Raw genomic sequence first — 144,179 nt, 5'->3', positions numbered from 1 at the left:
TGGTTTTTATGAGAAGCTAGAAGGTAACATTAAAAATTTAAGAGCATGAAACAAAGAAATTAAAAAACGTTTTATGATTCATTTAGGAACTATTATAAAAATTAATAATTTATATTTCTAAGGAAATTATTTTTTAATATGCACTAAGTGCGTCCATCTATATTTAATACGAAAACATCGCATAATATTTTTGTTGCCGGTTCACATTATCATTAATTTTTGAATACAACTTTGTTTCTTTGATGATGGTCATCACATTCATAATTTGACGAAAATAGCTTGAAGCATGATTTTATTCACAGCTCATAAAATTAGAAAGTTTAATTTATTGTGTCTTTAAGTCTGATAACTTTAAATGCTTACCATTTTACTGTAATATTTTGCCAATATATACGGTTTTTGTGCATTTTGAATTTTAAAATTTATTAAAACGAGAGTTGTAGTATAGATTTTTAGCCTTTTTAAATTAGAGCAATTCATTTAACTAAGTAATTGTTTTAATAAGCGATATATGTATGTATTTATGGTAGTTGATAAACAGCATTAAGTTCTACAATTACTATCTAACGGTTGATTATAGTTACAATTAGCATTTAGTGGTAAGCAATATTAAATATCTGCTTGAATTACTACGAGTATTGACTAGAAATCAGTAGAACCTATTGCTTACACAAAGAAATCTGACTAGGACCTATTGTTTACAAAATGAAATGTCAAATCTGTTTTACTTGTTTTCTTGAGTGTTTGCAATTACTTTTTATTCACTAATTTTTCACTTATTTCTGTGAATAATAATTGCTTAAAATCCGTTTGATTACAAATTGCAAATTTCATCAAAAAAGCTAAACAAATAAAATTTAATTCACTTATCATCATCAACAACGTTATTATATCATTGCGACTCCATTATTATATTAGAATCAACATTAACGAAATATTTATAAGAATTGATGGTTACTTATGTGTTTTATGGGCGGTCTATTTTGATCTTAGCAATAATAATAAAAAAAATCAAAACAATAATGAAAACTGTAAAAAAGAAAATTGACCCGAGTTTGTTCTACTCTTTCCTATCCTTTGTATAAGTGCTTTTTAAATTCCAAAGCAGTGAAAAAGGAAATTCTATATAAAATGAAAATTTCAAGTTTATTTTAAAATAATTTTTCCCTATATTCCAAAAATTTTGAAAATTTTTTTGTATCTGTAACCGCATTGAAAAGTATGTATATGTTTTTCTGTAATGCGGAGTAAAATTGTATTTAAGTATAAATGAAGGTCGTCGATCCACCCACGAGTATGTGTGAGTAACAATAAAGGGATGAAATGCAGTGCTGTAGAACGTTATTGGTAGCGTAACGAAATATAAAAATTTTTTTATACAACTGCAGAACAGATGGATAACGTGAGTACATAACGAAAGGAACGAGTCAAGACAGAATCTGAAGGAACAACCTTCCACTTTGTTACAAATGATTTCTTGCATTACATAATGAAAAATTTAACCACAATATTCATGTCTTCAACCACCACTGGAATGAATTCGGATTACAAAAGAGGGAAAAATTGAAAATTACATTTTGAAAATTCAAGTGATGATATTTTTGGGAAAAATCATAAAGCGATGCTTTAGAACCACCCAAAAAAAAGAAAACCTTGAAAAAACGTGCGTTTTTAGCATGGGGAATTTTAATATGAACAGATTTTACTGATTTTATTATTATAGAATATTCCCTTTAGAATTGTTCACTTTATTGCTATTTATTAAAGGATAATGAATACAATAACTCTAAGCACTTAAGAAATATAAAGAGGAAAAACAAAAATGAGAAATTCCATTCAAAATAATTTTACATTTTAAAGATTTTTATTTTTATGGTCGGCTATCAAATGTGGTGATTCGTTTTCTTTAAATACTCGACTTTTAAATTTTAATTTAATGAAAATTAAATTGAAATTTTTATGGTAAAACACTTTTACCCTCATATTTTCACAAAATTTTCATTAAAATAAAATCAAATCAACTTTCTTTATTTCTAGAAGGAGAAATTCGATTTTGGTAATGGGAGGCTGACTACTAGTATAGAAAATTATGTTAAAATTAATTTTATTTTGTAATCTAAAAAATTTAACAAATTTTGTTTGTGGCGTTAATGAAATTTGAATAAGTGTTGAGCTATTATCCAATATTATTCAAAACCTAAACTAAAACTTAAAAAAATTCTAATTTTTCACGACTTTAGTAGTTTTTTCAGTGAACTACACTACTATAACTAAGGCTATTTCTAAGACTAGGTGGGTGTATTTATTGGACATTGCCTCTCGAGGCCTACGATCTCTGCCCGGAAGAAGACGAAACGGTGGAGCACTTACTGTGTGAATGCCTAAGACTAACTAGCCTAAGACTCACATGTTTTGGCTGTAAGACTACAATTTGTCAGCGACCTCGATGTAATGCGAATGTTGATGGGAATAGGAATCACAAAAGATCCTACGGGTCGACGTGAGAAGAGCATAAGAGTCTCGCACCCCTACGCGAAAAAAGCGACCTGGTCGCACAATCTTGTTGTTTGCAGTGTTACATTTTCTTATAAAAGGATCATGGAATATTAAAATGCTAAGATTTCCCTACAGTTATGTTTCTTTAATTAATTACTTACAAATAAACGTTGAAATTAAAATTCGTTTAATGAAAAGTTAAAATATTTATTTACGTTTTCGTATGTAACGGTTAATTTTCATAGCATAAATCGTACGTTTACACAAAACAATAAAATATCAATTGGAAGAAAATTATTACTGTTATTGGTATGTACGTTTACCAAGCTCAATAAATATTATCATAAAGTAAAGATAAAAATGTTGAACTTATTGTTAATTACAAATAACGAATTTTACAAATTCTGTCTCTAATTTAGGTTTAGAATATCGAATTCACGAAGCATGTAGATCCAAATTTAGTTTCGGATACAATACATCAAATTTAAGTTGGCGCAGGCACGGAATAGAACTTGATTTGAGTTTTTTTCGTTGAAAAACTATTTTATTTAATTTTATTCAATTATTGAATCAATACTTTTCTGTTATCCTTCTCACAAAACTCCGTTTCTCATTTCCTTGAGTGTGAACAAAGAATCATTTAAACAAAAATATTTTTCTCATTCGGGAAAATTAATAGAAAACACAATTCTTAAGCAGAATAGTTGCTCGTTTTTTTCAAATTACAAAGCGCTTTAGTACCAAACCCGGACAGAATTTATTGTTTAGTATTTTAATTTTCAATTGAAAATGAATGAGTAAAATAAAAATATATGCACTTTTCAAACTATTAACGAGAAAAAAAAATAACAAAATGGAAAATGTAAATTTATTTGCAAAATATTGTAAAATACAACTTTGAAGATTTCTTTTGATCGGAACACAAAGACTGTAAGCATAACATATATCATTTGGAACTCTTAGAAGAAGAAAATTTATTAACTGTCTTTAATAAATTGTGTCGTCTTTAGTCGTCTTGGTTTGTTCTTATCTTGTGTTTTTATGTAGTGTTTTTCCAGTTGTAATATATTTTCAGACTGCAATAATCGAAAATTTACACAGGGGCGGTACATGCAGTTTAGAAGCCAAGCCTTCTCATCGGATGAACAAAAATCAAAATTTGTAGGTTGTAATTGTTTTTCTATCGAAAATATTTTTATAAATAAATGCATTATAATTTCAGCAGCAGTCTCCTAAAATCATCATACATATTCTGTGATTCTACGAGACTTGTCGATTTTACGCAAAGAAGTTGAATAAACCAAAAATCTGTTGTACAAGAAATTTCTTGTACAAGTATTGGTCAATTTAAAAATTGAAGCAAATCTAAATTTGAATAGAAACTTTCAAAGATTCCATTTCAAATTTATGGAGAAAATCTAGATCCCTTTGAAAAGAAACCCTTACTATACGCCATATATTGCGCGCGTGGTTCAGCCATAAAAAGGGTAGCGGAGACAGGAGATAATGGTTATGTCGAACAGCCGAACTGCAATCGGAGCGCTGAACTTGTTTTTGGCATTCTCCGCAGCAGTATGGGACTGTCTTGAGAAACTACATGAATTGGGTAGGCGCAACCGGGTCATTTTGTGCTGAGTGCCAGATCATGTGGGCGTGGAATGAAATAAGGCAGCTAATGAGCTGGCGAGGAGGAGGACAAATACATCTCTTCTTGGGCCGGAGCCCTTCTGCAGAATCGGACCACATACAATTCGTTGGGAATTAAGAAAGGAATCAGAGAGGAGGTGGTCAGAGAGGTGCGAATTCTCACCGTGGTCTTGTCGGGTTACTGCAGACTTAGGAGACACCTCAGTCGCCTGGGACTGAAAAATGGGGACACTTGCAGATTCTATGGGGAGTATGGGGAGAAGTCAGTGAGGAGAACTGGGGGAGAGCGATGCTCTCTCTCATAGGATAAGGGGCAAGTTCATCAGGAGGGTGAGACTTAGGCGTGTGTTGTAGAGGATGCAGTTCACTGAGGGGGCGCACAATAGACCCTTATACGTAGTCGGGGTGCACTGTTGCCTCCGCTGTACAAATCTACAATCTATTCAATCAATACGCCATAAATTTGTATTTGTGCAATGATGAAAAATTGATAGATAATTTTTTAAGAATCCAACCCTGCCTTTGGTGCTAGTAAATGAAGTAAATTTGTTTCAACTAAGTAAAATTATTTTTTATTACCATCTGATAGGCATCTATACAGTTTTTTTTGTTTGGTTATGAATGCATTAATTTGCAAGATAATTCAATCGACTTCAAATCGTAGTTGGAAGTGCAATCAACCTGAGAGTTATTTTCTATTATTTAATATTAATTTAGGTATTCATTTTAAAAGATGGTCAAGCACTAAGTCAAACTGCTAAAACTGCTAGAATAATTATGATAAAATGAAATATGTAAACCAGTGTATGGATTTTCTCGAACAATAGTGGGACTGCGTATGGCAAACTAACAATCAAACTGCATTATGGCAATTTTCTGGTATTTGGAAAATTTTAGTAGTTTGTCAGTACATTTCTTCGTTTAAGGGTTTGCTAATTTTATATAGCATCTCCTCTGTGAGAGAAAGTATAGACAGCTCCGAATGCGCACCAATATTACAGCACTTCTGCGTAAAGCAACTTAGACACTCAACTATATTATAAATTGACTGTTCTAATTAGCCGTTATCTTTAACTAAATATTCTTATATAGTTTTTCTCTTATGCGGTAAATACCTTCAGACATTTACGTCCGAAATTTTAGTAGCTTCTTGAAACTGACAAGGTTTATTTCACTAGAATACACCAAAAACCACCTCATCTCGAGCTAGCGCTCCCTAAAATTATAGATTTAGTGATTGCGGTGGTTTGGATCGCACGTTTTTTCTTCATTTGCTAATGGTTTTTACGTTTATCGAATTTTTCAGACGCTGCCGCGTTGAAAAGAAATCCTCAATTTGTTGTAAGGGACAAACAAAATGTAAAATTCAAAACCATTTCTTTTTGTTTACATATAAGAACAAACCGAGTTTTTACGTTGAATTTATACATTTTAAAAAAATAATTTCAAGATACAAATTATAATTATATATGATTGAATTTTACAGAAGTTGTGTGTGAACTCTTGTAAATTCTTTTTCGAATACGAGTATACGTAAATGAAAAACAATGTGGAGAAATGTCCAGTGTATAAAAGTAAAATGGTAAACCTATAATTAAGAATCAATACAAATTAAAAGACATAAATCCTTTGGATTTTATTTATTTTTTTGAATTTATCTGTACAACGAGATCGCCATATTTCAGAGGATATTCAGAATTGCGTTTCCACATACTTTAAATGGAAACTTGTATTAATGAATTTGTAATATTTTATGGTTTTTATATTCTTGTTTTTCTAAACATTTGAAATGTTTGAATAGTGATTTATAAGAAAAAAAATATGGCGTCGAAATTTAATGTTTACTAGTATAGTGAATAGTTTTAATATAATTTGAATTTGTTTTTATCAAAAAGTTAGCAATGTTAATAATTTATTAGATTCTTCATGAAATGTAGGTTACATTTAATGGCATAAGTGGACTACATCTTATATTAATACAGAAAATATCTAAAAGCTCTTTTAATAATTGAAAAAATAATCTAGTTGCTTCTTAGTTTTATAAAGTCTTCAAAATAATCAAAAATTTTGAAGTTTGAATTTCAAATATTAATAAGTAGTTTAATTAATATTAAACAAGTTAGTCCATCTCTAGTTTTTATAATTAAAAGTGTCAAGGTTTCAGTGCAATTTCTTGATGTTCGTGAAACTTGAATGAAACAAGAGTTTTGAGTGTGAAATTTAAGTGTTTTTTTTTTATAAGAAACGTGGGAATAGCACATTTCCTAATGATTTCTGCGAATTGTGCATAACTTACGGATTAAAACAAAATTTAGAGTAAGTATTATTTATGCTATGTATTAGTCAATTTTAAGCTTATACTTTAAGGAAATTTCCAAATTTTAAATTTTAACCTCTAAGTACCGCGCAATTAGCTGCAATTATTAATTGAATTCCAATTTGGGTTTTTATGGTTCATAAAATTAAGAAAAGTACTTCAATTAGAATGAAACCATGTTTAATTTTTGGAATGTAGTCAAAACCTTAGATAAAGATGAAAAATGAAAGCTCTGCGTTGACAAAAACAAAATTAATATTCGTTTGGTTCGTTGTCTCTTCTTTGTTTTCCAATCTTTAAAAATATTTTAAAAAGGACGTGTATTACGAGAAATAAGTCTGCAATTTTCCATTTATTTTTTTTTATTAAAAGCAAAAATTTTGGATTTTTCCTTTTTTTCTCATTTTATAATTTTGCAATTTTGGCATAAAAGTAAGTCTCCCGTTTCTGCTACTTTGAATTTAAAATAATAATGAAAACTTTTACATTTTCCAAAAGTAATCAGATTCTTTCCATTACTTTTTTTTATGTTTACAATTTTTATAAGAATTTGAAAAAAAAAATAAGGATTCTAGCACAAAAAAACTTGAAATTTTAGAAAATATTTTCGAATATCACGTTTCTTCTTTTGTAGGTAATTTTCTATTTAATAAAAAAAAAAACAGTTTAGAAACCAAAATCCAATTGAATTTGCAGAAAAGGATTTTTGAATCAATTGTATTTTGAATAAGGAAGAAGGGAAGAAAGTTGAATTCCAAATTTTGTACTTAAAATAAACATTTGGTTTGAATTTTTTTAAGGGTGGTTTTAAAAAAATGTTTTTTTTTGTATGTCGTTTTGCCTGTTATCCTTTAATGTTTTTTTCTTTCTTTCAATGCTATTTCACATGATGAATTTATGAGGGAGTTTTGAGGAAAAAGTTGAGGCAAAAGCAAGAGGAACAGCAACGGCAATGATAATGATAAAAGTGATTGTTGTAATGATTGTGATGAGGATTACAATTTTTTTAGTTTCATTTTTTTACCGAAGGAGGCAAGGATTCTAGAGGTTGCTTTGAGGAGAATTAGCAGTGAAAAATTGAAAAATATACTGGAAAAGCTTGCATGTAGCTTGAATGTTTCATAGAAAAGGATAAAGAACTTTTAACTAATTTTGTTATTTATTTTTCGCTTTTGTTGTTTTTTTTGTGTAATGTTGTACTCGTGTTTAGTTTTTTTTTTGTTCTTTTTTCACATTTAAAATCTCGAGTGGTACCCACTTCAAAAGAAGTGATTTATGACTTGAGACACGCCTATTTGCCTATAGCAAAAAAAAAAAAAACAGAAAATTAACCATCGAAATTCATTTTGTTATTTATTTTTTTTTTTAATTTGCTTTTATTTTTGGTTCCTTTTAAAATTTTGGTAATGAAAAAATACACATATAGAAATATGACAATAGCAGCAAGGACTAAAAGGAGAATAATAATAAGGATAAAATAAAATTTTCGACGAAAAAACGCGATGTATTTGAGAGGGGTTTTCTTGTTTTCCTTTTTTTTTGGAGGTTTTTAGTTTGGTTATGTTGTGTTAGAATTTGGAAAACTTGAATTTTTACAATTTACTTTATTTTGAAAATAATGTCGTCAATTATTGGAAATTGGAAAATAAATTCATTTTCCTTTTTTACTTGTTTTAAATTTAAATCGAGTGGTAAGGCGACAATAAGTTTTAAAATTTAAAAGAAATCGAAATATTTAGCAAAAGTTAAAAATCAATAGAAGTTTTCAATTGGGAAATTCAAATAAGAAAATGCAAAAATGAAATTTAAAATTTTATAAATTGAAGTTACTTAAAGGCTCCGAAAAATTTTGATGTCAGCACTTTTGGACTCTGAACAGTTCTTCCAATGAATCATTACTGTGAAGTTCCAGGGCTGAAGAGTACTCTGAAAAAAGCATAAAAAATGTAATTGAACAGAGTCGCGACTATAAGGAAAAAATCTTAAAAGCGATATATGGAAATTTTTCGCAAACGTCTCCGGAATCTGAGAACGGTTTTAGAAATGTTAGCTTACAGACTTACAGGATTTTTTTGCTTAAAATGATTAATAGTAAATTATATAAAAAAAAATTGTCTTTTTCAATTCAACGTTATTTGGTTCCCGTTCAGGATTCCACAACTTTTCAAAACTGGTAACCTCTGCCCAAAAAAGGATGTTTATTCGACAGTTTCCCGGTTGTCTTTTGTAATTTTGTAATTCAATTAAGTTTATATTCAGTTTACTACCACAAGATCTAACAAATTAAGCGCCTATACATTTTATGTAATTATAAGTTAATTTTTTTGAATTTATCAGTTTTACCCTCCAATTTTTGCGTGAAATCAATTTCAATCAACATTAACCGTTCTATAAAACATCTAGTCCCATATTTTGTTTATTTACTTTTAAAATTATTTTCATTAATATTTAATTTTTAGATTTTTCTCTTTAATAAATTTTGCCCCATAAATATTAAAAATAAGAATTTTTAAAATATGCTTAAATCATTCAAATCCTACATATTGAATCCATTCAAAATATTTTTGATTCCAATAAAAATATACACAGTTGTATAATTTATTTTTATATTGACCACATGTCCTTTCTTAATATGATTAGCGTATAGCTGCGATTCCTTATACAGAATATATAGAACCAAAAGTCATTAATTCAGTCATTTGATTCCATTTGGAATGAATTACAAGCAAAATTAACATAACCTAACTTTATAAAACAAGAACTTTTTAAAAACGCTCAGTTTTATAGAAATAGAAAAATTTCATTTTCATAACCATAACAAAAAGTAGGTGGAACAGATCATTTTTATGAATTCATATGAGACACGAGAATAAACTCTAGAGAATTTTTTGGTGTTAGTTTAAACTAAATAATAAAAAAACACAAATATTTTAGGTTATAAATTCTTTAAGGAAGACGACCTATGTATGGATGAGAACAGTGTAATCCTGTGCAGGATCGTTTTAATATATGAGAAAAACAAAACAAAAAAAAAAATAATTTCTCTTTCGACATGGCCTGACGAAAATACACAAATCATTGCCATATGGCGGTGGTTGATTTCTATATCGGTTGGTTACTTTTTATTTAATTTTTAAATAGGTGTACAAGGGATAAGAAATGCATTTATGTAAAAATAACATCTCATTTCTTCTATTCTTGGTTCCAACCGGCTTAAACCTTAAATTATAAAATCATTCAAGCCATGTTCTTGTTAAATAAATAAAACAAGAAAAGAAAAATAAATAAATATTAAGAAGATTTTTACATGACTTTCACTGACCATTCTACATTCACTTAGAATTGTGATAAATTTTTACTATTTACACAAATAAAATAAAGAAAATGATATATGAAAGGATTTTAAAGGATATGTGAACTTTAATTTGAATTTATGCTATGTAGACAATTTGACATATGTAAAATAAAATCTTAATTTATACGATCTGGTTTTTTTACGGTTTGTTTGAAATTTTCTTGGAAAATTGAAACCAAAATATAAGACCAAAAAAAAATTACATTAAAATTCATAAATCACACGGTAATGGCGGTCAAAAATGGTGGACAAGGATGTATTTTGGGTTTAGTTTCATATTTTTTTATTATACGTAATTTATGTAATAGCGTGTATAGAAAATTAATTATGCCACATGTAAAAGTGAAGATTAATTACATATAAGATTAGTTGAATTTTGAATTAATGGAATAAAATTTTGAATTTGAATTTTTAAAAATGAGGCCTTCTTAATATTCTGCAAATAAGAAAAGCTTAAACTTCTTTAAAACTCCCCAATTTTATGTATGTTAAAATTTTTTATATTCTATATGTAAGAAGAGAAGAATTGAGATAAAGCGTATAACAACTCAATGTCGCACATTTTTTTATCATTATATTGAACTATTGTGTTCGAATTTTAAGTTATTTTTTGTACATACATGACACATTAATATAATTAAACTCATTATTCCCAATTAATTTGTAATCAACAAGACTCATTACACTTATTGTAACAATTTATTTATACATTAACTTTTTATTATTTACTTGTCATTATCGGTTCTAATATGTGTTCAAAAAAAAAAAAATGGAAAAAGAACAATAAAATAAACACAAAATAAAAAGGACTTGTCAACTTTAACAAATTGGACTTGGCACCCATTTATACAGTGTAAAAAAAAAATATAATAAAAAGCTAAAATCGATAAGAAAATTAAAAACGTCCAACTCTAATTTACTTAGATTAAAATTTGCCCCCTTATATTTGAATAAGGAACATACAATTTTTGTAACTTCTTAATGTTTCCATTTAATTTAAATGAAATTTTCTTTTTGTATATATTATTTTCCTAGTAATTTTAAATGTCCTGCAATGTTCAATCAGAATATTTATACCACACCTTGTTAATCGGGAAATAATGATTGTCGAATATTAAGTACATATACGGTTATTATTATTATTAAAATATAATAGAAGAAATAAACAAGAAATAAAAAAAAATAAATAATTCGAAAATAATGACAATCATTAACATTAAAAATTCCTTAGAATTCCTAAATTCTTTATTCTTATACTCGTACGCGTTATTGTAAATATAAAATGTACATAAAACCTACTTCAATGTACAAGAAAGGTTAATTCGACAAAAAATTTTTGAAAAAAAGTGCTTATTAGTTTCACTTTAGCTTATTAGTCCGTCCGTCCGTCCGTCTGTCCGTGTGTCTGTTTACAAAACTTCTACACCCTTGAAGATAGAAAGCTGAAATTTTATACGTACATAGATCTTTACTAGAAACTTATTTTCGTAGAACAAAATTTTTACGTATCTCCCCCCCTCTAGAAGTTATACCCAACCAAAACACTAAAAATGGCCTTTTTTAACTATTTGTTGCAATGAAACCATAAGCATTTTTGAAATTTTGCAAACGCAGGAAGGTAGCAATTTGCTTAATCTAGCATGGTATACTATAATTAAACTTTAGAAAAACAAAATGGCCGTTCAAATTTACCGTTATCTAAAGTCGTTTTTCCCAAATTTTTTATGTCGGTTTTCTTCTAGACCCCTGGCTGTAGAAGCTTGAAATTTTAGAGGCTTTTAGACATTAACAAATAGTTCATTTTGTTAGAAGAAATTTTTTTTCCATCTCTACCCCCTCTCAAGTTATCGGCCCTTGAAATTTGTAAAATTTGAATTTTTGACACCCTATATTTCCGAGACCGCAAGTTTTTTCGAATTTCTATAAACGCAAAAAGTTAACGGTAAATTCCATAACATTAAAAAATATAATTATTTTTCTTAACTCAGACAATTAAACCTTAAATTCGAGCATTATGTTAACCCCTCTTTATATAAATTTTTGTTTTATTTCAAAGATTGCATAAATCGTTCATCCTAAATATATGCAATCCTAGAAATAGTTTTGTATATGAATGAAAATAATTTTAATAGTGTGATAGCTATACATAGACTGTATTTAAAAGCAGCATTTTCACTTGTTTAAGGGAAAAGTGCTACAATACCAACCATTGGTTTGACCCAACTTTATTTGTTATGGAATGAGCTACTGTTATCATGCTATGGAAATTTTGCCATACATGTTTCTACTATATGTTGAGCTTCATTTTGTTGTGCAGTTATTTAAAAATCTTATGTCAAAACTTATGGCAAATAAGTAGAGAGTAGTTGGATGTAACCATAAATGAAAATATCATCAATTAAACGTCAGCAAGAAATGCGATATTGCATTTATGTGAATAGTGAATAGTGCTGAAATTTAACAAAAATTAAAAGCTACAGTTGTGAAGCATATTATTAATATAAAACAAAATATTCGGGTATCATTCACTGTGCCACAAGGAAATAAATTCTATAACCTATCTTTCATTTATCAACAGTCATATCTGTCAAATTCACCTATATATAACTAAACAATATGAATACAGTAATATTACTCGATAGTATTTATTCTGTACAATATTTGGAATAAATCTTTAATAATTTTATGGAATAACCTCTCAAACGTACGAGAGGTTTTCCATTCGCGTTTTAATCGAATTTATTATTCATAACAGGCAATAAATATTTATAACAATGAATACAATGGCAATTTCCTAGACAAAAGACTAGATATAAAACCGAAACAGGAATTGAAGTTTATTTGTCACAATGACCACATAACGATTTATTTACGTGTTAACTATATACGGATAGTTAATACCCTCGAATTTTTTTTATTATCATTTTTTTTAATGTTATTGTCTGTACAAAAGAGCAATTTTTTCCCCATATTTGGTTTTCAATTATGATTTTTTTTTTATTTTCCTCTAACAAGTATTTTGATGTCCTTGTTTTGTATTTTGACACTATTGTTATATAATCGATTAATGTTGGAATGGGGAAATTTTTCATATTAGTTGGGAAATTTACAATTGAATAAATAACATTGAAATGTCAAAAGTGACACTCATAAAGTTTTGGTTTATAACTTATTTTAAGTGTATATGGAAATTATCAATCGGACATAATATCCAATTAATTGGACCAAGACTTATAGAATTTAAAATTTAAAATCCAACACATTTTTACCAATGAATTTCTTATCTCAATGATAAATGGGTAATCTGTTCAAACACACGTAATTTAAAAATTCCACCAAAGAATACAAGAAATTATAATTTTCAAATTTTCAAAGTGTAATTATTATTCATTTGCAAAATTACTGCAATCCTTGCATCAAATTAAAATTAAAATAGTCACATAGTATAAGTTTTCTCACTTTTTGTTATTTAAAGTACCATCTAAAATTTTTAATTAAACTCAACTATAGCTATAACTTATAATTTTTTATTAAATATTATTGCATTGTGAACTTTGCAAGTTACCAATTGTTTACAGTATATGAATGAGTGTATAACAGTTTTGTGTTTTCACTGTTGCTCTGATTTATATTTTCGTTCAACTGATTTGCTTTAATTTTTTAATATTTACTTTTGATAATTCATGTGATTCCTAAGCTAAATATTTTTCCCGGTTATTTTCCTACCATTATGAAAATTAAAAAATTATTATAATTTTCATTTCTTTCACTTCAATTTACTCTTGTGAGGAAATAAAAGTGTTGACAAGTTATTTTGCTAGTAACATATGTGATACAATTTAAGAATAAGAAGACGTAAGAATTCGAGAAAGGTTTTATAAAGAAAATTATCTAAAGATCAAATTATCTAACTACTCTATAACTCGAAATGTGATTGCATAATATTTCCAACTGCATCGGCCCATATAAAGAAGAACACAGAGTTCCATCTATTCTCAATTACTCAGAAGTTTAAATGTGAGGGGGGGGGGGGGGGGGGGTTCCACAAAACCATGTTTTGTGGAAGCAATCACCTGAACTTACCTTTCTACATATTGTTGTATAATTTGAAGTAATTCTGTTCTACACACAATTATTCAATTGCTAAATTTGCTCCACACGTATTATACGCAAACTGTTGCGATTCTTACGATTACTTTTTTTTCGTGTACAGCTATCCAACTCTTGTTTTCTGTGAATATTTTTTTATATCGTCGAAGAGATACAAATCTTAGTTTTACTAAAACTTAACCACCATATAACAACTTGTATCATGTCAACTGTTGTTGAGCCAAAAGTACCTACATTATTTATATTCTAGTCTATAATGCAAGAAACTAACTATATAACTTTATTTCTTATTCATGCCATCTCATCATAGCTATATTTGAAACGAGATATCGCGACATGAGTTTCATTGAAAAATTAAAAATTGAATTCAGGAATATGAAAAACATTGAAAAAAGAAAAATTGCACAAAAAATAAATAAAAAAAAAATAAAAGCGAACTCGTTGCATTAATATTCAGCATGCGATTTGTTGCACCAACCCATATATTTTCAATTTGTCAGGGCTTTTTGTAACAAAATGGAGGTCTCTTTCACTTTGGGGCATTGCCTAGAATTTTCTTTTCCTTTTTGATATTCTGTTCTTTTAGAATTATTTTTTAATATTTTGTTGTCGGATGTTATAATTGTTGTTGGTTAATAATAGTTTCATTTTTGTGTTTTGTGTGCTTTACATTGTCCATATAGTGGCGGCGAATTTCAGAATCTTATGTATGTGAAATATAAAGAAAACCATAAAAACTAACTTTAATTTTATTCTGTCGCTTAAACATTGGTATCTAATGTAAAAACATGACGTAAAGTTTTTTTAACTGTGTGACGAAGTTCACTTTTCGTTCTGATGAACCAGACAAAAATTAACTATAAATATAATTTATTACACTAATAAGAAAATTGAAATTGGATAAAATTTATTGATTCTTATTTAGTCAACTCAGCGATCGAAATAGATGTAGTAATGGACGATACTTAAAAAAATTCTTTCTCAACAGCAGCCAAAAAATATTTAATGGAACAAGTGAGTCAAAAATATTCAACTTTAGGAGATATAGTTTTTAAGCATACTGTGAGCTAATTTAGCTGTTAAGATTACCTTAAGTATTCCAATATAATTTCTGTTCTTGGATATGACTGCTTTTAAAGGGTTCTGGTAATAACTTGACTAATTCTCTTTTATTTGCCGATATCTTTTTCGTTTTTTCTACAATTAGATTCTTTACCTTAGCGCTTTTGCTAATATGACAGCTCCTTTACATGTCCAGATACCTTCATACTTCATTAGTTGAGTCATCAGTAATATATATATAATACTTATGTAATTCCGTAAATCATTCGGGAAGAAATTTTATTAAAGAACGAAGTCCTGGTGGTTTGTCAGATATACTCTTGCTTTTCCGTACCAGAAATAACCACTATTATAATTAGATTTGACATACCTTGTCTTTTTACGCATGTATTTTCGAAATCATCCCCAATAAAACATGCAAAAAAAACCCTATGTATTTTCGAAGTATTTTGGTTTTGACACGATTAATTTTTTTTCTGAACATTGCCAAAAATGCGTCAAATATCTTATATAGTTTATTAAATTGTATCCTATGATGTATTGAGAACGTCCGATTAACCACTCCGATTTTGATAAAATGTTTAATCAAAATATTTTCGTTTCTTTTTGTTTTTTCTGTAATATGAAAGATAAAAATTATTCATAAAATATTCAGGAAACATAGCGTACATAAAGCTTTTAGATTTAGTGGGTATAACATTGTTTAAGAATTGAGGCAACTTCAAAGAAAGCCGGCACAACAAAGCAATAACTTGTGTTGTTGTTTTTTTCTGTTTTTTTGCACACATAGTAAACATCTACACGAGTAAGTACAATTGTTGTTTGGTCCGCAAAAAAAATATATTTTTAATTTTGATCGAATATTTTTTTTTTAATGTTGTTTTCATTTTTTTTCCAAGCGTATATGGTTTGGTGTTATCTTGGAAAAAAAATCTTGAATAAAATAATTTTTTTGATTATTTTTGAATTAGTTTTAGAAAATAAAAATGAAATTGCAAATTGGTGTTCGTGTCGAATATTAAAGTAACATTTTTATGGTGCGATATTTGTTTTTTAAGAAAATGTGAATCAGCTTTGAAATTGGAAAGGTTTACGAATACAATTACATGCTTTAAATGCGAAAAAAATTAAATGTGGTACAGTTATATGTTTGGATTTTAGACTTTAATGTTTTTTAAGTTTGTAATTTAAATAGTGCTATTTTATAAAAGAAAAAGTGAGAAAATTCGCGTACGTATAAGAGTATGCACACTTAAGATTTCCATTGTACCAGTGCAAGACGACACATACAATTACGCAGACTCTTACGAATAGACAATATTTTCGTACAGAGCTAATGCTCGCAGCTCTCAAGAATCTGTGATTGCGAATAATTTTCCAATTCTAGAAAACTATTAACCACTGTGCAGTACAAAATATGTATGTCTCACATCCATTTCCTGGAAAATAAAATTATCATAACTTATAGGGAAATCAATTAAAAATTTTGAATTTTAATTTATTATTTTATGCCACAAACGAGCCACAAAATCGTACAAGATTGAGGTAATTATAATAATTTTTATTATTATTAAAATATAAAAGTTTCAAGTAAACATTTTATTACAATCTTTCTATATTCTATAACATCAATTTAACACATCATAAACGATTATAAACTAAATTTGCATGTATAACTCATATATCATGTCAAATGACTTTCTTTTAATATGATTAATGTATAGAAGGAAGATGAGTTTAACCCTTTTTGGCATAATATACATAGATAAGTTCAAACGAATAAATAGCCTTAGACATTAAGATTCAAGAATTATAACGTAAATTGAATGAAGATTGAATTTAAATTAAGATTGAATTCTTTGAAATGCTAATAATAGGAAGATTTTAAAGTTCTTTCTACTACTTTACGATATAAAGCTTTAAATTAAGGATTTTTCCTTAGTTTAAATTTCTATCGCTATTAAACAAGATGATATTACCGGGCTCATTTTTCGGTATTTATGATCGGCATAGAAAATAGTCATGAATAATAAAATTCTGCGACACTACTTGACTATTTGTTTCCGCACCGCCCGTAGCTAGCGAAACCATTGATTTATGCTACCAAGCAAAATTTTAAACTTAAGAGGTCTAGAATCGTTAATCGTTGTTGAATTACATTACTCATAAGGCATAATGTATTGGCAATCTTAGATTCTACCTCTTGTAAATGCCCTCATATTGTAAAGAGGGAACGCGGTTCTTATCAGACTTTTTATATATAACTTCGTTTATTCCTATTGTTTGTCTCTTCACGGTTTTATATCATAGGCGATTGTTACGAATTAGAGCCCATTCTGAATGGAAAACGTGATATTTATTCCAGCTGAAATACAAAATTATCTAGTTTAATAATCAATTATATGCCTAAGTTCATATTTTTTAAATATTTGTTCACTAAAATAAATTTTCATAGCTGCAGCAATGATTAAGAAGAAAACGAAAATTGAATAATTTTTTTTCTTTTCAGTACAGAAGATAAAATGAGTCAATCTATCATAATTTTTTAAGAAATATATAAAAATAAAATATGAAAATCGACACAATTTCATATGCCATAAAGTTCAAGGGAATACACAAACGTACATATGTATATAGATTCAGTAGAATCTTCATTCTTTTTATTGGTATAGTGGAATCTGAGGAAATATATTGCACATATTCTTACATAATAATTCTCATATGATATGATCTAGCAAATAATCTACTTTTGGTTGATTCTTAAGATGTTCGTTCTTGCTGATGAGTAGAACCTGCAAGATATTTAATATAAACTGTGTGTAAGCATGTGATATATAAAAAATAATAATTTTAAAAGAGTTTTCATAAGTCATTAATGTTGACGGAAATCCATTAAAAATATTTTGACATGACCTGTAACACCTTTTTTTTTTAGTTTTTTTCTAAGTTTACGATTTTCTATATTGCTAGAATATTATTTTAAATGTGCACATAGAATAATGACTTATCGCATATATCAAGTACAAGGATTGTCATTAACCACTAATGTTACCACACACGTTAAATTTCTTTAATGATTTCAATGTGACATAATGATGAAGATTGAATGTTAGACATGAGAGATGGGGTGCACAACAATAATAATGAGTAAAATAGCAATTCTTGTTGTTTCTTTCAATTATATTTTAAGGATTTTTATGACTTTTCATTTGTAAATACTTGGTCTTGGAAATTTAATGCAAAGTATACTTATGTATTTATAGTATATTAAGGGCGCGTTAAATCAAAAATTGATTCTAAAAGAGATGTCCTTAACGCCTGTGCTGTTGTAATTCATTTTTGTTTACAAATCTCATATACGCACTATTTTCGGGATATTATGTCAAAGCTTGATTCGGAACGTCGGTTGTTCACTATCTCCACGACAAGGTTTGTTCATTTTATATCAATTCCTTTCGATTCTCCACCATTATTAGGAATCTCCATTATGAAATTACCATTAGATTTTGAGTCCCGAATTTTGAATGCTACCTGAAGAATTGTCACAACTCAAAACATTTTCAAAGTATTGCTCGGGAATACTGGCAATCGTACGAATTGATATGTCTAAATATTTCAAAAATTCTCGCGGTAAATTCACAATCTTGGCTTATGAATATGTAAATATAACTATCAAAATTGTGTTAACAAAGTTTTCTCGCAGTTAAAAGTGTTATGTATGGTTAATAATTCCTCTAATCGCCGTCAACAGATTTGATTTTATGAAATTATCATAAGAACGTAAAGCGGCCTCATAAACAACTAACACAACATCTTTCTGCTTCACAATATTTGTGTATAATATTCCAAATTTCTGGTTCTTACCGTTGCCAACGAAAACACATTGTATGACATAAAAATCTTATCTTCTAATAAAGCTTGTGGTCTGATATATTTGGAATTAAAAATTTATTTACACAAAAACAATCACGTTCTAAAACAAATTATAGTTTTTTCTTTCAAATACTGGGGATTTACAATAATGTTTTTCGCATAGTTTGAACCAACAATCGATTAACATTATCTACTGTGTGCTAATTTCACCTATTCACCTAAGCTATTCTTGATGTTTTATTGTATTGTAAGATTTGGAAAATTTACAATAATTTCCAGTAGAGTTTCCAATTCCCCATGCGACTTTATATAGACATAATAAAATAAAATAAATAAAACAAGAAATAAAGCAGATAAAATTTCATTTTGTTTCAATATTAATCCACCTGCCCAACGGGTAATTATAGAATATGCCTGTATTTATATTTTAAATAGTTGAACTTCAAATAATTGGATAATTGGATTGAAAATATTTTACTATGCAATCAAATAGTTCAGTAGTTCAATCATTCAATTTCGGTTCTATAATTGATTTGTGTCGATATAGAAATAAAATACATTAATACATGCACAAGCACACGCCTCTGTTCTTCTGGATAGTGTTACATACAGACAAGTATGTATATTTATTTTTTATTCTTATATGTACTTGTATTATGTGCTTTACATTTATAGAAATTAAAAAGGAATTATATAAAACCAATATAATATTGATAGGCCTACAAATAAATTGGATATAGAATGAAAATTGGATTTAATTGTCCGGAAATATAAATGATGACCAAAGAGTATTTTTCTATGCATGAATTGCAATTATTGGTTTTGTTGAATATAAATATATGTATATATATATGTGTGTTATAATATGTGGAATGTTATATGCATTTATTCGAAATAATTAATAAGGAAATGTAATTAAAATGAAAATTTGATTAATCTTAATTAAACAGCACATATAGTTGATTATTTTAGTAATTTTTTAATTAAATTTAAATTTTAGCATAATATTCTTAAATGGTTTTTCAAGATGAAAGTTCTGATATGCACAACACAAAATCAATCTACATTAAATGTATATTTGTTAATTGATGAATGATATTTGCACACACTAGCCTCAACCACAATTTCCCGAAAAAATTCCTTTTGCAGTTCCTTGTAATTTATCACATCAAATTATGTTCATTGATTTCTTCACAAATTTTATTAATTGCTTTTGATTTTAAAATAAAAAATTCAGTAGGCCTTTGTTCGTTTTAAAAACTTCCATGTTCTTTAGAATGCTGCCTTTATTTTACAAAATGATGTCTCTAATGTTCCATATGAATTCAATAACCTTGGATAAAAGTCTATTTGTAAATTGTACTACTTAAAGCTAATATAAAAACGCATACTACCAAATTCATTATCAATGCAAGAATATAGCCTGAAGCTCGAATTAAATTTGTTATTTAAAATTAAAGAATGTCCACAATTTTTCTCTCTTTCTTCACTGTCCTTCCAATCATACATTAGTTTGCGTCCTGCAGCTAAACTATAAAATTATGATTCATCGGAATTTTGATAAAAAGTCCAGATACATCAAAAGATTAAAAATTATGTATTCATACAAACATAAATAAATTTTTTTTTAAATGAAAGGATGACGCGTTTCTATGGCGATTTGTTGTGTGTGGTTACGATAAAGGTTAACGCATGTTAAGTATTGATTTTGCTTCTTTTCCTGGTTAGTAATTCGAAAATATCGACATGTTTTCTGAAGTTATTTTTTTTCGGCTTTTTATTATTGAACCTTCAGGCAAATCAAACATCAAATTTACTTGATCAAAACGAATAGACACGATTCAGTTCGATATTTCAAATTGATTACGATTTTTTATTTATTTTTATTTAGAAAATGCAAAGTATTGCAAAGCATTTAACTCAATTCAAAGCCGGAAATCAATAAATTACGTCGCTTTTAATTTATTATAGCTCTATTTAGTTGATGTTAAAATAGAGCATAAAATGCTCTTTACTCATTAGATTGAATACTCTCTGAGTATTTGTACTCAGAGCTTGGTAAAAATAAGCTGCTTGATGCTTAATGGTTAATGAATGTTTATCTTGGGCAAAATGAAGACTTGACTTTGTCAAGGTGAGGTTGCTGTATGAGTACTAAGCGATGGCTTGCAAAATTTTGAAAGTCGATTTTGTGATATCTTTTGATAAGTAGCGATATTGCAAGTTTTCAGTGGTTTAAGGTGTGTCAGTATACCCGTTTGATTTAACATTAGAATCACAGAAAATTCAAAAGGTGGACATAATAGGAGCCAGTATGTGTTTGGTTCAACATTTAAAAACAAATTGGTTACCAAATATTCAAAAGCGTGTTTCTCAGAAGAACAACTGCACAACATGATATTCTTTGATTGATATGTTAATTATAATCAATACGGCTGCGTTGATAATAGTAATTACAATAATTATTAATAATAATCAATCAGAAAGGAGATCGTTTGTTATCACTATGCTTGCGCATACTATATATAAAATATTTATTGATCGGGATAAAACCTGTGATTTTAAATGTTAAAAATGTTTGTTGATTGATGAATCCTTTATGGAATTGATGAATAAATTGTACATTTTAGTTAAAAATGGTTTGATATATCAGAGAAACTTCTCACACCTCTCTGTATAATGGTGTAATCGATATTTCAAGTTATGTGTCAGCAAGTCGTCGGCATTATTACCGAAACCGAAACGTTTTTCTTACATGCTTGCCATTTTATATAAATTGTGAAAACTTTTGGTGTTTTTTCTTCTGAATCTTTTATTATTTAGTATGAGTTAAAATACAAAGTTTTAAAATTATTATAATTAATTTATTAAAATGTCAATTTAACTTGATAATAACTGTAATTATTGATTTTTTGTGTTTTTAATTTCTCTTTTGATCCTGCATATTGTTTAAAATGTTGGAAGAAATATTTTGCTTAATTTTTTTTTGTTGTGGCTGTAGTTGAGGCGGAAATTTAAATGAATGATGTGTGTGTTGACTTTGTGATGTGTGATGATCTTGTTTGTTTTTTTTTTTTGTTTTTTGAATAAAATAAGTTAAAAAAATTGTTAAACTGTAATAAAACAGTTAATATTTAATATTTAAAAGTGAGCTTTTGACTTATGTTATTATTATTATTGTTGTTGTTATTGTGGCAAATATTACAGCTCATGGCTATTTGGTAGTAGTACATTTTTCATTGGATAATAATTAATATTATGTAATGAAAAACCAGCAAAAAATATAACAAAAAAAACATAATAATTCATTCTTAAGGTTGACTGACTACTGACTGCATGTTAATTACCCTATTCTGATGGTTATTAAAAATTTTGATGTAAAAAACTTTTAATAATTTTCAATATTTACCAATTCGTGTGTATTTGGAATATGGTGTAGGTACTTGATTAAATATTTACACAATTTTGTTAAGGTAATCAATTCATAAATTAAGTTATTAAACATGTCGTTTTTCAGTATCTTTACATATTTATCTTTCAGTTGAATAATTAAATTGATTTTAATTAAAAAATGATGGTTAATACAATGTAAATACATATAAATGTGTGTTGGTTATATTTAGTATGTACCCGATTGGTAAATTGGAAAATCTTCAATAATATTGTTGCTACTTAATCATTAACTTTTGATTGTGGATGTAGTTGGTAATTAACACTTCCAACAAAGCCTATACAGTGAAAGCGTAAATCTTGACAATATAATAATAAAAATTAGAAATTTAAGAATTTAACTCAAGAATTTGCAATTCGACACTTACGGTAAAATTGTCCGATTCTTCAAGCTATTCTAAGTTCTTTTCCTGGTCACAAAAAAAATTTTGCTGGAATAATTTTCAAACAATTTTTAAAATTTTAAGCATTTCCCGGTACTTAGTTATTAAAATATGATTGAATAGGATTCAAAAATCAAATTGCTTTTGATCTCGTTATATGTTATCCCATAGTGATGCAACTGCAAAAAAAAAATAAGACATTAATTTTTTTTATTCTAAATTTCTTATATAATCAAAAATTTTAACACATTGGTTAAATTCTTTACTACATTTGGAAATTGTCTGAATTAATAATTTTTTGATTTTGGAAAAAAAAAAGTGAATAAGACCAGCACTATAAAAGAGCGCTTTGCACCTCCTCTACCAAAAGGTTTAGTAATGATATGAGTTTTTTGTTTTCTTTTAACCAGACAAAAGTTAAAAATTTAATTATAGGGTTTAAGGACTAACGAAAAATCCCTGTGTCAGGTACAATCATCTTCTATATTTCTTATGAGCAAGTTACCAGTCTGCATTTTTATGTGTACACGTAAAATGCATTCGTTTGTAAGCAGTATAAAATAATTGTAGCAGACACAAAATGAAAATCAAAAGGATATTTTTTTGTTTCCAATCTCTCTGTCAGAAAAAAGAATTTATTGTGTTTTTTTTTTGTTTTAATAAAAAAATTTGTTTTATTAAATTTTTTTCTTTCAATTTTTTATTTCAATTTTGAAAATTTCAAAATATTGGTTTTCCTGCCAACTAAAAGGACTAAAATTTAAGCTAAGGAAAGTATTGCTTGCATTTCATACCTTTTTATGGTTGCGTAAATATCGTGTATTTAGGAAGCGAACTTTGTGATTTTAATGCTAAAATTTCTTCAGCATAATTTTCATAATTTGGAATATTTCTATTTGAATTTATTAAGCAGTTTATTTGGCTCAGAATATTCAGCTTGAAAATTTGTCATACTTTTTTTAGATGCTTTCCAAGTTGCTTAAACATTGCTCATATTGAAGAAGAAAATTGAGATCTAAGAGCTCAAGACGTATGTTTTTCTTACTATAGTTACACATAGATAAGAGAAATTGCAAGCGATTGAGATTTTTTTCACTAATTAAAGTGGCTAACTTCCCCACACCAAGGAATTTCTCTAATAGAACTTATTTAGGTTTAGCTGCATAATATGGTATTCAAGTTTTTCGTCTTTTGCTTTAATTTCACATGAATGTTACCTATTATGATTGGTTACTGATTTCATCATATCATAAAAGACTAATTTCGCGTTGTGACGTAAAATTCTGTTTTAGAATAAACGAACGTTTGTTTTACAAAACTTAGTCATAGTCTGAAAAGTAACAAAATTAATTGGGTACCATTTATATGATAAGGTCATTGCAAATCGCTCCTTTCCACCATATGTATAAAAATATGAGCAAGGAATAATAAGAGTCCGAGAAGTGTGGGACTAACAAGCAAAAATAAAACTACAACTGCAATGTTCTTTTAAATTTATTTATGGAAAGATTGTTAAAAAATTATTTTAAGGAAAAAAAAATAATTGTGCAAAAAAAAATTATTTTCCAGGTCTATATTTTTTTTAGTGTTCCAACTAAAAAGCACACTAAAGAAAAGTGTTAATAAATTAAAAAACTAAAATTTTCATAAATTTTTAATTTTCGGTGAATTTTTTAATTTTTTTTTATTTTAATTCCTAAGAAAAATATTGAGAAATTCCTTTTTTATGTGAAATGAAAAATGCTGTAGGGCTCGCACGTAATAACAAGTGGAAACAAATGAATTTTATTTTTACAATTTGACAAGAAGGGTTTGTCGTGTTTAAAAATTTTTGAATTTCATAAATTTTAAGAATTTTTCCAAAGTTTTTTTTAAATCAATATTAAAATTTTGAGAGGATAATGTTGAGTGTCAGTTGCATAATATATATTTGAACATGAGCTGGAGTTAATGTGAATGAAAAAATTTTAAAGAGAATCGTTCCAATTTTAGACTTTAAGTACGTTTTTATTAAAAGCTTATCTATTACATAAGCACAATCAAATGCAAAATTTTTTAAATTTAATATAGATATGCGTAGGTATGATTACTGTTAGGTGAATATCTCGCTTTATCATAAGAAAAAAGGCATCATAATCGATTTCACAAGAAAGAACTTGAACTTTCTTGGTAACTATTATGATTTAAAGTAAGAATATTAAATGAATATTCTGTTGTTGACAACAGGTATGCAAATATTAGATCGAATGCCTAAAATGTTGCTATTAAGAACCAACATTATCTAAACATGGCCTACTGTGTATAAAATTATTTAAATTTCTTAAAAATAAATATAAAGGAAGCCGATCCATTGCCACAACATAATTACACTTAATTTATATTATTTTATAATTCATTACCTTTAAATTTCAAAATATTTAATTTAGAAAACTTGAAAAGTTTTTTCCTCTTCAGAAGAACGAAACCATATGTGATTATCACATAAAAAGTTTTAAAAGCAAAAGTTTTCTATTTTCTCTTCGAAAAAGAAAAAATTTTTTTTCAAACTTTTTTCATTTAGGCTCATTTTTTGAAAAAACTTTTTCAAAACATGCACACAAACTTCCACAATAATAAAAAGTCAATAAACATGTGTAATTTTCCCAATATAAGTGTATGTTTACATATGTTTGAAGATCAAAATTTTAACACCCTGCGTTTAAACTTAGGATCCAAAATAAAAGAAAAACTTTTTGTATACGAAACCAAACCTTTTGTGAAAGGTAAAAAGTAAACTATTGTAAATTTTTTTTTAATTTTATAATGAAAAGGTAAAAGTTTTTTAGGGAAAGTTGAAGTTTGTATGGGAATTTTTTTAAATTTTAATAATGAAAATGTAACTTTGACATTTTTGAAGGAAATTTAGAATTTAAAAAGATTTTACTACATAAATTTTAAGCGTTCCGTCTGTACATTATTTAAAATATGGGCTAAATTGTACGGCATTATACAACTGAAATAGAATGAAAAATTATTAGCTGGAAATTCTAACTGATATGTGCGATATCTTGTGAGGTTTTTGCAGAAAAAACTTTTCTATGACATTCTTCAAAAAATCTAGTTAATTCATTTCTTAATTCTTTAGCCCTTTACGTGCACTTATATTGTTTTAAAGGCGGCAGATAGTTCCAATGATTTATTTTACATGAAGAAACCTATCATTTTTTTGTTGGAGAAATATACACGAGAGACTTCGGACTTTTGAAATTTTTGTTTTCAATTTTGGTATTTAAGTTTTAAAAATGTAAGTTTTCAGAACAAAATTTCTGTTCTTTTGAACGAAAACGAAATTTAATGTTATTAAAGTCGTTTATTTATAAAACAGCATTGTTCCTATGTGTGGCCTAGATTTCTTTTTTGAATAAGTTGCTTACAAACAAAACTTTCGAGAAAGATCTGTGCTATTCTCTTCTTTTTTGTTAAAAAATTTGCCCTCATCTTCCAATTTCTATTTTTGTTTTTCTTTTAAATTAATAAAACATTAAATCCAACTTTCCAAAAAGTCTTTTCCATATTAAAATTAAACTTATTTCAGTTTCTTACCGTCAATTATTCCTAAAATTATTTTTCTTTCCTCAACTTTGTTTTTCTTATTTTTAATTGCCAGGACTATTAAAATGAATATAATTAACTATTCAGATCTCCACCTTCTTCAGTCGCGCACTCCCTCATCCATTCTCTCTCTCCCTCTTCCTCCCTCTTACTCTCTTTGATTTGCGATTCAGATTAACATAATAAAACAGTGTGTGAGAATTTTTAGGGTTATCAACAAAAACTCGGCCACAAAAAAAAAATTAAAAATATTCTATGAAGGTGGTTGGAAAGGACTATTAAAATAAAAAGTCATATCCTGGATAGTGGAAATAATGAAAAATGTGAAAAGAAAAATTAAAAAAAATTAAAATCATTAGGCTGTCATCAAAAGCATATTTTCACTTTTTTTTTTTTTCAAAAAGAAAATATAGGGGGAAATACGAAAATGCTTGTTAACTAACTTTCCATTTTAAATAAACTTGGGGGGTTTCTTAACCTCCTCTATTTATACAAGAGTAGAACATTAAGGACATTTTGTAAATAATAAAAAAAAAGTTATTTTGAAAAATTAAAGAGAATTTTTCCTTTTTCCTTTTTGTTTTATTGTTGTTTCTTCTGTTAAAATCCCTTTAACTAATAAATAGTCTACAATTAAAATTAAATTACAATTGTGCACATAAGGAAAGTTCAGAATAGTATGGAAATTGCAATAATCACAAAAGAATAAAGCGAGAAAGCAAAATAATAGTTACGAAAACAGCGAAAAATATTCGTCGTAAAAGACCGCCACATACTTGAATTTATTGTTGATATAATTATAAAATTGAATTGTTGTTGTTATTGTTGGTATCAATAAGTGTGTTCTACAATTTTTACAAGATAATAACTTTAAATTACTTTAGAACTGCAGCACGATTTCAGTTTTTCAAAGTACAGTAAAAATAATTTGAAATGAATTCAAAAATTGGAATTACGTCTTATGGGTAATTCCCATAACATAAAAATTATAGACGCTTCATAAGCAAGAAATGAGTTTAAAACTTAATCATGAGGAAAATGTTGGTATTTAAGCCTCAATATCGAAATGAAATTATCCCAGTGCTACAGACACAACTTAACAATACATTTAAGTTATAGATTAAGTTTTAAATACTAAGCTTGCAGTCTATTTGATTGATTATAGCTTCTGACATATCAATCCAACAAACGAAGTTTGTGCAGAGGCGATTTTGTGTTGTAAAAGTTATTTAGACTGTAAATTTGAAATCGCAACACAAACTATAATTTTTAAAAAACCGCATAAAACGGAAATACCTAAAGTTATAATGTCTTCTACCTGACAAGGTTCATTGATCAATATAAAGAGTTTTAACGTCCAGGTATAAGCACTTTAATATTCAGTCACAACAAACTTTATTATCCAATTGTTTCATCCAGGCACAACATGCACTAAGGATTTCATTTTTTTTCATTTCCTATAGTTTTCGTATTTCATATATTTTTTTGATATTTTGTTATTGGAAACAAAGTTATTGTACTCCAGAGTGGTAGTATGCATAAGTCATTACACTTAAGTGTAATTAAATCAACCGTTTTGTTTTCCTGACGCTTAAATTATCATTATTTATTTAGAAAATGTATGTGAATGCATGCCAATATTGTAGTTTGTAAGTATTTAAATACGTGTGTGTAGTTGTGTGATATGCAGAAATTATAATCCCCTCTTTGAAAAGTTTTTAAAATGGATTAGTTCAAAGTACTTTAAAGTGGTTTTTCATTGGAGGGTTGAAATAATTTTAAAATATAATTTTAGTTTATGCACTTAATATCTTTGTTTTGCTCCTATAATCAAAAAAAAATCTGCGAGCAAAATATTGGAATAAGTTTGCTTTACATTGAACTATGTTTCGCAGTCGAATAGGTTTCAGTCTAGCAGTTCTTGAATTCCTGTTTTAAGAAAATTATAATCGAATTAACGGGAAAGGATGGAATTGTGATTCAAAATAATTTTTCTTTTAAACTGATAATGATTTTCAACCTCTAATGGCAGACATTCACAGTCCACAGAAGGGGACGGGACGAGCGAAAGGGATCAAATATTAAAAATTCCTGTATAAATAAAACTACATATGTGAATAAATTATAGACAATTGAAATAATATTTAAAAATTTCATTTAAATTAAAAAACCTTTATTGTTAAAAAGAAATTAATTATTAATAAAATTTACAGAAAAAAAAATAAAATTTGAAATTCAATTAGAAGTCGATGTTACGCTTTGCATTCATCTGACCTTTGAGGCCAAACAAAAAAACTCGCATTTAAAAGAAAAACAAAAAAATTTTAGGTAAGAGAAACACTTCACAGGTGGGATCGTTTGAGGTTATGTTGTTCTTTTCAAATAATTAATAAAAAAAAAATCGACAAACAAAAAAAAATCAATTTAAAAATTTTTAAAAGTTAAACAATTGAAGAAAAACTTTCTCTAATCATCTTGTATTGTTTGGCCCATAATAACAACGTTCAATTCGACAAAAGGATATAAAAAAATTTGTTTTCTTCTTTGTACGATGTAAAGTGATTCAATACCTTTCTTTATTTGACACCTATGACACACATCTTACGTATTTTGATTGAAAAATTCAGTTTAAATTTAACAAAGAAAAGAAAGTACTAAGTATACTAATTTCAAATAAAAGGGATGGCAGGAAAAATGTTGCTAAGTTAGTGTTTAATGTCTGTTTGGCAATAATTATTACTTTTTGTTACTTTTAGACATTTTTCCTAATTTGCCCCCAATTTATCTGATGTAAATATAATAAATGCGATTAAAGCTTATATAACACTCGACAAGGTTGGTTTCTACTGTTGTCAATCATTTATCACAAAAATTCATAAAGAACTTATTCCGAGAAACAAAAGGTGTGTCGTCAATACTCAATCTTGCAAATCTTTTAAGAAAAAGCTAAAGGACAGTTGTGGTAAAAAACTGTTTGTTTTATTTTCAGCCATTTAGAAGCAGAAACGGGAACGTTTTAATATCCAAGATCTTTGTTCTTTTATTTGACTTTAGTTGCAATGCCTTATTGTAAAAATTATTACAAATTTTTTTTTAGTTTTTGAATTGTTAACGAGGACTTTCAACAGACACAATGTGTATGACTACTAATCAAATACTACTCATCAGCTTGTAATTAACACAAATCGAATACTACCAATCACTCTGCTTATAGATTCACCAGAAACCTTACAACTGATTTAACATTAAGTTAAAATTATATGAAATAATTATTCGGATATCCAAATTTTAATAAAATTTTCATTTACATTACAGACAATTAATTGTGCGATTTTAAAATTTCTTTAAAAAATTTTCTCTCATGCGATATTTTTATGAGCTTTACAACAAACGACGACGATAGAATAAATCTCGTATTTAATGCATGTAATTCTCATAATTTAAATCTTTTTAAATGTTTTTATACCTCGTATACTTGTTGTTTATAATTTCTGCTTATTTTTTCTTTTTTTTACATTTTTTTTTGTTAAGTCATCTCCAGTGTCAACATCAATTAATCATAACTCATCAACATGTACATTCATATCAATGTGTACATAGCACATATAATATTTTTAACACTTATATAAATTACATTTAAGAACCGATGATGAAAATGATACCCAGAAATTATTTATATAAAATTTAAATACCCAGATTGAAGATGATTCGAATATTATGTCAAATGACAGGAAAACATGCTGGGCACACTTCACTTATATTATCAACAATTCTAAAAATTCTCTGTGGTTGATTTAATTTTAAATTTTTTCTTTGTGTCTTTCTTTTTATTTAAATTTTCCTTTAGTTTTGTTTTTCATATTTATTAATTTTAATTTAGAAGAGGAGAGAAACATCATTATAATTTCATGCTAATATTCACACCCTCTTTAGGGAAAAATTTTAATAAAAAAATCATTTATTTTTGTTTTTTTTTATGAAAATTTCGAGAAAAAAATAATGTCATTTTGTTGTTGACTGGTGGTTGATCTTTTAAGATTTTTAACGTCATGAAGTGAAAAAGTGTTGATTTATTTAGAAAAAATTGGAGAAAATCATTGATTTTTGGCATATACAATTGGATTTAGACTTTTAGAGAGAACGAAAAAGGTTAGAATTTAAAAATTTTTTTTTCAATGGTTGATAATTTTTCCGAAATATAATTCTTTTTTTTTTTGGTATGAAAAGAAAACTTCCTTTTATTCGGAATAAAATACTTTTTTTATTTTTTGCTAATATATTTCGTGCGCTACATACGCACTTTATCAAGGCTGATTTTCTTCTAATTAAGACAACAAAGAATAAAAATTGAAATCTAATAAAATTAGGAATATTATATCTGACTTAATATAATCTACCTGACTAAATCTAGAATTTGATTATTTTTTTGTTATTATTTACAAACTAAGTTTATACCTGCTTTAAACCTTAAAACTGGTCAAATAATTAATTTAAAGAGCCAAGTAGCCGCGTTACCTTCGTCCGTGTTCAGTAGGCAGTCCTTGTTTGATTTGTATATCTGCATGCTTTCATGAACTTCTCTCCTGTGTTTTCCTTTTACATCTTTTAATACCTTTATGTTATCTTCCGTGATTGTGTGATCCGTTTCATAAATGTGTTTTGCAACCATAGAATCGAAAATCCGGTTAAATCCTACTCTCCTTCCTCCTCAGATTTTCTTTTCACCAGTATGTCCAAAAAAGGTAACACTCCATTTTCCTCAATTTCGAATGTAAATTCGATGTTTCTATGTAATTTGTTGATGCATCTGTTTATATTCTCCAGTTCTTCCTTGTCCACTATCGCGAAGACGTTATCAACATACCGCATCCATACTCTAGGCATCAGAGAATCCTTCTCCATTCTTTTTTCCAATTTGGACATAAATAATTCTGCGATAAATGGTGAAAGTGGATTGCCCATCGATACTCCTGATCTGTACATCTCCTTTCTGAATTCGAAGTAATTCTCCTCCATGCAAAGTCTTGCTAATTTGTGGTATTCTTTTACTTTGTTGTTCCAATTTTCTGTTTCTCCTGCTTGTGTTGATAACCATACTTTCAAATATTCAAGAGCTTCGTTAACTGGAACACTGGGAAAGAGCGCTTTGACATCGAACGATACCATTAATTCATCAGGACCAATCTTTAAGCCTTTCATTTTTTCTATTAATTCCTCTCTATTCTTAATAGAACAGGAACGGATATCCATTTCCCCAAATCTTTTCACGAGCCACTTCGCAATTTTGTATGTTGGGGCGCCGTTAGCGGAAATGATCTCCCTGAACTGCTCACCTTCCTTGTGAATTTTTGGTAGACACACCAGTTTCTTTAGAATTTAACTTTATATAACTTATTCAGAAAGCAGTACGGGTATTTTAAAAATATTGAACCGGTGTTATGTGAAAACAGAATAACGATTTAATAGTATAGAAAACTAGTATAACGATTTAATTTTATAGAAAAATTCTTATTATAAAAAAAATTATTTCTCTTAAATTAAAACGTGAAAATGTCATAGCATACAAGTTGATATGGCATTTTAAATGCTAAAATGTCAAAAATGACAAATTCAAAATTTTATATTATTATTGTTTTTTTGGAAATGATTTCAACAGCAATTTTAAATATTCAAGAATCCCTTATACTTAAATATGACGGATAACATTTTAATAAGGCTCTTTTACAGTAAGTCACTTTCAATTAGTAGCAGCATCTATTTATTTATTTATTAAAATTTCAGTGTTGAAATTTTGTTGTTTTAAAACAATTTTCGTCTTTTTAGTGTCCTAATACTTAATCTTGTGGTAAGATTACTAAATATAGACCAAAATAGCTTAGAAATCAAATATCATTGCAATAAAAAATTCATTATTTAAACTAAGTTATAATCAAATTTTATTTTAATTTTTAAATTCTGAGAAATTGGACATTTAAAGTGTAATTAATTTCATTTGTTTAACATGAAAAGTAAAATATTAGAGATAATTAAAGAAAGCATTTTAATTATACCCCCTTTACTATTTTCTTTTTTTTGTGTTTTAAATTTTGGAAAACGCTTTAATTATCTTCATACACACTTTCCAAAATAATTGAAAATATTTTTTTTCCACTTTTAATCAAAACATCAAAGAACCTGTCATTATCAAGTATATATGTATACCTATGTATAATTTTTTTTCAATAATAAATAGGTTACTGTAATATTTTGGGAAATGTACTCACTTGAGAGTAAAATTATGATGAGATGAGCATATTGTATGCGGCACTCAGTTTATAATGTTTTGAATGAAAATTCCAAGCACAATTTGAGTAAACTGAAAGGAAGCCCCCTGCAAAATATTTTGCGAAATAATTATACCTATTAAAAAGTAATGAGACAAATTTTAATATGATGTTTGCGTGACTTAATTGACAAACATCCGCCTGAAATTCGAGAGGTTATTGCTTCAGGTCTATTTTGTAGAATATTTATCTTTGTCCTTACTCCCTTCCAGCTCCCATTAGACTAATTCATTGTTTTGTTTGAATACTATATTCTTTATTTATTTCAGGGAAATTAAAGTTATTTGTTGTATTTTATCGCAAAAGCATGCGTTACTTCCATGACTGCACCCAAAAACTCTTTAATATTTTCTTTATTAAAGTGTTTCCTTAATTTTATACACTAACAATCACCATAAGTCTATAAGTATTTTTTTTCGAATCTTTTATCTATTAATAAAAAAAATTAATTTGAGGGTTTCATAATACATTTTAATTCAATTTAATTACACCAAATTAAATTTCTCCCAAAAAAGAAAAAAAGTATGTAGGCATAAGTAAAAGCCCTTTTAAGTAGATGTATAGAAGAAAAAGAATTAATAAACCACAAATTACTTTTAACATAAAAGTAAACGCACACACATACACTCAAATGAAATTATTAAATTTTAATTTTCAATTGAATTTTAGAAAAATTTGTTATCCCAATAATTAAATTAATTAATCTATTGTATACTGTAGATATTTTTCAAGTCGATGTAAATGAGGTTCGCCATATTTTATACTTTACTTTACATACTTAAAAATAATGCCGCAGTTATTTGGTATCATAAAAGAGAATTTTTTATTAAAAAAGTGGGATCATTTTCATACAGTCAAGAAACTGGTTCATATTTTCTTGTGTTTTTGGTATGAAATCCAAAAAAAAAAATTACCCTTTCCGCTTGAACCTTTTTGCCTATATTTAAATTGTTAAATAGGTTTTTGTATCAATTAAATTTATTCACTATTCTAAAATAACTGCCATATGACTAAAATTGAAAAAAAAAATGAAAAATTTCAGCTCTACATTCACTCTATATAGTCATTTATCAATTAATAACAACTGCTATTGCTCATAAATTTTTTCATAAATGCATACGCAACGTATATAAAACCACACATATTAGTGTAAGTATATAAGACTTAACCGCATTATATATGTACCTTGAATACGAATATTTATAAGTGTATCTATGTGTATGATATACAAAACCATTTTCATAATCGAACTCTTCCTCCCCCAGTTACTCGTCATATCATCACTTAAAATTGAATAGAATAGATTTATCAAAATTTTTTTTTTATATTTTTCAATAATTTAATTCGAAATCGTTACGAGCTATACTAGACCAGAGACATACAGTTAATTGTATGTACCTAATAACTAACTCTATATATATACAAATAATGTATGTATGTACATTATAACTACAAATGGTTGAAAACCAGTAACCCTTTTTATTTTATATTTAATTCTTATATTTTAAAATAATCTTCGGCCGGCATATAAAGGTAAAAAAATAGAATAGAAGAGACAATAGATTTTTTTTCTATTTTTTATATTTTTATTATTTTAATGCTACTGCCTTTCTTCAGTGCCTTCTACGACATACAACATTACAGACATAATATAAAGCACATTAAAATATAGTTACTTGTTATAGTTGCAAATACCTACAAACTTACGTCTATGTATTTTATTGTTAATATAATGCGGTGCCATTTAACTATTGATTATCGTGACTATACAAAGGCTCTTGTATAAAATCGAACGAAATAAAAAAACTCAAATAACACGAACAAAAAAAAAAGTTAGTTACTTAAAGATGATGAAAATGTAGATAGGTGAAAATCGATCTAAAGGATATGATTGCAAAAAAATTTTTCTATAAACACATATATATGTAGGTATGGTGTACAGGTATGCTTGATTTAATAGGTTCCCATTAAGGATATTTTATACCTTAAAATTCTACTTTAATAAAATTAAATTCACTATAATAAAAACAAGCAAGTGATAGAATCTTTAAAAATTAAATCAAAATTTTTTTTCAGAAAACCCTACCGGTATAAACTTTAAACAGTATTTAAATTTTAAAGTTTGTTGATAAATGTAGAGGAGCAGGGAGAAAATTGACTTTTACAAGAAGAGAGGTGCAGAGAGAAAATTTACTGTCAATGAAAGAGCAAAATATAGAGAGCAGAAAACAAGCATGAAAGTTATGAATGAAAGCAAAGTTCGTGGCTCGTTCAATATGGTTAGAATATTTTTATCGTGCACACTTCTTATATAGACAACAATAAGGATTTTAAATTTTAAATAATTATTTTTAAAACTTTATATTGAAATTTTAGTCCTTTTATTAAATTACAATTTAAATCATTATCCGTACCAGTTGTTTAAGGTATTTAAAAACACTTATATTTACTTATATATATAATTATGTTGTATATACTTTGAGTCTAAGCATGAAGTTGCATTTAAGGATTGCAAAATTATTTTGTTCCCATTTTCGTGCAAAATTTTTAACTTAAATGCGAAAATAGAAAATAAAAATCGGAAAATAGGTAATTGTTATTCTATATAATAGGTATATATGTTTTTATTTTATTGATATTGTTATCTATATGTGTATACCTATGTGTAATGCTCGGAGTTATATACACAACGTATTTGAACGTATTCTACACATAAAATATTTAGCAGCTGCGCCTTTGCGGTTTTTAATAGTTAAAAAAAGAAAATGGAATAATGAAAGAAAGTACGAGCCTACAAATTTAAAATTACAATGATAGTGCACAATTCATATTGCACCTCCCATTACTTTATGTAATTTAATACGACTTATAGTAGTTTTGGAGAAGTTATAACGAAAAGCATTTTCCTTCAAAATGCTTGTCTCCCAAGTTATTAATTCAAGAAGAAAAATTTCATTGTCAACTGCATAACAAATTTCTAAAAGATCGAAGTGGATTTCTATTGATTTGGGGCATATCCTATAAGATTTCAGTTCAATGTTAGACTTGCACTATAATAGCAGACAAAATGTTATGATGTATTTTGAGTATTTTGTTTGCTAATTCTTACTGAGTTTGGGATTGGTGTTGCTTTACGTCTTTTGTTATTTGTTCAATTTATTTTTTTGATCTTTTAGAAATTCTAGCCAAGTATAAACACCTAACTGGTGAACTCCACGAATAAAGGTCGAGAAATGCAGCTAGCTGTGGGCTTAATTGTTAATGTTAAGGAAAAGTATTAGATATTTGGGCTCGTATACAAAATGAATGCAAAATTAGTGTTTTGATTTAAGTATCTATTAAAGATAAGCAATAAAATCACAATAAAATTGAATTCCTTTTTTTATTATTTCTTATTTTTATCTGCATAATATAAGCCCTTGTTTTTTATACATAAATAGAAAAAAGTATATCTATTATTTTTTCTAAACTCTTTACTTTTATATTATATTTACATTTAGATAACCTAATCGACTTAAAGGTTTTAAACTTACTCTTATACTGGCTTTAGCTAAACTCAACCGAACTTGAAGTGTTTTCTGTTTTTGCATATCTTCATGGCTGATTTTTTTACTATTTCTTCCGTTGTTAATTATTTTAATAAAATTGAATTAAGTATATTTTATTCTTGGTTTATATTATTTCAAAATAATATATTTGGTGTAATAGAAATGCAACATACTTGGAATTTTGCATACTTTTTGGGGAGATTGAAAATGTTTTGATTTATTCTAAGTTGATCACATATTTCCGATCCATAACTTAATCAACCGTACAATTAAAGTAACTCATAAAATACCCAAATTTCAGTGATTTCGCCACAGATATGTACGTTGGGATTTTAAATAAAATAAGTGATCTTAAATTAATTTCTTTGAGTACAAATTATTTAGATTACACATTGTTAGCCATAGTTTACCTTATATGATTAGTAATTTAATGCACCGGTGTTGTAATTAATTTAATCAATGCATTCCATTCGTAAGTGTGTCAATTTACAAAAATATTAATATTGTGAATAATGCAATAATTTCCAATTTTCTGTTTTCATTTAAAACTTCGCATTTAATTTTTATTAAAGTGTCTTGCAACAAAACGTATAATTTTAGGCGCCTATAGTTTTAATTTTCAATCGAAATGCTGAAGACATTATTTAATTCATAAAATTACATAAGAAATGATTTTTTTTTATTTTTCAAATTATATTGAAAATTAAATTATTGTAGATGAAAATTTGCAGAATGGCTCAATATATCATTTGAAATTTACTTGCCTATGCAAACTTTTCATTATACTTCTTGGTAAATTATCCCATAAATTGATAATATTAAAAATTGAACGATTAGTGCAAAATTGAAATAGCAAAAATTATGGGTATGCACAATTTTTCCTAACTATTAAAATAAATCATATAATTTTGTAATTTAATTTTGTAATTGAAACCAGATTTCACCATGTTAAAAGTGATGCTTCTATAATTTTTGACTTGCATATTATAGTGTTTCTCATTCAAAGGAACCATAATTTACGTCCTCGATATAAGTATTGCCGGCGGTAATTCACTATTGACCATAATCCAATAAATGGAAATAAATTATTCATATGCATATAAATTTCATAAACCAGTAGATTAATATTTTTAATTTAAGAGAATTTTAAAGGAAATCCAGATTGTTCAAGAAAATTCGACGCTTCAATGCCTTGAAAACAAAAATATCCTAATTTAATTTAGAAATATTCAAATAAATTTGTTAATTCCGTGTAATTTAATTAGAATTTTAAATCCAATTTTCGAAAAATTTAATTTGTTTGATTTTTATATAGTCACTTTGTTCACATTCAATCAGCACGTTATCGCAGTCTAATAAAAATTATGCATAAATGGTTACAAAATTTACTAAGACTTATACTGTGAATATTTTTTAATTAATTTATTTAAATTTGCAATCTTAATCAATATTCAATGAATTTATGTACGTCCATAATGACAGCCTGCATAAGGTGTTGAGTGTTTAAGCCCATATAATAGCCCATATAATTCAATATAAAGCAGATTAATCTAAAATTATTTTTTGCACCTATATGGCCTCATTAATATTTTATAGATTATAATTTAAATATATGAATATTGATTTTTATCGCAACTTAATTGAAAATAAATATGCGAAAACATTTAAGACCATAAACTAAAGGTAAGGTTTCATTAATAATACAAAATAAAAAATAGAATACAAAATACTTCTGTCGGTTTGTACCGAAATTGTCCTAAAAATTCGTTGAAATATGAAACTTATTTCTATGATCAACTAAAATTTATTCACAGGTCTATATTAAAAAATTTACTGAACATCAACTTAATCAGCTTAAGTCGTCTCGCTTAAACATAAATATAGTAATAAACATGAATATAGATTCAGATTTCAAATCGAGGAAAAGTACTTTACTCTAGATCTAGAACGTCTAAGTTGTATATTACATTTTATTGCAAATAATTTTAAATTTTAAAATATTTGGTGAAAAAAACTCTTAATTGATTTTAGAAATGGTGCAAAAAATTCTAAACTGTTATATGTATAATAACAATAATTGGTTTATGTAAAAACGCTAATATTATGTCTTATAACCGGTTAATAAAATCCAAGAGTAATAAATTCGAAACTATTATTGATAATGGCAATTGAATGTGTGAATATGTGTGAATATGCAAAATAGGACAGTGTGAGAACAAATTATAGGGGGTTGGGAAATGATTTATAATTAATCATATTTTTATATTTGAATGTGAAATTTATTAGTTTTTTAAAACATACATATACATATGTGACCATATTAATTTTATTTATGTAAGTATGTGTATATGTTTACACAAGATAATATTACAAATGCTTATTATTAGCATTATGCTGTTCTACCTTATTTGCATTCAATGGTTTTAAATTCAAAAAATAGGGTCCGAAACACTAATATTTAGCTTGCCATTAAAAATTGTTCACATTGCATCTAATTTATATCCCATTTAAAGATAGAAAAAATTTTTAATAACTCCGGAGTATTTATTAATTGGGCTGTTCTTTTGTTCTATGTAAAACCTAACCTATAAATTTAAATAAATATTAAAGATTTGATTTTTATTCTCCATATTAGAACATAAAGACCTTTACTGGAATAAAACTGTGATAGACTATTTCTGGAACAAATTACTTTGCAGTTTTAGTAAAATATAAAAATAATTGAATTTCATATGAGTTGTGAGAGATTGTGGAATTTGAAAAATTTCTTCCAACCAGTTCATATCCTTGTTTTAAAATTTTAAAATTCATAATTACATAATAATTATTATGTCTACGAGAGAACGCATATTGCTCGCATGTTAAGACTATCCATACAGTGTAATGTTACTTGTATATTATATATTCATTATAAAATTCAAAAACTATACAGTTAATAATTTTAATATTAGATATTATAAGAAAGTATAGAAAACTCTAAAAAAAACTGTATAATGCAAAGCCAAAAGCCAAAAGTAAAAATAAAAAGAAACAAGATCAAATAATTAACATACTCCATTTTCCTTTCTTGTTGGAAACAATTAATTACAAATTGTTATTTTGACCAAAAACATTAATGCTAAGTGTGTCTCCTTCAAAACTTTAAACATAGAAAGTAAAACCAAAACAAAAAATATTTAACGACGATAATTCTGTACAGAAAAAAAAAATCGTATAGATACAAAAATAAAATTTACAACTCTATGAGTCTATGAATCACAATATTTCTTTAACATTCTACTAAATAATTCCTTTTTAAGATGAGAAGTATTAAGAAGTTTTGAAGAATTGTCGAGATTTTTGTACCAAGAAATTCCCATATGCATAGGCGTTGCCTTTTCATAGTATACTGTATTTTTACTGTAATCTCTATTTCTCGTATTTATCGTATGTATTTCATTTTTTCGAACTAATCTAGTTATAGAGTGAATTTGAGATTTACTTAACTCATGTATTATTTTAATTTTTATTAAATCTCTTATGAAAAGTATATCATTTAAGCGATGTATTAACACTGAACTTTCACGCCAATTATAATTAAAAAGATTTTTGATGATTTTTGAGAGATTTTTCATTAGTTAACGTACCCCACGATTTTATTCCATAACTAATATGACTATTGAACATAGAATAATATACCGCTTTCTTTATTTTATTTGGAATTAGTGTCGATATTCTTTTAAATACCCCAGCTACACCAGAAAGTTTTTTGCTTAATTTGGTTATATGAACTTTCCATTTCAGTTGACTGTCAATCCATAATCCTAGGTATTTGTACTCTAATACTTTTTCAAGATTTTTATTGTTTTGATGTTCAAACATACATTCAAATCAGTCTGTATTGTTCCAATAACCATAAACTTAGTTTTTTTTTTTAATATTAATAATTAGTCAGTGCTTTATTATCCAGGCAAGAATTTTATTTATCTCCGAGATCATTTAGCATTCTAGTTGACGAATATAACATCCATGAAAATTCGTTTTCTCTCCCAATTCAATTAAAAATAAGATCTGCAATCTCAAAAGTTTTAATTCATCTGATGTGTAAATTATTACTTGCTAACATATTAATTCCTCACTATGTAATATAATTTCATTTTTTAAATATTAACAAATTTTAGAAATATCAGAAAACCACATTGCAAAGTATGTGTGGACCTATTTATTCACCAAATTCCGGATTTTTCAAATTATCCTACATCATAATTTTGTACATCATATATTCATACAATTAATAGCCTGAAAATTAGATTTATTCCACAATTTTATTAATTTAAAATATACTTACTGACATACCTACCTACATACGTAGATTTAATTTATATACCACTATACATAAAGATAAAAGTATAATAAATAACAGAAATCGACTTTCAAATAACCTAAAAACCTGCATTAAAATTGTAAAATATCCTATAATTACCTATCTTGTATATATACAGTATAATAATAAAAAAAAAGAAAAAATCTGTTTAAATTTACGCAGTGTAAAGTAAAACGAACTATGAGTATTTCGAAAAGGAAAATCAGAAACTAAAATCAATTTTATTGATTAAAATTTTATAAACACAATCCGTGTTATGTACTTAATACCATAATATTATGTAATATTACTATTTATGTAAATGATAGAACATAGCCCGAACTACTACACTTGTATACTATATATTCATTTACATTGTTATACACACAATTGGTAAAATAATTGTAACAATTCGTATTCATTGAATTTCAATTAATTCAAATTGTTATCTATATTAAAAAAAAACCTGATCTAAATAACGTATACGTAAACGTATTCCTGTATATACCCTCTCTGAATGATAATGGAAGTAAATTTTAAACAGATAAACATAAGTGACAAATACAAAAGTATATTATAAGTATAATTATTCAAAATGGAAGAATTTAACCTTTTAATTCAGAAGTAAAATAAAAATGAAAATTACAATAATATATCATAAAAAATCGCCGCATATTATTCATTACCCTTAAAGGATTTAAAAAATTAAGGTGAAATAAACTCCTTTTCCTCTATTTTAGTTAATAATTTCATGCCAACTCATAGAAATTTTCTAAATATAGAAGAACAATAATAAGGTGGGCACTAGATATTTATATAAGGAAGAGCTCGTGGATTTTCTATAAGGATAGATAACTCTTATTATTAAATACGATATCCATGTTAAATTAATATATAAATTATGTAAAAACTGTAATTTTTAACTACCTATATGTATACTTAAAGAGAATTATATTTCAAACTTTATAATTTTATGGTATACTCTTTAAATGTACAGTAAGGGAAGGATTTTTTTAATTTTGTTATCCTTTTCAAAGTATAAAGCCATGCATAAAATCAAATTATTAAAAACTATCATTTTGTAAATATGTTAATATATTATATTTCATGCACACACACACACCCAGTTTGCACATATGTACATAATATGTACGTAAACGTGTGCACTTTCTTATATATAAGGTGGGAATAATGACAACCTGACTATCTCCCTACCAATCTATTGTATTTGACATTATTATACTCTAATATATATTTAGCATATTAAAGCCCGGTAAAAGTTAACAAAAACAGTTAGGAAAAATAAATGATATAGAAAATTCCGTCATATTAAAAAATAATAGTTAAAATACAGTTATCTCTTTCTTTCAAATTGTTCAATGGAATTTTCTTTAACTCATTTTTTGTTTTTAATTTTACCCCTCTTTTATTTTTTGATATTTTCGCGGTTACCACCTACTTTCTTTATTATGTTTTTATTTTCTTATTATTTCATATATATTATTTTATATACAAGTGTATATGTATAACAGTTTGTAAAGCAAGTGTATTAAAAAGTGCGTTGGCTTCGCTGTATAGATTTTGAATGTATATACAAACAATGTTAATTCAAGAAAAACTAAATAAATTTAGAGTGGGTTAAAAATAATGAAGGTGTTAAATTGTTAAATCGAAAATTTTCACTATTATTAAAATTTTTAATAACAATCAATTAATTAGAAATTTATTCGAATTTGCAATTGACATATTTCTTATAGCGGAAAAATTCTTTGCATTAGAATTGCTTTGCCTTTGGTTTTAAATGCAAGCAGCATTACTGCGATTCGGATGCTAGATCTAAAAAAAATAACTGACAATACCCTTTAAATAATAATGAATAGAGCTTTTCTTTTAGTAAACAACGACTTAATTTCAATTCAATTTTAAACCTATGTACATATGCGAAGCTTACATAAGCGTATCATTTTTATTCAAGATTTCATCAGGAAATTTGTAGATCACATGTACATATGGAGGTGATCTATAGACATATGAATATTCAATTCAAATTCGGAGTTATTCATTGAGATTCGGAGTTCAAATGTTAATTGCTTACCGTTACATAATTTGTTTTCTAAAAATTCAATTTATTTTATCAAATCGATTCTGTTCAATCAAACTATTTGAAATCTTCTGAAACATTGTTTAATTGAACAAGATGGTTTGTCAAAATTCAACAAAAAAAAAAACACATTCCCTCTCTAATTTTGATATTTTAATTAACTTAATCAAAAACGACGTGGCAACGTACAATGTACACTACGTAAGAAATGCAAAAATGTTGCAAATAATACGCATGCGCCTTCAAAAGAAATTTTAAAACTAAAAATGCAAGAAAAAATTGTTATCTTCTATCTCACTTACACACTCAAAAAGATTTACCGTTTATTTATACCATTTTTATTTACTCTTTTTTATTTTGTTTTGTTATTTGTTTGGATACAAATGTTGCTCATCAAATTAAAAGTCGCTTAGAAAAACACAAACACTATGAAATTGAATTGCTAAGTCGCATGACCGGTTTCGTATCAACTTTTTTTTTATTTTCATTGAATTTATCCTGCTTAGCGTGAGTGTGTTGTCGCAAATTTAAATTTAACAAAAAAATATATAATTTTATTCATATATCTTACAATAATAAAAAATATCATGCTATTACTGTATATAAAAGCAAAACAGCAGGAGACATTATTGTAATTCACCAACACAAGCTTATCTTAAGAAAAACTAAAATGAAGCGCAAAATCGTGTAGGTTTTATAAAGTAAGAAGTATTGAAATCGCTTATATCGCGCCAATCCATACAAAATATTCGAACACTATCGCACAAATATCTTTCCACACTATCATAAAATGTCATACTATCGTAATTGTATTTTATAGTAACTACTACCATTTTAAAAACAACATTTTATTGAGAAAGTGTATGTGAAAATTGTAGATGGATTTGTAAAACACCAACACTTTTCAAGTGAAACATACTTGCTTTTGTTGTTTTACGGAGTAGATTATAAATTTACTAACAACTGATTGGTTATCTTCAGAAATCATAATCAAAAAAATAGGCGGTTCCCGTAAAAGATGAACTAGAAACAAAAAACGAGATTAGAAAGAAGGAGTTTTTATTTAATTCTTATTGAAATAGTTTTAGCTATAGTGGAAACACACTTAAGCAATAGCACATTTTTAATACATTTCCATCTATGGCATTTTATCAAAATAAGAAGTATATGTCGCATTATGCTGTATCATGCTATAGAAAATCTCCATGCTCATTTTTCAAATTTTCTCATTTTTAAATAAGTTTTTGTTACTGTTTTCAATACTAAATTTTAACGCAAAGAGAAAAGCTTTCTTATTCGAATAAAAACTATGCGAAATATTTTGATTTTAATTTTGGTCTTTCATTCAAGTTGTAAAATGAAAAGATCAAAAATAAAATTAATTTTGTAAATTTTGAAAATTTTGCGATCTCCGTTACTTAAATGAACCTTTTTTTTTTAGGTCCCCTACATTACTCTGGATTTCTCTTAGTTCTTCGTTCAGAAGTTTTTATAGTAAATGCTGCTTGTATTTCTTGTCGCATAAACTGGCGTACATATGTATGTATGAATAGTTTTTGTTTTTTATAAATAAGTACATAAAATATGTGCTTTCACACACAATGATACATTCACATATGAATGTACATACACACGTAATAAGCAAATAGGGTAATAAATATAAATGCGTTCTCGTTATTGACATGAGCGCCACTACATGGTTATATTTTGTATTATGATTGTGCAAAACAAGTCAAATTAATATTCTTTTTACAACATTTTTTTTGGTTTTGCTGTTTTTTCTTTTTTAACATTCGCTCCTCTTTTCATTTTTTCTTTATATTTTCGTTTTCCTTATTATTGTCGTTGTCGCTGAACAACCGAAATGAATATAAAAAATTTTTAAATATATGAAAAATAATACATGCTCTCTGTTGTTATATGTATAAATTGGGCGAGGGGCGATTCACTGAAAAAGAAAAAAATTAAATGAACAAAAAAAAAATATAAAAGTTTGTAGAATAAAAGAAAATGAAAAAAAAGCAATTCATGAAAATAATGAAAGAGGAGAAGAAAAACAAGTAATAAAAAAATTTTTATTTTTATAACAGAAAAACTCGCTTTTAATACAAAAGTTTTCTTCGTAACTTTAGTTAGTTATCTTGACGTTACGAAAACGGTTTAATCTTTTGCGATTGTGCGATTTTTTTCTGTTTTCTCTTTGAAATATAAAATATAAAGTGAATGTATGTATAATTGTATATGCACATATATATATATATAATTTGATTATTTATTTTTGTGTATTTAGAAAATAAAATAAGAATGAAACAATAAAAAACCAAACAACAAAATAATACGAAAATACTACAGAGGTATACAAGAAAAAAAAACAAAAAAACAAGAAAAGCAAGCAAGCGAACTTTATATTTCTGTCAAAAAAAGACGACGACGACGACGTCGTTTTCATTGTTGCGCTTCTCTAATCTTATTATTGTTGTTTTGTTTCATTATTTTTGATTTCTTATTTGGTTTTTGACTATGTTAAATTTCATATTTTTGTTTTGTATTTCAATTCACATATTTATTATCTTTTTTTAATGAAAGAAAAAAGTTCTGGTGTTCTCACAGCAGGATAACAATATTCAAAATATATAAGTGTATTTTGTACATAAAAACAATACAAATTCAAAAATTTGTTTTTTGTTTTTTTTTGTATTTTTAAATTAAATGAAAACTTTTGTGAAACAAAAAGAAAAAGAAAAAAGAAAAACAATATTTTAACAAAAAAGAAGGAGAAAAATTTTGACTTTTTTTTATGAATTTGACATTTGAAAAAAATCTTTGTTGCCGCCGACATTTATTTTTCTGCGCGAAATATTTGTAATGGTTTTTATCCGATTATTTTTATATAAAATTATAAAATATATAAATAAATTGTGTGTGTACAAGTGTAAAATATAAATTAAAAAAAAATGGCAAATATTATTTATAAAAACTTACAAAATTTTTGAAATATTTGTGTAGTGTAATAATAACAGAGATTTAAAAAAAATTAAGGAAAAAGGTGGATAAAAGTTGAAACTTATAATAACTAAATTTTTTTTTGACATTTATGTAGATTAAAATTCAAAATATTAAAAAAATTATTTTGGAAAATTTCAAATAAAATAAAAATTGTTATTAATGAAAATATGTAATTATTTTTTAATAAAGTGTAAGTGGGCAATTTGAGAATATTTCAGAAATAAATGCAAAACCTAACCTAAAACATATTAAATTAGAAATATTTAATTGAAAAATCAGAAGATTAGTTAAATTTCTAGTTGAGAAATGAAAATTTTGTGTGGAAAAGTTTAAATAACTTGACAGAGTGATTTTGATCAAATATTCTAATTCGAATTTGACATAATTTCGGATCAAATACTCGAAAATTCCACAAGAATTCAATATAAATTGGAAACTTATACTAGAAGAAACAAGAAGTTTTAATTTAAATTTAAAATTCTCAAGTTTTTTTGTCTTAAATTTTAATAAATAATAATTTGTTTTTGGAATATTTTGGAATTAGAGCAAAATAAAACAAGGTAAACAAAATTTTTCAAATTAAAATGATTGCATTTGTTTTGTTTAGCAAAATGTTAAATTGTATTTATTATAGAAACAAAAAGTTAGTCAAAATATTGATGGCCTTACAGAAAAACCTTAGGTGATTATTCAATTGGACGTTAAAAACTAGTATTTTAAATTTTAAGCAAGGTCCACTTAAGCCAAATTAACTACATATAAGTAGTTGCTTAAAAAAGTAAAATTATTGCAAACATATGGTTTTTTTTAAATTCATAGTTAACCAATTCAAACATTTTTATGTTGTTCAAAAATTGATTTAAATCTCAACACAATATGATTCAGTACGATCTGGTGCTTTGTGATTTGTAGATCGAAGAAAGTCTATTTAGAATTAATTGATGAAACCTCGAACTGTTTCATTCATAATTAAAAATTACGAACATTTGCTAAAATCCGGCATGTCAATTTTTGTCTAATTTTAGGTAATAGCTGGTGGAAATTAATTACTATCACATCTTTATTTATTTTCAAAATTGTCCTAAACCCAGCTCGAACAACAATACTATAAATGTGCCTCAGACTTTTTCCCAAAATTTTTAAATAATTATAATGAAGAAAGAAGTTTTATAGTCTCCAGATTTTCAGGAACTGTCAACGATAATTTCACATTATTTCATTTTAAATATTCATAGACTTTGATTTGTTGAAGACCTGTTCATTAACTTTTGTTAATGTAATTGAGAACTTAATTAGAGATTTTCTTCCACTAGAATGCATCATTTTTTCATCTAATATATCTTAAAATCACTCATTTAAATAATTTGATTGAAAACAAAAGAAGCTAGAAAAAAGGTGCCGCTCTACATATATATGTATATATATATATATATATATATAAGTGCATATAAATATAAATTAAATACAAATATCACGTGCTATAACACGTGCCTGCTTTGGCTGAACGTTCTCACAAAACCCAATTATTCCCGCTGTGAGGCTCAAATAAATGTAGACAAATTCATGAAATTGATATAGCAAAGTAAAATCAGTGAAAGAAAATCGTACCTATGTGCACAAGAATAATTCTTTCAAATTATACTTAACTATATTTTTATTACAATGATGATAACGGTTGGATACCAAAAAAATTATATTAACAACAGTAACCAATTGAAATATTTTTTTTTTGTATAAATATTTTTATTCTCGCGGCTCAGGGTGATGATTTATTTTGTTGCTCATTTTTTGAATGAATCATAATAAAAAAAAAAGAGCATCAAGCAAGTCAAAAATTTAGAAAGAGAAAACCAACAAGCAATATTATTACAAAATTAGATTGATTTGTTTGAATTTCTGAATAACAGAAAATATTTATATATAGAGTTGGCTCCTTACAGAATACATTCAAGCAATCGAGAAAAATTAACTGCAGGAATTCAGCTATAGTGGCCTAAATATTAAAAATACAAGTTCACAAAATACCGACGCAAAATTTGTGTTCAAAAAATATAAAATTTACCATAAATCACCTGACAGTCGCGAATTATTTGATAATGAAAGCATAATTCTACTTCATAGCAACTATACAAACTACACATAAAAAATTAATTAGTAAATTGAACAATTCGAATAAATTGATCACTCCAAACAAGGACTTTCAGTGTAACAAATAACAAATAAAAATTCAAATCAATCATATAAAAAATCTGCACTTATCCAAAAAAAAATAAAGTCAAAGTTCTTACATTGTTGCTATTTTGTGAAAAGATGAATTCGATATAAGGGTAAATAAAAACAAAACTTGAGAGAAAAAAAAAATTTTTATCAAAATTTCATTTAATCGTGCTGTTAATTTGACAGATTAGTAAAAAAATATGATTAAAATGCAAAGTATCCCTAATTTTTTGGATAGAAAACGAATTTGAACGTTCTTTTGTTGAAAATTTTTCTATTTGATCTTTTATATTACGTGTGTATAGTTTTTATTATTATAATTTGTAAATAAAACACGTTAAGCAAAAATAATTCCTAATCCCTAATTTGACATTTTCGGTATATTCTTTTTATTACTTCATTGCATTGTTTTCGAATAAATAATTTTCATTGTTCAATTTACTTGCATGTAAAGAATCGTTAAAAAATATCATTTCAAAAAAGTAATAACACAATATTTCGAATCTTTTGCTCACTTCTTTACTCTTCTCTTTCGATTTTGATGAGTTGTCGGCAAAAATCAAAATTTTTGACACTTGAAAAAAAAATGACTCATAATAATTTGATAAAATTACCGTTGTCAATCAAAAGCTAAACGGTAAAAAAAATAAACAACAATAAGTCTAAATTTAAACAATAAAAAACAAAAAATACAATAGAAGAAAACGAAACAAAACGATTGATCGAATCCGTAAGTGTTTTCAAAAATGTTTTAATGAGAAGATGAATTAGAAGAAAAAATGAAATGAGAAAAAAAAAAATTCTTTTGACGTTTCATCTCTCATATCATAATTTGATTTTTTTGAACCGTTGTTCCTTTTCGGGTTGAAAATGCCAATATAATTTTTTATTATTCGTCTTAAATTATTAAGAATAGGGTTTCTTAGCTCAAAGTTTCGGTGTTAACTTTTAAAATTTTCTTATAACATTCAGATTATTGTCGAGTCCAATAATAATTGTGACGTATATGGAATTGCCATCTATATAAGTTTTCGAATAGAAGACATTTTCAATCTATAGTAAAATTTAGAATTAAAAAATTTGTATTAGAAAACTTCGAATTATACAGAACTGCGCTTCATTTGTTCAGAGTCTATAACAAGCATTTCTTTTCGCAGTGTTGAAAACTAATTTTTTGTATGTTTTTTTCTTAAATTACTTTTTCATTGAAAACGTCCCACTTCCACTTATTTCTCTTTTTTTTTGTTCTTCATAATCTCTCAAACCATTCTCGACGTGAAGTTAAGTAGGAATGCATTTCAAATTTCAGAAAAAGCAATGATATTTATTCCTTAAATACAACTTTGCATAAAAGAGTTTGAATTACTTACCAATATTCAAATTTTTCTTAAATTATAAATTTTCTTATGAAGTCTAAGTAAAGATGTTCTCCCCCGTCTCTAAAAATACTTGTTTTCATTACATAAAGAAGAAGAAAAGGCAAGTGAATGATTTTTTTTTCTAACAACTTTTGTAAATGCACAGCGGTTAAGGCAAATCGGATTATCTATTTGTTTCCGTAAACTTTAAAATACAATACAACATTTTGTTAACAAAAGATAGTCATTTTTTTTTGTTACTGCAACATTTTGCTTAACTTGCTTTAATCTACATTATCTAGGTATCAAAAATTTATACAACAAAATTTTATCAGTTTACATGTGTGTAGCTAAATGCATAATCTATATATTTGTATTTTAACTTGTGTGACAAGAATGAAGAAAACCAAAGATAGTTTGTAAAAGATTTGTTGAAAAGTTACATAATCTTCTTATAATTTGATTACAAATCGTAATATACAATATTTTTTTGATTAATAACCAATTAATTAAAAATTTTACATAAATTAGTCAAATTGAAAAAAAAAATTTTTTTAAAACAACAATTAAATTGTTAATTTGAGAAAAAGAAAATGACTGAAATCATAAAGTGTTTTATAAAACTAAAAGTGTTTCAAAAAGATTTTAATAACAAAAATATTTAATAAAATACTAAAAAGAAAATAGAAAAAATAGTAACAGGATCATAGCAAAATTGTGTGTTTAAAAATTCATTAGTTAAAAATTTTCTTTAAATTTAATTGAAAGTATACAATATTTTTTGTTTTTGGGAACATTAGAAACATCTGCATTGGAAAAACTACATAAAAATATTAAGAATACCAAATATTAATAAAAAAATATATTAAAACATAAAAATGTTGACAGATATGACCCCGACGGCTGGTCAACTTTATGGATCACAAATACCTACAATGGGCATGAATATTACAAACATTGCATCACATATACAAAAACCACAAGTTAATCCGGTAAGTAACAAACTGTAAATTTTATAAATTTTTTAATTTTTAATATGCTTACTTCTAAAAATGCTTAATTATTCAGTAAAAAGCTGAAAATTTTTGTTTTTTTATTAAACAATTAGTATATTTTAAAAAATAAGTGTCACTTATAGCATGATTAGAAGTTGATGTCTATATTGTTGAAACAGAAAACTTAATTTTAATAAATATATCGTAATCGAACTTGATACATATTATATGGAACTATTGTGGACTTGGAAATATATTTACGAAAAGAAAATCCTATCAAAATCTCACAGCTCTATGATGTCTCCCTTACATGTTTTTCTTAAATTTTTCAAAAAATTCATTACTTTAGTTTTACCTAACCTTTTTTCATTTAAACTTAAAACCACAAGTTCGGATCGAAAACATTAGTGAAAAAGGCATTAAATATATATATTTAAAGTTTCATCTTGCAAAAGTATTATTTTAAATAAAATTTAAAAATTTCGGAAACACTCCGAATTTCGGAGTGCTATAAAATAAAATTTTATAATAAGAGTTTTACTATAAACCCGTTTTGGAAATAGTATAGTTCAAAATTTTCTGCTTTCTCAGAATTCAAAGTTTTACCGAAAATGATTTGTGGAAGAATAAGAAGAAGCATTTTCAGTCTTTAAAGAAATTCACTTTCATATTTCATAATTCACTTCATAATTTTCAATACATACGTAATATACATTTTTACATGAAGTATGAAACCTCACACGTTTAACAATTATTGTATTCAACCAAAGAAAAATTAGAAAGTAGAAGAATCTATTCGGAGCAAAAAAAAAAATCAAAAAGTATAGTTACGCCTATTTCAGATTTTTAAAACTAATCTCATACTACTAAAGTAATGAAAACAAAATTTTATGACTTGAAAACTTTCATTTTTATCCCCGAAACTGGACTATTTAGAACCCTAAATGTATATGTACACTGGGGCATGTTTATTTTAAATGGAAAAATGTTATAAAAGTTTATATGGCTTTTTTTATTACACACATACTCACAATTAAAGTACACACAATTCTAATGTTGAAATAAAACGAAAGTATCCACAAAATCAATACCAAATGGTCAAGTGAAAATATTCAACAGAAATTTAATGTTTATTTTATGAGGAGAAGATCATAAGAATAAAAATAGAAACAGACTAAGTGTGTGTCCTTTTTGCAAATCTCTACATATTTACTACACCATTATTATGAAATCTTCAGTTACATATTCATTGCCATAAAAATCTCAGCAATTTTTCCTAACACTAAAATCCAACTTTTATGATTTTCAATATTGTGTTGTGTATGTATGTGTTAAATTAGAGTAAGACGCACGAAATTTCAAAAAAATCGGATTACAAATGTAGATACTCAAATTATTTGCCCTTCCAAATTATTTTTGTTTTTTTTTTAAGAATATTCTTTTAATAAATTATTTTTTGTAAGTTTTGATTAGTTCCAGTTCCAGTTTTAGAAAAAAAATAAAGGCGATTCACGTTCCAGAATGGCCAGTATTTCAATAATAAAAACCAAAAAAAGAGTAAAAATAAAATAAACGTATACTTAGTTTTGTTACTATAAAGGACATTTCTTCAAGGATATTTTAGTAAAATGTTTATTTAGGGTTCTAAACGGATTCTTCCTAAATTCTTAATGCATTCTTGTGCTTGATTTTTCGATGGTTTTTTTTTTTTTCTTGTATTTCGAATTGAAGCGGTCAATCAGAACATTAAAATTTTTCTGGTAATGTATGAAATTTCGATCTATAAATATACAACAATTTGATCTCATGTAACAAATATACATACATACGCTTTGAACTATACATACTTACATAAATACAATATTAAGTACTCATCATTTGTAATCCTATTGTTAAATTGTAATTTTATTTTCGATTGAGTAGAAAATGCTTGCACTTAAAAGTATTTTTCTAACTAATAGTGAATGAGTGAGTCCTTGAAATTTTATACAATTGCATGTATTTATACATACATATGTACTTAAATAAATTTTTATATGTATTTCGGTCCACATATTAAAGAAGTCCTTTAGTATGTATACAATTATACCATGACGACTTTTTGTCCGGATATCCGATTACATTTTGATATTAAAGTACCAAATGGAATTCTGGACATAACATATACGTATATCAGTATATGTATATATAGAATATAATATTACTTACATAAATACAATGTAGTCATCAATTGAAAAGAGGAATACCAAGTGTATAAGAGAACTTTTCATATTCTTTTCGCAGATAAAATTTTATTGATTTGACTTTTTGACCCCTCATAATATAGTTAAAAGGATTTTTGCTACATTATAGTTAAAAAGTGAAATTTTTTTCAAAATATATTTAAAGTGTTAAGGGTACAGAACAAGCTAGTGGATCTGTTATAAATGTATTTTGAGGTTATTGAAATATTGTAAAGATTATCTTATACTTAATACTGGTTCTGTTTATTTTCATATATAGTAGTGCTATTGATCCTGATTTTCAATGTTAATTCAAAAGAATTGATTTTACTTTTATTTTTGGGGTGCTGGAAGTGTATAATATTTTTACTCATCCTATGAATTGTTATTCATAGAAATGTTTTCGAAAAAATGTTGTTTTTTTTTATTTTTATTGGACCATTTATTGGTATTACACCACTGGGCATCGTATTTATAGGCTTTGAAAATTAAATAATATTAAGGATATTTTTACTTTTTATAATTTGCACGCATATAAAATTTAGTTCCTTACTTTAACAAACTATATACCATTAGAACTAAGTGTATGAAGGAATAATAATAAAACGATAATAAATTCAAGTAGTTTTGTATGTATTTGATATTTTCTTAACTTGTTATGCCCTCTATAACTAGTATAGTATGTACATATAAATAGTAAATTAAGTTTTATGTCGTCACGGTTAATTTTCGTGTATTTTGAGTGTATATTGTAAATTTATTTCCAGAATTGTTGCCGTTACTAAACACATATGAACTCAAAATTTAAGTACACTACTGAAATCTGGCTATAATAGATATAATATCAAATTTTTTGTTACATTAAACATTCTCAGCGATAACAGTATTACATGCGGCTTTGGTAATAAGAGCTAATTTCAAAGAGGTTTTGCAAAATAATAATATGTTTTATTAAATATATTATTACACAGTTATGAATTGATTATCTTCACTTATGAATCTAATATTTAGGAAATTTAATAATCTTTTATAGAGTTATAAATTGATCTTGTGTAAAGGAATACAAAATGTTCTTAGATTGCTTCAGTTTCATCTGTTTTGCATTATTTATATACTTAAATTGATATTGTATTGTGAATAATAAAAAAAATTTTTAATTTTCGACCAAAAATTTTTGTTGATATTTTTAATTTAATAATTTGATTTGCTTAAGACCTACTCTCTAACTGACTTTGAATTCAGCCAGGCTGTATAGTTTTACTGTAAAATGTAAAGTTATCCAGCTTCGTCCTGCGTACGAGGACTCCCGAATTTCTCAAGAGCATGTGTTAATGCGAACAATTTTGCACTCTGAATGGCGAATTTAATGTGTGGTGACTATCCTGAATGGTGAATTCTCTGAATAGTGAATATCTTGCACGGTTTGAATAAAAATCATATACCCAACTTTATATAAGCATATGAAACAATTTGGAATTATTTTGAGGAGAAATTTTGAACATTTAAATTGTAATTGTACCAGTGTATCGTGTACGTTGAAAAAAACGGTATAATTATAATCAGAACTTTACCTTCACGACAAAAACTACACACCTTATTAAAAACAAAACATATTAGTTCCAATTGTCATTAGTCCAAAGATCGTTGATAACAATTAAAAAGACAATTTTAATATCATTATTACTTAACCTTCAACAAGAGGACTAATAATTATTTTCGCATTAAAAGCCGTGATAGTTTACACAAAACTGATATACAACCGTTAATTTATAGATAAGAAATAGTTAAAATTTATACTTATATAAAAATATCATCACCTTGTTAAAATGCTATTTAAAAAATTTTAGTAATTACCAATGATTTTCCCCCCACCTTATTCTAGCCATTTACATATTATGTAAAAAATAAAAAATATACAAAAACCGCATTTAAACTCTTATCACATCGTTATCAGTTCTTTATAGTTACGCGATATATATGTTTCATTATACAATTGAAAGTTTTATTAGACTTTTATCCTTAATAGGATATAGAATTGCCAAGGAAAATTTTTATTTTTGCGTTAGAATCCTTAAAATAATAATTACGATAACATGAGTTTCGTCTCTTAGTATAAAATCGCTAAAAATTTTGAATGCTTGATGTTTTAAAAAACTATTTTAATACAAAAGAGGCACATAAGGTACTTTTATACTCGAATTTATGGCTATGTAAGCATTCTTTATCATTATCATCTTCATTATTACTGTCATCATCACTTATACAATATTTTTGTTATAATCAACGAAACTTTTTTTGTAATGTATAGATTATTTCAAATTCATTATTATTCTCACTATCATCATCATAATCATCATCACAATAATCATTACCATTATCATCATTATTACTAACATTATCATTAACATCAAGCCTAAAGGAAACATAATTTCTCATATCAAATTGTGTCATCAAATTACTTAGTACATAAAAATTGTTCATCATTTTATTCTCAATCCCAATCCCAAAAAAAAAAAAACATAAAGGACAAACAAAAAAAAAATCCAAAAAAATACAAGGAATAAAAATTGAAAAGTGTGTTTGTGCCCTGTAATTACATGACTAGAGTTAATTCATTAAACAAATTATTCTATCAAATGGTTGAATGTCTGAATGAATGGACGGATTCTTAAATTTAATGTATATGAAAAGTATAAAATTGCGGTATTTGTATATATGGTAGCAGTCGCCTTTCCTTTTATTTTGGAAAAAAAATATTCAATTATGCTATGCATACAAATTTACAAATGTACAATTAGACATTGAATAATATCAAAATCCTATATGTGTAACCAAGTAACAGAAATTATTTAATTTCATTGCCCTTAGTAATACCACCGCCCTTCTGCCCTGCCATTTGTTTCAAATTTTTTGAATATGACCTGCTTGTACAGTCTAGGATATTTGAACTTTTATTATGTATTTAAATAACATTATTGTAGTAATTTTTTACAATGAATCTCCAAAAAAAAACATATGGACGAGTTGGAAAATTCAATGTTTATTTCAAAAAATTTTAGGTTAAGTTTTTAGGTTAATTGGATGTTTCATATTTTAGGACTTATTGGATTCTCTGTTTTATTTAATGTTATTTTTATCTCTTATGTGCTATAAATGCAACTTAGTTTTGTCATAATTTTTAAAATATTCAATAAATGCGAAAGTTAGGAGTATTAAAGAGCTTTCATAGAACGTCCCACAAGAAAGCGAGAAATTGTTGATTCGACCATAGCTTTTTTAAGTTTTCTGCCATTAGTCTTTTTATGTTCTATAAGCCATCGAAATTCTTTAGACCCCTACTAAGTATATGCTTATTTTACACAATGTTTAACATGACCTCTATTGATAAAACCTGACACATTGATTGATAACATAAACAACTCTACAAAAATTATGTAAATTGAGGAATAAGTTTTTTTATACTTTTATAGTAAAAAATTTAAACTAATATTACAAAGAAAATTCTTATCAGACAATCACTAAAAATGATACTTGCACAATAATTTAATCACTCGACATTCGTGTTAAAACTATTGCAACAATGAATGGAATGCCACATAAGCATTTGTAAATTTAACTACAATTACTAATTTTAATTAGTAGCAATTACTAATTTATTTTTCCATATTGTCTTTAAAATGCATTTACAAAAAAAAATTGAACAAACGCAGTATTGCATTTATTTTTTAAGTACTTGAAGAATGAAATAGAAAGTGTAGAGAAGAAGATTATCGTAACAAATTTAGTAGTGTTTTAATTATTGTCGCGGGTTAATATTTACACACGTACGTATTATAAAAAGATTCAAGCTTTTAGTTAAAGATATTTCACTTTATTATTAAAATTGCATACATTTTATTCCAGACCAAAATTTTTACTTAAACATGATTTCATATTATAAATTTTAATTCAGTGTGGTTACGGTACGGTTAATTATAGAAATAACTCTTTTATAATTTAATATGAACTGAAGTAATCGCAATTATTTCTCATTTAATTGGAAATTATTTTAAATATGTCGAAAGAATAAATTCAGTTTCACTTAGTTAGAATAGAAAATTATACTGCCTTAAACGCTATTAATTCACAGATTGAATAAATTGGGTTAACAATGTACTAGATTCCAAGAAAAATATCTATTTTGCCTTCCTAGTGAATATCACGTTATCCTCTCGAAAATTTCGAACATCTTATAAAGGTCTAACTAACATCGACTAACTGCTCCAAGCTCCTTTATTGAAGAGCCATAGTTGCCAAGAGACTTCGTTTTAATCGATCAATGTTTGATATTTTCCATGAAGTTAATCGAAATTACCTTCTTTTGGCTAAAAAGCTAGTACGAGCCGGTATGTGCTTTACCGTTAAGAGATTCATAACTGGTTTAACTTGATTTTTTCATCCCTATTATTTTTCCATCGTTTTATGAAAAACGTTTCTATTCATAACCTCTGAAAAACTCCTTGACGGCTTACCGAAATTTAGAATAGTCCCCTCATTGATTTAAAGTGCGTACACATAATAGTACACAGCAAATATATTTTGTGTTTCGGTGGCAACACTGTATGAATAAATTATTATCTTTAAATTTATTATTTATCTGTAAAAATTATTAATATTTTAGAATTTATCATAGTTAAATAAAAATTTTAAAATTTTAAAATCTTTAATTTAATTTCGGAACTTGTGATCGTATCTATTTTGACAAAGTTCTTTTATGTACTTCACCTTTTATTTATAATTTTTAATTTACGATTTCAAAAGAGAACTCGCGTCAAAACAAACCCCTTTAGAAGAAAATTTAAATTAATTACGTGCATTTCTTTCATATTCATTATTTTTAATTGGATGCTGATAAATTTTTAAAATTCTGAGTCTGTCATCAAATTATTCATTCATATATAAATTTAAAATCAGCTTATACATATATAAAAATATCGCATATGTCGTGTATACGCAATATGTGTGTGTTTGCATGTAATAAATAAAAATAAAATTATTGTAAAACAAGAGTTTTAATTTTTCCTGTCAGGAAGTAATACTTAATAAGAAACATTCCATCATATTATTATCATCATCATAATCATCTTCGGTCAGGTTTGAGATAATCATGATCATCTCAAATATACACTAAAAAAAGATAACAACATGCGGTTTCCCTCTAATTCTTCCACTTCCAATATGCGTAAGTTGAAAAAAGGATGACTTAAGAGTATGTATGTTTTATGAACCGTTTTAATGTGCTCTTGCTGTGTATACTTTATTATATACGCAACATTCTTTTAAATTAACAACAATTTATCTTATATAAAATTTTATTAAAAAGTTCAATTTCGTTTTTGTAATCATTATTTTTGGATAAATAAGAGTTTTAGTGCCATTAAAGTTCTCGCTCTTCTTAAATACTCATTTATAAGTTTCTTGTTATGTGTAAAAATTACTTATGTCCCATTGATATGATGAAAGATTCATACAGCTAGGGAAATAGAAACAATCAAATGTGTTGATATTTTCTGTGGTTACTAAATTATTTTCTGACGAATCTCAATTGATGAATAGGATTTTTTGTGGTTCTTTTTTCATATGAAACATCAATGTAGGAATATTTTTTGAATGGATCCGCTTCATATATGTAATTGAATGATACTATATATGCTGTCGCTGTGCGTAAAGCAATAATAATTGTAATGATGACAATTGAATTTTGAAATTTCTACCGAAGGAAAAGCCTTGTGTCTATAAAGAAAATGTTCAGTTAAAAGCGCGCGTACTATTTATGGCATTACATTACAAATCTAAAATTACTTTGAGTTGCTATAGATTAATTTTGGAATGAGCGTTCTTTAATTTTCATATGAGCGTATATTTTTCTTTTAATTTAATTGAATTAAAGAATGTATGTTGTAAATATAATTTATTTTTTAATCTGGAATTTAAAACTTTTTAGGAATTTCAATTGAACAAATTTTTCTAGCTTTAAATTGTACATTTTTAATCAAAAATGGGCGGTTTAATTTCAGCGCGTTTTTATGTTTTCTTGTTGTTGTTTTTTTGTGTTGCGTTCGCGTTCTTCTCATGAATGGAATTTTAAATGTTGTTTGCCTATAAAATATAAAAGCAATGTGCATAAATAGATATTGTGTTTCAACAAATTTTAGTCCATTGAAAATTTTCAAAATATTAAAAGAGTTGAAGAATTTATTCTTGGTTCTTTTTAATTTTGTTTTTTGTTTTATTGGAGAAATTTTCTACGCAACGCAAGTCTTCTTTTTATATTTTGCTTATTTTTTATTTTAGTAGTACAGATAAAGAAATTTTCTTATTCTTTGAATTAAAGTGCGTAGTTCATTGATGGGCGTCAACTATTTAAATGTCATTTTTGATGTGAAAAATTGCTAGAAATGAAAAAAAAAGAAATGAAATAAAACAAAAAAAAAATATAAGAATTTTTACAGTATTTCCTTCTTTCTCTTTCCTATATACAAAAACATTTAAAAGTTAAGGTGAATTTCGAAAAAAAAAACAAAAAAAAATACAAGGGAGATGAATTGAGGAGGCAATGAACTCATTTTGAAGATTTATTTTTCAATGTAGAATTTATTATTTGTTTAGCTGTCAAATTTAAAAAAAAAATAAATATAGAAAAAATCATAAAAAAACAAATTGGAAAATAATGAATGACATTTGATTATGACCTAAATTTTTAATGGAATAAAAAATTATTATAAGAGAAAAGTAAAATTTTTCTTAGACATAAATGGCAAGTAAAAATATTATTAAGGAACTTAAGTAAGTCATTGTGTGTTTTTTGCTATAAAAATTATACAAATAACAAATAACCTAAATATTTTTCAAAATAATAGAAAATTAAAATGAAATTAACATAAACAATTGGAATTTGGAAATTTGAATCGGAATGAATGTGGCAGGGATATCAAATGAATATTACTGGTTGTCCATAAATTAATGTCAGATGTCAAATTTTTCGCCAAAATAAATGTTAATAGGCAACCAATCCAAGTTACTAGCCAAAATATTCGAAAGTTTGGAGTCCATTGACAAATGCTCTTGCTTAAAGAGTCCGGTATGAATAGCTCATAAAAATAATGAGCCTTATCCTGATTGCCGCGTCACTTATGTGACATTTGTCGCTATCGCTGTCACATCAAAATTTATCAAGTGAAATTGACAAATTTAAAATAATTGTAACGAGTTAGATTTGAATTTAAAAAACTCATTTTCAGTGCATATTTATACGAGTACATTTAAGTAAAAATTTTCTTCATTATTTTGGTTTACGAATTCAACAGAAATTAAGAATCAAAAGATTCAGCATTAAGAAGAGCTCTTCTGTCAACTGGTTTCATTTGGCTTCAAATTCGCAATAACTTATGCAGCTATTTTCTTCGAACTTTAAACCTTTTGCTATGATATGTTCTGTGGCATAAAATTTCTCTTTTGGTGAAATGTCCTTGTTATCATTTTTATGCTAAAAATTTAATTATATATACATTTATTCAAATATTATGTTAGAAAATTCATGAATTTTTTTTTAAACTTACATTTTTTTAAACATACATACATCATCTAGCTTGTCACTTGCTAAATATATTTTAACAAAAAACGTCGCTTCACTACGCCGTATATGTCATATAAGAACAACAACTGAAATAGGCTGAAACATTTATTTCTCAATATTCTCCTGCAATATTAGCTTGAAATGAAATTTTATGTGAGAGAATTATTGGTTTTTAATTCCTATTTATAAAATGGCTTATTTAAATTATTTTGTTTCACAATAGCCTTTTAATCCTGCTTAAATATTAATTCTCCAAATCTATTCTTGAATTATTATTTAATGTCGAAAAATTTTGTGTGTTTTTTAACCCAATTTCCAAAATGGAAACTTGCTTTATTGCCATTTTTAACTACACAATCATTTATATAAAATTAGTTACGATCCGAATTTCAGTAGACCGTGATAGACGATGAAATAGTCAAGGAAAAGAAGAACTTGAAACTGAAATTGAATATTTTTTTGTCTTCTTCTTTTACAAATAAAAATTTCCGCTAAAATCGTCTATAGTATAAAAATAAGAAAAATACTATACAAGAGGGCAAAAAATTGAAATCATTGAACGATAGCGAATCGTTGAGCGCAAGACAAATCAATTATCGAATCTAATGCAAATAACTTTTTGTGAAATATGAAGTGTTTAGGAAGCAATCGTTATACCAAATTAGCTTTATTTGCTATATAAGATCTGGTTTCCATTATCCGGAATTCCAGAAAAACTAATTTGCCATAATAATATGTACGAAGGGGTCCTTTATTCTTTTTTTCCCAATTTATGTACGCTCTTTTAAAATTTTATTGTATTGTGGTGATGTTTTTTTTATTTTGTTTCGGATTCTATTATTGTTTTACAATATAAAATATATAAGAACAATATCCACATATTCGTTGTATGTTGTGTGTGTGTGTGCAGTGGCTCTTCATTAATCATATAGTTTTTATTAGTAAAACTTTTCGGAAGAAGCATAACAAAATTTCAATTTCTGTTTGTGATATTTTTTAAACCTCTTTTTTTTTAAATATTGTGTATGTTTTTATAACACTTAGTGTTTTGTACACACAAACATAATAGTGATTTTGTATTAATTGTCCTTAAAATGTCTTTTGTTATTAAAAAGGTTTATATATAGGAACAAGAAAACAGAGAACATTTAAATTTTTAAAAGTGATTTTTTTGTATAATAAAACTATATAAAAGCATTAAAGCTGAAAATATTTTATTATAATGGTTGACTGGCTCAAAATTTTTCGCTTAATTAAAATTTTCTTTTTCCGAGGGTAGGGTAGAATTGATTGCATTTTCAAAGGTGTTATTTTATTATATGTGTCAGTAAGAGGAAATTATAAATTTTAATGACAATTAGTAATTGGTTCTTGTGAGAAGTCTGATGAGAACTCTAATGATACTCGTAAAGATTTGATTTATAAATGCGTGCAGTACAGATGTCGATCTAGTACAGTGCCGTGCCCAAATTTGAGTCTTGAGTTTTATTTGATTATTTTGCGAACCAGTTCACAAATTTTCGAAATATTTTAAATTTTAAACAATTTTTTATTATTATGAAAGTAAAAACTTAATTAAAATGATTTTGCTGTGATATTTTTTCAATAATTTGCATACCTAATTGCATAAATTTATGTAAAGTTAGGCGCGATCTCTATTTTTTTTATTTAGTTTAAGTATAAATTGATATTTTTTCTTAATTTACTTTTAAAATATAGAAAATATTTCATTTGATTATTATTTATTACCAAAAATGACAAATTAATTTTCAATGTTGTAAATCATCTCGCTAATAAATAATTTCGACATTTTTTTTTGAAAATATGAGAAATTGAATGAAATACTTTGAGTACAAAAGATTCAACATAAATTTAATTTAAGCACTGGAACGAATATGTCAGATAATTTGAATGATCAAGTCGAAATGAAAAATTACAAAAAATTAAAAAGTAATTTTTTTAATTTAAATTTATTAATTTCGTATAATTTATACGAAAATTATTTTGTGCAATTGATTTTTTTCTTTTTAGAAATGCCATTTATTATAAAAATATGAAACAAGAGGAATGTTTTGTGATTTTAAAATTGCATTTGTTTTCGAAAATATGTGTGTAAATATTTTATTTATATGACAGCATTAATTAACTTATATTCCTATTGTGAATTATATTTCACAACATTATACGTTTTTCCTATTGTACTCTCTCATTCTCTCGAAATAAAAGCAGTTATAGAACTTTTACTAAGTAATTTAATACTTGACAATTATTGCGTTTGAGTACGTCAAACTTGCTCTTTTACTTATACTAACATGTTTCAAAATAGTGCGACAAGAATAATATTATTAATAGATTATTACTAGACATTAATAATTCTTATGACATTATATTTTAGGAATAACATGATTTTTTTGTTTTAATTTTGGGACCATCAGATTTCCTCATTCAGTAAGCCAAAACAGATTATAAAATTTTACAGATGTTTTCATTCAAATGAAAAGATGGTAACGCTCTAATGCTTTTCGAGTTTTTGTCATCACTTTTATGCACGTATGTATGTATGTTTAAAAATTAATTTTAATTTTGCAGAAAGATTCACACATTTATCAGTCAGTCGTTTTATTAAAAAAATTTGTTAGTAAAATACAAAATGACATAATAAAATGGTAACGAGTGATGATTATTCAAAAATGTAATGAAAATGTAAATTTCCATAGCCAAATATATGTGTATGTAAGTATGTATGTACGTTTATAAATTGTTATCAGCAGTTTGCTTGCTATATGCAATGTTGTGCACTAATGAAGACCTAAGTGTAAATTTTATTTTAATGTTCTCTTTAAAAAAGGATTTATGAAAACAAAAAGGGAATGAAATGCTGGGGAAATAACTAAAATACGGGAAAAATTTGTTGAGTTGGGAAGAAGAAGAAGAAGAGGAGGCGGATGGTGTCATGATTATAAAATTTTGTTGCGCTAAATTTTTCGTTTTGGTTAAGTTAATTTGTTAAGAAGACATCAGCAGCTAATTAGAATTTTAGGGGTTTTGTGTGTATGGTGTATGATTATTTTCCGGTACATAATGTGTTCAAAAGGATTTTACGAATTCTTTATATTCAAAAATATATGAAATTATTTTTTTGCTGTTAATACTTTTGGTGTTAAAAGAGTTTTTATGCAAATTTATTGCAAAACGACATGCTCGAATAAAATTGAATATTTCGTTTTATTATTTTGCTCCTATTTCAGTTGAGAGTTTTATTTCTGCTTTATTTTTGGGTCTATTAAAGTAAAATTTGAAAAAAGTGGTATAATAATTACAAAGTTGAATGATTTTTTTTTATTAGAAATATGAGTACTTTTTTTTATAATTGTTTCTGTGTTTGTTACAAGCTTATAAGAAAGATGAATCTGTATACTTATGATTATACCACCAAATAATGAACTAGCAATTTTTTGAACAATTTTCGAGGGTTTGCCGTCAGTGTTGTGATCATAAAAATCCTAAAACAGATTGTTGCGTGTATTTAGTACTTGCACCTTATGGTTACTAAGTATTAGCAACTGTTTCAATTAAATTAACTGGTTTTATTATAAGTAACTGAACAATCCCGCCTTTTTCATTTTATTTCAAATTCATAATCCCTGAAAACATCGGCTAGAGATGAGATTACAAGTTAAAATAATATCAATTCATTAAATTTTGCGTTTTAAAGCGTTACATTTTAAGTTTTCACAGAAAACTTAATTTAAATCCGACAACGTTTTTGCAAATTTAATTGCTTAAAAAATAAATTGATTAAAAGATAAATTCAATGTTTAAATAAATTGTATTTAAAATTTATTGAAATTGAATAAATGACTGACCAATAATTTGTAAAAAATCGTAATTCAATACGCTTCAATCCAGAATGAGAAAAAAACATTTAACTTTGGTAATCTCAATATAAAGCGTTTTGCAATTTATTCATTCGTCTCCTTTGCAAATTAAAATTGAAATTTTAAAAATAAAACAAAAACTAAAAGGAAACTAAAATTTTTCGTTTTTAATTCAAAAGTGTTCGTTCAGTTTAGTTAATTTGCATATTAAAATTTATAGCTATGGAACATCCTTCTAGTGGCTACTGGTATTTCCCTGATTACTTTATGAATCCCAATTTTTTTTTTCATTTTTTTTAAGTGTATAGTGTATGTAATGTTGTCCTTCTGCTAAATTGTCGGCTGATTTCATAAAGTCTAAAAATATAAAAGAAAACAAATTAAATGAAATTTTTTTTTAAATTGTAAATTTTTAATTTCTACATTTTAGATTTTTGCTTCTCTCTTTTTAAATATTTCATGACTCTTATTGATAAATATGCGATTTCGAATCAACATAAGCACTAAAATGTGTAATGGTCTTTATAACGAAATAAGAATAACAGGGCCATAAAATTTTAAATTTTACCTTGGATTTTCGATTGAAATTATTGAAAATTTAGGAATATACTAATCTTAAGGCTACAATTAATAATTTTAAACATATTAATGGAGGTACATAAAGGACTACATATTCTCAAGTAGTTCATCATTTTTAATATTAAATTCAAAATTTTAATACTATTTTAAAAGAATTACTAACAAACAGCTTCAGCATAATGGTTGCCTTGTAACTGATAATAGCTTACTTTTAAAAGTCATTAAAATCCGTTTGAAGTCGGTTCCAGAATTTTGCTTTTTTAGTTTGATGGTTTCGAGCCAAATTTTCGGGATCCTCATGTGAGATATTGTCGTCCCGATCCCGGATATTGTGATTATTCGCCAACAGATATTTTCCCCGAAGGTTATTATGGTGTCAAATATTTGTTTCAATAAGCTTTATTTCTTGATATTTTTGGACTATCCGATGTTTTTCATTATGCTAGCTGGCAATGAACGATTTTACATTACGTTACATTAAATTTTTCGAATGTACCGTTCTCAAGGAAACCTTTTCGGAATGGTTCATATAGCATTTCACAAAACGCTTTTAATATTTTAAGCGTTTTAGAACGCTTGTGTCTTTAGACAATTGTGTTGCTTAGAATACATAATGGTTACTTATGTGAACCCACCAATGCTTATACTATTCAAGTCAACTCAATTTCATAAATAACTCTCTGGTCCTTGATATTTTATAATATGAAAAACCCTCTGATCCTTGTTCATTATACAAGACATGATTCATGCTATTTTAAAGGTATCTTTTAAGGCAAATAAATGAAATTGAAAAAAGATAAAAAACTTCATATATTAATAATAAATTTTCAAAAAGATGACTTTCTTTAAGGAAATAAGCAAAAAAATAAAAAGAAGCGCAAACAGCAACAAAATGGAAAATAGTACTCTCCTTACTGCTCACTTCTTTTCAATTTATGGCTTCTCTCATTCATTAAACTTACTTACTCACTTTTTCTTGTGTTTGTCCATAATATTGCGATGCTTGGAAATAAAAACATTTCCTCTTGATTTGCATAACCAATTATAATCATTGAAATGAAGAAGCCGTCTAAGGTGTCCGCTAATATTGTAAAACAAAAAGAAATTTTATTTATTTTTTATTTATATGAAATTTTTATGCTTTCTGTTTTCTTCGCTTATGTCGAGTAGAAGAGAAGGCTCTCTTTGTTAAACTTTTTTCTTGTATTGTGTTTGTGCAAAGTTGTTTATAGTTATTGCCTTTTTTTACTTTGTCCCCGTTCAGTTGTACACGTCATATAAGGTAATACAGGTTATACAAATAAATTGCCCTGAAGCAACGCAATGAATGATTTAATATTAAAATTTTCATGAAAAATAATTTTTTTATATTTTCTTTTAATTTCGATGAGATTCCATTCAGTTTCATATTTTTATATCTCAAATACGTATTCAAATTATGTATATACATACATTAATACATTCGCACGCAACTCTTATGTATAGTAATTATTTAGTTATGAAAATTAAAAGATTTAGTTTTAGAGTCACTTTGGTGATGAAATTAGACTTACCACTTTGTATAATGTAAATATAAAAATACATTAAACATATAGGTATATGCTTGTAAAGATCTCGGGTCTCTGTATTAAATTGAAATAAAGTAGAAATATTTTTTAAAATAAAAAATTAAAATCGCGATTTTGACAGTCTGAGTCAGGTATATGAACAGTAGTTTAAAAGAAACCACGGTAGTTCTACGCTCTTTTGTTATTAATTGTGGGAAATTAAAATTTCCTTTTGTATCGGTTGTCGTTTTCTATGTGGCGGTTTTTTAGATTTAAATATAATCGCGATTCCCTTGTTGATATAAGAAATAAGTTGATGGAAATTAATTTACCTATATTAAATTTAAATTGAAGCAACATTTGAAAGACAACAATCTTAAATTAAAAGATTTGTTTGTATTTGTGTGTATATGTATGTAAATCTGCTTATAGAAAGTTTTAATACTTCTTCAAACTCAATTCAAAAGAATATATGGATGTAAAATAAGCGATTGTTATTAAATAAAAAATTTATATTAATACCTAGGGATTAATTTGAAAGTGGGAAACTAGGGCAAAATTTTGTATTATTTTTACTTTTAATTTTCTGGACATTTTCTGATTACTCCAAATTCGAAATAGTTTTGTCTAAAAATAAAGTTGGGTCAAACCAATGGTTTGTATTGTAGCACTTTTCCCTTCAACAAGTGAAAATTCTGCTTTTAAATACAGTCTATATATACCTATCACACTATTAAAATTATTTTTATTCATATACAAAACTATTTTTAGGATTGCATATATTTAGGATGATGCATACATGAAGTCTTTGAAATAAAGAAAAAATTAATATAAAGAGGGGTTAACATAATGCTCGATTTTAAGGGTTAATTGTGTGAGTTAAGTAAAATAATTATATTTTTTAATGTCATGGAATTTACCGCTAGCTTTTTGTGTTTATAGAAATTCGAAAACCTTTGCGGTTTCGGAAATATAAGGCGCCAAAAATTCAAATTTTTCAAATTTCAAGAGGTGATAACTTGAGAGGGGGTGAAGATGGAAAAAAATTTTCTTCTAACGAAATGAACTATTTGTTAATGTCTATAAGCCTCTAAAATTTCAAGCTTCTACAGGCTGGAGTCTAGAAGAAAAACGAAATCAAAAATTTAGAAAAAGACTTTAGATAACGGTAAATTTGAACGGCCATTTTGTTTTTCTAAAGTTTAACTATAGTATACCGCGCTAGGAGAAACAAACCGCTGCCTTTATGCGTTTGGAAAATTTCAAAAACGCTTATGGTTTCATTGCAAAATAAAGTTAAAAAAGGCCATTTTTAGGGTTTTGTTTGGGTATAACTTCTAGAGGGGAGGAGATAGGTAAAAATTTTGTTCTACGGAAATAAGTTTCTAGTAAAGATCTATGTACATACAAAATTTCAGCTTTCTAACTGTAAAACTGTTGTGAAATTGTGGAATAACTGTTTATCCGTGAGAAATATGATTTATGAAAAAAAATATTTTTTGAGGGAATTCCCTTCAGAGAAGGGAATTTGAAGAATAAAGTGGAAATGAAGTAGTATTCCAAAATAAAAACAAAAGGAAGAAGATGAATAGTAAGCAGTCATTCATTGCCGTTCATAGCAATTCATTGAGATTTTCTAAAACCCTAATGCATTTTTTAAATGACGTGTTTAGTAGCAAGCGAATAGTGGCTATTAATGAAATAATTAATTTGACAGAAGCTACGTGTTAGATTTGACGTAGATTGTGCAATTTGGTTGTCATGGGCATTGCCTACTAATAAATATTTAAAATCTTTCTTGCGGAATTTTTGTATTCCTTTTAAACCATAATAATTTCTTTTGATTGTTAGCCGAATTTTTTTTACTATTTCACTAATAGTATCATCTATATCAAAAGTAAATAATTTAATAGTTCTTTTACACAGTAACGTAAAAGTAGAGTTCTCTCGTGTGAGTCAACAAAAAATTTCTTTTGTTATAAAATTTTTTAAATACTTTAACCAATGTCATGCAAATACCACTTTACACCATTAGTCAATCGTATTTCATCTTTTATTTTTAATCTTCAACTTTTTATTATAGGTATATCTGCCAATTCAGTACGTGCTTATTTGAAAGCAATGTGACAAAATCAACACAAAGTTATAAAAACAAATTCTATTTTAGAATATTCAAAAATAAATTAAATATTTTATAAATTAATAATATGAAAAGTTTTCCTGTTTTCAACTTTCACCTTGCACAAACTTACAGTAGAAAATTTCAGCTATCACGGAAACATAGCCTAAATGTTAAGAGACCTTTTAGAATTTAGTCAAAAAAATGTATGCTAACGCCAACAAAACACAAATTATCACCTATGTAAAATTAATTGAAAATGATATCAAAATTTAAATAAGGAAAAGAAACAAAAAATAAAAAAACACTATTAAGTATTGGCATTAAATCAAAAATCGCAATAATTTTCTCACATAAAATTTAAATAAATTTAATAGCCAACCAACCAACTAATATCTAACGAAGTGACACTTATGTAATTGCCAGCTCTATTGTAAAAGAATTGAGAAAAAAAGCACAAAGCTATAGGTAGACTGTTACTCGCATAAATCATTAAACGTAAACTTCGTTCTTCTATTATCATAAAAACAAAACTCAAAATAACAAAAAAAGAGAAGAAAATTTAAAAATTAAAATTCCAATTATAAAACAAGAAAAAGAATTGAAAACATTAAGGGTTCTGATGCAGTAGTAAGCATCGCATAAAACCAAATTCTCTTGTAGTCTTGTTTTTGTATGGAATAGATTCAAGCATCGCAAATTTTATGTCACTTTCATAATGTCTTTGACAAAAAGCAATTTGCAACATCGAATACAAGACAGTAGCGAAGAGAGGAGGGAACCATAATGTGATAAAATTTCCACATCCGCTAGCTTCAACTGCTTTCTATGTCCCATTCAAATTTAAGCTAGCACAATTTTGAATAAATAATAATGGAACTAATAATAAACATATTAAAAAACTTAATCAACAGAACGTTTGTTTTAGAACAATTATTATTTAAATTCTTGTTAAATATCAATAAGCCCTTACTGCTACAGGTAATTAATTGTTTATAGTTTATAGAATCGAATTACCTAGCACAAATTATCCTGTCAAACTAATACAAATCAAAATCGTACTATACTCAAACAAGTTAGATAATTACATTTTAATGAAGTACGTCTTAGATAATGCAAATTTGTGTAGTATTATTGCAGAGACTAATTTTAATAATTGACCAATAAAATGTGAAATTGAATTCCTATGAATTACTCGCCTTATTATTAATAAATTTTGTAGATAGCCTGATTCTCGTTTGTTATTATAAATTCTTTCGAGGTTCTAAAATGTTACTCTGCACGGCAGGTTTTTTAAACGATAAACATCTCGCCAATAAAGTTCAATTATTCAAATTTGGTTAGAAGTTCACAAAATATTCTAAGATTTTTTCTGAGTTCTCGGCGGTGGCACCTTATTATCAAAGTTAAAACTTTATTCACTTCACTGTTTCACTTTTCAGAGTTAAACACTATCTCACTTTTTAGAAAATAGGAAAAAATAAAAAAAAATGTATAGTTATAGAAAAATAAATCCCTTCAAGAACATTTTTTTCTTTTCTGTTTTTTTTGTCTAATTTATAAGCAATAAATTAGTAATGGACACCATCAAAAATTACATTAATATTTGGTTAATTCACATGTAGCCAAAGTCTGGTTAAATTTCCATTTTCATATTAGCCAGTCTGTCATAGTACGCTTGAGCAACTTTAATTTAATAATGTTTGAAAGTATGTATGTATGTGTTTAAAATAATTTTAATGAAATATTCATAATAAATTTTTATAAGAGATTTTTAAAATTAATAACCTCCGCTTACTTTATTATAAAAAAAAAAAACAAGAATTCTAGACAACCTGAATTTGAAAATTTTTATTAAATTTCTATAGACAAAATCAAAATAATTTTTTTAATGCGTAAAAATTCATAAAGTTTATACTGTATAGACTGTGTTATGTTGAACACTATCCGAAAAACCATGGAACCGAAACTGATTGCTATGATAAATTACAAATTCTAACAAAAAAAATTAAATCATTAATTGTGAATCCCAAAATTATTTAAAAAAAAAAATATTTTGAATATTAAATATGAGAGCGAATCAAATTTAGAAAATCTCAGTTTCCATTGCTTACATTTACTTAAACAAATTTTAATTTACGTTTAATTTATGAATTTATAAAAAGTTGCCATAATTATTTTTTTATTTGGAGAGTCCAAATAAAAAAAAATATGTATTACGAAACGTTGTCCAACAATTAAAAATAATTTTGTTTTCAATAAAATAGTAGAAAAAATCAACCTGATTATATTATATACCTGGCTTTAACTGTTCGTGGGAACCGCCTTTGACATTTTTTTTGATTTTCATACCTGCTCATAAAACTAAACTCATTCATAAATATTTTTTTCATTTTTTTATGTTTATTTTAAAATATATCTGATTTTTAATTCACCGCATATACCAATAAAATCCCGGCTTTATAAAATTACAAACGTAGATTTTAACCTAAATTAAAAATTATGAATGAAAATGACATCAAACGCATTAATTACATACATATGCACATATAATGCTATTAAATACAATATAAGGGGATGAATTTGCTATTTATTCACAATACCAGCCATTTGATCATCTATACGTTATTATCAAAAATTTACTATTTTGTCTAACATTTTTTAAATGATATACAACATACACGTTACGATTTCATTTTTAAAAGTCAAAAACAGTTCCGATCATGAACTTAATATTGAGGCAGGACTAAAATGATGTGAATAAAATGTTATATACCATTTATACTCACAAGAAAGTTTGTGTTTTTGTATATGTTTTAGAATTGTAATAAAATACTAAAATAGCAATATCGATTTATAAATTAATTTTAAACAGCAGGAGATTTTTCTAATTTTATTTTTGTATACCCTTTAAGATTTGAAAAATTTTCGATTGCGATATTTTGAATTTAAATTGTGGTTTCTACAACTTTTAAAGTTGGTTACAAACGAATTTTGGATTTGGTATGATTATTCCATTTATAATATAGATATTTTGCATAATTTTTAAAGAATGCAGCTTTGAATGGACTTGGGTTTAGTAGCGTAATGTTAAAATATTTATTGACTTTATGAACACAAGAGCTGGAAGTGAATAATTGTAACATTAATTTAAAAATTAATTAATAAAAGCTACAACATCCCGAATCCTTTGCATCACTACCTGATGTAGTCTACATTAATTGAAAATTGCTTCATGTCATGTGATGCCTCATTTTTCAAACTGATAATGTTTTAAATGACACTTTTCATTGTTGACATTTATTTACCTCTTACCATAAGCAACTTATTTATATTAAATTATTTTTTTTTCATATCCTCAAGTTGAATTGAACAACCTTCCTGAACTACGAGTATGGCCATTTTTTATGTATAGTTAAATTTTGTTTCCCATTAAGAAAAATACACTATACAAATGAAAGTATTGTTTGTACGAATAGATGGCGCTACTTTAGTTTTTTGTTAACATTATTACTGGACATTGTGATTTTGTCAGATCTTTTTCAATTGATTTTTACTTCCTTAAAACCAGAAAAATGAAAAGCAACTAAATAAACATGAAACCTACATTTATGTGATTCAAAATCAAAAAAAAATAATATTTTAAATATATTTACCTGTCTGTATTAATGAAGGTATATAGAATGGTAGGGAGCAAAGCAACCAAATTGAAAAAAAAATAGCAGAAAAAATTAAGAACCAATGATCATCATAACTTCAATGAGCATGGAGCGGCTTTTAAAGATATGCGGCAAAAGATAAATTAAAGGCGATGACTTTCAAAAATACGAGGTAAAAAAATTAAAATTAAAAAAATGTAAAAGCGAGAACAAAACCAAAACTGAAAAAAAAAATAATTTCCTTAATGAATTTTTAAAATCGATTTTATTAAAAATATAGAAATAGTTTCTATCCCAACGTACCAATATCGTATAAAAAAATGATTACAATATTATTAATCGTAATAAAAATAATTCCAACAACTAGGACAACAATGTATGAGAACTAAATATAAAAAAAATGTCTGAGACGAAGAAAATATTCTTTAGTGTCTGTCAATTCTTATTGATAAAAAAGTAATTACGCGATTTAAGAGAAAAAAACCAACATAATAGATGTAAGTTGAAATTTTAATTGAACTTTGGTTGATTTCAAGGTGACTATATTAGGTTTTAAGGTTCTAATTGTTTAGATTCGTAAAGCCCATTATCACATTTACAGTACATTAATTAGGTACTCAATATTCTTCTTCTTTCACTCTACAGCTCTTGGAAAGCTTTGACCTTCTTTACTATTTGCCTCCATATTTTTCGATCTTTACTCTCTGTTTTCTAGTTTCTGACTTGAAGTGCAATGGTGTCGCTTTTGACGTTGTCTTCCCATCTTGTTCTCGGCTTTCCTCTGTTACGATTACATGTAGGTCTGCTTTGTTAAATTCTATATATTTTCATTCATTCGCGCAACATGTCCTACCCACCTTAATCTTTGCAATTTACTAAAACGTATTATAACTTTATTTTTAATAAGATTATTAATTTCATTATTATTTCTACGTCTATATTCTCCGTTTTCTAATCTTATTGCACCAAATATTTTTCTCAGTATTTTGCGTTCGAACATTCTTAGATGGTTTTCTTCCGCTGCATTCAATGTCCGTATTTCGAATCAATATGTTCCAATAGGACGAATATGAGTTTTACATATTTGTACCTTAATGTTTCTTTTTAAAAGATTTAATTTTATAAGTTTTCTGTTCTCAAAAAAACAGCTGCTACTTGCTTTAATTCGGTCTTGTAAAGATGTTTTTATACTATATTATCTTTTGATAAATATACACCGAGATATTAAAAGCTTTCTACTCCTTGAAGAAAATAGTCCTGTAGTTGTATATTTTTAAAAATTTAGTTTTATTTTCGTTAATCTTAAGACCTACTTTTTTCACTTCCATGACTAACATTCAAAAGGCTTCTTTCATATCACAAAATCTTCTCCCAACTATTGCAATGTCATCTGCATATGCAGTCATTTGATACGCCCTTAAAAAAATGTCGCGGCTTTTATCTAGCTTTTCAATTGCAGACTGAAGTACCATATTAAATACTAGCGCTGATAGCGTATCACCTTGTCTTACTCCGCTTGTTGTATTGGCTTGTTATATTATATTGTTGTATAATATTATATTATTAATATTCTAAAAAAAAAACATTAAAGAAATTTCTTGACAGGTTCCACCCTAATTAGCAGCATCATACCGTTGTGTTTTCTCCTTAATCTCCTTAAATTGAATTGCAGTTGCATTTTTAAAAAGGCTTCCTCATCACATGGGATTACTAATTTGTGTATATTCTTGGCAGTCTGTTCAAAAATGTTTTCTAATTCAAATAATGTCTATTTCCTAACTTAGGCCTCTGTTATATTTCGTTTTAAAGTGTAGTCTTCTGCGATATTTATGGTACATAGCCATTAAATCGACTATGTACGAAATATTTCCAGGAAATTAATCCTTTCTTCTTCTATCAAGGCACATTCAATGTGTTGCAATATAGAAATATCAATTGACAACAGTTAATCAGCGATAAATAATGAAGAGTGCATCTCCACATTAAGCTTATTATTAAGTTTTTGTTAATTAATGTTGTTAGGCAATTTTCATTAAATTTGAATAATTGGTATTATTAGGAGACTAAAATGTTTAATGTTTCATTAAAGATCACTTCGATCATTGCATTTTAACTGCGAATGGCGCAGTTTTCTTTCTTTCTTTTTATTTTTTACTTCGCATCAAGTTAAAAAAAAGAAGTTTTTTGAAAATTCTTGTAATTTCAAAGGCATCATCAAATATCAAATAAATCCATAATCTATAAAATAAAAGAAAATTTTCAGATTCATTATGCAAGCAAGTTGATTGATTCCTTTTTAAAATTCAGATCACGGTCATCTGTTTATGTAATTTTAATATTAAAAAAAAATTCCAAGAAATTGCAAAACGTTTAAGTAATTTTCCAAAGGGAATATTGGAAAATTTTAAAAACGACTTTTTTGGTGCATAAGGGGAGGAAGATGATGACATCAAGATGACGAGATTTATTGAAATGATTTCTGTTGTTACCGAAACTTGTCTGAAAAAACTTTGATTATTTTCTTAACGCATATAGTCAAACACCAACACTTACCTTTCTATATGGTAACATGCAAGTATCATATAAGAAACATTTCCTGCATTTACTTTAGAACAAGAAATGTAAGAGTGTTAGTGTGTTTTATTAATCATTGATTCGCCATCATTCGCATTCCTTCTAAAAGTTTAAAATTATATTTTATTACTTTCTAATTAAAAGTTTTGTAATTTTACCAGGTCTATGAATTAGTACATTAAATTTTGTTGATAAAATACAAAAGGGCTAAATTTTATTAAGAGAACTTCTTTAAGAATCTGACTTCACCTGGTTATATGTCTGGTTCCCTTTAAACTAATTTTTAAAACTCACTCTTTGTTTGCTTTTTTCTTTCTTCTCTTTATTAAAATATTTTGCAAGATCTTTAAAATCGTTTTCAAGTTCAAAAATCTTAAAAGTTAAATTGTAAGACTGAACCAGATGATTGATGAACTGATTCTGTGATGTTTGCCGTGATATTAAAGACAAAAGGAAACACATATGGGGTCAAATATAAAATAGAAATGATAATGATAGCTCTGATAAAGCGATTTTGAAGATTATTGGTAAAACTTTATTACTATAGTACACTCTTACCTCAATTCTTTTTGTTATCTTTGTACAGCTACATATATGTGAGCAGGTATTTGTGCATGTATTTAAATACGTTTGCTGCACATCATTATGTTTATTTAGATATTTACCGTGTTTTAACTTTAATGTATAGAGCTCTTTTGAGTGTCGGAAATTGCTTTTTATAAGCAATTATTTTTGATTATTATTTTTTAACAAAAATATTTTAAATTATCAATGGTGTGATGTAAAAAAGGTTAAAATATGTGAGCACAGCATATTTCAATAATTCTTTCATAATCGAAATTTAGACATTTATTTATTGACAGTGTCTACGAAATTAATTTATTTCATTTGTAAAATTTGGTTGTCATTGTAAAATTTTCCTGTGCTTTTCAAAACTTAATAAAAAAGAAGTATTGAACCAAAGGATCTTCAAATTTTACTCAGTAGAAAGTCATATTTAGACTTCACATTTACTCAAGCTTTTCGTTCACTTGAATAAATGAGAATTATTGATTGTGACTGGGTCTTCGATTCTTACTTCTTTTTTTTTGGAAATTTTTAACTCGACTATAGCTACAACTCCGATTTTGACTTAGCCGAAGTTTTCTGCGACTTTGGCAATTAAAATACTTGAAAATTTAACTTTGACTCTTTAATTCTTAATTTAAATCACACATGGGGCTCTTGAACAAATCTAATAGAATTGTTAAACAAAATCCCCGGAACTAAATTTTCGACTAAAATTTTGATTTTGATTCCAGCAATTTGTATTGACATTTTTATATTCTAAAATTTTTCTAATACTGGATATTATTTCCCATAAAATTATAACGACTTTTAAATTAACCACACAATTTACTCTTGTAAACTGCATTGTATTCCTCTGGCTCTCTAAACAAGCAACATTTAAAATCAACAAAAACATAACTCCCCACTTCAAATTGCCATAAAACAGTACCTACAAATTTATCATTTATAGTAAACTGTCTTTCTTATCCTCTTATGGAAAACAATGCAAAATCTATTTTCTTTTCATTTAAATCTTCTTAAAAATACAAAATAATTTGAAATTCAATTGAAATTTATGCTCACTTAATAAGTTCAAGAGCTGTCGACAAAAATAGCATAACAACACATTTTTTATTTCATTCTAGCACAAACACACACTAAAATTTATGTATTCAATTACGATTAGTGTAATCCTTAAACTAAATAAACATGTTTTTAATGGTAAATTATAAATTTTGGGAAAGCGCCTATTCTTAGGCTTGTATGACAACTATTGAGAATACAAACATTATATTGTTGCAATATCATTTTGTTCAGGAATAATGAGATTTTTGTGCTTATAAAAACTACATAACAATACTTTTGAACCAATAGCATCATTTCTAATGAAAATCTTTAAATAAATAAAAAAAACTGGGTTTGAATATTAAGGATATGAAATACAAAAGATTATTGGTATAATTTTGAAGAATTACAAACCTGGTGTACAAAAAAAGTATCTCTATTTATATCATTTACTCTATTTACATAGAGTAAATGATATCTAACAATGATACATATACATTAGAGTATTTGCGTACCCCAAAAAAAAGTTACACTTGCATACAAATCCTAAACTTACTTATCAGTAATGAAGATTCATGTCTCTAATGACACTACCTTACAAAGAGAGTAATGTGGCAGCTGGTATTCTGCACTAGTACATTCAGCGCTTTTTTAAACTCAATCTAAACAATGCGGATTGAAATATATTTTCTCACATGTACAGCTCGCATAATGTACGAATTTATTCCGAAAACAGAAAATATTAACATTTAAATTGATGAATATATCAAATAACCGACAACAAAATCTACATTGGCACCTACACGTTCGTTTGCAAGGGTACAAAGTTAAACTTCGCCATAGAGTGTAGATAATGAAAGTAACTACAGAGATTGCAATAGAAAACCTGATAACAATGTTATTCATTCAAATATCCAGGTATGTATGTGTAAGCATAATGTAGCTAAGTATATATTCATCACAATATGATTCAAAAAGTAGCTGTAAATTAACATAAAAATAGATTTTCTATGTAGCACGTTTTATATCGTGCCAGCCGCAATCCGTCAAGGTAGACATAACTAGATTTATTATAGTAAAACGATTACCTTGCACATGTCTACATACCAGAGTGTGTATAATTTTATTTTGATATGTACATACATATGTACATAAGTTGTAGAATGAAGTTTTATTATTATGTTAGCCATGTGCATATTATAATTAGACCTTTGAAATAAGTTTTATTATTTATTGAAATTTTTTTATTTTCTAAATTAATTCTTTAAAATTTAATTTTTTGTTGAATATTTTCTCAGATTTTATTTATTTATTTTTAATTATGATATTTAAGAAATTAACATTCATTACGTTAATTGTGAATAGTTGAAAGTATATACCGTTTATTTAAGTTCAGCACAGGTAAACAACCATAATTATACGATAAATAACACTCGTATTATTCAATACCTGAAACAGTTATTAATTTAACAGTTACATATTTCGGACGTCCAGAGGAAGGAATCTTAATTATAAAATTTATTTTTTATTATAAAATAATAAAATTTCATTATAGTAAATAGCGCTTTTCATAAGAATTCCCTAAATTTTCACAAGACATTAAAAATATACTTTGAAAACTAAAGCTTACCCTTAGAACTTCAGCTATTAATTAAAATAATCACGTGGTATTTATAATAATGATCATTTGCCTTATAATTTCTTAATATCTTTGCTTAAATTGTTCATTCCATAATGTTATACAAGTATGCTTATACTGTGTAATGTACATTTGAGAAAAGTGCAACTTCGTGGAGCTATTTTCCGGTTCCCTATAAGTTAAAGGCCATCACCGTTCTTGTGAATGATGTATAAATATCTATTGATTTGCAGATTCATTCTGCAAAGTTTGCTGATGTCTCGTCAACACTCTTAAGAACTTACTCAATTGAAAATGATCCAAAAAGACAGGCATAACACTCTCAACTTATTCCGCTCATTGTTCTATTTTTCTTGTAGTGATTTTGATCGAAGTCGTTACTTGATCTTTGGGAGGTCTGAAAATTTTTACCAACACTTAAAATAAATATAAATTTAAGTTTATAACATTTAAAATTTTTATGTAATTTTAAGTTTCCCCTAACTTCCAGAAATTCTCAGTGCCAAACAACCAGATTAAAATAATTAATGAAATTTTTAAGCATGATTTTAACTTTATTTAAATGTTTTCACTGCTGCAAAAGCTGTGTTTGTAATATTTTCAAATTAGAGATCTATAGACCCACATAGACCAATCATGTGAATAATTTTCAACAGTTACGTATAGGTAAGTGTATATGGCCGATATTTTCCAATTAATTGAATCAACCTTATTTAATTATGTGTAATGTAAAACAAGCAGTTATTTTTTTCATTAAACTTTTATATAGCATTAATTCTTGTTTTTAACCAATTTCAAATTAAATTATAATAATTAATACATGTAATAAAATATTTATTATATGCACATATATAAATGTATGTATGTATGTATGTTATGTCATGATTAATTGGTTGAATTAATGGAGTTATTAAAATACGCAGCTTAATAACAAAAACGTTGACATGTTACACTTATATGCGTAAAATGTGTTAAATGGTTGAGGGTTGGACAAAAAGTAATAAAAAATATTTTATTAAAATTTAATTAACACTGAGCTGCGGGTTTGACAAGTCAATATGAAAGTGATTTTTTTCCACGTCATTGGAAGTTAAAAAAATTCTTCTGTCTTGTTTATGTTTTGTATACTGAGTGAATACTGGACTTAATTTGATAAAAATTTTTTTAACAAATTATTGACCATCTTTTAATCCGGCAAAAAAAGAAACCGTACTAGCTCCTTTAAACTTTCAACCTTAGTGGAAAATAATGTGAAATCTGATTTATTCAGCGAGTTGGCGTTGCATTGTCATTTCCCCTACGTTTAACACAATTTGTTTCAATATCTTGTGTTGTATCAGTAAGACTTGTGTTGTGATATCTATGATTTGTTTCTCAGTAAAACTTTTCCATTACGTTTCAATAACAAAACCAACAAGAAAATATAAAATATTTTATTACCGAAATAAAACCGATTAAATCAGCATTGCAATCATATTATAGTATTCTAATTAATTTTATAAGTATATAGGGCAATTATTATAATTAAAACTTGTAAATTGTATATAGTAATCGAGATTTTCTCATACCTTCAATTAAATCCTTGACGACGACTCCAAATTAATATTCTCCTTAAATCTATATACATAGTACTCGTATATACTTGTGTAATAAAATTATGGCGGCACTACAAACCTTGTTTTCGTATTGTTGTTTGCCAACTTAATGTAGACAGTCGCAAAGTTTTATTCTTGTATTTTAAAATTTACTTGCTTTTAATAGAGATGAAAAAATTTTATTTTTTAATTTTTTTTTAAATTTTATTGCACTTCTAATAAACAAAAAGTTAAATGTTTACAATGCGGCGAATTCAATATATTTTTATGCATTCCCCCTTATTTATTTTATTTTTCAAGAACTTCATAAACACGTAATATTTATACGGTTTTATAATTTTATTACACTATTACAAAATAAATTTTTTTGTTTTAACTTGGCAACATTGTATTATACCAATAAGTTGTAGCTAAGTGCATATCATTCACAATAAAACAGAAGAATTTGTAAATTAGTTGAATAGTTTCGTATCATATACAAAATGTCAAATTATTAAGTGCAATGCAAGGCATGGTGTTGTAAAACGTTTTCCTTTTGTTAATTTGCTAATCAAAGTTCGGTTGTTTTATTGAAAGTGCACATATTATGGTTATAAAAACAACGATGATAAAAAAAAACAGAATAAAATTTCGAATTCAAAATAAGCGAAAAGTTTATATGCAATTTCGGAATTTGCTAATTAATTTTTATGTAAAGATTTTTATGTGTAAATAAGCGCATACATTGTGATTTCTATGCCATTTAACATGATCACTGGCGTTTATATTAAAATTTTTCACTTTTATTTATTTATAATCAAGATGGTAAATTGAAAAGTACACAAAATCACGCACAAGAATCTGCCTGTTTCTTATAATATTTTAATTTTCGCAGACTTATTCTCCGAGAGTAGTCTAAAATTGTAAGACTAGCTTTGTATAGTGGAGAAAGGTAAGAAGAAACGAGTAACAAATTCATTATTAAGATCTTAGAAAAATCAACATAGATACGTGGTTACACACACAAACCATTATTGTAATAGTAATGATTATTTTATCTCTTTTATCATAATCATTATTATTAAGATTAGAAACAATATTGCAGTTCTATTGCTTGTAAACAAATGTTGTTGAAAATTTTTATTAACTTATTGTAGTGTATGTGCATTCAATTACATACAAGTGTACGTATTTCAATATAAGCATCATATAGCCACAAAAAAGTTGAAGTTTAAAAAAAATAAAACCCTCGGGATACTTCAAGTATTTCAAACTGAAGTGCAATGAAAATTTACAATGCGGTGTAATTGGATTTTCTATTTTCATAAACAATAACAAACCTTTTTTTGAGGAATATTTACGTAATCGAAAATTGATAATTTCTTTAAAATAAACTACAAGAGAAAAATTTTACATTTACCTACACCTCGGTAGTTTCTAATCCTCCCACCTTACTTGAATTTTTCTTTGATATTGTTGTAACAATGTTTTGTAACAGTTTTCTTTATTTGATTCCTTTCAAAGAAAAGTCGGTTTTACTCTTATTTCAAACTGGAAATTTTAAAATAAAATTTGAAGTACTATAGTATTTAAGTAATAAATCTGTTACACCTAAGTAGAGAGTATTGATTGCCGATGAATCTCTTAGCTGTCCAGTATTGTCCATTAGCATATGAAATGTTTGTGTTTCTTTAAAATGCAACTTTCTTCTTAATATCATTCGTCTACTATAAGTTCTCCACCACTGTTTTATACACATTTTTTATATGCGAACATGTTGACCATTACTTATTATTATATTTTTTTGTCCCCTTTCTAGAGTTGTTCAATATTTTGCAAGCAATTTTTATGCCATGATAGCTTTTAAAAGTGAAAATAAAATGTTAAAAGGAAACCACGAACAAGACTGAAGTTTGCGATATACATAGTAGGAACATATTGATGGATGGATTTTCAAGCCAGTAGTACATGTATATTGTAACAATCTTGAATGCGATATGACGATTGTTGATGAACTTTTAAGAATTATTTTTTAAAAAACCAGTTTTTTGAGTTCATGTGTTGAAAATCAATAAGAAAAAATAAATAGCTGTGCAATAAATAACTAAAAAGACTTTTGAAAACTAAAGTTAATAAAAAATTTTTTTATTGTTGCATGATTGATGCGCTTGTGTTGTAAGTTAAAAGCCGGTCACTGCTATTTGTGTTCCTTTATATAATTTTTGTGAATGTGTTAGAAAAATAAAATATTTTGCATTATTGCAGGTTAATGAATTGCTGGATGATTTAAACTTGAATATCTGCAATTTTTCCAATAATGAATTTTGTAAGGTATTAAAAGTGAAAAACAAAAATAAAAGGTTTGTCTAGTTTATTGAATTCATTTCTTTCTCCAATTTTTACAATTAGTTATGCAAGTGCATATACATTTCCACAAAATTGAATTTCTAAAAAAAGAAAAATAATATTTTGACTCCTGGCAACATTATGTCTGATTTTTTACTGTTACAGATTGTGATGTATATAAACAGTTTGAAGGAAGGTATGCTAAGACATGGCATATTATATATAGTTTTTATTTTCATGGCTGCAGGCCCGTTTTAAAAAAAAATCGAGTCAAGTGAATACTTTCATCAATTTTCGTGTTTATCAAATTCAATTCCTTAACAGAATAACTGCCTAATGCATATTATTCAAAAAAAGACTTGTCCTATAGGTATGTAAACCTACCTATAAGGAGAATTTTAATTTTTCTGATTTTGTAGTATTTGTTGCAATATTTCAAATATCTGCAAAATATCAGTAAAATGTTCTGGGACATCATAAATTTTATAGAGTGTGAGCATATCATTTTATTACACTGAGAAAAATTTTTTCTTGAACTGATTCCATTTGAACAATTTTACTTTTACAGTTTATTGATTAAATTTGTTTTGCTGTTGTTTTAAGAACTTAATAAGATTTTTATTTTAAAAGTCCATTTGCACTTAGCACCTTACTGAGCTTAATCATTTCAAAATATTTTTTAAATCTAACAGTTACTCAAATTTTAAGATGCATAAAGATATGTTTTTAAACATGCAAGTATATACGTACACTTACATATCTACATACCGAACATTAATGAAAATTAATTAAAATTTTTGCGAGTAATTTTAATAAAAAATAAAATATAAAATATTTTTTTTATAATACTTTTGTTAATCAAAATTCAATATTCCAATATAATTTACCGTTACTTAACACAGCAGAATTTGTTGAGACTGTGCGAATAACAGTAAAGTGTTGAATGTAATGTCATCAAGGTATTTTGTAAGTATAAAATCCAAAAATGGTTTCCTTTCTGAAATAACTGCTTTTAAATAATGACATTGACAGATGGAATTAGTATGATTTTGTGAAATTATAAAGTTTACAGCATTTTTAAATCAAAACCAAAATAACTGTATGAATTCTGTCGCAACAGTAAAATTATTTGACACAAAATTTTGTTAGCAATTCTAAACATTCAATCCTATAGCATTTTTTTAACACATTTTGCAAAATCTGTAATGTTTTCTTGTTTTTCTATAAATTAATTGTTAAAATTAAATGAGAAAATGTAATAATAAGAAGGGAATAAAAACCGTGTGCAAATAAATGAAAATTCATAAACATTGTGCCGCACTGTATGAATGCGCAATTAATTTGTTTAATCGAAAATTAATTCAGACCTTGAGGTTAAAAATAAAGCTAAAGACCGCACAAAACATGTGTCCAAGTGCGATTTTGTATCGTTTATCGCTAAACAAAATTTTATTTCTCTATTTTTTTTCCCTATTCCACTTTTGGTTTTCTTATAATTTTATTAACAAAATAAGCGGATCAATATTCAATAATGAAAATAAAAAATAAAAAGTTTATCTTAGAAAAAAAATGCTTAAATGAATTTTAAAAAAATTAATTTAAAGAAGTTGATTGAAAAGAGATAGCATATAGTTTATAATGTGCATGTTAAAGATAATTTTTGTTATTTTAATAAAAATGTTTTTAAGTACATAAACGATTTTGTTTCAATGGAAATTTTATGGTACCCCCAGGCTAGACATCTATGTAATGAGAAATTTTGATTTCATATAAGACATTAATATAAATTTATCAGATGAAGCGTGTGTGTATATGTTTAGTTAAACATATGAAGTTTTGAACACATTAAGAATAAAATGCGAGAGTATGTTTGTCATTGAGGGTTAATTTTTTTTTTAAATTCATAAGTTTCTGAGAAGCTTTTTATTGATTTCTGTGACAAGATTTTTAATAATTTCATAAATTATTCAAATTAAGATTTTTATATTAAATTAAATATTATTACCGTATTTAAATTATTTAGCAATATTTTTAAATTACATTGTAATTTAATTACTTTTATTTTCATAGTGGGTCGTGCGTGCTTATTAAAATTGTATTCCTGTTGCAAGAAAAATTGTAATACTCAGTTAAGAAAAAATTACCTAGAAAATAAAAGGCAACTAATTTTCTTCTCAGAGATTTTCGAAAAGCTACAATATCAGTTTCATTTAATCCGTTGGTTTACAAAATTTCTATTTTGAGATTTTTGAAGCAAATAAAACTTGATGAAAGATTTATTCCTTTAAAATAAAATTTTTGCATTTACCTCCGATTTTTCAAATTCTAATTTTACAAAGTGAAGTGAAAACGTCATACCTTCATTAAACTCCGCAAATCTTGTTCAATTTACTGATTTTACTTTTAATATTTACCTCTGATAAAGTTCAATTCGACTCGGTTCTTAAATAAAATTGTAAACTATATTTGAATAAATCCACCACTTTCTGTATGTCCGTAATATATGCAATAGTATACTCACACATTACGCATTGATATATCAGCAACTATGAATTGATGAAATTTATGTATAATTGAATTTAAAAAACCGTATATCAAACTCAACAATCTATCAATTTTTTCTAAATAAATTCAGTTAGCGAGCGCACAGTAGTCATGCAAAATATTTAAACTTTTTTTTAATAATAAGAATACAAAGTAATAATTTTAATTAATAATAGTAACTTACAATGACTGGTAACACCCATTTATAACACAATCACTCTATAATTTCCTAATATCGCCCTTATATTTTTGTGTATGTAAATGTGAAAATTTTAAAATTCATCAATATTTTTTGTTTAAAAAAAAAATAAAATTCTGTAAGTACTAAAAATAATAATTAAAACTTTTTTTTTATCTAAATACGAGAAATCTAACCCCTTCTATGAAAGGTGAAAGAAAAATTTTAATTACACACCTTCATAGTGGTATTATTTTAAATTTTTTGTGCGCTTTTTTATTTTTATATATTATTTGTTTTATATATGCAATGTTAGCTGTAACCGTGTGTTAACAGACAAGAAGGCGGTTTTCTGCTCTATTTTTTTCACTTTTTTGCTAATATTTTATTATAAAAGGTTTTAATTAACTATTAGTTTTTCATTCAAAAAATGCTCAACTAAACAAATATCTAATAAATAATAAAACCATATGCATACACGTGTGTGTGTTTGTGTAACTTGTGTATACTACAGATGATTGTGTATGAATTCTAACACCTCCAAGTATATATAATATTTTAATTTAGAATTCAAACATGTTCTCTTTATTATTTATTTTGTTATACTTTGAAATAAAATAATAAATTTAGAAAAATGTGAAAAAATTCAAATAATTCTTTGAAAAATACAAGCAAACAAATACGCTGTATACGTGTGTGGGCTTTTGTAATTCTATAAAATGTTCTGGATTTTGTTTTTGTATTAAAAACTCCGATAACATTGTAATTAAAATTATTAATTTAATTTTTCTATCTAATTTTTTTTACAGTTTAATTAAATATTGAAATTTATTAGTTCAAGTTCATTGTAATTCTAACTTTTATAATACTGCAATTACTTTATATTGTGATGGTGTCAGACCTTTTAAATTAGAATTTTATATTATGAACAATTTAAATGTTTTTTTTATAAAAACAACAAAATACGACACATACTAGACAAAATTCTATGTATTTGAGCTGTATTGAGCCTTTCTGGGGAAATAATTTATATGCACCTTATAACTACTGTCCGCAAATAATTTAATCAATTGCACTGCTATTTGATCGTCAATATAATTGAAATTTTATTGTCAAATTCCATTGATTTGAGCAGTAAACTTTAATTGCCGAATAAATGAAATTCTATGATTATATAGGTTTTAATTGACGAATCGAAAATAAGAGAATTCCGGAATATCGAATATTAGATTTCAAATTTTTTTTTGTAAAATTGGAGCCATTGCCGGGTAGAAACGCTCAAATATTGTTTGATCGAATAATAATTCGTTTTCTTTAGTTCTAATTAATTTTGATATAGCACTATAAATTATGTTCTTATATGCATTTTCACCTCAAAATATAAACCTCATAAAAGTGTGAGTTATATAAATTTAATTTTAATTTGGCAGCTGTTATTTGCCAATAACGATACTATGTAATTAATATCTTCATGTTAATTTAATTATCAGCTATAAACATATATATAAGATTTAACGATTATTCTATTTTTAATTTTATGTAATCACTAATTTTATTAATATAACACAGTTTTTCATTTTTTTTTAATAATTAATAATTACCATCATTATAATCATATGGTTATTATAATAATAAGATTAAAATAATAATGGGTATAATTTTGAATATAATAGATGCAACAAATTATAATTTTAGAATTTTCATACCCCTATAGAATTCATATGTATGTGTATGTAAATATAATGTATAAAAAATATAAGTTCCTCTATTAATTGTGTACGTAATAATTTCGCTTGTAGTTTGGATATTTTAGAAATTTTTTTCGCTAACGAATCTCGAATACAATTCATAGGAAAAAAATTATTAAATTGGCAAAAATTTAAATAAAATGATGAAAAATTCATTAAAATCTAATTTTTTTTTACAAAATTAATTGAAATAGAATTAACACTTACATATTTTTTTATTATAAATTAATGATACAGTATTATTTTGCATAATTATAGGCTCTATTGTGGTTTTTGTTATAATATATAAAAATATTCAATTTAATTGATTATTAGAAAAATTTGTATATTTTTTTTTATCATTATTATGACAAACAATAATAATGATTATTAATTAAAATTATTTTTTTATAATGATTTATTTTTTTATTGCAGGTAAGTTTATCACGTTTTAATAATAATTCTACATATAATGGCGGCTCGATAGCAAATAGGTAAAGTACATATGTACCTACACATATGATTTTATTTATTTGTAAAATTTTTATCAATTTTTTTTTTCAAATTCATCACGATAAATTTTATTGTAATAATTAATTAGGAAAAAAATTTAATTGCAATTTAAATACACGTTATAAATTATTTTGTCACCTGATGATATGAGCACAAATTAATTGAAAATTTATTTGATTTGATTAATTATAGAAATTATTATAAATTGGATTCGTAGTCAAATCTAATTATCAAAATTTTGAGTATTTCCAATGGTCCCTAATGAAAATGACTGTATACAAATGGACGATGATTGAAATGTTGCTTAAAATTATGTTGCATTGTCTAAAGTGTTACGTAAATAAATTTCATTATATTTGAATACACAGAACGTGTAATATATAAAAACAAGCATATTTATGAAATAAAAATGTTTATAGCTTTCATTATTTGAAAATCAATGTTTAATCACATTCTAGCTTCTTTCTAAAGTTGTGCACAATATTTGACACTAAAATTACAAGTTTTGTACTTGCATGAAGAGTTTGATTATTGTTCTTACTGCACAGCTGTTCAAATCGAACGTTTTCTGACTGTAGTTGCGTACTGTTAATTGTTAATTCATAATAAAATTGTCGCCTTAAGGTCTATTTGAATTGTATAATTGCGAAAAGACATAAAAATGTTTGAATTCTATGTAAAACAGAATGATATACGCCCCCATTAGTTCTTAAAATAAAATGAAAAAGAAAATCTTGAGAGTTTTAAATATAAAATATTATTTTATTTTGAAATAAAACCAAAAACAAAATATTTATACATTGTAGTACTTGTTCAAATTCATGCGCATGACAATGAAAGGTTTACATTACAACTTTTGGATTTTCTTTTCAAATATTCTTTCAAATCATCTCTTTATTAAATTTTTTGCTTCTTGTCCTTTGGTCATTGTAATCAGTTCAATATTCTTTTTATTCTTTTTTTTATTTAAAGGCATTTTCATGTGAAATTACGTTTAATCGCACTCATTAGTAACAATAGAATACAAAAGATTACAAATAAAATACAAAAGGATACAATGAAAAATAGTCAAGAGGTGTGCGCCTACTTCTTAACGAAAAGAAGATCAAAAATCTATACAAATATTTTAAAAATCATCAACTTTTTTTTGATTCATTCATGGAATTTTCTAAAAATTCCTAACTCATTCATCCGATTAAAAATTCTCCTTTATTTCCAAAATTCTTGAAGAGTAAAAGAGAAGGAGTAAAAGATAAAAGAAAGTTGTGATTATGACGGAGCGCAAATGACAGAAAAACAAAAATTTTATATTGAAAAATCATGCAAAATACCTTTAATTTCAGCATTGTGCTAATGACATTTTTGCTGCTACTTTAAAAGATTATCTATACGATTAAATGTTACAAAGTAGAAATTTTATTACACAGAAACTATAATTTAAGGAGAAAATGAAAGAATATTATAAGTTTAAAGAACATCTTTAAAGATTTGGATTTTCAAGAATTGTACGCATCTTTTATTATTACAAATTCAAGATGAATAATAGAATCAAAGACACAATAGAATAGATTCTAAGATTAAAATCAAAACAATACAATGACAATGTACAATTAGCCTGGTTTTAAAAATTTACATCTTTTGTTTTTTGGGAATTATATGTAATACAATAAAAATATATGCTTAGCAATCACAACACCACAATTTTACATATTCCTCAATTTTTGGAAACTTTGTTATACCCTGGTAATATTTGAAGTTTAGAGTATTTACACATTGTCATGGATTTTATTTGATTTGATTAGTGTTTAATAGAAAGTTGAATTTATTTAATCTAAAAAGGGAACGGAAATAAACTTTTTGTTTAAAATGCCAGAATGTTGAACACATCTCCTTCTAATTCAATTCTTGCATGCGTCTGCATCACAGGTATAAGAACCTGTCCAATTGCGCCAATGAAGGTTATTTTGGAATCAACCTCTTTACTTCTAAATATCGAGATAGAAACGAACGTCGCATAGATATTACAATGGCGGTCGCCATAGAGAAAATGAAATGGCGAGGCGACGGACCAACACGCCTTTCTTTGCCCCGAAGCACTTCTGCGGAATCGGATAACATAATCTTCGTTGGGAACTAAGAAAGTAATCATGAAAGAGGCGGCCGGAACGCTGAGGAAGTCTTTCGGGGCTGCGGCAGACCAAAGAATTTCTGGGAGATTATGACCAGAAGCAATTTAGGATTTTTAGGAGATTGTGATGAGAAGGGGTTTCGGGCAGGCTTAGAGTTACCTCAGTGGGCTGGACCTGAAAAGTGGAGACATTTGCAAATTCTGTAGGGAGGATGGTAGACCATAGTACATCCTCTGGGGGTGTCTAATGCTCTCCCTCCTCGAAAAAAGGAAATACTGGATGGCTTTACTTTTATGGCGGCGGAGTTGCGGTTTTTCTAGCCTCAAAAAGTGCCCGAGCTCCACAACATGTGTTGTGGTTCATACCCCGCACTCAGAAGGGAAGTGTGAATGGCACAATATATGCACAGTTACCCCAGTTGTACAAACTTTTCTAATTCAATAGTTTAAACAACAGTTTTTCTCCAGTGACGTTGTTATATACCCTTCTAAGTCAAAATGTTATACAAGGCGTGAATAACTCTACTTATTACGTAAACTTTAAGACATTAGTTGTTAGAATCGAAAAATTGTTAAAATAATAATTACCTTCAACTTTATTTCAAATACAGAAGTTAAGTTTTCATCAGTATTGCTATAGACGCTGTACACGTACATATCACTTAACACTACTGCAAAAAATTATTCAAACAAAATTTCTAATGTCATTCTTACAATGAGACGTCAATTTCAATTTCCGATTTTATGTACTCATTTGCTTAAATTGTTTTTTGGATTAACTAAACTTCTTACTTGTTTTCTTTCCTTTTCTTCCTCTTTTTTATATTAACATGTGGCTCATCTTCTTTGTTCAATAATTTTCAAAAGTGAAATCTTGATAAGGTAAAAAGAAGTACTGTTTTAAAAATAGAAAGAAAAAAATGGTTAGAGTAGCGTTACAATTGAAGTAATTCAGTTCTACTGATTAAGATAAAAAAGGCAAAAAAATTTACAAAATTCTTTGGTTGCGTAATTGAGTGACAAAATATAAAAATGATATTTTTCCGAAACAAATTTTTACCACAATTTCTTGAAGACTGAAGATGATTTACTGATAAAATAACAAGAAATTTAATTTAAAAGTAATTTGTTCATAAAAAAAAATAGATCGTAACCAAATGATTGTGATAATTTTAAAAAACAAAATTAAGTAACAGTTGGTTAGATGAATAAAAAAAATAAGTAAAACGTGAACTTGTTAAAGAAAAATGCTTCCAGTAGATACAAATATTGTTGGCCAATTCATTTGGATGCACTGAACTTGAGGACTACTAAACGTCATTCCTCAAATACACCTAGAAAGCACATCTCAACACCTTTGCTATTTGTGCTATGAAACAGGTATAAAAAATGTTAAGAATTCAGAATTTACATAGCGATAGATGGTGACACCAGTGTAAAAGATCGAAAATATTCTTATTCAACAACTTTTTATTAAATTCATGATTTCTATTACTGACATAACTACATTGCTGAAAACCGGATATAACATTAATGCTTGCTAGCAAGCAGAAATACGTGTTCAAATAGCTTCAGAATAACAGACAATTAAAAATTACTATTAAATTTATGATTTTACAAAACAGATTTAGATTAAAATAAATTTGTTATTAATCATTTTAATATTAAATTATGATGCAGTGATTGAGCAACGATCAATTCCATTTTACAGTGTATATCAAGGCGAGGCAAGAATTTGTGTTTGTTGTTAAAGCTGAATTTGATTTCAAGTTTCTTAACAACTTCAACATTCTTCAATTTTCAAATTGAGGTTTCAAAATTTACTTGTTTTTGCTTTATTGTAAATTAACTTCACATATATCAAAAAAACAAAAATTGGTCTAAACTTTAAAACATGTATGTATAACTGGCATGCTCAAGGGTAGAAAACTTGAGGCGATAATTATTACTGACTCCTTGATGGTCCTTCCCCACTTTTGTGGCTTCTGGTTATGGACCAGCTACTTCTGATATTGGAGCGATCAGGATTCGAATGCATTAGCTATGCTGACGAGCTGGCCGTGATGGTCCGGGGTAAGTTAGCTCTGGCTGTGGTCGAGAACTGGTGTTAAAACGTGGATTTAAATGTGAATCCGCAAAAAGTAGAGTGTGTACTTTTCAGCAACAGGAGGGGCGTGATCTTCTACGCACCGAAATTTGGCGGCGTTGCTGTCCTGATGACTAGACTCCTGTTGGGAGTGATGTTGGACAGGCATCTAACGTGGAACTCGCACGTCAAAGTACATGGAAACCAGGGCTATTAAGGCTTTCTTTACCTGCAACTATTTATTCGGAAGAACCTGGGGCCTGAGTCGCCAACTGGTGTTTTACACGACTGTGGTACGACCAATGGTAATGTATGCCCAAATTGTACTTGACAAGATACAAAAGTTGGCTTGTCTGGGCGCCACTGATGCCCTAACGACCTCGCCAACGGCAGCACTTGAAAGGATGTTGGGACTTGTACCCTTGCATGAAGCAAAAAGTACTTTTTAACTAGAAAACGAAATTTTTTGAGTTGCCACAACTTTTTGGTTTTCCACAGTTTTGTACATAGGTCGGAATGTTCGATTAAATTCTTTGTTCTTTAATACTAAAAGAAAACACTAACTAAAAAGTTGATCGTGTCATAATTATTAAGAGGACATTAGAAAAATAAGGTGTGGAACGTTTTATTAGTAATTATTCTAGTAAAAACAACAAAAAGAAAAACAAAAAAAGTTTCAATAACTTGTAAAACTTTTCAAAGAATCTTAAACTCAAAAACAAAAGCAAAGAAGCATTAAAAAAGTGAAAAAACAAAATTCGAAACTTCCTTAGGGGCATGGAAATTCTTTAAATCGGTATCGGAACAATAAATCACTTGAAAAACTTTTATAAAAATTAAATTTTTTTTTGTTTTTTAAATGAAAAATTTCATATTTTTCAACATTTTGTTTTTAAATCTTTATTACCTTTTAAATGCAAAATTATTCTCACATTTCAAGCAAAACAGATAGCAATATTTTAGTCACGACATTTTTCGTTAAAATGTGCAGCCGCGCACTACGACCACTGTATTGCTTACCTCTGTTTTGCAGTTTTTCCGTATTTTTTACAAGTTTATCTTCAATTATTATCATCTTTTTTTTTTAGTATTTGAAAAACTTGAAAAAATAATATTTTTCAATGTAATTTCTTGGAAAATCGAAAAAATGTAAAATAAAATTAATAACTTTTAAGTTTCTATTGATATTTTCAAGTCATATCGATTGTAACTTGAATTATTTGCATGCGAAAGTTTTGTGTGCCTAATGACAGAATGATTATTTTTCTGTTTTTTTTTTTTTTTTGTGCGACTTTGTCCTTTTTATCCGACTTAGTAACTTCTGAAGGGGTTCCGGGCATGTTTATGGAATATTGATCAGAAAACCACAAGGGTCTTTAGACAAAAGAATATTCTGGAAAAATTCGTGTAAAAGTTGATGGATACACAATAATAAATTTTATAAAAGAAATAGACGGGCGGCGTTCAAAGCGCTGGAGATCTCTTTTGCTTCGACAGACCAGGAAGCTTCCAGGAGACTACGATAAGGAGCGCAATAAGAAGATAGGGTGGGACAAGAACTTGGTGAAAATTCTTATCGGCAGAGTTGCGGTCTGCCGAACCTTCAGGTTACCCGAAATCATCAGGAAGGTGAATCTCTAAGGGGTTCGTTAGGAGAGTGTTTCACGCATTTATACAACACGTCACAAAAAATCCTTTGTTATTAATAGATATTGATGTACAAATCTGCAAAAAATACCACGAAAAAATTTTTATTGCTTCAATACTCTGTTGTTCTATTGGTATATAGATTAAGTTTATATAATAATCGGCAAAATCTATTTTTCATTGTCCTGACCTCAATTTCTGTTTCTAAATGTCTGGAGGACCGATCAATTCGTCACATATCAAACATATTAAATGAAAAATGTTTTTTCAAGTGATCTCAATCAAATTACTGAAACAGAAGGGAACATATCTACAGTTTACTAGAAATTTTGCTGAAAATAGTTTTGCTTTTTTTGGTAATTTTGAAAGGAAAACTGCATCCCTGTTGAAATTTCAATATGTAAAATTTGGTGCAAAAACAATACCTTCCTTATTCGATTGAATATCATTAGTAAGAGCAATTGCAAGTGAAAAGCGTTATGCAAATTAGAATCAATAAGCCTTCAAAATGTACAACACACTTACACACAAATATTTTTTTAAAAGTTTTTCTAATTTTAAATTTTTGTTTATAACCTTTTCCAAAGCAAAAATCGAAATGATGGAAAACTTTAACTGTTAACTAGACTTTTCCATTACAACAAGATTAATTTTTTGTGTTGATTTCTTTAGGCAAATGATGCTGATGATGGTAATGATGATGATCATGATGTTGATAATGATATAAAGAAAATTATTGAAATATAGAAATATTGAAAATGGTTTTTTAGTTAACCAAAATGTAGAAAAACTCCTTAGGGGGACAGCATGCTGTGCTGCACTGTTGTACTATAAATTTCCTTTAAAATTTTCAGTAGTGATAACAATTCAATTTAAATGGTGTAGATTGTTAAATAATCTTAATGTTTATGATGTTTTTTATTTTCATTTTATGCTACAAGTGTATGAACGTATAAAGTAATAAGTCACGATATCTTAACAAGGTTTGTGATATCTTTAAGGAATTTTCATTACAGTGTTAAAACTTCAGAAAAAATAAAAATTTTTTTTTGTAATTCAATAGATGATGGAGAGAATAAAGTGTATGAAGAATATGTGTATTCACAGTTTAGGTGACGGAGTTGATAATTTTATTAAAATAGTAAAAATTAATTTGAAATTAGAAAAAGTATTAAATATTTAAGTTTTATTTGAATTGGAATACAAGATTTATTGCAATAATTTCTGCAACCCTTCCTAAAAATCGAAAATGATATTTAAAAATCGGAATTTCGATAACTTGAGCTTAAGACTCTGATAGCAGTTAATCAATTCATTATTTGTTTCTCATTATTTGTTTGCTGTGTTTTTATTCTGTCTTTGCCTTCACTCTTGCTAAAATTTACGTGTCTTCCACATCATACATAGAACATTGCAATGTTCGCTAATTTTAACAATTTTTTAATATTTAATTAATTGTTAAGTCTCCTAATTACTTTTTTCTAATATCTTTAAACCAATATTTTTCTGATCTGATCTTAATTTATTATACATATTTTATGATTTTTGACAACTAAAATAATTAATTTGAATAAAACACACCCTATATACCATCCCCCTTTTCTTTAATTTCGTTTGACAATTTTGAAAAATGTTTTTTAATTCTCACGCACCTGCAAATATTTTTTTTTTGCTTTCCCACATTTTCATTTCATTTTATGTAGGTGTTAAATAACTGTTAAGTTTTTTTGTAATGCAAAATCTTTTAATTACAATAAAAAAAAAGTTATAGTTCAAAATTTTTAACCTCATTTTTATATAAGAAGGATTTTTTTTCCGTTCTTTCCATTCCGAAAAGGTAAAAATAAATTTTGAACAATGGTGAAAAATTTCAATATAGACTAAATTAGGCATAAATTTTCGTTTAAAGTGTTGACGTTTTTTGTATTTTGGAGTTTGATTTTAAGAGTAACTCAAAGTTATAAGTACTAAATATAACATTGATTTGAAACGTAATATCCCGCTCTCTAAATGTTACACTTTTTTTGTGAAATGTCACATTTCGTCAAAATGTCATATTTTCGTTGAAAGGAGTACACCCCAAAATATATAATAAAATACATTTTTCTCTATGCGCTTAAAAGCAGTAAAACACAAGAGAAAGCAGTAGATTTTACTATTAAATGAAATTCAATTATTGTAACACTTTATTTACTTTGCCGGCTAAAATGTGTTGTATACTTTTACAGGTGCGATGTAAAATTGATACAAATTAAAAATATACATACATACATCAATTATTACCATTTAATATTACAAATAAAATTTCCCTACACAAATACGACTTCTAATCGAAATAAAAGTGATAAAACATTATCTGAAAAAAATTGAAAAACCACAAAATTCGCTATACTACAAAAACACGGAGAGAAAAAACCGCAATTTTATTAACAGCTAAATAATGTAGCGCAAAAAAAAATGCTCCTTCACTGTTTTATTTCGTGAAACTTGAAAACATATTTCATTATCCTTTTAATGTCTTTCTTGTGGTTTTTGCAATTTATTTTTAAGTTACATTTCAGTTGTGGAATAGCTTTAGCCCTTCAGCAGCGCAATGAAAAAAAGAAATAAAGTATTTTTGATTGACCGCTATTAAACCTAGTCGTCGTGTTATATAAATGCGAACGTAAACACTCTATACGTACATACACATATAACGCGAAGGAATAAGTTGCATTTTGTTTCTTCAAATTAATTGACTCGCCATTACAAAACCATTATAATGTATTTTATTCTTGTTTGATCATTTTAAAAGGTTTTTCTACGCATACAACGTATATGAAACCACACTTTTATATAAGTGTATATAACAATATAAGAAATTAACTTTTATATTCGCTTGTGAAGCAGCAATATGTAGTGAAAAACAAAAGGCAACGCAAAAATATCCAATTAATTTTGAAATTAAGAATACATGAAAAACAATTTTACTTAAATTAATTGTGTAATTTTTTGAAGAGTTTATATATAAATATAGCAGGGGTTGCCAATATATTTTACGTGAATTTTGTCATTTAAAATAAGCTAAAGAAAGCCAGGCCGAAAAATTGTTTTCTTTTTTTGTTGTTCTCGTATTTTAATTTTTAGTTTATTTTAATTTCATGAACTAATTTTAGTATAAAGTTTGAAACAAGTATGGAACCTTTAAAATCTCATTCAAGAAACAAAAGAAAATGTCATTTATGTCAAAGTATTTCACGAAATGTCAAAGTGTTTCATGAAATATGAATTCTCGAATATTAATATATTTTTCGTGCAGTCAAATGATAATATCGAAATTGATAAATTTTTTAATACAATTATCTTGTTTTATCTTTCATGATTCTGTTGCATCAGAATTTCGGTACGAAGTCGAAATGATTAATGCATAATTCGTTATACAAGAAAAGCGGAATGAGATTAAAATTTATACCTCATAAGTACACTCAAATATTTCAATTAAAAATAAAATTTAAAAATGCAATTTTACTTAACTTTATCGCTGATCAAACTAAAATTTTCTTTAAAGGCGTATTAGCAAAAAAAAAAAATAACAATTTTTTAATTAATTCCATAACCATACCAAACCAATTTAATTAATAATTCATATTTTAAATTTAAACCACATTAAATTTAAAATTCGTGCATAAAAATGTTCACTTTGTTTGTACATTTGTTATTATGTTCAGTAGATATGTACACATATTTAGGCATAGCTATTTAAGTAAGTGAGTAAGATAGTCGTCAATTATTTATGTGTTACTGTAGAAAAACACTAAAAATTAATTAAATAATTTTTTTTTATATAAAAAAAATTTATTGAAAATGTTTTTGAAAATGAGAATTTTATTGAAATTAATTCAGAAAATTTAATTTAAAAAAATCTTCAAGGTTTAAAAATTTATTCAAAAATTAGATTTAAAAATCAAAAGCTGCACCACACAAAATGTAAAGTAAAAATTTAAAAAATTTGCTATTTATTTATACATGCGATTTGTAATTTACGTTTTTCGATTCTGATTTCTTTGAGATCGACACAGACATACAACATGTGTACGTAAGCGAAAGGAATTTTTTACAACAAATGGGAAAGCGGCAAAGAATCAAGGAAAAAAGGGAAATTTTCACATGAGATGAAATAATCTGTAAAATTTCAAATTACAAGAGAAAAACTTTTCTGTTTTAAAATGCGAACGTTCCTAGTAGAACGTTAAAAGCGCCATTTCAATATATTTTGGAAAAACCATCATATTCATCATTTTGAAGCATGTTCAAGGTCACTGAAATTTTTCTTTACTCAAAATTGTTACAATAGGAACCGCATTATTTGTTCCTAAATCATTGCACCTAACTTAAATTAATAAGACACTACCCATGTTAAACAAATATAACAAAGTTTATTCAAATTATTGTTTTCTTTTAATTCTTTTACTAATGCACATAATCGGTTTCAATTTGACAACATTTTCTTTACTTGATCCGATAATATTATTCAAGTTATTTTTAGTCTAACTATAAGTAAATTACAAGAAAAGCAAAAAAGATATTTTAATTTAATAAGATAATTGAGAAGTTTTTAATATGGTTCCTTGGTATTCTTTCCTATAAACGGATACCTGTGTATGTTGGTACATCTGTATATTGAGACGATAAAAAATTTCATAAAAACGCCGATTATAACATTTAAAAAAAATCTGTTTTCCCTGATATTTTGCTGCATTTCTAGTTGTTTATTTGATATCATAAACTTTTACAATATTTTCCTATTAATAATGATAATCATTTCAATGCAGCATCATCGCGTGACTTCCAAGTTATAGAAACAATAAAAGAAAACTGAGGTATAAAAAACATTAAAATGATTTCAAATTTAACATGTGGTTGAAAATTTCAATAGGAATATGAAAAAACAAACGACGTCTCTGCAATACGCGGTAGCAAAAGAAAAACTCCTTAAGTTTTTATTCCTCCGGAATCTTACAAATCTAGTCAATTTTTATTATATATTTTTGTGTAACTCATAAAACAAGCCATCTGAATTTTTATAAAACTCTTGTTTTATATTGAATAATTTTTAATATATTTATGTAGAGGTAATAAGTTAGTGCGCGGACGTAAATTACATTTGGACCATCTCGTCATTAACGCATTCACTTATAAAATTATTCTAGAATTAAAAAAGATGAATAAAAGCCGGTGTTTTACTTATATTACCATAATTTTTTAGCGTTTTATTTAAAATCTCTTCTTCTCTTTATATAACCTAAAAAATTCTCAAATATTCGCGTTTTAAACGATTATTTACAGGTATTTATGATTTTATTTTTCTTTTCTTATTTTATTTTTCAATAATAATTTAGTTAAATTGAGAATGTTTGTATGTGTGTATATAAATAAATTTTAAATTATCGTAATTATATAAAATAATATCATTTTTAGTTTCTCCATATTAGCGTTTTAAGGGGTAAGAAACTTTTGATATACACGACTTTTTTTTTTGATATTTAGAACTTGAATCTAGAAGAAAGTTAAATGAATTGACCTTAAAAGAAAGGCGTACAATTCTATGGTATTTCTACGGTTAATGTATTTGATCAATTTTTTTCTGAATCAAGTGGAAATTCAAATATATTGATCGAATATATATATATATATGTATATATAATTTTGCCATGAAAAGCTTAATGAAATGAAGTGAATCACATTTGCTGTAAACCATGAAGAAGGTGCGGAAATAATGAACGGAGTACAAACGATTAATCGTCAATTATTATTACAGTAAATTTGAGCAACAATTGGCCTGCGAATATATTCGCAGAATTTAAGCATCATTGGAACGCACACCAAGTCAAGGGTTCGAAGCCTAAATAAATCGGTTACATTGCTTTTCAACTTTTAAAATATAATAAATTTGTTTACGAATCCGCAGTTCACGTACATTGATAAATTTATAAAACGCATTTTCTATGCATCAAAATTTTAAAATAAAATTTTTGAATTTAAAAAAAACTTACAAAACGAAAAATTTGATACGAAATCCAATTAAAACATTATTTTGTATATTTTAATAGAGATGGCGTGCAAAATAATAAATACATTTAATATAAAATGAAATTTAATTTGACATTTTATTTTTTTTTTTGTGTTTTAAAAGTTATGGCTGACCGCACTTTTTACCACCATCGTCTTGTTATAATGCCTCAAATGGTAGAAGTAGAAAAATATTTGAAGCAAAACAAAAAACAAAAACGGAAAAGAATTTTTCAATCGTCGCTTAACAAAATATTCTTTGTGTGTGACATGAAAATCGCGTCGCGTTTCAATATTTTGTTTTTTTTTCCCTATATTTTGTTACTTTATTGGTCACGCTTAGTTGAATTGCAGATTAAATTGAATGAGAGAGTAAAATTGAAGAAAACAAAAATATAAACCGGTGGTTATAAATTTAAACCACAAAATTGTAGGTTATTTCGATTGGTTTACAAAAGGAAAACAAAAATAACAAAACTACAATATAAATTGTTTTAAAAATTACCCCTATAAATTTACTAGCAATATTAAAATTAATTTAAAAATAATAATAATACAACTTAATAAAAACAAAACGACTCCATTTTTATTGTTTATTTAACGGTGGCGGTGGTGTCACACGCCAGTTGATTTTTATTCGTTGAATATTTTTTTTTAACGTAGAAGTATACGCTGATTAAATATTTTATTTTTAAGATATTTTACTATAAATTATAAGTTGTATTACATAAAAATATTGTATGTGCTAACAAAATGAAAATTATTTATACAAGTTTGTCAAACTTCAGCATTTAGTAATATGCGCCTTCTGCACACCCACTGTTAATTTTTTTTGTTGAAAAATCTAAAATTTGTTGCCATTATTGTACTTCTACTCACAGGATAATACGTGATTCAGGTTTCCTATGTATGCGTTTCTTGATTCGTTTAGTATTAATTTTATTTTTGAGCGTTGAGACAAATTTTGTACGAAAACAAAGAACGGGAAAACATCTCTATAGATTTTGACAGGACTTTCGTTTTATTTGATATTTTCCATGTTGTTATTATAGTTTAAACATATTTCAAAATATGAAATTTTACAAATCTTGACTTTGACTAAAAAATGCGTATCTTGACTTATTTTGAACTAAAAAATGCACAGATATTTAAAATTACAATACATGCATAATTAATTAAATTGGCATCAAATACAGCAACGAATAAATTAAATATAAGCAAACAAAAGCTTTTTCAACATTCTACTGACGGGTTTATATTTCCGATAATTAGTTCCATGAAACGAAACTACAAAAAGATCAAGAGGAAGAGACCAAACACCATAATTGACGACGATCTTATTAAAAATATCGGAAGAGATCAGATCAGATTTTGTAAGTCGAAAAATGAGTATCTCGTCCACGGCAACACGTATAAAGTAGGTAAGTCAATCAATTTATGCGTTTTTTTAGGGTAAAAGAAGAATATGACCTTCCCAAGGCAGATGACGAAACGCAAATCTTAAAAAATTTTTTGAGTCGGTTCGATTTTATTAAAGTGAATATTATAATATGATAACCAAACCTGTAAGGGATGTTCTAAATGGGAACGAACTAAAGACGAATACAGGGACTTCAAAATGAAGGAGTTATTACACACCTTGGACTAGTGTTAATAAATTCCAACACTGCGAGCATCATTAACAGCGATGATGAAGAGAAATCAACGGTCCCAGGTGTCTGCCCTGGGGAACCTATCTTTGTTACAATATACGGTATGATAAATTTTGATAAATTTTTTGAACTTTATTTAAAAACCACTAATTGTAATAAAAAAGTACCATACCATACAAATATTTTTGAGCCATGAATGCTTAAAAGGCAATGTTTCTATATTTCAAATAAATGATGTGAAAAAAATTCAATGCAAAAATTGTAATTTACGTTAAGAAAATGCACCAAAATTTTACGCGTGAATAAATTTTCTGAATGCTACAAATGCAAAAAAGTATGGTAACTTTTTGTATCAACAATATGAATTGCTTTTATCTGTATAACAAGCAAACCCAGTTACACTTGCATTATATGCATATTAACTTACTCGTTTTCCACACGAAAAAGGGAAATTTTTTTATGCAATAAATTCATTGTCAAGATATAAAATTGTTCTACTTTTTATAAGTAGACAAATGTTTTTGGATATAGTAAATTTGATGCTCCATTTAAGAGGCTGAAACAAGGAATTTTAATGTGAAGTATTGAAATTTTATATTGCATTAATCAATAAATTATTAGTGTTGTATTGCTTCTGCTATTTTAGTTTCTGTTGCACTCAAATTAATTTCATACATTAATTTGATTGCAATTTTGTACAGCGAAAGGACAAATCCAATATTGCTCGTGGAAAATTTTTTCGATACAGAACCGCAAGGGTAAAAAGATTGGTAGAAAGATTTTATATTGTTTAGTCCATAATTTTTAAAATACTCGGAATCTCGGAAAAAAACATTCGGCATTTCTACATATATTTAAAATTTAATAAATTTTAAAATACAAACAATATCCCTAGAATAATCCAGTTCAACTATAAATTCTCTATTGCAATTTTCTTTTTTTCAATATTTTATAATTATTACAGCCTAGAGGCAATAATTTTATGATTTTACTTTCAATGTATTTATCAAACCATCACTAAAACGAGAAATACTCACTCAAAAAATCAACTTATTTATATGTAGGAACATATGCATTAGCATTAAGTCAATTCTTTATTTATTATTTTTTAAGAATTGGACAACGTGATGCATGTGAGTTTTTAATAGTAATTTCAACACTTGAATAATGAAAATTATAATGAACGAACTAAATATAATGAATAAATTTTATTTTGAACCATGAATTAACATATACATATGTATATAGGAGACCCAAATGATTTGAACCGTTTTCCTAAAATGAAAAATGATGAATTGAGAGCCTTTTTACTCTGTATGTAAACATGATTTTTATGAAAGCAATATAAAACCTTTTATTAACTTTTCACTTATATGTTAATTTGTTGTCTGTTGACAGTTTATTTTCTTCTTTCCATTCAAAAAGATTTTCTTTTTCCTCCGCTTCATACACGCGCAGAGTGTTTATCGCAATTTTGTTGCATTTCTTTTTAAATATTGCAGTCATAAAATTTGTTTATTTTTCTAAATACACTAATAAAAGTACATGTACACACACATTATTTTTTTTTTTTTTTGAAGCCATTATTAAGAATAAAAAATATTATGCAGATTAATTATGTTTCATTAAAAATATATCTATTAATTTTAAATAAATTTAATGTAATTTTCATTTAAATTAAACTGACATCTACCGGTTACTTCATGCTGTTTATTTTAAAAGACAAATTGGATTTTAAAATCAAATAAATAATGATGTTATTGAGATTTAATTATGTTGGTTTACGGTAAAAAAATAAATTTTTATTGCTATTTGTAATGTAATTAGAACAATATAATTATTCGAGTTTTGTGCGTGATGGCGTTAAAATGAAATTAATACAAACAGAAGGAAATGTATTTTAGATTAAAATATTTTCACAATTATAAACGGCACGGCAGTTTAGAAAGTTTAGGATTGCTGGTTTGTAACGTTCAGTTTTAGGGTATATAACACGCTAAACGTAATCGCTAATTTCTAATAATAGACAAATTCAATATTTTGAAAGATGACTCGACTTTCTTACACAGAAAAAAAAAACGCAAATTACCTATATCCACAACGATCACTGTTATCCGCAACCATTAAACTGTTATACACAATAAAGTCACAGAAAAACAAAATGGCGAAATTTAATAATGTCATTCAATAATTTTCTTCAGTACAATGAATGATGATGGAAACCAGAGCGTTAACAAATAGAATAGAATTAAACATGATGAATTTATTTTCAAACAATTTAACCTTAAAACCCACATTAAATTTATTTATCAAGAGAAAATAAATCTCTAATTCCATTTTAATTTTTTTCATCTTCTTTCTCGTTTCTGTCTTTTGATTATTACACAATTTTTTAATGCTTGACATTAAATTTTGAATTTAATTTGGGTTTTTATTTTATGCAATTTGTTTACATATCTAACATATACATGTACACATAATATATATGTATGTATAAACGTAATAATTTACTTATGTAAAAAGGTATACACATAACAACTATTTATGTAAATATGATTGGGGAAAATAAAATGACAATGACAATGAGGCATACGCAATAAAATCAGATTAAATTGAAATGTAATTGAGAGAAAAATAAAATTTTAATTCAACTTTTTGTTGGATGAAGTATAAAATTATACCAATTTACATAAATAACTTAAATTAAAAAAAAAGAAGGACAAAAAGAAAATAATTTACTCAAATTTAAAAAAATCTAGTTGACAAAAATGAAGATTAATAAATATAATTTAGCTTGACATTAGCGATTTACAGTTAATCGAATTAATGACATCTTATGTTAAATGGGAATTTGAGATTTAATTCACAATGGGTAGGTAGATTTCGGCACTGAGTGTAATTTGTAATCATTAAAAAGATAAGATTATTTTGTCTTATAAAATTTTAAATATTTGAATTATGACGATCTAAAAGATATTTTAAAAAACATTAAATAATTGTTTGCAAATTGTATTATAATCTTTTTTTAAAAGTATGTTTCTTAGATTGGGCACCAACTAAGTGCTAAATGTCACAGTGAACGCCAAGGTGTTACAGTTTTCGAACCAAAAAAAATAAATTAGTGCATACAATTTTTAAATATATTAACTAAAATTGATTCTTAATTCTTTCCGCGGCAACATGTTATCCCTCTTCTGATATGTTAAAAACGAGAGAATTGATCTGTTTTTAAGTATTCCCATAACTAAACTGAAATAATCTGCCAAACTTTTCAATTTTTCTTTTAAAATTTCTTAGCAAATAAACATTGCTATGGCACACATGTTTTTATTCATAAATTGTGCAATATCTAAGGTTAAAAATCCAATATTTTATACAAAAACAATAATTCTTAGAAGCACAAATTACAATTCAGCACGAAAATCACTAGTATTGTATTTTTCCATTTTTAGACGGTAACCCAAAAGGTTACAGACCAATAAATCATTGAAATTTTAAAATAAAAGCAAAAAAAGGCGCCAACCATTAAAGAATTTTCACATAATTCGCAACAAAATATTTTTGGACACTTTAAGCTTTCTAAAATGTGCGATTTACTTTTTGTATATCATTTAGTTGGGTATCCCTTTTTTATTATTCCGCATTAAAACATTTAACTGACTTCCCTTAATTTTCTTTGTTTTTGAGAAAGACAATAGATTTTTACATATAAAATAATTTTGAACTATTTAATTCCTTTTAAAAATTTAACCCCATGTTGCACGCAACATATGTATATGTACATATGCAAGTAAGTTTTTGCACAATTTTTTACCTTTAAGTTACAACAAAAATATGGTGAATTATTATGCAAGTTTGTATATTGAGAGTGATAAACAGCAATAAGAAGTTTCAACTCATTTATTTTTTTTTGTTGTCTGTTCAAAAATATTTAAAAGGTTAAAGAAAATTCTCTTTTGAAATTTTACAAAGAATCACCTAAAGATGATTACATTGATGTTGATAGCAATTGTCATGGCTGTATGTGGCAGTGATAATGAAATGATTGTTTTAAATTCAATGTTTTCTTTTAGCCTCTTGCAACTTTTTTGACTCTTTTAACACAAAATGTTCTGTCTCTGTTTGCAAATATTTTTTAATTTTTTAATACTGGCGCCAGTCATAATATTATGGCGCAATATAATTGTTAAAAAATAAAAAAAAAATAAATAATTTTTAAAAGTAAAAATAAAAAAATTAAAACAATTTAAACATGAAGGTGGATTTTAAAAAGTAAATGAATTCTTTTACAATGATGCAAAGAACATAAAAATATGGAAAATGTTTTTTCACTATACTCGCACTTAACCTAGTGTAAGCATGTGCATTGTGTATTTAAAAATGTACTAGAAAGTGAAAGAAGAGAGAACTTGTAAAATAACTTTTTCAATGATGTATTTAGATGTAATCATGATGCGATATTCAAGAGTAGACAGACGATTTTACAAAAGAATGGATCATAAATTTAGCCGTAAGGAAATTTATTTTTTTCTCTATATATACCATACTTTATTGTTCTATAAAAATAAAATGTTGCAGAAAAAAATTGTATAACTTTTACTTTCATAAAGAAAAGGAAAGAAAAACATACAAAAATTTCAATGATTTCAGATTTTTGGAGGATTATGACAATTTTTATTGATTTCAACATATTTATGCGAACTGCTAAGATGTAAACAGTACAATAAGATGATTGAAGATTATGAATTAACAAAGTACAGGATACATATGAATTGCATATGCACGAATGCATATATTGTTGAAACAGGAGTTGGACAGTCGAATTTAAGTACCGAAAATAAAAAAAAAAACATATTTATTTTAATTTATGTACAGAAGTCGAAGTTCAAAGTCAAGGGCGAAATCGAATATTTAAGCCAATATTTATAAAGAACTGAAATCCGAGCGAAAATTAGGCTGGTAAAACTTTGAGATCAAATAAGCTTAAAAAAGTATCTATGGGAAATTAGTCTATTAAAAGAAGTACAATTTGAAATATTCGAAAGACCGGAAGAAGGTCAATGGCTTTGAAATAGCATTGATTGAGTCTAATTTTAAAATTATTATTGTTGACATCCCGTTTGCAAAGGATATCCGAAAAAAATCAAAAATTTACAATCAGGAGATTGATGGATTCAGAAACGAACGATATTTAATATTTCTACCTAACCAAAAGTTTTTTCTCCAGACTTGTTTGCAACATAACAAAATTTGAGTCCCCAAATTATTTATTATCTAATATACGACATATTACGGCCCTTGGTACTCCAAAATAAATTTAATTCTAATTAACTAGCGCTTTTGTTTTTAATTTCCCACGGCAAACTCTGTTCAATCTTGATAGGAATTCCGTTTTTTCTACATTCACACATGCTTTCTATAAAAAACGTGTAGTTTTTATTGGTGCTAACTTTAAAATATTTTTAATTATTTCTTTGCTAAATTCAAAAAAAAAAAAACAAAAAACTAAAAAATGTGTAAAAATTTTCGATTTTCATCATTTTTAATAAGCACAAAGATTCATCAAATTATCGCTCGTTCACCTAATTAAGTCCTAATGTGAAAAAACCTCAAATACTTTTAATAACAAAAAAAAATGAGTGTTTTTTTCTCTTTTTCTTAAAGATTTTTTTTTTGTTTCATGCAACTTTTTTATATAAATTCCAACTTTACTGTAATTGAACAGAGCGTCAATATTGTGTGAAATTTTTCTTGTATTCGCGTTCCTCCTCGTTTTTTTCCTTCATCTCCATCCATCCATCCATTCACATATAATGCCTACCTACTTTTTTTATTCTCTTCAATTAAATTACAAATTACACAATTGAAACGTCATAAAAATCATCTTAATTTTATAATTAAGACTTTTCAATTCAAATCATTTGAGTATCAGAGGAATGAAGAGTGTATAAAATTAAAAATGTAAGCGTTAAAGCGTATAAAAAGGAAAAAAACTGGGCAAAAAAAAACATCTTACAATAAAATAATCACAATTCAATAATAATTTCTTTTAATCGATTTCATAAATTACATACCCTATTGTATAAAAAGTACAAATTATCGTAGCTATTTTAAAGGTGCTCATTCGTATAGCACCTCTGTTACTCCTATATTTATTTTCTTATATTCATAATAGTAATTTACCTTTACCTAAATTAATATCAAGTACTGCTATTCATTTGTGTAAACAGAAAGCTGTAAGCAATATACACTCTCACATACACACAATACTCCTTATATAGAATACATACCTGGTAGCTATATTGAACAATTACTGTTTGTAGAAGCACCAGATCTATGGAAATTTTCCTATTAATTTTCTAACTACCACTTTTTCTGATACTTTATAGATGAGTTGTGCACTTTTTGCTTCTATTAATTCAAAAGCGTGAATATTCATTTTAAATATGGTTAACTTTCTACATCTTATTCTAATACTTAGTTGTTGTTTCTATAACAGTATTGTGATGTAATTTTCCTATTCTCTTCAATATTGTGTTACTCTTTTTCTTTTTCTCCTTTTACCAATTACTTATAATCAAATTGAGTTGAAACTAGTAAATCATTAAAGAAAACTGAGAAAAAAATGCATTTACTTCTTTTTTGTCTTATCTAATATGCTGCTGCTGCTGCTTTTGTTGCCACAACTTACTTATTACAAAAATTTTCAGCTCTATCAGCTAATAATTTGTGAAAACCGTGCAAATGAAATGTTACTTTACTTATGAATAAAAACAAAAACAAAAGTTGAACATTGAAAAGTAATAAAAAAAAGTAGTTATGAAAAGTGAAAAAAACTAACAGTAAGTAGAGTTTTTTTTAAGTTACCATTAAACCAGTAGCTTAAAACAGTAAAAGAAAAAAAAGTTCAATTGGATAAATGGTAGAAAATAAGTGGAAAAGAGTTTTTAATCTTTTTCAGTTTTTGATTAGAGTTACCGACCACACGTTTATTGGAAGTGATAGTGAAGCCTATACAAAAAGAAGGATAATTAAGTTCTTCGTGCTTTTTGAAAATGAGAACATAGTTCACGCACTCAGACTGACAACAAATTCCTTGCGACTTGGCTCGAAGGAAACTTAGAATTCAAGTTAGTAATGTCGGGCGCCTCGGTTAGAACTTTGGCCAGGCATCCCTTGGTGCTGGAAAGGGCTGTGGAAGAGCTCGGAGGAATTATGGTCGAGGCTTTTGAGTCGAACTGCCCCATTAGTGTGCCAAGGGATTTCACAGATGCACCTTGGTGGACTCCGCGATTGGAAAACCTGAAGGTCGGGGTTCGCAGGCTTTTCAATAAAGCTAAACGAGAGGGTACTTGGGAAAGGTACAAGATGAACTTGACAGCCTACAGCAAGGAGATCCGCAGAGCTAAGCGCAGAAGCTTTAGATCATTCTACGGGAGCATAGCGGAGACGCCGGCGGCTGCGAGGCTGCACAGGGCCCTGGCTAGAGACAGGGTGCCAGTGACTGCTTCTTTGAGGAGGTCGGATGGCGGCTACACGGAGAACGAGGAGCAAAGGGCTCTTCTCCTCCTGGAGGCGCATCTCCCTGGCAGTACTCCGTATGTCGGATCCGTGGCGTGGGAATGCAGAACACCACGTCCTGAGGATTGGCGGAGAGCTGCGCGCATAATTACGAAGGAAAGGATAGGGTGGGCTATTGGCACTTTCCAGCCCTTCAAGGCGTCGGGAGTGGATGGGATTTCACCAGCACTTCTGCAACGCGGGCTGGAGCCAATTATGCCTTTCTTAATAAGAATATTTAGGAGTAGCTTGGCTCTCGAATACATTCCCGAGTCCTGGCGGGTGGCTAGGGTTGTCTTTATTCCCAAAGTGAGAAGAAGGGACATGGTGCCCAAGTCATTCAGACCGATTAGCCTCACTTCGTTCTTATTGAAGACGATGGACAAAATAATTGCTAACCATGTCCGGGTGGAGGTGCTAGCGAGGAGGCCTCTAAGCGATTGCCAACATGCGTATCGGGCGGGGAGGTCAACAGAGACCGCTCTGTTTCGCCTTGCCAGTACCCTAGAAAGCACAATAGAACAGGGAGAAGTATCGCTATGCACGTTTCTGGATATCGAGGGGGCCTTCGACAACACTTCTCATGAGGCGATTGCGGGCGCCCTGAGGCGTAGAGACGTGGATGACGGCACCTCTCTATGGATGTCCAATATGTTGGCTACGAGAGTAGCAGAGACTGCTGTGGGGCAGGGCACCCTAAGAATGCGCGTGGCCAGGGGATGCCCACAGGGTGGCGTTCTGTCCCCGCTAATGTGGAGTTTGGTGGTGAATGAACTCCTTGATGAGCTGCTTCGTCAGGGAATTGGTGTCCAGGCTTATGCCGATGATATAGCCATCATCGCTAAAGGTATGTTTGAGGGAACTCTTTGTGATATAGTCCAAAGGGGATTACGTGTGGCCCGGGCCTGGTGCGATACTGTGGGCCTCAGACTTAACCCTAATAAGATGGCCCTGGTGCCTTTCACTAGGAGAAGGAAGCTGGAGCATCTGCGCACAATATACGTGTTCGGAGCGGCTGTAGAGAGAAAATCGGAGGTCAAATACTTAGGAGTGGTGTTTGATTCCAAGTTTTTTTGGCGAATTTACGAGGAAGCTGTGTGTACACGGACAACTCGGGCACTTATGGTTCGCAGGGCTATCTCGGGCAGGTCGCGGGCCTGCTCCCCGTCTGTCATGTGGTGGATGTATACCATGATGGTCGTGCCGCTCCTACCTTATGGAGCAGTGGCATTGGCAAGAAGGGTGGCTCTTGGTACGGCTAGAAGGAACCTGAAACGATTACAGAGACTCGCATGCGTCTGCATAACAGGGGCTATGAAAACTTGTCCAACGGAGGCAATAGAGGTGATTTTGGGACTAACCCCCTTGCACCTTGTTGTCCCTTGCCTTCGCTGCCATTTTCAGGTTGGGGAGAAATGGAGCCGGAATAATCGGTGTGAGAGATCGGGGTCGTCTTGTCGGGGAGGATCCGCTCCTATCGATGCCTAGGGACGACATGGTAAGGAGGTACAGCTTCGAGAAAAATTTTGCCTCGTTGCTGAGTAACAGAAGGGACTGGGAGTGTGACTTTTCGGGCCTCCCAGTTAGAAGACACGTTATTAGATGGTACGCAGATGGGTCAAAGACCAGTATTGGTACGGGTGCGGTATTTGGGTCAAGGACCAAATTCTCCGAACCTATGGAAACTTTTCCGAGTGTGTTTCGGGTTGAGTTGCACGCGAGCGGTTCAGCCTAGAAAGGGGGTACCGGGGAAAGAAATAATGATTATGTCGGATAGCCGGGCTGCGATCGGAGCGCTGAACTCGTCTTCAGTATCCTCCGCGGCAGTATGAGGCTGTCTTGAGAAGCTCAATGAGTTAGCCAGATGCAACCGGGTCACACTGTGTTGGGTGCCGGGCTATGTGGGTGTGGAAGGGAATGAGGCCGCTGATGCGCTTGCGAGGAAGGGGGCACCTACACCTCTTCTTGGGCCGGAGCCCTTCTGCGGGATCGGACCACATACTATTCATTGGGAATTAAGGAAGGAATCAAAAAGAAGGCAGTCGGAGCGCTGGAGAAGTCTTCCGGGGCTGCGGCAAGCCAAAGAACTCCTGGGAGATTATGACCAGAAGCGATTTAAGAAAATTATAGGGATGGGCAAGAACCAAGTGAGAGTCCTCACCGGCATTTTTACGGGTCACTGCAGGCTTAGGGGACACCTCAGTCGGCTGGGCCTGGAAAATGAGGATGCTTGCAGATTCTGTGGGGAGTATGGAGAGACCTCAGTGCACCTCCTGGGGGAGTGTGATGCTCTTAATCGTAGGAGGGGGGAGGTGCTGGGAGGCTTTGCTATAACAGTGGCGGAGTTACAGTCTTCTTGTCCTCACAAGTTGCTTGTGTTCATCAGGAGGGTGGGTCTCGAGCGTGTGTTGTAAGGCATGTCCCGCACTCGGGTGGGGGCGCACAATAGATCCTTATACGTGGTCGCGGTGCATTGTTGCCCCCGTTGCACCAATCTACAAATCTAGTAAATGTAATCATTTCTCAAAAAAATATTTCAACTTCGAAAAGTATCTTATGGTACATTCAATCCTATTGATATGGGAATTGTAGTAGGATGACAATAATTACAAAGTACTCAAGATGCAATGATTCATAAAGCTATTGAATGCGACTAGCTTAGTCTTGAATAACACATAACCGCACATTCATATACACCAATTTTTTTGGGTTACTGAAAAAAGTTGTTAAAAAAGTCATCTTAAGGGGATATCATGTCATTTGCAGTATAAATAAACGCCTTTTCGGCCTCATAATGTAAGCAGCATCATTTACTGAGATGATGAAGGGCAGTGGTCTTAAACATCCACCTATGAACAATTTGTGTAATATATTTTGTACAGATCAATGATCATCCATAGAAATCTACATTAAATATAACTTGCTCTTCTATAAATTAAACTGATTGAATTGGCAACCCTAACATAAAAAAATCTATTTTTTTGTAATTGGCTTTCACTGTTGTACAAATTAAAATGAACTACTATTTTGTTGCAATTTAAACAAAAGCCATAAAATCTTTGAAAGTGAGTGAATAAAATCAACTAAAATGTAAAATAAATTGTAGTTAAAAGTTGAAATAAAAAGTCATGGGGTCATACCGCACCAACTTTATCGCGTACTTTTGCTTGTTGGTGATCAATTTAAAAGAGTTTTATAAGATTTGTTTAAGATTTCTCTTTGTAAAATATTCTTAAAAGTAGTTGCGCCTCATAACTTGAGGATTTTCAAAGTTATTACTAAAGATTAACTACATTTTTGATTTGAGGATCGCCGTATCCCAGTACTTACATTAATTTTCTGATTTAAATATTCAAAAAAGTTAGAATCATAAATTGTTAATTAGAATCATTAATTGATAGCTTTAATAGTTGCATTCTTAAATGAGAAGATTTTAAGTGGCCTAAAATAAAATAGAAATCGAAATATGGAGCAGAGGGTCCGCATTATTCAATGTTTTCGCAACAGGTTAATCCTTCTTTTTTTTGCGCAGAATATCTCAAAGTTAGGTAAGACAATTCTGCATTGCTTTTTCATCTGTTACGTTTAATTTTTCTTGAATTTTTAATTTGTTTTCGGTTTATATCCCCTATCACAATTATTTAAGGTATTTTCCAATTTATTTTGCACAGTTAACCTGTACAAAGACTTTTCGTTTGAATTTATTTAAATTTGTTGTGGTAATACAATTTTAAAATAATCTTTAAATGTTAATCCATTTGCGTTTACACTAAACTATATTAATATTATTATAATTTTAGATTTCACGTTTACATTCTAGTTTAAGCCTGACATACTCCAATTTAAAATTTACCCTATTTTAAAGCAACATAATAAGTATAAGTAGTTTTGGTGCAGATGATTTAAAGGATAACTTTATAAAATGCAAATGTAAGGAGTTTTTTTTATTTTAACAACGGCAAGCAGCAAGAAATCTAGAGTATGATGAAATTCTTTTTAAAAGTAGCTAGAATATTAGTGATTAACTTATTAAATTTAAACTGCTTTTGTAATTTTCATACATAAAACAAAAATTTATTATAGGTAACTTGTTTATCCTCTTCCAGTTTCAAATTAAAATATTTTCACGTTTAAAATTACAAAACCAATTATTTAAAGTTTTTTCAAAACTTATAAAAAAACAACGAGACTCAAAAGTTTCTACAATTTTAATTTCAATTTAATCAAATTAAATTTAATGAGTTGGTCATGAAAATCTAATTAACTCACCTAGGCTATTAAAATAAAAATATGCAATTTAAGTTTTACATTTCATAATGAATACTAATAACTTCAGGGTGAAGTAACGAGAATGCTATATGCAACTTATATAAAAATAAATATTAAAAATGCTACTGGAAATAGCAAAACTGTAATATCAATGAAAATTGTAATTATGAGCAGGATTTTGACCAATTAATCATACACGAAAGTGATATTTTCCACTTTTTTAAAATTTATATCAAGTACAGAAATCAACTTCTGCCCCGCATAATTAATATTAAAAACAAAAATTATTTAATAATAGATTTAAGAAATTTGAAAATAACACCATTTCTTCAGGTATATATGAAGTCATAGATGAGTCTCTATCGCAGGACTTTTGAATTTATATAATGTCAAATATAAACCAAAGCTTTATGTCATTTTATTAACTCATTACATAAATAAATTCTTAAGCTATACTATAAAAAAACTAGATTAAAACGAGAAAAAATATAGTTGACCTTGTCAACACTGTGATACCCGTACGAATTTGTTATCTTATGTGCGAATAAATATGCTATAACTGACTATGGAACAGACTATTACTTTAAGTTGTCGTATTATCATATTAATTTATGTAAAATTTCAGTACTATGTGTTTTTCAAAATACTGTGTGTGCCAAACTACTATTGCAGTTGTATGGCAGCTACGAGAAAGAGCCAAGAAATTTTAACGCATTTTATCAAGCACATCGGCCCTACTAATATATTCGCTTGTGTGAAATATTAATAGTACAGCTATTATAGTTTCTGAGATATAGCCAAATAACTTTTGAAGTTGTACGACAGCTACCAGAAGGAGCCAAACAATTTCAACAACTTCTATCAAACACATTGGCCCTACTAATATGTTCGCTTGTGTGAAATTTCAATACCATAGCTTTTATGGTTTCTGAGATATAGCCAAATAAATTTTGAAGTTCTATGGCAGCTACCCGAACCAGCACCCCGATCATGTCCAATTTAAATAGGGTTCTGGCACTTATTACAATAAATCATTTGTGAAAATTTGGTGAACTTAGCTCAATTAGTTTTTGAGTTATCGTTCGGACGGACGGACGGACGGACAGACAGAGCTAAATAAACTCAGAATTCGACGCTGATCAAAAACATAGACTTGAGTCTATATCTAAGACCGTTATTTCTTAGCGTTACAAACGGTAAGGCAAATTTAGTATACCCTTCGAACATACGTTCGTACGGGTATAATAATTCAACTTTCCCACAAATAAAGCTGAAAATCTATCAAGTTTATATTATGATCCTCATCTGCGATCTTTGATCTTTTCTTGTAGGTATATTTTCTAGAATTTTTAAAATATTTATAAACTGGGAAGAAAATAAATACTCAAAAATTACTTTATAGCTAAGCTAAGCAATCTTGGTATCCAATTAAAGCATAATTTGAAGATTAAACGCCCTCTATTTGGATTTCACTCAACTACTAACTTGCATTAACCTTGTATTAATCTGAAAATATTTTATAATTAATAAATTTCTTTCATAAATTTATCAAATTAGATTTAAAATTTTTTTTCATATACTACCCAGCTAATTTGATCTCATTCTCTTGATATATAATATTCTGTAAAAAACAGGTACAGGTCCCAATTAACAGATTTGTCCCATTTTTGGTTTAAAATTTAGCGAGTAGTATGTCATGCGACTCATAGATGGAAAAAAACTCTTTTAGAGCTCTACATTTTTAAGAATTTTTTGGAAATTAATTAATCGTATGTCGCACCTGAGGACACGTAATTCTAAAATGATATTAAATAGTATTTTAAATATAATTTACATGGCAAGTATAGACTATAGGATTTATGTGTAGATGGATTTGGGAGATGGGTTTAGGAGTATGATAAAGAGCAATTATTTGCTTTAGCTTCCAATGAAATGAATATAAATCATTTTAAATGACAAAATGACTCTTTGTACAAACAATTTAACAGAAAAATGTTGAAATACATGTACGTCAATATTAATTGAAGTTTTTGTCTTGCGTCCCATAATTCAATATGTTTTCCAAATTTTTAATAAAAATATACACGTGAAAAAGTGTTGCAATGGACAGAAAAATCAAAATTTATTACAAATATTCCTTAATGATATAGGATTAAGCAATTTTGTTAACGTTGAGAAGAATTGCTACTTGGGTTGCTCTACAACAATATTTCTTTAGAAAATGGTTTAATTTTAACAACAATTTCTAATTCCATTCCACCATATTATTAAAATCCGTTTTCTCATATAACTCAGTTTCTATATAACCAATATGTTAACTTGATTATTAAATTAATTTTCGAAAAATTTTTACTTGATTGAAGAAATTATTTACTCGATTTATTAAGAAAATAACTATGAATTGCTAGTCAATAAAGGAAAATTGTTAACAATATTGTAATAAAGCTTCTGGGTTCGTTTAATCTCTTTTTCAATTTTTTTCCTCTTTTACTCATTTGTTACAATTTTTTTATACTTATGTAGATATGAGCTTGCAAAACTAATCCAAAACATCCATCTTTTCTAATCCACCCATCAATTATTGTTTTACTGAATTTTTTTCTACTTGTCTTTTACTGTTTTCGAATTACTTTTTTGTTGTTGCTAAAGATTAAAGGTATGTTTTTAATCTGAATTCAATATAAAAATTAAAAGACTTTACCTGTTCTCTTGTTGTATTGAATTTTTGTTATTGTTATTGTTGTTGTTTATGTGATCATGCGCGAGAATTCACATTGCAATTTTTATAGTTTATTTACTTTTATTTGCGGATTTTCTGTTTTTTTTTTCTGCTGAAATGCGATTACGCGATGTTAAGAGCCCCATAATTTTCTATCATCTGACTTCTAGTAGATTGTATGGTATTATATTTGCCATTTATAAGATAACAAAAAAATAATAATAATAATGATGCACATGAATGTGCACATGTAGCTATGTTTGTGTTAATATTGGATCCAGACCCAATAATTACACCTTTTGTTTTAAAAATGTCTGATGCCAAACCATGTTTTGAGTTGTTTTTTTTTCTTCAACATTTTTGTTTTGATACTCCATTGATTTTCATTTTGTGTAGGATGATGCAGAGAACTTGTTTCAACTGACATGTACATTGAAAATGCTGCATGTGCACATACACGAGTCTACATACAAAATTTTATGTGTCTTATTTTTTTTTATTAAATTGAGCTTTGAATTTATAATAAATTTTTTTTTTCTTTTAATAATTTATTTTATCTTAAAAATCACGATTTTTTGATATTAAAATAACATTTTAGAGGAAAAACAGATTGCAATTGTTGAAAAGAAAAAGATTTTGAAGAAAAGAAATTGAATTTTTTTTTTGTTGAATTGCAAATTGTTCTATAAAGCAGTTTGTAAAGGTTATGGACATATCTAGAAGCATTACATATCTAGAAACATTGATGCGCTCTTGAAATATGCACATGAATAGATAGTGTTAAGTTAAACTGGGAGAACCATTGAGAACATCGAATTCTTTGCTAAAAAATAAAATTCATTGACCGAATCCGTCAAATTTCAAAATACAAACAGCATAATTTTAGCATTAAGGAGCTTTTAAACTGTACTCACTTTTTTGAAAACTTGTCACTTCACTCTGACAAATTTAAATTTTTCTAGGTATGACAACTAAAATTCTTATTTCATGTTGGAAAATATTTTTACATCAACATTTAAATGTTATGTCAACTATACGTTATAAAAAAAATTCTTTACAGACCCCAACTGTTCTAAAATATTTTAATTTTCATAAAAAACTCATTTGTTCTAGTTATAAAATTATAATTCACATATTTAAAATTGAATTTTAAATGAAAAAATTTCGTATTGCAACTTGAAAATTTAAAATGTTAATCTAATTAAATTCCAATAGAAATTCAACTTTAATTTAAAACAAATCGTTTAACCACGAAATTACCCTAAAAATTCAATAAATTTTCAATTTTATTTTGTGATTGTGTCCATAGACAACGTAGAACTTAATTTTATTCTTGTTCATTAAGAAGAAAACTTATTCATCTCATTTACTAATGTCTGTATCTCTAAAAATTTATATATACATATTATGTACATTCTTCAGCAATCTATGTTGATTTAAATATCTACGCTTGAATTGGATTTCCAAATTTTAAAATTAGGAAAAGGAGAAAATATCCTGCTGAGAAAATTATGAATTAAAGCAACTTTGAAATTTTTAAAACAATGAAAAAATAAAAAGAAATTTAATTCTAAAATTGTTTTACTCTGTTGTATCTGTCTCCAAACCTCTTCAGACCACCTCAGTAGAATTATTAAATTTCTCATAATTTAATAATAAAAATAAGAAGAAAAAATATTGGAGATTAAAATAAAAGAACTAAAAATCGCGTTAAATTTCCAATGGCTTTCTTTCTTATTTCATGGCATGATGCATGTCACATTTTACGTTCAGTATCCTTTCCTCTGTCTATTCTATCATTTGTCTATAATGAAATGCACAGCATCCTCACCTTTCTACAATAATTTTATCATAATTTAGTTTTAATGCCTCCATACTTCTTATACATTTACCTCATATTTTGTGTGATTTAATCTGAAGTAATCCTTAATTAGCGAACTTCAATCCTTAATAAACCTAAAAAAATTTTACATGTATTTAGATGCCTATATATATACGAGTATTAATACAATAACCCATACCGAAAATATTGACATAATCGTCTCCTAATAAATTTTTTATGAGTTTAAACCTTCATGAAACACAAAAGAACAAAGAAAAAAATTATAATGTCCTTTTCTTTTTTTCGTTATAAACTTTCTTCCCTTATCCATTGTTAACAATAATTTTATCACCAACAACGCGTCAACAACATTCCAACTGTGTTGCTGTGACCATTTTGTAACTTATCCTCTTTGATTGTGTCCGAATTATATAATAAAGTTAAGTTAATTTGTTGAAACTACTACAGACGGCTAGTATGCTTGATCAAATGAAATAATGCAAAAAAAAAAAACAAAAATATTATCCAACTGTGTTTTTCGATTTACTCATATTGAGAGCATTATAGGGTAATAAAGAGTAAAAGAGATTTAAGTGATCCTAAATTTCCTATTCTCCCGAATCAACATTAAATAAACGACAAATTTATTAATTTTTGTTTTTCACTTTATTTTTATTATTTCTGGAGCGGCGTTTTAACTCGTAAGTCATCATCTTAATAAACATACGCACATATTTATAACGTCACGGGCGGTTTAGAGAAAAAATTCTGCTTTGTTGTTGTTTTCCTTTTTGAACAAACCATAAAAATCCCTTGCATATTACATAATGTGAGTGCATGCGAATGTGTTTGTTGTTAGTTATGTTGTTTACAATGTGTGTATACAATGCTGTTAAACAACAGGAGTCCATGCTGATTACGTCAAGAAACCGCCAAATGGAAATAAATCAATAGTCGATGACACTTTTTTTTTCATTTAAATTTTTCGATTTTATTTCTTTCTTCTTTACTCTTCTTCTATTTTGTTTTGCTTATTTTGTTAATAAATTTTCATTCTAAATTTTATTAATACATACATAAAATATGAATATGAACGTAATATAGGGTGTATCTGTAAATGTTTCTGAGAATATAGGATGGCAGCATACTTTAGTTAAGCCAGGGAAACCAAAGCTAAATTAGATTTTGCGATAAGTTGATTTCGATATAAAAAAAACGAATTAAAAATTGTTTGTGTAGGTCCATAACATCAATTATTTCTTGTCAAACTACTTTTGTCACAAAGTTTGTTTAACAGACTGATGAAACTTACCGCCTTCGAGAACCAGTTCGAAGCAGCTTTCAAGTAATTGATGCCCAACTACTACAGTAATTTGTCAAACATTTAATTAAAAAAAATTAGTTACACTCTCCGTAAGTTTACTAAAGTTCTACAACATAATCAAATAGAAGAGAGGCGCTCTTCTCCGCATTATATTTATTTAAACTAGAAAAAATTTAAGTTTTTGACAAATTATATCCTAAACCTAAGCCAAACATAATTTTGCGCGAATCAACAGTATTTAAAACGAAAAAATTCATATTTCAAACTACATAATGGAAAATAACCCTGTCTCTCAATGTTCATATGTATGTTTTTTTAATAATTAAAAAATTAACGAAGATGGTGTGTAGACAATTTTTTTTTCAAACTCGAAAGAATCATCAAACCGTCATAAAAAAGCAATCTGTTTAATATTTATTTATTTGGGACTTTCTTTAGACTTGATTAAATTTTCATATATTTTATTAGAAACCTAGATTAGATGTTGAAAGAAATTCGGAGTTTCTCGTTCCCATCCATGAACATGAAAAGAAAAATAAACCAAAAAACAATATTTTATTTTGAATCTTAAATTAAAAATTATTTTCCCAAAACTATAATGAAAAACCGAAAGAGAACAGAACACAAAACAAAAGGGCTAATTTAAGAGGAACAAAAAAGGAAATTAGTCAAAATTAAAAAAAAAAGTTGGTGCAACAAAAATTCAAGCCTTATCCGAAAAAAGTGATTAATCCAATCCTGTGAGAATTTCTTTTCTTTTTGTTTTTTTGTTATTTTCATTCTGGTTTTGAATCGACCTTGATTTTGAGAGCAATTTATCAAAATAATATTTTTCTCATTTATAAAATATTAAAATCTTTTTCGAAACATTATGTATGTACGTACACATGTGCAATAATTTTTTATTCCAAAAGATTTACCGCAAGACAAAGTTATAAGGTGCTCTCGAACCAATTCAATATAATCGAATCGATCGACCTATGAATTAATTAAAAATTAATTTTATTTGATGAATTCACAAAATAATAAAAACCGATTGTTTTCTTTTATAATTTTTTTTCAATTCTTAATCATATTTGGATTCTTTTTTATAATGAGTATATAAGATTCTATAGAAAAGATTTATAAGAACTGTAGGAGTCTTGTTGACAGAACAATCTATAAGAGGATTATGCGGTATAATCACAAAACTCGACCGAACAAAGTGATATAGAACAAAAAAGATGTTTATTGGGGGTGTAACCGCGTCCATATAATCCCATTTAAATTATTTTACGATAGAATTATGTTAGTGAAGCGCCGTGATTTAATCGTCACCGCAGGTTTTATATATTAGTAACGGATTGTGATATATTTTTGAATAAAATGGAAAATAAAGGTTTAAATATTGCGTTTTTTAAATTAATTTACAATTTAATCAAAATTTATTAAAAAAAATTAGTAAAAATTTTAGTTGCTAAGCTTTCGTTTCAAAGTAAATTAAGTTTTCCTTGCCTAATATTCATTAAATCTCGCAAGCCGAAATACAGAATTGCATAATTAATGTTGTCCTCAAAATCAAACACTGGATTTAAGAAATATTACCTTAGTTTTTCAATATAAGTTGAAGTAAGTATTTATTCCATTTGGTAATTTGAGATTGAAGATTGAAACAATTAATAACATGCGCAATTTTAGGCGACGATATTTTAGACTTAATGCTTATGACGATATTTATGACTTAACGTAGATATAATCATAATGTATCATAAGATGATACATATCAATCTTGACTCATTTCCTCTTTCAATGACTTGATACCTGTATTCAAAGCGTCCGTAAATTGTCGTAAACTATTATCACATTTGAAGGTCGTTAACCTGATATTAAAGATTCACTTTTTCTTAAGCTTAGAATACGTCATTGTTGCAGTTACTTTCGGAATCGAAGTCACTAGTTCGGTTTAGTGGAGAACTCTCTAAAAAACTCCCGTTATCTCTCGTTGATGATATGAACTGACAATTGGCAGTCCCTTTCTCAATAAAAAAAGTTCGGGTTTTGAAGAACTTACATTTTATTGAGATTTCCGTAAGATCTAGAAGTGCATTTGATGGATTACACTACCATTGTAGACGGCGTAATTCCAAAAGTAACTGTCACATACGTATATTCTATACAGTAATAATTTTAAATTACTAACTAACAAATTTACTCTACTTGTCATCCAATTCAGTTTCTGCTTTAAACTTCTTAACTTTATAAAGTTCAAGCAATTATGAAAATTTGTTTATACAGGGAGTAAGACAGAATCTAATCTCTTAATTTTTTTAATTTCGTGTTAATGACCGTCAACATACCCAAAATAAAATGTTGGTGTTTTTTTATTTATATTTTAATGACTTCCTTTTTTTTTGTTTTTCAGTTCAGTTTTTGATCATTAAGTTTTTGACATGTTGCATTTATTTCTCCTTTTTCTGTATTCATTTTTTACAGCTCTCAGTTTTATTATTTTATCCTTAAACGGTTCTTCTTAATAACTCATAAAAATGTTCCCATGTCATATGCATTTGAAAAGAGCAACCAACAGAATAAAAATAAAAAAATGTTTTCAAGATTCGCAATTATGAGTTTAATAGCTTCGAAACTCATCAAAAATGTTCGCTACTTTTTGTAATTTTTATTGGGAATAATTCAAAAACTTTTTAAAACAACTTGAATCGAAAATTTATTATGAATGAATAAATTAATTTGTCTATATGGAAGAATGAAAACCCCAAATCTTTAGAGTATGTAAGTTTTTTTCCATCTTTTTTACTGCGCTGATTGAGGACTAGGAACTTCAGTTAGCATGTTTAAAATAGAATACATACTTTTAAACACAAACTAATACATACACCAAAAACTAAGTTGCTTTATACTTAGGAAATTGTAAAATTGGGTGCGATACAAACCGCGTTTAAGAATAATAAAAAAACACAACTGGGTCTTGGGAATGAGTTAATTGACAATAATTCTTGGAATTAATTCTAAAGTTTATTTTTCATGAAGAAAATAAGAGAAACATAAAAAAGAAAGATAAAATAAAAAATCGTTAAAGTGGGAACACAGAACGTTACGCTTACTGATAACATCAATCTCATCAACTCAATTAAAATGTCCGACAAGTTTCTTAGAAATAATTAATTTCTTTAAATGATATTTCCTTAAATGATATTCAGAATTTGTGGTTGGTATTTTATAGCTAGCTATCGCAACTTCTTAGGTGTCATTTTTATTTTACATTTTATATGTTTTTTTATTTTTATTTTTAAATAAATTTTGCTAATTGGACTGATATTTCATACGGAGAACGTGTCATATTTGACATTTTAATATTAAGAATTTATTAAATTTCAATAAAGTTTAAACATTTTAATATTAATTCAATTTTAATTTTTTGTTTTGCTTTTTCTTACATCAGGATCATCCCAGTTTACGTGGTACACCGCTTGCAATGTTAGCAGCACAATGTAATAAATTGTCAAGTAAATCACCACCACCACTAGCTGATGCTGCTGTTGGAAAGGGATTTCATCCTTGGAAAAAGAGCCCAACAAATGGTTCTAATTCAGGTAATAACAGTGGGCCAGGAAGTAATGGTTCAGCTAATAATAATGGTCAAAATTCACCTTGTGCTATTTCATCTTCTTCACCATTATCCGTATCGAATAACGTCCAAAGATCTTTACCATCAACTACAATTAATTCAATGTCAAATATTTCTGTAAGGTAGGTGATCAAACAATTCTAAATCCAATTTTTTCTCACAAATAATAAAAATTTTTATTTCAGTCGACCGATAACATCATCCTGTTCAGCAGCAGTTTCTACCCCATCATATGGCAGTGATTTATATTTTCCAAGTGCAACAGCATCACCAACAGTGGCTGAAAATCCACATATGCACCAAGGCTTTTTAGGTAAAGTTGAAGGTGCAGCATTTGGTTCTGTTTATTCAAGACATCCATACGATTGGCCATTTAATGCAGTCGCAGGGCCACATAAAACAGAAAGTGTTAATTCTGGTTGGTGGGATATGCATAGTGCTGCTGGAAGTTGGTTAGATATGGGTAGTGCTGCAGCAGCTGGTATGCATTCAACAATGGCAAATTATGCTACGGCTGGTTCCGATTATTCATCATTAACACATTCTTTATCAAATACGGCTCATTTATTAGGATCTGGTCAACATTTACTACAAGATACTTATAAGAGTATGTTACCAGGGCAAGGTGTTGGCGGATTCAGTTTACCTCATGCAACAAGTCCAAATACTCCAGGTCAAGCGGCAACCCCTAGTACACCATCACCAAGATCACAACGAAGATATGCTGGTAGAGCAACATGTGATTGCCCTAACTGCCAAGAGGCTGAACGACTTGGACCAGCTGGAGTTCATTTAAGAAAGAAAAACATTCATTCATGTCATATTCCGGGCTGTGGTAAAGTGTATGGCAAAACAAGCCATTTAAAGGCACATTTAAGATGGCATACTGGTGAGCGACCCTTTGTATGTAATTGGCTTTTCTGTGGTAAACGTTTTACACGATCTGATGAATTACAACGGCATTTAAGAACGCATACAGGAGAAAAACGCTTTGCTTGCCCAATATGCAATAAACGATTTATGCGAAGTGATCATTTAGCAAAACACGTTAAAACACATAATGGTGGAGCAACAAACAACAACAACAATAATAATAATAATAACAACAATAATATTAAGAAAACATCATCAGAGTCATGCAGTGATTCAGAAGAAACAACAAATCAATCAGGTGGTAATGTTAATGCTGGTGGTCCCGGGAATAACATTGGCATTTCCAATGATCAACAATCAATTCACCATACAGGTCAATCACATCCGGGTACACCAACACATCCTGGTATGACACAAATATCCAATCATCATATGAGTGGTTCACCTTCTTTAATGCAACAGCAGCAACATCATCATCAAATTTCACATCTACAACAACAACAACAGCAGCAACAACATCATCATAATCATCATCATGCACCTAGTCCCGGTTTAATTGATCATCATAATAATTTAGATATAAAACCACCTCATAATTTAGTTTGAGGCTCACTGGGACCTCTTTTATTCTCAACACAAGTTATGGGAATGGGGTCCTTTAATTAAATTTTACATAAAATTGTAAAATTTTTAAAATTAAACGCAAACGATATTATAAAATTATAAAAATACAATTTTGTTAAATTTTTGTAGTGTATAAATTTTGAAATTACTAATTGAACACTGAAGGTGTTTGATAAACTTATACATATTTCATTGTAAACATAAATTAATTAATTTCGTACGATAGCCTTATAGAGAATGTTTTGTGAAGTAGATAGCAAGCCTGTGCATTAAAACGCATGCAATATACAAATGGCTAAAGTTTAAATAAAGAAAAACATATGTAAGTTCTCAATTCAGGAACTTTCTTTAGTTCACACTCTAGATTCAAAAGCTTCTGGAACCATCACTAAAGAGTAATTACTTTATAACTATATACACAACTCTGAAATTTATCGAATTTTCGGAACTCTAAATTTATAAATAAGTTATTGTTAAAATTTACCTTTTATTATTAAAATTAAAATTGTAAATATTCCACTTAAATGAAATTGAAATTTTAATACTTAAAAATTAATTAAAATTATTGTATTTGTTAAATAGAAAACAAAAATTGTATTTCTTAATAGAAAGCAAAAAAAAATGTAATTATAGTAACTTTTTCAAATCAATCAAAATTTGCATAAGAAAAATTGAACAAATTCTTTTAAAAAATCTTAACATTCGGTAAATAATTTCAATTTTAAACTCTTAGTATGTTGTTTAACACTCAATAAATTGACGTTACGTCAATTTGATGATAAAAAGTTCAGTACTACATGAATATAGATTGCTGATTGCACTGTGTATTCCAAGCTCTAAACTGTATAAATGTCTACTCAAAAATTTAGCAGGCACTCCAGAAAGCCTAGAAAATTCAGTGTAAAGTTAAAGTGCCAATTTTATGACTGTAATTTTTTTGGTACCTTTACAATGTAAGTACATTTATTGCATAACAGTTGAAAATTTGTCTTATCTTTAAGAAAATACAATATAGATACTAGAATCGACATGTGCATCCTATTCTAGAAAACAAAGCGCAGATTGTATTATATTACTATAATATTCTAAATTGTCAAATACATCAAGCAATTTTAGCATAATTGTACTTTACAGTGGTACTCCAACTCATTGAAATTGTACGATTCAAATTACTACGAGTATAAAACAAAATTTTAATTTCTAGAAGAATTTTTTCAAAATTTCAATTGTCAAATTTGTTCACATGCTAAAAGAATTAAAATTGTCAAAATTTTTTCTTTGTGTTAACCTTTTAAATTCACATATTATGCAAAAACAAATCTTAGATAATTAAACTTAATCAAAAATAATTAATAAAAAAAAGTAATTTACTAAATATTAAAACAAAAAAAATTATTATTATTATTTATTTTAAGTTTTTAAAATGAAATTTAAAAAATGCTTAAATTAAAGTCTTTAATTTTTAGAATAACAAATTTATTGAATACTTTAAAGGAAATAAATGAAATTTATATAGATTTTTATTTAAATAAAATAATTAATTGAAAATATCAAACGTATTATGGAATTAACAATTTTTATTGTATGTAAAAATAATTAAATTAAATAAATTTTATTAAATAAATTCATAAAAAAATTCAAAAATTATAAAAAATACAATTGTAAAATTAAAATTTTAAAATAATAGAAATAGGAAGCTAAATTTTAATTTATATGAAATTAAATAGAGAAAAATTAAAAATAATTTTAAATATAATAGAAATAAGAAAAAAGAATATATTGTAAAATAAAAATATTTAAAAAAAATTTTATTCAGTAGAAAACAAATGAAAAATGAAAAAAAAAATGAAATACATATTAAATATTATGTGTGCAACTTTAACTTTTGTTGTAATTTAATATTTGCTTCAGAAAATTGAGTTTTTATTCATCTAAAACCAAGTAACTTCAAACAATTTAAAATTCTAGTTGTGTAAAACAGATGTCCACAACGTGACATATTAAAATTATAGAGTTCCGTTGATATCAACACCTCCCTTAATTTCTTATTAAATATTTTTGATCGTTTAATTTATTTTATGGCAATTTTCGTTAATTCAATTCTAGGAATAGTTCAAACTTATTTGAATGCTCGAATATTACACACTGCACACACTGAAAATATAAATGGTTCGGAAATTACTGTGCAAATAAATCGGAGATTGCGCAGATTTTTAATTTTCATAACAATGTCTTTAATGTAAAACTTAATTGAAATTTTTGCACATTGTTTAAATTTCTTGCACATTTTTAACGTAAAATTATCGGTACAACGTGCATTAACAAAAAACCACCGAGCATTTGTGTAATTCACTCACGCTTTTCATAACCTAATTTTTTAATTAAATGACATCATAAGAACAATACCTCATTCTACGTGATATGGTAAAGAAATCTGAAATGTAAATTTCTTAAATTGAGAAGACGAAAGCTCTAGTTTCTATTTGAATGAAAATAATCACACAGTCAAAATCCAATCTTTTAAAATTTTAATCACAATAGTACCATTTTATTTGGACTTCTCAATTTTTTCCCCCAATTTTATTTAAAATCCATAGATTTTTTTTTAATTCTCCTCATCCCATCAACAATTTTGGGTAATAGGCAAAGAATTGAAAACATCTTTCAGCTCATTGACTTTTCCGTTTCACAAAAAGCAAAAAAAAAACATTTTTTCTTTGCTAAAATGTGAATCGTTTTTTTAGAGTTGCTGTTTTTAGTATTGTTCTTCCTGCAATGTTTTCCCTTACGACATAATTTATGACTTTTTTTAAGCGTATGTTACTTTTTTTCGTCGGTTGTTCATTTTACAGTTCGTTTTTTATTATTCAACCCCAACAAAATAAAAAACAGTATTTTGAAGAAAAAAAATCCAAATTAAACATTAGTTACAGACATTTATGAGCTTCCGCTAAAAATATGCGTTGCTAAATCAAATGACAAACATTTAATAAATGTTTTTTTTTTTTTTCTTAAAAATTAAAACGTTGGAATACATAAAATTTTCGTTTGGAAGGGTTCATGTGAGAAAAGTGTAGTTCAACCCTGTCACCCAGCACTAGACAAATAGAAGACCGATCGGCATGCACCCTGGGGCACGTTTCTCCCCTCTAAATCTATCCAAGTTCATTGGCAAAGATCCGGGCCCCTCTGTGAATTCCCCCACTCCATCGCAAAGATATTCTCTCAAAAAGTGCCTTATGTTTCGCATCAGAGCGACCTACTCGCGGAGCACGTGTAGGACGCCTTCCACCACTCCAATGTCTCGGCATCCCTGGAAAAAATCCGGTATGAAAATATCTAGCCTCCTTGCCATCTTTCCCAAAAACAATGTCCCGTCAAGATAACATCTACAACATCTTTGGAAGGTTATTTTTACTACGAACGTAATTTATGATTATTCCATTACAAATATTCAGAACAAAATAATTCGTGATTGACAATTGATATTCGTAATTTTCCAAATGTTCATTAAAATGATGATTTCCAAATGTCTTGCAATAGTTATTTCAAAATGACGTAAAAACAATAAAACCAATTTATTGTTCAATCTCGTCTCTTACGTTATTAATTACTAAAAAAAGGAACTAGCGAAACTGCTAAAGGTATTCTTTATTTATAATTTGAAATACGAGTAGTCTGGTTAGTGTGATTTTATTTATAGGACTCAAAATTTATGGCGCGTTATTTAAAAAATAATTATAAGTTTGGTTACAGACATATGAAAAAATGCTTGGTCCGGTCAAACAAAAAGGAAATCCTAAAGGTGTGCAAAAATTATATGAGAAAAAGTGAGAAGTGTATCTTCACTCTTGTGATTAACCTGCTTCAAATTATCGCAATGAAATTAAGCTCCTCTAAAATCATATTAAAATTAAAGTTATCCTACAGTAAACAATTTTAAAGATTATCATTTTTGTTTTGTCAAATTTTAATTTTGAAAATATTTTTAATACCCCATAAATTTATAACGTTTATTTATTCCGGAATCATTGAAAAATTCGAAAAAATAACAAATGTAATCAAGAGTTCAAAAATCATACAATGCTTACAACGACATTTGTAGATTTTACTTCTCAATAGTTTAATCTTCAAAAATTTTCTTGCCTCTTTAAATAAAAATCTGGTGAAATATGTTTTTTTTATATAACACTAACCAACGCTGCAAATTATTCACATCTTATGATTAAAAAAAAATATTTATTCCCTTTGAATAAAATTTCAATTTTACAGCACCAGCAAAATCACAAACATTTACTGGGATTATTCGACAACATCATTGCTAATGAGATTTTTTCTTCCTTTTGTGTCCTCATCACACAATTTATACTCTGTTGTGGTGTCACTTATTATTATTATTATTATTGTTGTTGTAAGTCTTATTGTTCTATATAATAAAATGAATTTTCTATAGTCATGGTGCAATATTTCTAACCCCAAAAACTTCAAGCGAAAGTAAAACGTTAATCATTTGAAAATCATTGATAATGATGATTTCGTTTTCCACAAAATAACAACGAGAAAAATAATTTGACGGAAAGGAATTCTTCTGATCATCACAAATAACAGCTACAACACATAATAAAGACCGGCAACATTTATCAAATCATTGTCAACATTATTGTATGCTACTATATATGTAGCTATATCAACTTCTTTACTCTTATAATTTCATACTTAAATTGCGCATCGTTTCAATGCCTCCGTTTCCTTCAATGATTTTGACTTTAAGGAAGAAATTAAATTCAAAAAAAAAAATTAATAAAAATTATTTCAAGAAATTGAATGAAACATCAATGAGGGTTGTGTATATTTATAAGCTTATATTATAAGATACATATTGATATTTAAAAAGGGGGCTGTAAAATCTTTATTACCCCATATGAATTGCATGAAATTATTTACAATAAATTCTTATAAATTTCATTCACAATAGACTGGGGTTATTTAATTTTTATAGAATTTTTATTATGTGGATTATTTTTTATGTAAGTATCAAGTGATATGGGAAGTGGATTATGTTTTATCGAATGTCTATTTAGTGTCTATTTTAAAAGTAATAAAAACATTTTTGGGGTTTTAAGAAATAAACATTGAAAAAAAAGGGGTCGACCAAAGAAAGATTCTTCATTCTTTTGATAACTTCAAAATAAGGGTGGTTTATTATGTTTTAACTATGACTACATACACACAAACATATTTGCGAGTTGAGAAGAATCTATTTATTTTTGTTTGTACATATGTTTTGTATACAATATTTGAATTAAATTTTAATTTAATAAAAATGTTTTGATATTAAAATTAAATGATGGAATTAAGAAAAAAACATAATGCAAAAAATTAATTGAATACGATAATGTTATTGTATTTAAAGAGATTTTTGTGGATTTATAAAGGAGAATAAAAACAGGAGTAAGTAATTAATTTGTTGTGTTAAAGAGATTATTTTATATTTTACAATTACATTGTTAAAGTCAAATGCGTGGTAATAAAAAGTTAGATTGTAGATTGTAGATTTTAAGGGAACCGAGTGGGACAGGAGTAGCCCCCCAAGCTTACGCAGCCATTCTTGACTTATTGTAGCCTCCTATCATCTATAGTATCCCCGTTCCAACCACAAAGCCGGAGATATCCCTAAGGGAGTTGGACAACAGTTCCCAAACACTTAGGGACCCATGTCCAAGACAATTGCGGCGCCGAACAGCCAGTAACGGACAGTCGATGTAACCCGAGTTGAACGAAGCGCCAGCAGTGCAGCCCTGAGCCCGAGAACACATAGATGGCACGGTTTCTATACCCCCTTTCTAAATTGATTCTCAGACAGATCTCTATTGCATGTATTTCGGCTTGGAACACCGTGCAATACGGGTCAAGGGTTGCATATATACGTGTGTCCGGGCGGACGCCGTATGCACCCGAACCCACACCCGCCTCCAAAACCGCACTGTCACCTGCTAGTGGTGGGCCCCGGTAATGGCGGAGGATAAAGGGGTGATTGAAACGATCAAAGTTACGTTCGGGTCGTGGTCATGTCTCGCGGCGAGCCTCTTGCTTTGTGAGTTTCAGCCCTATATCTATACGTCAGCTGACGACAGGCGTCCCAAGTCAAGGTGGAACAGCATATGCCGATGACTGCGTGGCTAAGGGGGAGCTTAGTCGTTAGTATGCCGGGCTCTGCCATGGATGACTTTACTTTCCCGCGCTATTCGTGGGACCAAGAATTGAAAACAATCTAAACAACAATAACAGCAAAAACAACAACAACAAGAACAACTGCGACAAACACGACATCTGCAACAACAACAACAACAACAACAACAACAGTGACAATCACAACAACAACAACAATACTAAGGACAACATAAACCCAGTTAGTGCTCAAGGGTTTTCGGAACCAGAGCTTCTCTTGACTGACGCAGAGGAGGAACTCCTTCTCACGCCAGTAGAGGAAAAGGCGGCGCCTCCGATGTGGACGGATAATCAGGATCCTCTTGGACCTATTATCCAAAAAACTGAGGAGGACCTGAAAAGGTTGGACATCAGGGAAAAAAACAATATTTCTCTGGTGCATCCAAGCGGCGTATCGCGGCTTATATCAGGGATGGCATGTCCCCAGAGGAAGCTCGCAGATATGAGAAGGAAAGGCTGGAAAAGCTGAAGGCCTGCGGATCGGGTGTTGTGGTCGACCATCCCCAAAAGAGGGAAAGGTCGGAAAGCAACCCCCCTGATGCAGGGCCCTCAAAGAAGAGGTTGATGAAGGGCAATGTTGAGGAAAAGGTCCCTGGGAACATTCCTCAACAAAACCCGAAAATGACTTTTTATCGGGATGCAGTAGCACAGGTCAAGGTGGCCATCACTCATAGACTGCATCCAGAGGAAAGGCTATCCGAAGTTCAGATGGGGAAAATTAAAGTAGCCATCATGGATGAAATGGATAAAGTTGTGGACTCTCATCCACAATTCACTACAGCGTTGCAAAGGGACGGATGGATATCCGTAACATGCAACAATCAAAACACCAGGGAGTGGATAAGTGGAGTGTCTGCAGGAAAATAAAGCCTTGGGACGGTTCCGACGTCGTGGTACTGGATGACGACGACATGCCCAAACAGCATGTCTGCGTCACCTACGTACCAAAGGACGAGACAACCGTCAGTCTCTCCAGGGACAAATTTCTAAGTAGGATAGGGAAGCAAAATCCCAGCCTTAAGATCAGTTCCTGGAGGGTGCTGAGGATGGATAAGGAAAAGGACGGGGGCTGCTCCATCATTTTTTCCTGGATGATTCCGCATTGGAAGATCTACGGAAAGCGGAGTTCCGACTTTTCCTGAATTTCTTCCGTGTTACCGTTCGGGTTAAAGGAAGAAAATCCTCTCAAGGTGCTGGCGGCAGGGCAGGACAAAATAAAAAACCAGTGCCCACCGCGACAACGACGAGCACTTCAGGCCAACCAAAAGAGCCAAAACTCATTGGAAAGTCTGAAGTCGTTCCGAAAATGGCGGCAAGGGAAAAGGAAAGACCATCGACCAGCACGCCAAATACAAGTGTCCCAGGTGAACCAAAAGGGCTCAGGCCCATTGGGAAGCCCGGAACTGCTTCGATATTCGCTGTTGGAGGGGCTAGCGAGGCACCTGGGACGGCAAAAGAGGCTGTGGCAGGGCAGGCGCCCACCAAGATGTGTAAAAAGGCGGCAATGGGAGGTAAGGCTCATGTAAAGCCTTTGTCTAAAGGGCCAAAGCCCATAGACAAGAGCCGGAGGAAATAATATGGCTGTGAGGTGCATCCAAATAAATCTACAGCATGCTAGGGCATCTACTGATGTTCTAGCTCATAGATTTATGAAGGATCACCTCGATATTGCCTTATCCAAGAGCCTTACATAGTGAAGGATCAGGTTAAGGGCATAACAGGTGAGCTATTGTATGATAATACAATTGGGGGCAGGCCTAGGGCTTGCATTTTGTTTAGTAAAAGGCTAATGTATTTTCCTATTCCAGATTACTGTTCTAAGGATCAGATAGCTGCGTTGGTGAAGGTGAAGTCCTCCGGGGGCTGGACAGGGTTCATTGTGTGCTCATCCTACCTCCCGGGGGTCTGTGCCCACCCGGACGAGCAACTAAAGGATCTAGTGGACTTTTGTGGAAGGAGGAACTTCCAACTTATAATAGGAAGTGATGCCAATGCCCACCACACCGTCTGGGGAAGCAGCAATATAAACAAAAGAGGTGAGTGCCTACTTGAATTTATATATAGCAATAAATTAATGGTTATGAATGAGGGCAATAGGCCGACATTCATAAATGCAAAATAGAGGTCCTTGACATCACCCTTTGCACTGAATTTATCGGCAGTAGGGTTGGTGGATGGCATGTCTCGAATGAGACATCCATGTCCGATCATAGGCAGATTAGGTTTGATATTATGGTCTCCGGGGGCCTGGCAGAAGAAATGTATCGAGTACTCCAATCCACAGCTTGGAGTCAATTCGAAACGCTCCTCATGGATGGTATTGCATCCGTTCCTACTTCTGTCAGAACGGTGATGGATATCGAACTGGCCAGCGAGGCCCTGACGGCGGCTTTTACTAATGCCTATCACGGGAGCTGCCGCGCTAAGCCGAGGCGGAACAATAGGAAGTGCCCGTGGTGGAATGAAGAGCTTTCAAGGCTTAGACTAAAGACCAGAAAGCTATTCAATAAGGCCAAGGCGTCGGGTTCGTAGGAAGAGTATAAAGATTCACTCACAAAATACAATAAAGAAATTAGGAAAGCGAAGAGAATCTCGTGGAGGGCGTTCTGCAAGGGCATTGATGAACTCTCCGGAAGTGCGCGTCCTCACAGGGTGCTTTCCAAAAAGTATGCTAGCGGGTTGGGCCTAATGGAACGTCCTGATGGCTCCATGACTGAGAACGGAAAGCAGACGTTGGAGCTTATGGCGTCAACGCACTTTCCTGACTCGGAAATTCTTCGGAATCACTCAAATGCGGTTATTGAACCGAGTGCATCCTGGCCCAGGAGGGATGACTGGCAACGATCCCGTCTAGTCTTCACGATGGGCAGGATTAGATGGGCTGTTTTCTCTTTCAGGTCCTTCAAATCTCCAGGTGATGACGGGATATATCCTGCATTTTTGCAGAGGGGTTTCCAACATATCGCTAGAGCACTGTTCGAAATTTTTCGTGCCAGCTATGCGTGGGGTTACATCTCTCAGGCATGAAGGGTGGCTAAAGTGACGTATATTCCGAAGGTGGGTAAGCGACCAAGCAAAATCCCAAGGTCTTTCCGTCCAATCAACCTTACTTCTTTTCTATTGAAAACAATGGAAAAAGTGATTGATAGATTTATACGGGACGATGCACTGGGAAGCAATCCCTTGCATGAATCTCAGTACGCCTATCAGTCGGGAAGGTCTACTGTACTTGCTCTGCAGAGTCTGGTGGGGGTCCTTGAAAATTCACTGGAAGTGCGGGAGGTGGCAGTTGGCTACTTCCTTGATATAGAGGGAGCTTTTGACAACACCCCATATCATGTTATCTGTGAGTCGTTGCACAAACGAGGGATTGATGCGACGACTAGCAGATGGGTTAATCGGATGCTACAGGATTATTAAGTTAACCATAGCTGACGATACACTTTTCATCTCCGCTGCAAAAGGGTGTCCGCAGGGCGGGGTTCTTTCGCCCCACCTGTGATCCATTGTAGTGGATGCTTTCCGTTCTCAGTCATGGAGCCATCAGGCCGTTCCATTAAGTCCAACCCTCTGAGTTGAGAGTTCATCAATGCCCTTGCAGAACGCCCTCCACGAAATAAAAAGTTAAAATCAATTTTGTAAGTATTTAAAATTTTATGTTTTCATAAATTAAGAAGATAATTTTTAAATTCAATAACTGCTGTCAATATGGTCGGAAACTGCTTTTTATCGTAAGCTCCTGGAAAACTTTTCCACTGCCCCGGAAATTTCTTTTCGCTTAGTTGTTCATGAACAGTATGTAGTCTGGAAAAGATGTGCTGCCTCCCTCCTCCATTTGTTACCATTTAATAGTGTTTGACTCCCTCACGAGTAACTTGCTTTTCCAATTTCTTTTATTGTTCAGCAACAAGTTAAAGCTTTTTTATGCAAGTTGTATAATTTTCCTCTCCTATTGACGCACCAGTCTCGTATTGCTCGAGTTACGTCTAAGCCCCAGAGTATTGTATCAGGTCTGTGCTATTCATAGACCTCTAGAGAGAACGTCACTATGACAATATCCTCTACGTTAGCGGAGGGAGAACTTCAATTCATGGACAACCCATCAGAACGTACATCGTTAGAGTATGTCATTCCACTGTAGGCACGTACTTAACATGTCGGATATCTTTAGAGAGGTCGCGCCATCAACATATCTAACCAGCACAGTCCTCACTATTGCCTCATGCTAAGTGTTGCGGAATACCCCCCCATGTGTAAGACTTTATAAAGCACCACCTCTTTTGTTCCATTGTACTTTCCATGTTGTTAGTCAGCCGTTACCAACACACTAGTTCGGATATTTTTATCTACTATCTTCTATGAAAGTTGAGACCCTATATTAAATATCCTTACGCTTTTTTCAATTAAAAAAATTTAATTAAATCTACGAATCAATGGTGAAAACAAGACACATTTTACTTTTTAGAAAAAGTTCAACTTCTTCTTATTTGGATATGTTTCTATTGCGATGTTCTGCAATAAAAATTATTTGAAAGATTACCTAGTATGGAAAATAATTGAAATAATGCATTGCATAAAAAGAAAAAACAAAAAAGGATTCAAGACATTAAAAACAGTTCAATATGCAAGTTGCTGACTGTGCTTTTATTATTTCATTTTTAATAATTCGTACTCGTACTTTGAACTTTACATGCTGCGGATTCAAATATTGAAAGTTAGTGAGAAAAAAATTTCGCTACGACATTATCAAAAATTATTTCAATTTTTCTTTTATTCTCATAACAATTGTCTTAAAAACATAAACTTTGTCTTATTTTTAAAACCATAACTACAATTTCTTTACTTTAATTTATTACTTTAAAATGCTAAACAAGTTCTGTAATTAATTGCGATAATACAAAAGAAAAAGGTCTTCATTGTGTCCTGGTGATTATTTGTTCAAAAAATACTCTAAAACTTTTTAGTTTTTGTCTCAACAATTTAATTTTTTTCAACTGCATAATTTGGAATTCTCGGGCAATGAGAAATATTTAAAATCGGTTAAGTAGACTGCAATACATATTTGAAGAATATTCAAGGATAAAGTTTTGGACAACATGAATTTCCATCAACCCAAATTAGTATATAGCATTGTACAGGTATAAATAATAAAGGAACACTAACAACTCTTAAGTTCAATTAAAATAACTTTATCTTTGAATTTTAGCCCTTTTAACTTATTCATTCAACAGATTGCATGAATGTTAAGTGTAATATAATTTTTAATAATTAATTTCCCATTTTGTGTTCAATATTGTATTTAAATATTTAATAAGAGAATTATAAATACAAAAAATGCATGTATGCAAATTGTATGCAAAAATAAGAACATTTTTTGAAAAGTCGAGTTTATATGTAACGTTCCTTTGAAATTTTTGATTTTCATTGTATTGAATTTATTGGAGCATAACTTATAAGCAGCACGAGTCCATCTGTGTGTCCCTTTATGTATGTAAAATTTTTTAGTTTTCCCCTGACAATTCCTATAAGTACAATTGCTTACAAATTTTATTTAATTGTAATAAAAAACAAATTAAAAAATTAAAAACGAATAAACGCGAGGCGTGAATTTTGTTTCACATATGAAAGTGGGCTGTTTTACAATTCTTTTGTTTTTGCATTGCGTATATTTTGCATACGTACATTATGGTTTATCCGTTTGCTTCTTTATTTTTAGCTTATTGTGTTTTAGTCGTACCTTTTTTTCAGCATTTCAACTGCTTTTTAAGTCATAGACTAAGTGTAATGGCAAGAGAATATTCGCGGATTGTGTTCATTTTGGCACCCCATACATGTTTTCCTGTTTATTATTTGAGAACTTGAATCTGACTTTATGTAGATGTATGTGTGTGTTTGCATATGTAATAAATAATATTGAAATATAAATATTTGTCAATATTTACGCATCAACAAATCAATTCATTAGTGTTTCGTCCTTTATTTTTGCTTTCATTTCTTTAATGAAGTTTTTAAACGGTTTCCGAACCCTTTTATTAAATTAAACTGTTTTTCGTATTTGTAATTAAAATAAATTGCAAATGGTTTTAAAGACTATTGATTTTATTGTTTCAATTTTGAATTCATGTTTTTCTTTTTAGTACACACAAAAACAAAGATTTAAAACATTTCAAATATTTTGTTTTAATTTTTTTTAATTGATTTCATTGAACTGCCCAATTTTTATATTTAATTGTTCTTTCACATTATTAAAAAAAAGGATTGAAATTATTTTTTATTTTTATTAAAACCTCTTGCTGTTCACATGTGACGAATAATTCAAAATATATTTATGCAATTTCATTGTTTCATCGGTAATTAGACAGAATCGGATTAAGTGTTGATTAAGTGTAGATTGTTGTGATGTGGTGAATTTTTAAACTTGAAAAAACGAAATGATTTTTAAAACGATTTTATTTTGTTGCAAAGAAGGAGAGTATACCTTAATTTGGAATTTTTCAGATGCAGCAGATTGTATTACAAACTTTTATTGAGGAAAGATGGTTATGACCTAGATAATGCTACAGAATGCTTTTGTTTCCTTAGAAGACACATTAGAAATGGTTAACTTTGAAAAGGACTTACTTTTTGACATTTATGATAAGTATACACTGGAAAATCAATGTGAATGTACCTTACATTTGAACAACCAAATTATCCAAATTTTGTTTAAAAGTTAGTTGTCGATTCTTGTAACTTAAATTCACAAAAGTTGAAGTCAATGGCTCTTTTTTTTTCTTAACAAATTTGTCAACAATTGGCTTGCCTCATATAATGTGAGACAAACCTTAAAAGGAAAACTCCATCACTTCTTGTGGTCTTGTGCGTCTACATATTTCTTTGAAAATAATGGTGATGTTCAAATTATGGTTGATATCGAACTATACCGAATCTTTATGCAAAAATGAAATTTTTTATTTGAATGACCAATGATACGGACTCGGACGATGATACGGACAAATGATATGGACTTATTGCAATCAAAATTTGACTATTATTATTAGTAAGGTGGGACTTGTTATGTTAATTCCATGGTTTGCGCCTTTTGATACCGCTCTAGTATATTTCGTATTTTGTATGTTAAGTCATTCACTTATGCTAATAAACTAGAAATACTTAATATCTCGCCATTCTTCACATATAAACAATGCTTAAAAAATTAGCTCACATTTAAACGCCCGGAATGCTCTTCTTCAAGAACTCACAGAAAGGTATTAAATAATTTTCAAACATTAAATATTATAAAGTTTTAAACTATTTTAGGCTGATATAAATATATTTATAATATGCCAGCTCTGAGCATCCATGCTACAAATTAAAAAATTTCTATTGCTTTCCATTATATATTTTGTGTATGTGTGTACATAAGATTATTTTGTGCTCAAAATAAAATTATTGATGTAATATTTACAAAAAAAAAAAAAATAAATAGTTTTAACCACCTAAGGTGAATTTAACCAAATATTTTTTTTGAGCCATTCTTTACATTTTCTTTAAGAACCTTTTTAATTGCATAACACAAAATAATTAACAAAAGAAAGTATTTATCGAAATAATTTAAGTTGATCCAATTCGAATTGATTTTGTCATTATTGTAGGAAATTTAGAGTTTAATGCCACCAATTTTATCCAACTGAAACAATATTCAAAAGACTGCTGTCAATGTGTTCAACTTAAAATTGTGATTTCATTAAAAGGGTTATTAAAAATTTTCTTAGGACAAAGTAAAGCAAGGGAAAGAATCACAATCTAATAAATTCTCTCATATCACATTTAATTTCGTCACGTGCACAGCATGTCTTTAAACAAAAGATGTCTGTAAGTAAAGCAAGCGATAAAAAGACTCACGAACTTTTTTTTTGATTTTCAATGCCCATGTATCCGCTTAACTTGATTTCAGTAAAGATCTCGTGCTGGGCTTTTTTACTTTGTTTGTGGTTTCTTTTTTTTAAAGAAATTTTGAATTGCTTTAAACCTTTGCAACAAAATGCTTTCAATAGAATTTTACTGCAAATCTTATAACTGACTTTTTACTTACATTTTTTATTTTTGTTTTTGTTGCAATTATTGAAAAATTTTTTTAATTTTATTTACAAAATATTTAACACATTCAACATTTTGTACGTATAAGAAGCTCATACAATTCATTTCCATCAGTGCGATGAAATTTTTGTAATATGTTGGAAATAAATCTGAGTTTTTCTGTCAATTCCGATTTGGATCACCTTTATATAAGATTAACACAATAATGATGTTGTTATGATAATGATGATGATGATGATGATGATGGTTGGATAATAAATCGCAATCGTTATACTTTATTATTATTATTGTTGTTATTGTATAGTATTCAAGAAAAATGTATAATGTTCATTGGGCTGAACTGCCTGTTATGCTTTACAATTTTATTTATTATATAAAAAAAACCGCAGCAGTTAATATTTTTTTGTCATTATTGTTATTATTATTATTAATAATAATTATTATTATTTAAAAGAATTTAAATTTGTTTATTTTAAATTCTGATGTTATTTTGAAGTTACAATTGGATTTGTCAAGAAAAGGCATTGAAAAGTTTCGCCCCAAGACGCCTTTATTTCACGCCACATGTATGCTTTATTCCATCATTTAAAGTTTTTAAACAAATTCATTAACATATACGTATACGTTCTTGTATATCTTCTTCAATGAATGTATGTGTGTGGATATAAATTTTATCAAAAGAGTCAGATGCGTTCATATACAAATAGCGCAATATTTTAATAATGGTAAAGAATTTTTCAAGTTAAAAAGAAAAAAGTCTAAAGGAAAAATTGTATGAGAAAAAATTTGTTTTAAAGGCGCATAGCAATAACAATATCTTAAAGGTATTACTTGCGATAATAATTATCATTATAGTGCGTGTGTAAGTATAAATTGATTTTTATATCAACAATAATTATTATTCTCTAGAAAACTTAAATGTAACGTACGCAATAATTTTAATACTCTCGCAATCTGAATTGATACAGAATTGATGTTTTGAGTGACTGTTATAACAATGATACGAGTAATTAATACTATATTATTTAAGAACGATGGAGGCTACTGTAAGGATAACAATATACAGGGAATGATAGGGTTATTATGAAGAATATTTTATGCGTGTAGAACGTTAATAATGAAAAACCGAAACGTTAACAATAACAATAACTAAAAAAAATAAAAAAAAAACAATTCATATTAATTGAAATTGAAAATATTTTTTTGAAAAGCCGTTTTATGAGTTTAATAATTTTTTAAACCAATTTTAACATAATTGATACTATTGATTTTATTTATACGAGATATTTGTGACGTAAAATTAATCGGAAGACGTTTACTTTTCAATTCGAAGCTGAAATAAATATTAAAAAAAATAATGGTGAGGAAAAAACAGATACAGAAACTGGCAATTGGTGATGTAAAAAATATGAATTTTTAAGACTCATGACACAAATGTTAACAACTATGCTTGTAATTTATTTATCGATACGTAAATTCAAACCGAAAATATAAGAGTTCAAAGTCGAATTGCATGTCATTTAAATCAAAAGGGGTGGTGGAAAGCTGATTGGTTAAAGCCGACCTTTTTTTCTCCCTTATTCATTGCCTTAGGGGACAGAAGTCTTCCACATAACCTCTCCATCGCACTTCATTGTTTGCTTGATGTTTTATCTGTGTTCATGCCTTGCCACTTTTGCTAACTTTTTATTTATTCTTCTACGCTAAATCATTTTCGGCCTCCCCACTTTGCGTTTTCCTTGTAAGTTCCATTCTGGGGAATTTCTTTGTGAATATCTGAACACTATTAGTATTAGCCTGATGTGAGTGCCAGGTTTCACTTCTATACAACAGTATTGGTTTTATGCAAGCGCCGAAAAGTCTTAATATAGATTTTCTGCTCAGGCCGGACGCCCTCCATTCAGTCCATATTCTTCCGAATGTTACCCCTACGGAATTCGTGGCATTACGCAATTGAATTTCAGCCAAATATGATTTTTGTAATTTTAAGCAATGTTTGGGAACACATCTCGATGAGTTTTATCTTTGATCAATACAGTGTCAAACACTTTTGAAACAGAAATGAATATTAGGTTTGAATTTTTTTCATTAACAAAAAGACAATGAAACTAATTGTGTTATACATTTTCGTTTTCAATATTAATCGGATCGTGAACAATAAAAATATTAACATAAAGTATGAAAACAAAATGAATTTACATAATATTATGCAAAAAATAAAACATTAGACATCCTTTAACATCTCATCAAGCCAACAAAATTTTAATTGTGTTTCAATGCACTTTCAATGCAAGTTACTTGCTTGTACACTTTCATTTCATTAAACTTACACTCAATAAATTGAAATCGATCGATTCACGATAATAATTACATTAATTAAGGAAACTTAAAATCGATTATAAATGAAAGCAAAAATAGAACAAAAACAATATTAAAGCATAAATGAAAGCTACAAATATCAACCCAAACGCAATTAATGACATGACAAACATGTTTTTCTCTTATCTTTTTCCTTTAACAGATGCATAGCAAAAACCTAATAAAATCGAATTTCACTCATTAAAGATCTCAAAAACTATTATAATTTCCTTCCTGTTATATTTATCTGCAAAAGAAATTGCACTACATATATCTGTATACAAATGTACATTATATAGATAAATATTAGAAAATTAAATTTTTTGTCACGTTCAGATTGCTTGCGAATTCAAATTAATTTTCGTTTTTTAACGAAACTAATTGGTTCTTTGAAAAGTTCAATAAAATCAAATTATTAAAATCAGTAGATTCATTAAAAGTGCATAAAAATGTTTAAGTAACTGTCCCAGTCGTTATCTTAAAGTCATTAATCGAAAATATTTTGAAAAGACATTTTCTTACCCATCTGGAGTAGAAGACATGTGTATAGTAAAAATTAAAGACAGTCCGCTTATTACCTTGGTTCTCAGTTGATATTTATTTTGCAGTCAAGCATAAAGAACTCTGTTCACGTATTATGAAGTGTAAAAATACTTGAACGTAGATTCATGTGATAAGATGATCCATTTACACTTAGTACTTCACCAATTGCTCAAAAATTGTATAATAAACAAAAATTCTGAAAAAATTTCTTAAACAAAATATGAAATATAAAAAATTAATATGACAAAAAGTGACTATAAATTAAAAAAATTAAAAGAAATTCACACTCCAAGAAAAATACTTGAAATCAATCTTCTTGCACACAATTCCTCAAATTACAAAACAAACATTTTATGTGAACATTGTACCAATTGTGCATTTAAAATGTGGCTGAACATTAAAAGTGTTTTTTAAATTATGTGGTGTGAAGTGATTAAACACAAGTGAGGATAATGAAAAGTACATTTTCATAATTTCAAATGACATTTTCTTAATGTGATTTTTGTTGTTCCAAAGAAGGGGGAGACGACAATATCATTTCATATCGCTTGCCTTTGTCACTTTAATTATTCATCAAAATATTATTATGTTAAACGAAAATAATCTAATAAATCTATAAACAATTTTATGAAATTTACGGCATAATGTTGTTGAAGTCAAAATTTTATATAAAAAAAGTAATGAAATTAAAGATTTTTAGTGGCTTATTTTTTATATTGTATGCATTTTTTTTTCCAAAAGATGATCTATTACGAAAATTTTCATTTCAGACATATTTTATTTGAATAAATAAATTTATTTTAACTGCTTCATTAAAATACGCATCCTTTTAAGGGCATGAAATAGGAGAAAATAAAGGAAATTTAGTTGATTATAAGAAAAAGTTTTAATAATATCTTCAAAAACGGGACGCAAGAAAAAATTCAACCAAAATTGAAAATATTGAGGCTATCAGGTTGTAAAATCTAAGCTCCTAAATTTAAATATCTACCGAAACACAGTAAAGTGGAAGTATCGTAGGTAAGTATAACCAGTTTCTTGCGTCATTAAGTTTTTAACTATATGTAGGTGGATGACTAATCTACCCTAGTTTTTCCTTTATATTTAGTATTTAAGGCTGTTGATATTAATGTTTTTGTTTTACATCTAATGTATATTAAACTATATGGAACATTGAATATAATTTTTATAATGACCTGGCCGTGTTTTGAACCTTCGACCTTTCGGTTAAAGGAGCTCTGCAATAACCATTGCACCATTGGTTAGGTAGAAAATAGTAAACGTGGCTGATATTCATAATACATGGACGTTTATAATTTTCTCCATTTCGAAATTGTAATTTCTCTATCACTGACATTCTGTCGCTCACATTTGTGCGTAGTCCAATTGATTAAATTTTTCTTTTTATAACGTTAATTTATTTATGTAGAGAACCTCGTTAAAATTTTGATTTAATTATATTGTCAACGTTTTCGTTTTCCTCTTTAAATGAATTTTTTTTAAACATTAAAAAAAAATTACTTCATTATTTTAATAAAGACACTTAAAATCAGCTAAAAAAATCATTAATCAACCCCTTATTCACATATACTCAGAAAAGAAGAAAAATCAAAACTCTTTAATGAAGTGTCGTACAAGTATATAGCAAATGAAATTTTCTGAATTAGAATAATTTTCCACTTTTCTTCTGATGATGGTATTAATAGCACTCATCCTATATTTTATATGCCCCCTCTATTCTTATTAAAGATGATAAAGTCTATTTTTAATGCAGCATGCCAATTTGAGAATTTTAAAAATTTTTACTTACAACTCAAGGCGTTAACAAATGTCACACAATTAGTCAATTTATTGTCGCAATAACATAAAATTTTTTGATTGAAAAATTATAAGACAAAAATAAAAAATAAAAAAAAGGAGAAAAAACAATGATTTTTAAAAATTTTTTAATTTTAGCGCATAATTAAAAGTGTAAAATTCAATTAATTTTTTAATTATTCACAATATCTCAATCTCGTAGTTGCATTTGCTCAATGTTGCATTTGCTCAACAAGTTTTGAAAATCAAAGCAAAATAATAGAATTTTTGAGAAATTTTCACAGTACGCTCTAATAGTTCTCATCATTTCTGGTAAGAGAGAATATTTTACATAGAGTAAATTCGGGAAACCTAACGACATCCACTTTAAGAGCAAATTAAAGAAATTTTTCCATTATCTCATATATCGTCGAGTTTTTGTTCGAAAACTTTGTAACAAATTGACCGAGCAACGCTTTAAAATACTGTCAAATCCGAAACTCTATACCTTCCGAAATAAATTTCATTTTTTGAAAGCTCACCGACAACGTTCTAATAATTTTTTACATTGAGGCGTAATTAGACCTTATAGAACAAGACTCGATTCGATACACTTGTGTTCGTTTTAAGATTTTGACCAGCTTAATTCAATTTCACCTTGCATTATTTTAATCTTCTGGATCATCCTATATTTAATTACTTATACGTATTAACATTTCTAAACTGTTAAAAATATAACATAAAAATAAAAAGTCAATTGTAACTGTAATTTAAACTACGCATAACGCATGATATGAATTCCTTCACATAATTGTCCTTATTTCAAACATATGTACTTTTTGTATTTACATCCATCTTAAACTAATCATAAAATAATGAAGGTTAAGGTTAAGGCTATTTAAAATTATATTTAATTTTTAAGTGAGGCAATCTGCCGCTCATTATAATGAGAGATTCTTACGAGAACAAGTTAAAAGAAAAACAAGAAACCTATACGTATGTGAAATGTGAGTTAAGAACAGAAATTAAGGTTATATCAAGTCTATTTATTATTGAAAAATTGCATGATAATAACATTTTTCTCAAAAAAAAAACAAAACCCTTTTCATTATTTGACAATATAAAAATGCACATGAATGGATTAATGACTATTATCCTTTCATGTGATCCTTTTTTTTGTTTTCTTGCTTTTATATTCTTGTGGTTTAACAATAACTCGAATTGAAAATTCTATGTACTATTTTTATATCGATTGTGCATAGTTATAATGTGGCTGATAATTGCGATATACTCTCTAGCTAGGTTATTGTCGATGAATCTTAAATATTCAGTTTACAACAGACTTTAAAGGACTTCAAAAGAACACTAGTTTTAAATTTGTTTTGATAAAGGATTGTCATGTAATTATAGTAATTATGATTGATTTTTTTATTTTTTAACAAAGAGAAACTATGAAAGTAATTTAGAAAATTCGTTAGCATATGTTGAGTTTAAAAAATGATAGTGGGAGGATGTTATTCTTTAATAAAAAAATTGAAAATTTTTAAAAAATTTCTAAAGGAATTTTAATTACAATGCTATAATGAGTGCCATATATAGATGAATGATTGCACTGTACTACTATTTCTTTTAGACTAGGACCAGCTTATAGAATCACAGTTTATTATTGATCTTAAATCGTTTAATTTCGAATAAATTGAAAATTAAAGATAACTCTTTTCACTAGTATAGTATTTTCTAGGTATTTACTTTAAAAGACAAGGAAACCGCAACATATTTTCCAGGAGGCTTTCGGGGAATAACCAAATTTATTTAAAAGAACAATGTAAACTGCTAACGAATTATAGATTTTCAAGAAATCGTAGATGTTCCATTCGGTTATAAGATGCGGTCGATTCAATTGGTTTAATGTAAAAATCTTCGAACACAAATTTCCCTACAATTCCGTTATTCACTATATTTAATACAATGTTGTTATAATTTCTAACTATTACAATCACGTTTAACTTCATCTTATATACATTTTATTTAAACGAACCAAATATCCTAGATAAATTTCCAATATTAGTATTGGTTAGGATTAATTTATCAATTTCTGGAATTCCAGAAAAATAATTTTCTGGATCATATCCTAGTAACACTTGAAAAATTATAAAAAAAGAAAATAATTACCTTTGAATTATTAAAAAAAATTAAAGAAAAAAGGAAAAAGAGGAATTTATTTTTAATCTAAATCAAAAAAAGAGAATAAAAAACGAAATGGAATTGAAAAATATGGAGATACGCTTACGCCCA

The 144,179-nt window shown here is 27.9% G+C and overlaps 1 protein-coding gene across 2 annotated transcripts; it reads left to right on the top strand.

Moving 5' to 3' along the window:
* Positions 1–45,740: 45,740 nt before the first annotated feature.
* Positions 45,741–123,370, top strand: LOC129605281 (transcription factor Sp9). 2 transcript variants are annotated; one of them, XM_055514938.1, is made up of 4 exons: positions 45,741–46,164; positions 50,068–50,171; positions 121,197–121,504; positions 121,568–123,370. In XM_055514938.1, the coding sequence occupies exons 2-4, from the start codon at positions 50,070–50,072 to the stop codon at positions 122,859–122,861; spliced, it is 1,704 nt and encodes a 567-aa protein (XP_055370913.1). In that variant the 5' UTR covers positions 45,741–46,164; positions 50,068–50,069; the 3' UTR covers positions 122,862–123,370. The 2 variants fall into 2 exon arrangements, with proteins under 2 accessions (XP_055370913.1, XP_055370912.1); XM_055514937.1 differs by lacking the exon at positions 45,741–46,164 and having other exon boundaries at positions 49,952–50,171.
* Positions 123,371–144,179: the final 20,809 nt, after the last annotated feature.

This window comes from Condylostylus longicornis, unplaced genomic scaffold (genome assembly GCF_029603195.1).
Source record: "Condylostylus longicornis isolate FDR11 unplaced genomic scaffold, ASM2960319v2 ptg000013l, whole genome shotgun sequence".
NCBI lineage: Eukaryota > Metazoa > Arthropoda > Insecta > Diptera > Dolichopodidae > Condylostylus > Condylostylus longicornis.
Note: the sequence above shows the minus strand (reverse complement) of the source record. Positions and strands in the feature narration are given on the sequence as shown.

What these genes read in the sequence shown, in the direction of transcription:
- LOC129605281 (XM_055514937.1), top strand. Translation starts at nt 50,058, where the DNA reads ATGTTGACAGATATGACCCCGACGGCTGGTCAACTTTATGGATCACAA. An exon ending in AAAAACCACAAGTTAATCCG is followed by an intron (nt 50,172 to 121,196) that starts GTAAGTAACAAA and finishes TTCTTACATCAG; the next exon opens with GATCATCCCAGTTTACGTGG. An exon ending in ATGTCAAATATTTCTGTAAG is followed by an intron (nt 121,505 to 121,567) that starts GTAGGTGATCAA and finishes TTTTTATTTCAG; the next exon opens with TCGACCGATAACATCATCCT.